General features: G+C 41.1%; 2 protein-coding genes across 5 annotated transcripts; one reads left to right on the top strand and one right to left on the bottom strand.

The window, feature by feature from the left end:
- Window positions 1-8,712: 8,712 nt before the first annotated feature.
- Gpr151 (G protein-coupled receptor 151) lies at window positions 8,713-9,969 on the top strand. Its single transcript, XM_036204411.1, has one exon. It carries the CDS (start codon window positions 8,713-8,715, stop codon window positions 9,967-9,969), a length of 1,257 nt encoding a protein of 418 aa, XP_036060304.1.
- A 2,592-nt stretch (window positions 9,970-12,561) lies between these two features.
- Tcerg1 (transcription elongation regulator 1) lies at window positions 12,562-68,297 on the bottom strand. 4 transcript variants are annotated; one of them, XR_004946386.1, is made up of 23 exons: window positions 68,201-68,297; window positions 61,453-61,678; window positions 57,784-57,936; window positions 56,446-56,923; window positions 52,506-52,748; window positions 47,800-47,862; window positions 46,549-46,749; window positions 45,951-46,063; window positions 45,063-45,151; window positions 38,182-38,342; window positions 36,729-36,785; window positions 36,518-36,584; window positions 33,887-34,022; window positions 32,804-32,893; window positions 27,745-27,863; window positions 25,054-25,204; window positions 21,291-21,455; window positions 20,677-20,859; window positions 17,243-17,422; window positions 16,514-16,597; window positions 14,823-14,923; window positions 13,909-14,002; window positions 12,562-13,644 (listed from the first exon to the last, which is right to left on the bottom strand). XR_004946386.1 is itself a non-coding variant. In XM_036204388.1 (22 exons), exons 1-22 carry the CDS (start codon window positions 68,257-68,259, stop codon window positions 13,443-13,445), a joined length of 3,321 nt encoding a protein of 1,106 aa, XP_036060281.1. In that variant the 5' UTR covers window positions 68,260-68,297; the 3' UTR covers window positions 12,562-13,442. The 4 variants fall into 4 exon arrangements, 3 of the variants coding, with proteins under 3 accessions (XP_036060281.1, XP_036060282.1, XP_036060283.1); XM_036204388.1 differs by lacking the exon at window positions 13,909-14,002; XM_036204389.1 differs by lacking the exons at window positions 13,909-14,002; window positions 47,800-47,862.
- Between the last annotated feature and the right edge of the window lie 61,772 nt (window positions 68,298-130,069).

The raw sequence follows: 130,069 nt of genomic DNA, 5'->3' as shown, positions 1-130,069 counted from the left end.
TGTGGGAGCGTGGGAGTGTAGGCACACATGTGAGACACACCCAGGAAGTCAGAGGAGCGCTTTGGGAAGCTGGCTCTTCCTCCACCATGTGGGCCTTATTTTAACCCAGGTGTTCATTTTCCTTTTTATAAATATTTGTATGCTGATTAAAAGTTCTTCAGTAGCTCCATTTATCTCCGGTTCAATAGTCCCTTGTCTTCTGGGGCCTCTCCTTTCATGCTCGGCTGTAGTATTTTAAATTGTCACAAGGGGGCGCCGCGCACTCATCTCAGGCTCCACTGCCGCGCTCTTTGGGATGCTGGGCGTTCGTACCATTACTTGAACATAATTACAGTGAAAGGAAGCTGGGAAAACAAAAGGCAGAGAGCTCCGTGAGTCCTGCCAAGGATCTCGGGCTGCACGCCCCACTGTTGCACGGCCGCCTTTCCTCTCCGTCTTTAGAAATGACAGAATCATCGCCACTGTGACAAGAAGGAAAGACAAGCTACAGCAAGCTCTTAACGCCTTGCCATTGTTGCCTAGCATCACTTGCTGTTTTCAGGTGAGGATGCTCCGTTCTAAGGAATAATTGCTGTTTCTGAGCAGGGATTGTACCCAGCACTGATGGGGATGGCTTGGCTGACCTGAGATCATTTAAGAACACACCCATCTTCCCTGGCCCACCTCTTGTCTCTCACATTCAGAAGAGAATGCTGCCCCTTTAGAACTGCATCCTCAATATTGACTGCATAGAAAGTTACTTATATTGAATGGGGTGGCACACTCCTTTAATCCCAGCACTCAGGAGGCAGAGGCAAGTGAATCTCTGTGAGTTCGAGGCCAGCCTGGGCTACCAAGTGAGTTCCAGGAAAGGCGCAAAGTTACACAGAGAAACCCTGTCTCGAAAATAAAATAAAAAAGAAGGAGGAGGAAGAGGAGGAGGAGGAAGAGGAGGAGGAGGAGGAGGAGGAGGAGGAGGAGGAGGAGAAGAAGAAGAAGAAGAAGAAGAAGAAGAAGAAGAAGAAGAAGAAGAAGAAGAAGAAGAATCCCACAGCCTTATAAGTTCAAACACATAAAAATGTTGTCTCTTTAAAAATATCCAGTTTTTTTCAAAATCTCCCAACTGTGGGCTCCTGTGAAGTCAAAAATAAATGAAATACTAGCTTACTTCAAGAAGGAAAAACCAGGGCACAGTCGAAATCAAAGCAACTTGCACAGTGTAAATAACTATATCTGGGGTTCACTCACGATCTTCTGGGCTCCTCCAAAGGGCTTGGGTCATTTCCCTGGCTCTACGGCTCCCACAACTTGTCTTTCCGGCTGTGGCAGGCTCCCCTCCACCACTGCTGCTGTTCTTGGTGGTCATCCCATGATACTGGCATCTCCAAATCCTCCAGCTGCTGCGACAACAGGGCTTCCAATTCACCAATAGCCTGGGTTCTCTGCATGGTGCCAAGCCTCAGTTTCTCTATGTGACCACTCTAATCCTGGGCCTTTAACTCCTCCTGAGGCTGCACCTTCTCCATTGGCCTACCCTGGCCTCTCACAGTGCCAAGCCTCAGCTGCTTTTCATGATTCATGCCTTCAAAACCAGTGCCACCTGGGTGACTCTTACACTGCCAATTAAGCTGCCAGTGCAAGGTACAACCTTGGCCACCTCTGGAACTGAGCTGTAGGCTGACTCTGAGGAAACACTTCCCAGATTGCACTTCAGTGATTGCTGGTCTCTTCTTCTTCTTCTTCTTCTTCTTCTTCTTCTTCTTCTTCTTCTTCTTCTTTTTCTTCTTCTTCTTCTTCTTCTTCTTCTTCTTCTTCTTTTTCTTCTTCTTCTTCTTCTTCTTCTTCTTCTTCTTCTTCTTCTGTTGTTGTTGTTTGTTTTTGGGAGACAGGGTTTCTCTGTGTAGCTTTATGCCTTTTTCCTGGAACTTACTTGGTAGCCCAGGCTGGCCTCGAATTCACAGAGATCGGCCTGGCTCTGCCTCCTGAGTGCTGGGATTAAAGGCAAGTGCCACCACCACCTGGCAAATTGTTTCTTCTTAATCACTGTTAATTTCTTGCCTCCAACCACCCAGCGTCTGGTCTCTTGTTAATCCCAGTGGATTGTTCTGCCCTAGCTAAGCAGAACCACAGATTCTCAACTCAAAATGATAGAGTCTATAGTTATTATGATCAATCCACATGAGTCTATTTAATGAAGAATAGGAACTTCTTAAGATATAAATTAAGGAAATACACTTATACAGAGTAGACAGCTGAAGTTGTCCTCTGATCTGATGGAAGAGCATCCACCTTCCAGGCAGGTGGCCCTTCTCCCTCTCCTTTTAAAAGGTCATTTGTACAACAGCAGGAAGCACCACCTCCTTTGGGCCCTACAGCTCAAGGTCATGGGCAGAACACATACCACTACAATAAGATACTCCCAAACTTCCCTCTGGAACATCGCAAGCCAGGCCCCCACTGTCTGTACGTTATCTTCCAAGCTCACCAAGCTTTGAATACTCAGTGGCTTTTCTAGCCCCGAGTTCCAAAGTCCTTCCACAATCCTCCCCAAAACAACGTGGTCAAGTCTGTCACAGTGATATCCCAATATTCTGGTACCACTTTCTGTCCTAATCAGTGTTACTATTTCTATGATCTCTGATTAAACACCATGACCAAAAGGGTTATTTGTTTTACATAGTCTATCGAGGAAAATTCAAGGTCAGAGGCCAAGGAGGAGTACCACTTCCTGACTTGCTCTCTATGGCTTGCTCAGCCTGCTTTCTCGTGGAACCCAAGACCAGCCAAGGGTCTGCACCACATCAATTGGCTGGACACTCCCACATCAATCACTAAGAAAATGCCCTTACAGGCTTGGTTCAAGCCTAGAGTTTTACCTTGCCAATTACACTCATGTTCAGTGGCCTTCGGGGAGCAACATATGCCCTCAAATAGTTTCCTTAGCAACCTTTTGAAGATAACCTTAAGATCTCCAAAATGCTCTCTATGACTAAAGACAGTGAGGTGCCATTGTCTGAGAAGCCCATGGCCATGCTCTCAGGTGTGTCTTATTTTCTCCCCAGGTGTCTTCATTCCCTTAAACCTTCTGCTTCCCAGCTCTTTTTCAAAATGTCTTCTAATAACCTTCAGCTCTACTTCATACTGGCTTGTGCTAAAGCTTTCTTCTGGGTGGACGATAAGGATCTGGTTTTACCTGAGCCAGGGTGCCTGATTCGGGGAACTCCTCAGGCTTGTGGGTGACAGCTGAGCCGGGTCTCTGTCCCTGCTGCTGCTGCTGCTGCTGCTGCTGCTGCTGCTGCTGCTGCCGCCAGTACAGAGTGGGATCCCGTCAAAAAATCATGCACAAGGGTAGTATGCATTTGGAAATATGCAGATGGAGAGACCTGGGAGGCATCCCATCTCATCTTTGCCACAGAGCCTCGCCTGACAGGTACTCTCCTGCCTCGAGGCATTTAAAACTGTTTTTCCTTTGTATTTTATTTTTACATACAATTTTTGAGACAAAACTCATCTAGCTCAGACTAGCCTTGAACTTCTGCCGTGGCCTTCCACGTGCTGGGATACTAGGTTTGTGGCACCAGCTCCAGCTGCTTTTCAAGATTCTAGGACCCATACAGCCCATTAGTTTCAGAGAGGGACTTTAGGGACACAGCAGTAGATAAATGGGACTTCAAAACCAGGAATATGGTTCCACCTCAACACCTGTTTCACGTGGTCTAGACCCCGACCCCCCACCCTCTTATCTAAATAAATTTCCTCTGGGGAAGAAAGAATTGTCTCTGTTCAGCAACTAATCAATCTGGTAACTATAAGCAGGTCACCAGCTCAGTGGCACCTGTTTCTTCTATAAAATGCTTATTACCACCTCCTCTATCTAATTAAAAAAGGTAGGAGCCAGGCATGGTGGCGCACGCCTTTAATCCCAGCACTCTGCAGGCAGAAGCAGGTGGATCTCTGTGAGTTCAAGGTCAACCTGGTCTACAGTTCCAGGACAGCTAGGACTGTTACACAGAGAAACTCTGTCTGGAAAAACAAAATAAAAACAAACAAACAAAAAGGTTAAGAAGATAAAAATTAGAGGCATTTCCATTTTTCAGTTATAAGGGGATAAAATAATGCACAAAGCAGAAGAACGTTGGTGAAACCGTCGGGACTTTTCTGTCTGCTTCAACACACTCCTGCACGGGAAAGGAGAGCTATTTCAAACTTGCTTTGCTTCAATGACCTCAGCAGAAAGGGTAGTTAACAAACATTTTGTACCCAGGTGGAAAATTCTAGCACGAGTTTCTACAGCTTTCCTCCCCCATCAGAATAGCTATTCTTTCTTTGAAATTTCTCTGATACATTTTGTTATTGGCAATGCTGAAAAATAATGTTACCTATGCCAATGAATGTCAATCAGTAAAAATACTTCTGGAAAAGAAAAAAATGTATTCATGAGGTGGCCACAGGGAGAGATGGGAGAAGTCACATCTTCCTCCTTGAGCGTAGGGTTTAGGGCTATTCTGAGGCTTGGAGAAACTTCATCGGTTAATACCCATGGCCCGCACAGCAGATGGCATCTCCAGGTCACAAATGGGATGCACAGTCATCTCACAGAGGGCAGTGTAACTTCCCTTCTCGTGCCACCGAGAAATTAAAGGAGTGAACATTGAACACTTGGAGTTTGTAAGGTCTGGGGATGGTGGAAATGTGTTTCAAGATGCCAGGGCCCCACTGGGTTTGGTAACCATGGAAACAGCTCCAGTTTGCCAAAGAGATCATCACACAGGCTGGCCACTGTGGCTAGGAAGGATAGGAAACTGTAACATTATTAAACCTGGAGTTATACAATTTGATGAGTGAATTCTGTACTATACAAACTATAACTCACTGAGGCTACTGGAAAATGTGGCAACAATTACTACACAACAGGGTCGTACCAATGGGCTTCTGTGATTTCTTTGGTTTGTTTTTGTTTTTGAGGCAAGATTTAGTGATCAGGGGGTGGCTCAGTACTTAAAGAACCTGCAGCCCAAGCCTCTGGAACCCCCATCTCATCCCAAGAACCCACAGACAGATGGAAGTGGAGAACTAACTCCAGAAGGCTGACCTCTGACCTCCACACATGCTCCACAGTACTCGATGCCAACCACCATGCTCAGAGTAATAAAGAAAATACACTTTAAAATTTAACTTAAAATACGAATAAAAAGATTTATAAAGAGGGTGGTGAGATGCCTCAGGGACTGAAGGGTTCTGCTGCACAAGCCTGACAACCTGAGTCCAATCAGTAGAACCCACATTAATGTGAAAGGAGAGAACGAACTCCAAAGTAATCCTCTGACCTCCACAGCTGTGCCAAGGCACGTCCACACATAGCGCGCGCGCGCGCGCGCACACACACACACACACACACACACATGAAATCCACAATTACAACAGAAACGACAGGCATGCACACACAAATGTGTTCTGCATGTTGTCTTGTGGAATGGGGCACAGTGGGGGAAGCTTGCCCCCACTTCAAGCCTATCCCAGAGATGTGTGGGAGAGTAAGATTTGTTATTCTTGTCCATTTGATTATGTAGCTTTTTCAGTTATTATTTTAGTTTTAATACAGGGCTCAGATTTGAAAGAAGGTGGTATGGGTTGGGGGAAAACTGACAGAAGAATGATGCAATGTGAGAAAAGTCTATTTTTGCATTTTAATAAATGTTCAATCTTTAATTCAATGTCAAAAAGTAGTAATATCTCACTATGTAGCCCCAGCTAATCTTGAACTTGCACTGCCTCAGCCTTCAGAGTGCTAGAAATATGACAATGTTCCACATTGCTCCGGCCATGGATTGTTTTTAACAACTAGATTGGCCTCCAAATGATAGAATATATGTATCATTCTAGTAAGGTCACAAATGGAAAAACAAGACACCTATGTCCAAAAATAAGTTTATTAGATATAAACCAGGACCATTCTGGGCCCATAAAAACATCTTGGCACTTGCTGAGAAGGTCCTGTTCTCCTAGGACAAACCTAAAAGTAACCCATTTCTTCTTCAGTGTGGCTAACCATCTCCAAACAAGAAAATGATGCCAATAGCTCAGATTTTCCACCATTCCATCACCACTTCTCAATTTTCCAGGGTACTTCATGGCAACATCAAGGTAGGTCATGGAAAAGCCACATGGTAGTGGGGATTGAGAGATGCCTCACTGGTTAAGAGCACTGGCTGCTCTTCCAGAGGTCCTGAGTTCAGTTCCCAACAACCACATGGTGGCTCACAACCATCTGTAATGGCAGAAAGCTGTTCATGCAGACATATACATAAAATATATAAATCTTAAAATGATTAAGCCAGAAAAGCCAGGCATGCTGTCTACCAATTCCCTTCCTTCTAGATCTTTCTCTCTGCTCCTACCTCAGAATAAAATGTATCTTCTGCCTGGGGCTACTTTGCAATCTAAGAGCAAGAAAAATCTTTACCTCCACCCCAAATAACTATTTTCTTAAAAAATAAAAATAAGCCGGGCAATGGCATATGCCTTTAATCCCAGCACTCTGGAGGCAGAGCCAGGCAGATCTCTGTGATTTCAAGGCCAGCCTGGTCTACAGAGTGAGCTCCAGAACAGGCACCAAAACTACACAGAGAAACCCTGTCTCAAAAAGCCAAAATAATAATAATAATAATGATGATAATAATAATAAATATATTCACATTAATTAGCATGTTCTGAATAAACAATCAAAGGTAAATTGGTACATTTAATTGCTCAGAAAACTCCACAATTTTAGAATATTCTCATTACCAAAAGGCCCACTGTGCCTATTTATAGCTCAGGGGATCTCTCCCATCATTGGTCCTTGCCATCACAATTCCACCTCCTGGTATGTGGAAACAGAGCAGAACCCTAAGCCCGGCACCACAGCCAGCTTTCTTAGCTGATGAACTGTTGAGCACCAACTCAGGGAACGGGTTTTGTCTTCGTTTTTTAAGATTTATTGGTTTTTATTTTACACGTGAGTATTTGCCTGCCTGTATGTCTGTGGCTTCCAGGGTTTTTGTTGTGCCCTTTTCTTTCCCTGGAAAAAGAACTGCAGAATTAGTACTAGGACCCAGAGATGTGACTCACAGCCTGGCCATTCTGACCACCACTAGAAGTGTATGAACAGTCATACTCAAGTGGGACACTTCTCCTGCTCCCACCTGGCACTGTCCTTTAGGTCTTGGACATTTTAGGTCACACTTTCTCCATGGGCCTGTTAGGGAAGTCAGTCTCAGGATAGATTGTACTGTCTGCTGGTTATTCCTGCTGAGTGACACCAGCTCTTCTCCCCTCCAGTGTCCACCACCTGGGACATCCCAGTTCATCTGAGCTTTACTTCCCCAACCTTTTTGTTACTTTTTACGAGATATGTCTTGTGGGGGACCAGCCCCTACCAATATTTACCCCAGGGACTCTTGAGGAATGAGGGATAAGAGACTTAGTTAGAAATAGAGGGAAGAGAAACAGAAAAATGCAGGATAGACTCAAGTGAGCCTGGATCCTTATCCAAAAGGGTCCAGAGCTTTATTCCAAAGGTCTATTTATAACAATGCCAAGGGGTGGAGCAAAAGACCTCCCCCTTGCTAGTTACAGTCGAGTGTAGACCATCTCAGACACCTGCACTCAGGCCCGTGGTCCAATCATCCTCTCTATGCAGACCCGCTGAGTTTAGGAAACCTGAAAATGGGCTCCCACAATATCTGTACAGGCATGTGTGTCACCGTGCCTGTGGAGGACGAGGACAATTCTAGGGAGTCCATCTCAAGTGACTCGAGTTTGCCAAGCAACTGCTTTTACCAGCTGTGACACCTTGCTGGCTTTCCAACTTTAAAATGGTACTTTCTTTCAAACCTCCTAAATGTCTTCAACATAAACATTCTGAAAAGCTTAACTAATCACTTGGCTTCATTGACATTATGTGTTGAAGTCTTCCTAGTATGTAAACCAATTCAGAGTTCCAAAAGAACCTCTAGAAAATTCACAATAAACTTGGGTCATCCATAATTGGATTGAAAAGTATTTCTCCCACTTTTCACTATCCAGCTGTGCTTGCTATCAGACAGTTGTTCATGGAACCGATTCGGTAGTGAGGGTTGGGAAAAGGAATTCGAGGAAAGAGAAGAGGGGAGAGCACTGATTAAAGTGAGGTCTCCCAGTGGCGGCAACAGTAGCAACACCCCATGGGAACTTGGTCTGTCTAGACCAACATCAAGCTATCAGATCCTAACGCATGTGAATATTCAAAGGACTTGAATTAGCTGGAGTGTCTACTGAATTACAGACCACACTCTGTACTTAGAGATCCAGTCAAGATTTTAGAAATAACTGATTGAAAATAGCTTCTCTAATGATCTCCCCTCACCCCAGGGGAACATCCCTACTTAGTTGTATGCTTCTCCTCATTTATCATTTATGGGAATGTGTTGTCACTTTATGAAGCTGGTATTTAGTATTAGACTTGCTAATGAGCGGTATCAGCACACTCCTGCTGCCTGTCAGTCCATGCAGTTACAGGTAGACAGTGTGCAGCACAAAAGCTCAGCTGCCAACCTTCCACTGTCAGCAAACAAGCAAGGAAGGGGAGGGCCCAGAGGTGTCGTCAGTGTGGGCGACAAAGGGCCTTTTTTTTTCTTATGCAAAAGAGCAAAGAGAAAGATCAACCTACACCAGAAGCTAACATCTACAGGGTGGAGCTACAGGGAAAAGGCAATGCTGGCAGCTGCCTTTGCTGACTCCAACTCCAGCATCATGAATGTGTCGTTTGCTCACCTCCACTTTGCAGGAGGGTACCTGCCATCTGACTCCAAGGACTGGAGGACCATCATTCCGGCTCTCTTGGTGGCTGTGTGCCTGGTGGGCTTTGTGGGGAACCTATGTGTGATTGGCATCCTCCTTCATGGTGTTTGGAAAAGGAAGCCATCCATGATCCACTCCCTGATTCTGAATCTCAGCCTGGCTGACATCTCTCTCCTGCTCTTTTCTGCACCTGTCCGAGCCGCAGCATACTCCAAAGGTGTTTGGGATCTAGGCTGGTTTATCTGCAAGTCCTCTGACTGGTTCATCCACATGTGCATGGCAGCCAAGAGTCTGACAATTGTTGTGGTTGCCAAAGTGTGCTGCCTGTACGCAAGTGACCCAGCGAAGCAAGTGAGTATCCACAACTGCACCATCTGGTCAGTGCTGGTGGCCATCTGGGTTGTAGCCAGCCTGCTTCCCCTGCCAGAATGGTTCTTTAGCACCACCAGACATCACGGAGGGGTGGAAATGTGCCTCCTGGATGTGCCAGTTGTGGCCGAAGAATTCATGTCAGTGTTCGGTAAGCTCTACCCTCTCCTGGTGTTTTGCCTTCCTTTACTTCTAGCCAGCTTTTATTTCTGGCGAGCTTATGGCCAATGTAAAAAACGAGGTACGAAAACACAAGACCTTAGAAACCAGATTCGTTCAAAGCAACTCACAGTGATGCTGCTAAGCACTGCCATCACCTCTGCTCTCCTGTGGCTCCCCGAATGGGTTGCCTGGCTGTGGGTATGGCATCTGAAGGCTGGAGGTCCCCTGCCACCACAAGGTTTTATAGCCCTGTCTCAAGTCCTGATGTTTTCCATCTCTACAGCAAACCCTCTCATTTTTCTAGTGATGTCTGAAGAGGTCAAGGCAGGCTTGAAAGGCATATGGAAATGGATGGTAACCAGAAAGCCTGTACGTGCCTCAGAGGTTCAGGGGGCACCAGCTGGAAACACAGAGGCCCTTCCTGACAAGATCCCATCTGCAGAGTCCCAAACATCCATTCAAGAGACAGACAGACGTGGCTTTCCCAACTCTAGCAAAGAGAAAACCGACAAGGCAGTGGCTCTCACCCTCCCTGACGTCGAGCAGTTTTGGCATGAGAGGGATGCTGTCCCTTCGGCACCGGACAATGACCCTATACCCTGGGAACATGAAGGCCAAGAGACAGAGGGCTGTAATTAGTGGACTTAATTTTCAAAGAAAAATGTGATTATTGTATGTACTTGTACTGTTGCTTAGCCATATTGCTGATTTATAAATTACCATTAGAAACTGCAAAGATTTCTTTGTGCAGTCCCAAACTATACAATCTGGTAAGCAGAATGGCATGAGGTGATTATGCTTCAGAATTAATTCTCTTGTCTAAAGAACTCATTAGAAGTGTTATGTAAAGAAAGCTATGTCGAAGTAATTATTGTGCTCACAGTAACATTTCCCCAGGGTAGCCCCTAAACACACCCTGCACTGCACTGGCTGGAGTCGTTATCACTGTTTCTTCAGGAAGCTGCTGGCCTCACGTCAGCAAGTTATATTTCACCTAAGCATAGTTCAAAATCTACATCTACTTTGGCTTTTGTAAAGTGTAAATTTTACTTCTCTTCGTTTGCTAAGTACATATTAATATACTTGATGAAAAGTCCATATAATTTTCCTGAGCAAAATTTACAAAACAAAATTTACAAACTTCTATTCTGGGCTAATTTCAAACCATGGCTCTTGGGGCCCAAGTTTAAGTAAATTCAAGTCTTGCCTTACAGAATAAAAGCTGTTTCAATCCTTAGAAATCTACCTGAATTAAGTTTTGGATTCAAAGCCTGAGAATATTAGTAGCCTAACATGATATTCTACATTATAATGCAGAGAATTTTCAAACCAATGTCCCTTCTCTTCCAAAACAGAGTATTCTACAAGCTTAAATTTATTCTCCTTGCACTCTGTTCTCTAAGGCAGACTGTAAGTGGAAGATGATGCAGGTATTAGCTACTGACTAATAGTTATAGGCAAGCACACGGGAGAATGATGGGACTTTTCTTGTATCATTAAACTTGGAACACCCTCAACTTTAAAAAAATATCACAGGGCTTCTAAGATATATTAACAGGAAATTTAGAATAGAATGGTCACAAGGACAAAGCAAAGCAATGGGCAATATAAGAAGCTTCTGAGTCCTAGATGTGGAAAATTTGAGTATAGCAGAATGCAGCACTGCCAGTAATTGTGCATTCCTCCCCTTTAAATATACGCTCATGATTTTTAATTGCTTTGTTAATGGAATTTTGGGATGTTCTCCTGTTGGGTACCTGAGAAAAATGCCTCTAAAACAAACAATGGAGGAGTTTGGAGACTATTCTGTACAATACAAAGAACTGTTTTACTATAAAAGGTTGTCCAACACAGCAAGACAAAGCTGCCTACCTTTTCACTTGTTTCAGTACAAACTGTATTTGAAGTTCTCATATTCAGACAAATATTAGTTTAGCCAAAGAATCCAAAATAACTGCTTTGTGAATCCAGTTACATGAGGGGTTGCCACCAAGAGTGAAGCAGGAAGCAAGCCTCAGTTTTGTAGACACGATATGTAGAGTGTAAGCCTCAAGTATATGACATCTTAACTGGTAAAGAAATAAACGCAATGCTTTACTTCTGACAGGTGTTAGAGACGTAAAGCTGTCTGTGTCTTGAGTCAGCATTTCAAAACCATCACTCGGAACAAGAGAGCTCTGAGAGACAGCCTGAGGAGGACAATGTCCCAGGTTTCTGGGTAAACTGCAGATAAGTAACACCTTAAGCTACAGATAAAACAACATATAATTATGAATCATTCATTAAGAACATGAGTCCTGCTCTGATCTAAAAATCTGCAAGAGAAAAACTGACTTGCTCCTTCTAAGGATAGTCCACACAAAGAATTTATGCCCTAAGTAGGACACAGGAACGCCCGCCAAGCCTTCTTTACTCTTGTCGACTATGACAGATGGACGAATGTGCTGGCACTACCACAGGGAGCTCACAATGAAGGGCTCAGGGAAGGCAGACATCTGTAATAAATAGTTTTCCTTTTGGCAAGCATTTCAATTGCACTCCTAACAAAACTTAAAAACACATAGTAAGTTTATAAACGTAAATTTCAAGAGGGGGATACAAATCTTATGTTTATCAGCTTCAGACCTTAGTCTACTCATCAATACCAGTCTTCAACAGGACCCATAATTTCTATGACACTTAACATATGGATATGAATGTTCTACAGAACACAAGCACAGGTCAGTCACTCTTTCTTTCTAGTGGTGTTGCCATCATGGCAGGTGGGAAGATAAGCGTATCTTCTCAAACATCTTATTTATGTGGCACTCTGGTACTGGCAACCTATGAGACAACATAGGATTTACAGAGAGAGAGCAAGAGAACAAGAGACAGAAAAGGAAAAGCCAGGAAAACTTAACTGACCATCAAAGGTAAGTTATACATGACAGGTTGAAAGGAAGCCCAAAAGGCACAAACCTGATATGTTAATGAGAAAGAAACAAGAAAAGAAAACAAAAATTACAATATTCTTGCTATTAAGCAACAGGTAACATTAAAAGACTGAACACACAGGCACACAAAGGAAAAAGGAAGAACAGGCTTTCTACAAAATTTCTTGTCTTTTATATTGGAAAAACAATATCATAGTCAAGCCTTTAAAAACTATGTACTATCCAAGATTCAGTTGTCTTAAATCGCATATACTGCTTTCTTAAAACAAAAAACAAAAAACAAAACAAAACAAAAAAACAGGTTCAAGAGTTTTTATAAAATATATTGTGTAACAATAATCATTTACAATCCACATATATAAAAGGGTTGGTTTATTGTAGTTCAAATACATAAACTGAACATTCAAACATCTTAAAATTAAACTTTAGAAACAAAAGTTCAACATTCAAACAGGAGCAGTTTACAGGGGACACCCAGAAAGGTAATTTTGTTGTCTAATTCAGAACTTCGGTACAGATCACTCAGTGGAGAATAAAGTATGTTTAACCAGGATTCAATTCTGGCCAACATGTTAGTTATGAATGTGTTCATACCTGAGAAGAAATTACTAAAGAAATCTTCTCCTGGGCTACATGAGACTTGGCCTCTACCTCAGAGGGGAGAATGAAAGCACGGAAGTAAACATACAACTAAACTGTTCTTTAGAGACAAAGGATGTCCATTAGAATAGTCATAGTCTCCGCAAGAATTCAATTCAGTGCTTTCTCTTTTACCCGCTTAAAACACAATCAAAACAAACCCCAACTTCAGTTTTCTTGGAGTCTGTGGCATTTGCAAGCTCCAACCACAAATGCTCCTGTCTTGCTGAGTAACACTGCTAGTGAGAACACCACCAAGTCACTGACTTCCATACCTCATAAAAGGATGATTTGTAGCTTCGAGATTTTAAATTTACTAGACAGCCTATATTTGAGTATGCATGTCAGTCATGCCACACAAAGAAAAGCATTAAATATTTTCAAAGTGTTCTGTTCAGAGACTGCTCACAATTGCTTCTCCTTCTGTTCATCAGGTGGTTTTGCAATAGGCTGACTAATGCACATACATGTAAAAACCTGAACTTTTGGCTCATGCAAGCGTTTTCAATTAACAGAGAGCCCGTAGAAGGGTATTTATAATTATTTTGTTGATCGTCTAGTGGGCTCTGATGCTGTGGGAGGTGGTGGTGGACCCCGGCGATCCAGGTCATCAACGTATGCCACGATCAGTTTCCTCCTCTCCTCTGGTACACAGTCCAGTACTAGATACCGTTTGTCATTCTGCAAAATCTTTTCTACATCTTTCAGGTGCTGATCAGATTCTTGGATTAGCTTTTTGGATCTGAAATAAGAAAAAAAAGCACAAGAATTACTGACTGCTGTTCAATGGTCTTTCAGAAATGAGCTGGAAATGTCCATCTAGTTCCTAATTGTGTTTCCACTTTTTAAAGAAAAATTTCACTGCAGCAGTCACCTTTGTAAATCGCCTCAGCAAAGACTCCAACGAGTGAAAGGGCCTCAGAAGCTGAATTACCCTCCCACCCCTACTGGTGGTCCCTCCAGATCAGGGCTGAGGGTGGGTAGGTAAATCTTGCCCGTGCTGTACCTGTTCTGTGGATGAACAGAGGACTTCAGTCTGCGGGGCTGCCAATCCCAGCATCTTTCACAAGCTTTCACTTTCACATCTTTCACTAAATTAACTATAAAAATGTAGAAAGAAGTCTTACTTCACATCTAATTTAAAAGCCCAAGCTGATGCAAACATTAAGGATCCTGACGAAAAAGTCCAAACGACAAAACACCTGAGAACCACACCCTCAGCGCTATCTATCCTCCCGTGCACACCCTTCATCAAGGTTGTCTTTAAGGAAGAAATGCTGGAGCGGGAAGCGTGGCTGGTTCCCTGCACCAGACTGTAGGCAATACCACACTGTCTTCCTGATGGAAGGTTACTAGTGGTGATGGGCTACTGGGTGTGCTACACCAAAAACTTCTAAGGGTTCTGATTTTCCTTTAAAAAAAAAAAAAAAAAAAAAAATCAGTGTATCCAGCAAACAGCTTTCCTAAGGGGGAAAAATAATTTTTCTGCCTTAACAAGATGATTTCAGGCATTGACGATCTAATCACACTCAATAGTCCTCAGAGAAGGCAAAGATAATTCATAGTGAAGGTTTCATTTAAAGTCTCTCCGAGAATTACAATTCTTAAAAGAGTTGAGGGTCCTCAAAAAAAAAAAAAGGCAGTGAAGATTTTAAAAAAAAAAAGTGTATTTAAAAAACTGGATGTAGATAACACAAAATACAAATTGACATCTGGGCCCTTTCTTTAAAAAATAAAAACAAAATAAAACCAAAAAGGTACTGTGGTAGTACAGCCTGTATCTGCCCTTGAGGAACGCTGGCATCTTCTGACTCCTAAAATTCACAATGTCAACATGTGTGTGAGTGAAAAGTATGCTCTGGCCATTAGAGTACAGGCTAGTGGACACAGCTGCCAGTGGGAACACCTGCCTGCACTCACCTGTATGTTATAAATTTGGTCTCTTTCAATAGTGTCCTGAAGTCAGCTTTGGCAGTGATGTATTTGTCTCTGATGTACTCTTCAAACTCCCTTTGTTTTTTCTGCAGGAATGGGAAAAAATAAGATTAAAGGGAGAACCCAGACAGACTCTTAAAACAAACAACTTCTTTATGAAAGCAATAACCTGTGAGTCCTGTAATAAAATTCAGAATAAAAAAAAAAAAACAAGGCAGGGTAGGGTTTTCTTTCTATAAAACTTACTGTAATATATAACCTGCAAAGTGCATTTTTTTTTAAAGATTTATTTATTTATTATGTATACAGTGAGTGTTCAGCCTGCAGGCCAGAAGAGGGCACCAGATCGCTCATTGTAGATGGTTTTGAGCCACCATGTGGTTGCTGGGAATTGAACTCAGGACCTCTGGAAGAACAGCCAGTGCTCTTAACCTCTGAGCCATCTCTCCAGCCCCTCGAAGTATATTTTTTAAGGAGAAAAAACTCACAAGAATGTGGAAGCACATTCAGCTAAAATGAAATCTGTCTTCCTAATGTCCTTAGGAGGTAAGCACAAGAGAACCATGGGACTAAGGATCAAACAATCTTTTCCTATAAAGTGTGTATCTTCAAGCTCAAAGACAGTAATGCCACATAGTGTATGGATATACAAAGCAAGAGAACACTGTACATACTGTGCATTCGGCTTTCTAGTGAGGAAATTGTAATGAAAGTTGGGTATTATCTATACAGACTCTGCTATCAATTCCTTTTAAGTAGTCAGGTAAATTGGGAACTGACAGTGGGTCTCTTCGCTATAAGCACAGCCCTACTACATTATTTTTTGGTTCACATCAAAAATTCAACTTACTAGAGTTTGAGAAATTTACTCTCTGGGCTTCTCAATGTCAGACCAAGAGATCCCAATCAGTGATAAGACAACAAGGACAGCCAAAGGGACAGAATGGTGTTTTCCAGGAAAACTGTTTTTGTATTAGTCCCTGTATCACACATCAGGTGGGCTTGTTTCCTATACAGAAGCCAGTGTGCAGGAACTGGGCTCTGCTGTTAAAATCTCATGCACTGGAGGCTCTGCTGCTATAGAGGCTCCTCTACAAGAACTTAGGACCTCACAGTTTTCCGGTGTGACTTAATAGCAGAAATTGGCTGTAGTTTCATTCAATTGGTAAGATCCTTAAACACAAACTTAAGCTTTAGATTATCGCTTTCTTGTTAATGTATGGAACACAATTTTTTAAGACATGTACTTAAAAGCCAGTTGTGGTGGTGCACACTTTTAATCCCACAACTAGGAAGGCAGAGGCAGGTGGATTTCTATGAGTTCAAAGCCAGCCTGGTCTAAAAAGTGAATTCCAGGAGAGTCAGGGAATTTACAAAGGAATTCTGTCTCAAAAAACAAACCAATGAATAAAATGAACTTAAAGCCCTGGTTTATATTTCATAATGTAATTCACCTAAAATCATGTTGGGTAAAAATCAGTTTCTTATTTGGTCAAGCTACTAATGACATGATTATGCACCCATCATCATTTATAAACTTCAGGGTATAATAGAGCACATCTGCAGCCTCAGCACTCTATAGGCTAAGGTAGGAGGTTTATCAGGAGGCCAATCTGAGCTATATAATTAGTTCCATGCAAACCCAAGTGTCAAAGGGATATCCCAAATCCTCTTACCCTGTCACTGGAGGAAAACTTAATGCACCGAGGATCTTCCTTAATTATTTTTTTCACTTCTTTCCATGTGGATGTTAAGGTAATCTTTGGAAAAAAACAAGTGAAAAGAAAACATAACTATAACTCCCTTTTATTCAGGGAGTCAAACTGCAGTACATATGGTACATAATATTACACACTGACCTGCAATCTCTGGTAATGCCCAAGCGTAACTGGACTAGTTAGGGACAGGGAGCAGCTTTAATGCAATTTCTTTTTGCTGGCTTGCCACAAGAGTTATTTTCATGGCCATACTTTCAAGGTGGCCTAAGACAATCACCTGCAAACCCTGTATTTACATGGGCAAACATCATAACTTCTGTAGAAACCATCACCAAAAAGAGCAGATAAATAGGAACAAAAACCTGGATAACAAAACGTACAAACTGCCAGATGAGGGGCTACAGCACCACACTGCAAACGGAAGGGAAGGAGAACCGACTAGTAACGCACAGCTAAGGGCATTCTAGTTACCAGAGAAGCAGCTACACATTTGGAAGCTGCAAAAAGAACTAATTCCTGACAAGTGAGAGCATAGTAACATGTTTAAAAGGGGGGAAATCAGAAGAGAATGTTATAAAATATAAGGATTCAAATAATGGATCTGACCAAGACACTAAAAATTGTGTCAGAATCTTCCATCATCAAATTATAAATGAAGATTCCAGAAATGAAAGACAGGGCTCTCACCGCGGACGTTTCATCCAGAAGCTGCCTGAAGTGCTCCCTTTTCTTCTTGGTAAGTGCTTCGATGTGTTCATTGAAAAGCTTCTCTTTCTCCTCTCTTTCCAATAAGGACCCAGATTCCCAGCGGTGATCTTTCCGGAGGGTCCTCCTAGTATCAGACCATGACACATCGGAAGAACGGACCTAAAAACAAACAATGTGTGTGTGTGTGTGTGTATTTGATGCGTACACACACCCACACCCCACCAAGTAGACTTTACATATTTACACCATAAGAAGTTCAAACTGTAGTCAGGAATGATTTAACTTTACCCAGACTTTACAAAGGTAGTCACATTCAAAAACTAAAAACATTTCCTGAAAAACAATTCATCTTTTCGACCAGACTACCTCGTAAATGAATCCCGTGTTAAAAGACCACTGTAAGTACAATGTTCAGTAAGTGAATTTGGTCAGGAGATTAGCTTACCAACAAGTTTACCAACAAATAAACAATGTGCATTGCCAATAGTTTAAGCAAGAAGCTTATGGTAATACCATTTTAGTTAAGAAGTCTCCTAAAACCTACTTTAGAACAGAAATCTTAATCCTGGTGATCAATTACATCATGAAATACTCAGGCTGAGGGGCAGGGGTAAGGAGCAGATCATCTTCCAGTCATGACCACTAAGAAGTTTATAAATAGTACTTTGTCACTAAATGTTATGTCAATTAAAAGAAATATTAATTTTGCCTTCTTCTATCACTAAATATCTCCTCTCCAAAAAGTGGTACAATAGAGCTTGAGCTCGAATCTGGACTTATTAACCAATCTACTAGAAGCAACACTTCTAAACCACAGCAAAAGATCAAAGTAATAATATATGGAAATTAGCAAACATGAAAATGCACATTCACAAAATAGTAAGGGTAAAGTGTGTTATGATTATCTCAACAGATATAGAAAAAAACCAATAAAATTCAATATCCTTTCATAACAGAAACTCTGAGCAGGAGCCAGCAAGATGGTTCAATAGGTGAAGGTACTTGTTGCCAAATTCAATGACCTGAGTCTAATCCCAGGAACCCAGGTGGTAGAAGACAGACTCCTGAAAGTTGTCCTGAGGTCCACACGTACAGCATGGCCCAAGGGCACACACATACATTTACAAAAAAATAAATGTAATAGACTGAATATAGGGGGAATGTAATTCAGTGCAATGAAGACCACCCATAACGAGTCATAGCTAATCATTTCCAACAGTGAGAAGTTGAACATTTTTCAAAACTCTAGACATGAGGTGTTAGGATGTCCTCTTAGCCTTCCTTCTCAAAACAGTACCTTTAGAAGGCAAGAGGAAAAAGACATCACAACAGGAAGCAAGAGTTTAAAATGTCGAGTTGCTGATGACATGATTCTACAGATAGAAAAATCTGAAGACGCCACCAAAACACTACTAGAAATAATAAATTTAGTAAAGTTAAAAGGATACAAAAATCACCATACAAATGTCAGTAAGATTTCACAAGCAATCAAAATGTAAAGTGTGAGAAAATCTCACATGCAAAAGCACTAACACCACCCTCCCAAAAAATAGTAGTATTAATTCAAGCAAAGAGCAAATTACTTGTATGCTAAAAACTATTAAACACTGACAAAAAAGAAAAACTGAAGGAAGTACAAACAAGCTGGACAATACTCTGTGCCCACTGATTAGAGAAACAGTTCTTAAATTCCTATGGAGTCACAAGAAGCCAAGTTAATCTTGAGCACAAAACAAAGACAGAAGCACCATACTCTAATTTCAAAATGTAATTATGATAATATAACTTTGAAAAAATAACAGACAATAACAGAAATTGTCACAGATCCAGCTGGTTCACCAACACCATCGATGGCACAGTACTAAGTTAAGTCACACTACAGACAATGACAGGAAATAGGAAGAACGAAAAGACAGAAAGAGAAGGAGAAAAGTATACAAACACAGAATGTCTTTAACATTTACCAAACATCTAAATATGTGTTGGCACTGGAACTTCAACTAAGTAAGATGACAACTGTTCCTTTTTTTTCAGATTGTGTATTTTCTATAGGACAAATGTAGTAACCGTGGCAGTGGTGTATGCTGAACACAAGTTGCTACGGGTGGGGAGCAGCCTCTAGGAGAGGTCAGTGTGCATTCTTTGTCTCGTTTGTCTATTTTCGGTTGAGACAGGGTTTCCCTGTGTGGCCCTAGCTGTCCTTGAACTCACAGAGATCTGCCTGCCTTTGTCCCCCAAGTGAAGGGTTAATGGCGTGCACTCTTGCACAGTGAGAAAATGTGTCACTGCAGTGGGAAGGTGGACTGCCACAGACAGAACAGGTGGTCTGTCTACTTAATCAAGGAGCTGAACTAGGTATGGTGCTGCACCCCTGTCAAGGTAAGAGCATCAGTGCCTTAGACTAGCCTGGGCAACAATGGAAAACCCTGTCTCGGAGCAAACAAACACTGAAAAAAAAAGGAATTGAATTTTAAAACAAAATAAAAAACAACAACAGAGTTGAACTAACTGCTGGGAGTATGGAAAGCCTTAACCTCCTTCAAGTAACCAGGAGAGACAAAATGAGGTTTGCTCCTCACATAAATCACTGCAATTGCAACTAAAGCCAAAGACTCAGAGGAATATCAGGAAGGAAAGATCTCAAACTACTAAATGTCCAGGTGCAGAGCACAAAACTGCAGCAGCAGCAGTAAGGAAGATGTGAAGTAACAGCAGTAGAGAGTCCAGCTAGGAGAGGAGACAATGACCGGGAAGGACGACACACAGAGCAGCACCAACATTCAGTGTTTGCCTACACACCTCAACAACTCTAGGGCTAAGGCAAAGGCCTTTCAACCAAGTCTCAGAGCCATCTCTTGGGGCAGTACCCTTCAGTACTGTATCTTTCACCATCTACGGTATACCTGATCACAATGCTCCTGAACCAGCGGTTCTCAACCTGTGGGTCATGACCCCTCTGGAGCCATTTATCAGATCGGATATTTACATTATGATTTGTAACAGTAGCAAAATTATAGTTATGAACTAGTAATGAAAATTGTATGGTTGGAAGTGACCACCACACAAAAAACTGTATTAAAGGGTCACAGCATTAGGAAGGTTGAGAACCATTGGCCCTAAACATCAAGAGAAAATCCAATTATGCTCAGCACACTTTATTTCAATGGCAAGTATGTAAGAATTTATGATGGTTTTCACTAAAAACTATCTTAAAAATTAAATTTGAGTTATGAATTTTCATTTTTAAAAACATCTAACTTGGAATTTCTTGTGTTTTCCTATGCCAATAGTACTAATACTAAGAATTCAATTTTTAAAGGCTTCATTCACAAGTAACAAATTATCTCATAATTTACAGAACACTGGTAATAAAATGGGCTTCTGACATCCCATATTCAGGGCAAGGAAAGTACCATGTCAGACAGAAGAGCCTTGAAATTCTGGATTGCTTCTTCTCGTTTGTGCTGTTCTCTCTCTCGGTCAATTTCTTTAGTTTGCTCAGATCGTGCTTTCTGAACTTCCCTTTCCCGTTCTCGAAGGCTTGCCTCAATGCGGGCTTGCCTTTCCAGCTCCTTTTCCTTTTCCGAGTCTAAATTCTGTAAAAATAAAATTACATTATCCTCCTTATCAACCTCATTAAGATCTTTTCAGAAGTTGGGCAGTGGCAGCTCACACCTTTAATCCCAGCAATCTGGAGACAAAGGTAAGCGGATCTCTGAGTTCAAGGCCAGCCTGGTCTACAAAGCAAGTCCCAGGACAGCCAGGGACACACAGAGAAACTCTTGTGTTTGGGGGGTGGGGAGCGGGTGGAATTTCTCCCTGCATAAAATACTTTGCCAATGTCAAAACGTTAATTTTCCCTCAGAACATGTATAAACACGTCTTCCCAATCAACTGAAATTCATAATTTTACCTTCCCCATCAACTATGAGAAAAATTCCACCCCAACATTCAAGCAACATCCACCCTTAAACAACATTAAGCAACACAATATCCAAAGGTTAACACCAGTGAGTCTAACCGTTACCTTAGCTATTTTTTCTATGTACTGTTTGAAAAGGTCTTCTCTCATTGAAGAACTATCCACCGCTTTGTACCGTGGGTCACTTTCTACTTTATCTTTTACTTTGCTCCATCGAGACTGACTGTCCAAGTGATGATTGGATAACAGCTCAAAAAAATCCGATTTAATCTACATTTTAAAACAAGTGAGGGCAGGATGATACACTGTGAGAAACTCTCCATGTCTCAATAATTAACAACCCAACAAACCTACTTCTTACCTTAAACATGATCATAGTCATTTTTAAAAGGTCAATGAATCTTAGTGAAAGAGAAATTCCCCCATTATTAAAAAAGATAAAACCCAAGAAACATACAGACTATTTTAAATCTGCCAAATCCCCACCATCATATTTTAAACTACACAGACAACAGTATTTAGGTTGCTTACAGCCTGAGTTCAGGGCTGCTGTGTTTTCATATGGAACATCAACTTGAACTGAGCTGCATAGTTTTAGCAAGATCCAGGCTTATGACAGCAAAATAATTTAATATGAAGATAGCAAGAATGATTCATTTTAAAAACTAGGTGAATAATTTCCGTTCATTAAAATTAAGAGAAAATCCAGAAATTAGCACTAAACACAAATACCAAGGTATTATGACCTGCTATCAAATGTCTAAAATAAAAGGATTTAAAAACTTCTATTTGCTTTTAAAACATGTTTCTACCTACCTAAAATGACACAATTTCTGTAATGATAACTATAGTTTAAAAAAGCATTCCAGTGTCTGTACTTTTTGATTGAAGTACACATTCCTCGGTTCACTTTGCAATAAAGTTTAGAGTAGACACATCTGTCAAGTACTATCATCAAATTAAGTGTCAAAGACTCTGAGTAACTAATACTAAACCTAGACCTCAACCCCAAGAGAGGTCTGTTTAGCAGGGAGGAAATGTGAGTGTCACTTGTTTTTATGATCTCTACTGGGTTTTACATGTCCATCATTTGAATGACTATATACTGCTACAACACAAGATAGAGCCAGTCAGTTCAACAAAGGATTCCAGCCAAGCTTTCCTTTTACCACTGGAATTAATTGGTCTTCCTTCCTTCCTGACCAAGGAACGAGGAATTAGAAATGGCACTAAGATGTGTGGCACAAGAATAAATGGTGTTTTCTACCTATTTCCATTATAATTTATTCTCAGAACCACGCGTGCTCCTTTCAGGATTATGGGAGATTATGTTCTTTTTGAAAAACATTTGTAAAGTTCTACAACAAAGAAGTCTACATCAGAAACATTTTTGAAAACCAGAGGAACCAACCAGCTATGGGTTTTTCTGTTATTAAACTTGGACATTAACTTAGTGTGAATTAATAAGAAATGCCCATAAGCCCAGTTTTTCAAGTATTTGATGTAATAGCATAATTTTTCTATTTGCCTGTCAACTTTGTATTTAATAAATACCAAATTTCTAGGTGTGTTTGGTAACAAGAAGGCAAAATTTACAGTAAAATAACATATGTACTTTGTGTCAAAAAAGACTTGTTCTAAGCCATGGGAATTTATATTAACTCAAAAATCTTCAAACATTTTTTTAAAATATAAACTACATAAAATAGTTACAGTTTTTAATGTGTGTGATACATGAACAAATATAAATAAACTCTTTAAAATCTTTTCACTGTGGGCATTACCATGACGAGCTTGCTAAAGCTGCTAAGCATGAAAAGTAGTCAATAAATAAATGGCAAAAAATAAAATTTACCATCAGCTTAACTCACAGCCCTTCTGTTTTCCATCCTTACCACAGCAAAAATACTAAAGCACTATACAGTACAAAATTTAAAAAAGAAAAAAAAAAAGCCAGTTTTCTAACAGGGTTAACTCCACTGCCTGCACCTTCAAATGTGTACTTCTAATGGATGAAGTGGTTCCAGTAAGCAGCAGTAAACAGAGTACTGGTTTTTGCAAACAAAATGCATACACGTCAAGTAAAAGCAAACCAACTCTTCAGGGCATGTCTTTACAAAATGAAAAGCTGCACTGAAGCAAACCCTTATTATTCCTACCCCGCTGCTGCTGCCAGTCTTACAAGGCTACAATTCTTTTTTAAGTCTAAGATTAACAAAAACAACAGAGGAAAAGTGATAAAATTTTCATTAACCAAGCATTTCACAAAATGTGAACATAAAATCTATTACATTAACCCTTATAAATTCTCTGACGGTCTAATAATCTGCTTTGTATCTTTAAAATAGCTCGATCTATATCTTTATAATCTAGAGGATAAAGATTTTATACAAGTCTTTACTTGGATTTATTCGATGTCCTGTCTATCAATGTTCTTCTGGGGACTTCAGGGGGAAACTAAAAATAATACCTGTAAGTACCAGCACTGCAGGATGCTAAAACAGTACAGCACAGACTAGGAAATCTGCTGATACCATGTGTACCAGTGACGGCAGCTGTTCAAACTAAATTGACTGACAGGCCACACAGAATCAAACTGCAAAGTCTACCAATTTATTATAAAATAAAATTCGTAAGTTATTCCAAACATGTTTAGAAAATTAAGTTATTAAAAAAAACAATTTACATTCAGTGTAATCATACACTATCAAATGATCAAATACATTATTCTAAAAGTCAAAAGAAGAGGCTGGAGAAATGGCTCAGAAGTTAAGAGCACGGGCTCCTCTTCCAGAGGACCCGGGTTCAAGTCCCAGCATTCACATGGCAGCTCAGACCTTTCTGTAACTCTAGTTCCAGGGATTCTGACACCCTCACACAGATATACATGCAGGCAAAACACCAATGAACATAAAATAAAAATTAAGAAAAAAAAATTATATATTGAAAAAACAAAAGTCCAGAGTAGCAATTCATTGATGTGATTCTAACAGATACATGAAATATTCCTAATTTTTGTTTAGATGATTTTTTTTCCTGCATATTTCTTTTAAGAAGCATAATCATTTTAAGTCATTTAAAAATTTACTTTGAAGCCCAACATATCAAATCATCAGAGTTCTCCTATTACTATCAAAAGTTGTTTCATCTAATACTATTTTAACTAAAAGAGACTTAACAATGAGACTTAGGATTACTTCCTAAGTATTGTTAAGGTTTCTTAATAGCAGTAATAACAATAAGCAGTAATTCTGAATGTCAGGTATGAGGCTCCAGAGGCTATTTCCCCCATTACAAAGAACACTGAGCACTCAGGAGAGTGACTGTTTTGATGGCTTACACACCTCTGGTGCCATCTCCCTACTGTTCTGTCTCCACAGTGGTGAGCTCTCTATTCCTGACACTGCAATCAAATGACATTTCAGACGCATTAATCTTTAATAGCTGACCTTTAGTCCTGATAAGCAATAATTTATATGTAAGATACATTTACTGAAAGATTAGAAACTTACTAAAATGGTATTTTTATAGAATACAAAGATTAAGAAGTTCTTTGAAATTCAAATGTTAATATCTACAAAGACTTCTGAAATCTTAACATGCTTTAGTTACCACAGAGCATATAATTCTAAAACCCAGTTCCAGGTTTACCAGATATCTTATTTAATAGAATTTAAAGCAATTCTTAGTTTACTGAGGTTTGTAAACTGAGGATTATGAAAATATATGTGCATAATATATGTAAAAACCAACAACTGTACCAATGAAAGGAAAACACAAACCCATTGCTTATGCCTACAAACAGGGAAACAGTACACTCATTAGTCCTCACCCCAACAGACAGGCCACTAGAAGTAAACCATCTTACCTTCTCACCTCTCGTCTTCGAATCTTCTTTCTCTTTCTTCCTTGCAGCTGCCACAAATTCATTAAACAATGCTTCTCTATCTTTCATCTTTTCAATTGCTTTGAATCTTGAGTCTTTAGCATGTTTGGCAGCAAATTCACTAAAAGTAGCTCTGTAAGAAAATGGTCAGCATGCTAACTTCAGTTGACTATTTGTTTCTAAAACAAGCATAAAAGGAATATACCATTTTCTTAGCAAGAATGTGTGCCACAGACGTGTAGATCCCAAATCGGAACAGTGACACACAGGAAGAAAAGGAAAGCAATACCGACTAAAAATGTGTTAGTGGTTATATGCCAACCAACTAAGATTAGGGGATACAATAAATTACATCTACAGGCTTAATAACGCATCCACTATCCAAGTGTGTAGCCATGGCCTGCTTTAAACACAATGGGATAGCTATCTGACCGAGTCTTCCTAAACTGAACGAAGTAGATAGGGCAACTGATTTAAAGCAGATGACAACAGGCAGAGTACCAGTGAGGTACCTGAAAGGAGAGAATTCAGGAGGTACACCCTACTATAATTCATCCAGACACAACCTCCCAAGGTGCAGAGCTAGGTCACATGTAACATAATGGCTACAAAAGTTTTGGTACTAAAAGAGCACAGAAGGAAGTCCTACTGACAGGGGAATCCTGATTCCCCAGAAGACTCACTGTGGGGTACTTCCCAAAGGGGCCTTAAACACAACCCAACTGTTGAAAAGCATGGCACAACCATCTTCTATGCTATGACATCACAGTAAGAGTTAAAAAAGCAGCCGGGCATGGTGGTGCACACCTTTAATCCCACCACTTGTGAGGCAGAGGCAGGTGGACCTTTGAGTTCAAGGCCAGTCTGGTCTACATAGCAAGTTCTAGGACAGCCAGGGCTGTTACACAGAGAAACCTTGTCTCAGAAAACCAAAAAAGCAGGGCTGAAGAGATGGCTCAGCAGTTAGGAGCACATACTGCTCTTACGGAGGAGCTGAGTTTGCTCACAACCACCTGTAATTCCACTTCCAGGGGATCCAATACCTTTTATGATCTCTGCAGATCACTGCACTCATACCCTCACATAGACACATACACATATTTAAAAACAAAATCTAAAAAATAAAAAGCACAGAGATAGTAAAGATTCAAATATGCTGAAAGAATAGTATCAAGCAAATCCATAAAAGATTTACAAGGGAGATAGCTCCATTTGCAAAAATCCACTCTAATAAGTCATAAAGTCAAGCCTCCAGGGAACAGCCAGTAACTACACTGTCTGCTTAGCAAATGGAAGATATAACAAGTCTAGAGTTTGTAAATATCCAAAATGCTAAATATTTAAAAATATCACAATATATACAAAGAATTACGTATGTTACTTTGGGGAAAACAAACCCTAAATAGACATCCAGAGATTGTTCTAAGAAGCAATGTTTTCAAGCTCTTCTAATTACACTAGAAAATTAAATGAAAATAAATAACTGAAAATTATCTTAATGAACAAATAAGAAATTTCAACAGACAGGCTGGCTTCAAACTTACACAGATTCACCTGCTTCTGACTCCAGAATGCTGGGATTAAGCATGCACATCCAGACCAGAAAAAAATATTTGCAAAAAATTAAAACCATTAAGAAAGATTAACTGAGTATGTTTAACATAATAATAGACACACTAGAAAGGTCATTTATGTGAAAGCTAGATCAGTCACTATTACCTAATGGAAGGATGACCCAGAGAACTGATTGGGGGTGGGAGTTGGAAACAGAACACTAATACATGAACAGGGAGAATCCAAAAGAGTAAAGAGTACACTGAGGGCACAAGATAACTAGCCAAAATTTCCCAAATTTGATTCAAAATACCAATTTATAATTCTAAAAGTCTCTGTCAATCCCAGAAGGTCAACAAACACAAAGACAAGGCTAATGATACCAGTGTTTAAAAGAGGCAATGATGAAGTTCAGTTGGGGCTGCCCACATTTCTCGGGCTTAACAGAAAGGTGCTACTTTTACGTTGTTCTATTTCTTCTTTTTTGGACGCTAGCCAGAACTGAAGTGTGCTTCGGGTGTCCTTACTCTTCCTCTAAAGTGTCTCCTGTCATGTGCTACCTGTCTAACCCCTTCTGAGCCTGCTCACATGGCATGGATCTTTTCATTCTCTTTTCCATTCTCCTCCTCCAGGCAGCTGCTGAAGTTTACAGCTATCCTGGCCTGGGATGTTTAAAGGGGGGGAAAAAAAAAAACACCTCCAATGAAACTATCCTCAAACTTCAAAAACAGGAAAAAGGTAGTTTTTCCATGAATACAAAGCATTCTTTATAAAGCGTATACAATGAGATTTATCCCTATAATAAAACACTTTCATATTTAAAGGAAAAATAAGGTTTATTTATCCCTTTAAAAATCATGTCAACACAAAACTAAAATATACTACGCTCTGTATTAAGGTAGCAAGCAGCCACATTGGCTATGAGCCATTCCTCCTGTCCACACTCTTCTCAACAATGGTGGACTGAGTAAAACTCCTGTCACCACCACCTAAGTTGCTTATGTGACTGTCCTTATGTACAAAACAGGGATAACTTGATCACCTAAAGCACTGTCGCACATACACACTTGATTTCAGGGGGAAACGCATACTCAGATGTGACTGTAGTAAAACACGTACCTTGGATTAAACTTTGCTTCTTCCATCATTTTTTTGAAATCTTCCTTGGCTTGCATTATTTTGTTTTTCTTTTCCCTACGTTCTTCCTCTGCTCTGGTCTTGACATACTGATCAAACACCTATCACAAAAAATATACCAATTTGATAACGTAGACTTTCTAACAGAAAATTACAAAACAATGTATCCATCCAAATTCTAATAGGAACCATGTACTAAGTATAGATAATTAACAGTAGATTATCTCCAGCGAGTCTTACTTTATCAAAATAGTACACAAGTATATGACAATCCACTTAGCATTCCAGGACTAAACAGAAAAAGAGAAACAAAGAAAAGCCCTGTATTTTGTAATTTTCTCCCAATGGTATAGCATGTATTTCAAACAGAGATATACAAGCTACACCACAGTCCTCTGGAACTCATTCTAGAAAAAGTCAACAGCAAGAGCCCATAATTTAATTCTACTTCAATACCTAAATCTATTCTACACTATTTCCCCCTCCTTAGTACTGTACAACCAAGATGAGTTAACTCAAACTTCGATGTCTGGGTCTAGAAAGCTTTGTTTGAACAGTCATTCTCGTTGCTTTACATATCGTCTATGATGCTTCTACACTAAAATAACAGTTCAGAGTTGCAACTGGACCACAAAACCCCACATATTATCTGACCCTTAAAAGTCTGCAGATGCCTGTTCTAAAAGGCTAAACAAGTGTCTCCTACCTTGAGGCAACATCATTTCTGAATGCAGCTACCAGACTAAGAACCACAGTCTCAGAACTGAGGCACAGCTCTCTCAAAAGTATGTGGGCTGACTCCTACCTCAATTAGCCTAATCTAAAGAATCCCTCACAGCATGCATGCCCTGAGGCTTGTCTTCCTGGGGATTCTAGAGTCTGTCAACAGCCCATCAGTATTCACCCTAACCAGTGCATCTTTGCAGAAGTCCCAAACCATGGCAGCCCACCCGAATGTCACCGTGAGGCAAGAGTTCAAAGGCATCTGATTTAGGACTCTGTCAAGAAACAAAGTTCAAAAGGAAAGGGAAAAACATACAAAATTCAAGCAACTTATGAAACTAACACTAGAAGAAAAACCTAAACAAAATCTTAGAAATTGATAAGGGAAGAAGTAAAATAGAACCGAACAGGTTAGCTGATAATGGTGAGAGGGAAAAAAATCAAGAGAAAAGACCAGGAATTTTAGGGTGAGGGCTGGGAAACTGCCTTCTAAACACTTCTCTCTATACCCACCAATTCACTCAAGCTTTCCAGCCCTCATCACAGAACCTTCTTTTTCCAGCCAATGGCTATTTATTAATAAATGACCACTGAACAGCTGGTCAAAGTGTAGAGAATGAGTAGGTCTAGGGTGCTCAATCCTAAATGAGACATCTGATTCACACTCCTCCCCACATGGCACAGGGAACACTGTACAAGAGAGAGTGGAAGCAGAGGCTAGGACTGCCTGAAAAGACCTGTATAAGATCAACCCAGTGCAAAGTCCAGCACAGAAGAGGAAGGACTACAGTAGTTCCATAAAGATGAAGATTGATTAGCAATTAAGGAATGCCATGTAGAAAGGCCCATCAGGCTGCCTGTGATCCAGTGAGTGGCATATTCCCATGCATATAGGCTGGCACTGGACTGGACTCGGAGGGCTATGGAAAGAGGATACAAGCTAGAAGGGCGCTGTGGCAGGGGAGGGTCTAGGAGGAGCTAGGGGTTCATATGATCATAATACATTGCATACGTGTATTATGAAAAATCTCAAAAAATAACAATAATAGCAACAACAAAAGTAATGGAAGAGAATTTCCCAGAACTCAAGCACAGCAATTTCCATATTGCCTAATGTAATATTCTACTCAAACATATCTCACTGGACCATCAGATCACAAAGGATTAAGAAAAAATCCTAGGGGGAAATCAACAACATAGTAAATAGGTAACAATACAGCTTCAAAACTATCTCTGAGTAAGCGTTAAAAGCAAAGCTAAACCTTTAAGAAACAATACAAAGAAAGGCTCCAACAAGGCTTCCTCAAATATGTAAAACTCAGTAAGTTATCAACGCCACCACCCCCACTACTTTGTATGTTATAAAAGGGACGAAAGCAGCAAAACTAAGTACAACAAAAACCACCTGTGACGGGGCACAATGGAGGTAGAGGGAGCACAATTCTGAGAGCAGCCCAGACTACATGGAAAGATCCTATCTTAAAATGCAAGCACCATGGATTAGCTCAGTAGCAGAGCAATTGCTCAGGACATAGAACACCTTGGTCTTTACCCATAGTACTACCCCAACCAAAATCAAACAAAAATCTCATGATGGAGTCAACAGCTGACATCTCCCAACCCTAAAAAGAATGAAGGAAGTCTTCCAGATGATGGTGAGTTGTCATCACTGAAGATGACAGTTGTAGAACAGGTAAGTTTAGAAAGCTGTGGGGGAATGTCTCACTCCAGTATCAGAATGTCTATAAATGCACACCAGCATGTTTACATGAAATAAACAGAAATGTTTCTTTCCTAAAATGCCTCTCTCCAGGCCAATCTAAATATAGCACCATCAACAAAACTGTACTGAAACTTCTAGATTACCTTACCCTGACAGAGACAGACAATACCCCTTAAGTCATAGGGGAGCCTCCTTTCTCCTACTATCTCCCTAATCACACAAGTATTGCATGCTGTATTAAAGGTAACTTCTTTCCTTAAAGCAGCAACATAAACTTAAACCTCTGTATCTCTGCCTGAGTGTCAGGACAGCCTCTATCAACTTTTTCCCCCTAAGGTACTAGAAAGAATTGTATATCCCTATCTATCCCCTCCTTTAAGATAGTCCAGATCAATGTTATGAATCACTGAGATGGACACTATAGAAAATAAGGGTTCTCTTATGCTTACAAATCTCTCCTTATTCCTATCATGCTTCCAATCATTTTCTTTTTATTTCAACGCACAAATGCAACAGTTACAATGAGAGTAAATAGGTTTTAAAAGCAATTCCTAGCTAAGTTCCTATTATAAGCAAAAATACAATAAAGGACTATACCACCTAGGTCTTTAAGGGATGCTGGTAATATTTCTTGATCTTAGTAATTTACATGCATACACATTCATCTTGTAAATGTTCACTCATCATTTTTGCTTTTCTATGTGTATCTTTTTCTTGAGAAAATAAGTTTATGAGGCTGAAGGGATACCTCTATCAATAAAGTGCAAGCATGAGTACCTAAGTTCAGGTTCCCAGCAACCACAGAAAAGCCAGAAACAGTGTACCTAAGTACTGGTGGGAGGGAGGAGGCAGAGACAAAAGGATCCATCAAATCTGCGGGCCAGCCAGTCTAGTCTAACCAATAAGCTCCCGGTTCAATGAGAGACTGCCAAAACTAAGGAAGACAACCAACCTTGACCTCTCATCTCCACTTGCACACACATGCACATCACACCTACAAAAACATGTACAAGTTTACTAAAACATGAGACTATCTAATTATCATATCAATAAGGCCTAGATGCACAATCCTAAATAATCATGCTGGTAATGTAATCATAACAGTCAGTCTTCTAAAACTCTAAATTACATACATTAAAATAACAACTCATCCAAATGTTAGTAATTATCTACACCAAAACCTAAAATCCTTCACAGAAAGTCTGTTCTGTGAAAAAACACTATTTTATAATTTGTCACAACATATAATAAAAACTTCTAACCTTTTAGGATACCTCTCATCCAAAACAAGATTAAAGAAGACAAATCATAAGCTAAAACATGTGGTTAGAACTGAAGGATGCAATTTTAGATTAAGACATTAAACTGAAATTATTTTTTAAGTGAAAGTACAAACTCGGATAGGAAATTGTGATGTGCAAATGTTTAATTAGTAACTATTTGCTTTATCTTTATATTTTATTCAATGTAAATAAAACCAAGTACTTAAGATATATATTTATACTTGAATGCCAAATAGGAATTTCTCTTTCCTCTCAGAACGTACACGACAGTTTTAACAAGATAATTTCCTTAGAAGGCATCATCTCTGCAGAGGCTCTGAAACAGTGTCCTCACTGTTGTAGGACAACTCTAGGAAGGTGCTCAATCTCTACCAACTTGGCAGCGCTCCCAAAGGTGAAGAACTTAAGTTCTAAAACAGTACTTGGGTTTCACTCAGACTGAAACTTTTAACACTTAGTAACATAAAAATGTGCCATAAAATGTTCAGTCTTCTAGAGTTTTTATAACAGACATTGATCAAGACACCATACAGAGCAAGGAACAAAACTGCTGCCCTTACAGAGGTTCCATCCTGTAGGAGAGGGAACATGATAAACAATTTAATTTTGTTTTATTTCCATTGACCTATTTGTATGGATATATGTGTATCTATCTGTGGAGTATGTACATCGGCATCTACCACAACCGGTGTATGGAAGTCAGAGAACAACTGCAGGGACTTTTTTTAAACTGTATTTTGCTATTTTATACTCTAAATTTGTATCATTTGCACAAATTGATAAATGCATTAGAAAAACTTTTACAACCACTGCAGGCATAACTTCATTAAGTCTGAAGCACAAGGACAACATGTTAATATCAAGTGGCAAAAATTATCTTGTTTCTGAAGTGGAAAAGCCTCCACACTGACCCATAACTGACTAAGCACTAAGATGCAAAAGTATGGTGTGGAGTACTGTTCAGAAAAAACAAACAGCCGGGCAGTGATGGCGCACGCCTTTAATCCATCCCAGCACTCGGGAGGCAACCAGGTGGATCTCTGTGAGTTCAAGGCCGGCCTGGTCTTCAAAGGGAGTTCCAAGAAAGGCACAAAGCTACATAGAGAAACCCTGTCTCAAAAAACCAAAGAAAAAGAAAAAACAGATGGTAGTTTCAATACTATTCTGCTGCCTAGTGTGCTGGTATGTGCTGTAACCCAAGCACCAGAGAACAGTGGCAGAAGGGCTGCAAGGCCAGTCTGTCTGGGAGCTTCTGTCTGAAAACTTAAACAATTCCTTTTAAGTAAGTTTTCACTGTTGTATTTCCTTTTACCTGTTTTCTTTCTTTAGGATTGAGAAGCAAGTACCGAGGGTCAAATACTATTTTGTGCAACTCCTTCTCCCACGTTGAAAAAGCAGACACCTTTAAAATAAAAAGAAAGCATTGCTTCATAATTAAGATACTCTAATAGTAGAAAGGTCATAATTTTGCTTGAAATCTACAGGACATCTGTTTATAAAAGAGACATTAAAACCATAGTGAAGTTTCCCATCACTAATAAATGATAAGCAGTGGGAGGCTAGCAACAGCAAATTTCCACATTAATTGGCTCTGACCATTTCTTTGTTATAAAAGAAATAACACACACTTCATTGCTCATTAAAATAACCACTACTGTGTGACATTTTAAACTTAGTACTTCAGAAAAGGCCTTGAAGATTTACATTTTGATTTCACACACTTAACTGCAATCTTATAAGCAATACTGTGATTTAAAATAGTTTACTTATTCAAACACATTTGTGAATACAACCAACGGTTCGTTCTTTCTTTCTTTTAAAAGATTTATTTATTTATTAAGAAGAGGGCATCAGATCTCATTACAGATGGTTGTGAGCCACCATGAGTGCTGGGAATTGAACTCAGAACTTCCAAAAGAGCAGCCAGTGTTCTTAACCTCTGAGCCATCTCTCCAGCCCCAAAGTTTCTTTATTTAGGCTTTCAATATCATAAAGTATCAGTTCTTTCACCAAAAGCCATTCTGAAGATATTGGAAGAACCATTATATATATATATATATATATATATATATATATATATATATATATATATACCTTACCTATCCGAAGTACTCCGCAATTCTGTAATGTTAATACTCATACACGTTACCAAAATTATATGACCCCACAAAATGTTAAATGCTATTTTACTTAAGGACAGTAAAATGCCACTTAGTTTAACATGATATAAACCAAGGCAAAAGCCACTTTCAAAAGTGTACAGTAATTTAACAGGTTCCCTTATCCTTCCCACCCCCATTTAATGAGCACTAACCTTAGATTTGACCTTTTAGCAAGACATATTTATATTACTTATATAAAACAGAAATATCTCCCCCAAAGATTGTTTTCTGACCCCTCTCTCTAGCAGCATGTCCTTGAACTGCTTCATTCGAGCCTCCAGAGGGACAATGGCCCTTTCTCGGGCAGCTTTAATTTCAGCTTCCATGGCAGCCTCTTTCTCTGAATCAATGTCTTTATTATCATCTCTCCTAGAAGAAAGTAAACCATAAGGTGATATTAACACAAATCATACAAAGGCCTTAAAACGGGGGCACTACTAAGCAGCATATTCTTGACAAAACAAATCATCCTGAGGATCTCAAATAAATTATATGGCCTAACTTTCATTCTAATAATAATAAAATTAGAATGCATTTCTATAACGTTACAATGGCTATACTAGTCAAAAAAAATTAATGTTCTGTTTCTCTCTTACTCCACTTGATTGTAAGATGAACTAAAAAGAAAAAAAGCTTTTCAGGCACTGCTTGCAAAACTATGTTAGAACTAAACAGAACAGAATATATTTTTAGTTCTTGATATGAAAAAGAAAAAAATTAGCATTTCCCCAAATATTTTACTATTAAAATCTATTAAAAATTTATACTAAAGTCTTTGTAATTTCAAATATTTAAGAATAAAATTAACTTGGCCAAGTGCATGATAACTGACATTTTATTACTCACTTTGTGGGTGTCAAACTTAAGTTTGAAGGGCAGGTTGCAGAGAGCAACAAGGGCACAGGAGTAGTTAAGTGGGAGGGAGCAGTAGGAAATAAGAGTGGTTCACCAATGGCTTAACTTACTTGTTTATCCAAAAATGCACTTCAGGGCTAAGGTCGGGCCTATTACTTGTGTGTATACAAGGAGACTGTAAACACGAAATCAGGTCACCTCTCAAAACACGCACTATGAAAAAGGCCTATATTTGTATAACTAATCCAAAAAATAAAACCAATGTACTCAAACGTAATTGAACAGATCTTCCTTCTTAAATATGATCCACTAAGTATATAAAGCTAATAAAATTTGTTTACATTCCCTACACAAGTTACTGCAAATTCAAATCATGCTATAGGTAGCCCAAGAGTTACAAAGACTAATGATGACAGGTAATTAGCAATTTGAGGAATTAAGGAATGCCTCAAAAGAAATAGAAAATGAAATCCTTGACCTACAGGAACTTAGCAAGAATGTCTGTGACCTAAAATATGTACAAAATAAACAGGTAAAGCAATCTGCCAAGCAATATACTTTCTTACTTTACTAAAGAACTATTTAAATAGTTAAAGAAGTTCAAAGACAGCAAAGAAATAAAATAAAGACAACCTTTACAGAATTATACTAAATGTCACAATACAATCTATCACTATCTATCTCAATAAAGTAAGAAAAAGGAAAACTAAGCCAGGAAAAACAGGCTTTTAACTTTGTACCTAAATAGAGAAGCTCGGGCAATCCACATAAAGGACTTCTTTGACATTCTCCTGATAAAAGCAGTTAAAAACCTTACAGAGATGTCTATAAGAACAAACAATTAAAAACAACCTAAAAGTTTAACATCACAGAAATATCTAAAATTATGGTACATAAACAGAATGAATACAATCATTTATAATAATTAAGAAAACAAATGTCTTCTACAATTTTTAAAAAGAACATAAAAGCAGATGATAACCACAACTAGTAAAATTACATTTGATTAAGGAATGAAAAGGTCAATCATGAAATTGAAAATAGCTGCCTCAGTTGCGCATGATGGGGACAAGACCTTAATGTAATATTGTTGGCAATAAGCAAACATGTAGTTAAAAGGAACCACTCTTTACAGGAGCTGTTCTACTCATCTCCTTGCCACAATCAGTCTGCAATCAATCTGTCCTTAAATTAGGACTACTATCAACCAGTCCCTAGTAATGACCTCAAACTTCCTTATTTGCTGCAAAACAATAATCCCATTTACATACACCCTCTATTCCAACTTCACTCCCCCCCCCCAATAAAAGTAACAACACATTTTGCCCAGTTCTAGAGGACTACCCAACACCAATGCTACAACCCTCTACCAATGTTCTCTTATAGTATTTCCTAACTAATGACATCCCCCACCAGGGAATAATGACCAGTCTCTTATTTATCTACAGGTAAATAAGTTAAGCACATATAAGGAAAGGGTGTCCACTTTTATGACATCCCTTGAATGGCATTTGTATAGGTTGATATAAGAGAAATTTTATTTTCTTAAATTTATTTATTTATTATGTACACAGAAGAGGGCGCCAGATCTCATTACAGATGGTTGTGAGCCACCATGTGGTTGCTGGGAATTGAACTCAGGACCTCTGGAAGAAGTTGGTGCTCTTAACCTCTGAGCCATCTCTCCAGCCCCAGAAATTTTATTTTTCAATAACATCTAGACCTACTAAAGCCTGTAAAAAGTTAATCAATAAATTCCAAAATGTCAGCTAGCTTCATAGTATGTATTTGTATAACCAAGTATTGTGAACTTTAATAACAGAAAAGAAAGATACCATCTCTACATTACAAAACAAAGTTAATTAATATGAGGCCCAAGAGAAGGCAATTATGACCAGTGTTTCCTAATCACACAAATACTACACATTACCTTCCAATTACAAACTGACCACCTCATCAACTCTATACTGTAAATGTACCTGGATGTGCATAAACTATGTATTACTTACTTCCGCTTTTTTGCTTTAATAGGCTCATCTTCATTCATTTCTTCCATTAATTCTTGTTCTTCTTTAACTGTAAGATAAAAATTAATTAAAAGACTGAAGAAACCTAAGCAGGCAACTACTGAATTTTTGGTTACTGATTCTTCTGCTAATGACTATGGAAACATTCACTGTAATGCATGGAAAAGCTGCCTTTTACAGTTATTTCACTCACTTGCACTCATTGAGAACTGCCACTTTTGGATGGACAGCATTGTTGGAGCCGGGTGTCCTAGCAAAGACATTTCACAACACTGTTATCAACAGTTACACAAATATTTTCACAATGAATAAAATATCTACCAAACAGTCACTCTTATCAACCACTAAGCCAATTTAGACAATTCTACACTTTATTTATTCTCCCTTCACAGTGAAGAATTCTTTTACTTTGATGTTTTCTGCCTGGCCCTTAACTTTTAAAATGTGCAAGTAAAACTTCCCAATTTTAACTTTACAAATAAATGAAACTCCTGATTCATAATTCGTAGAACTTTTTTGGATGCATACTATGTAACAAATGTGACTCAAATATAAAGAAAATGTTCCCCAAAAACCCAAAAGAAAATCACATATTTTCTTGGCACCATTCACTACTATAATTATAAATATCATCATCATGCCTATAAAGTAAGTATTATTGAAGGTGAAAAACAATGGCACCAGAGTACCAGCTAGGCAGGTTACACTGATCTGCAAAGAATTTCAAAGCCCAAAATGCCAGGGGGGGAGAAAATATATTTCCATGCAAAGTTTTGACCACTTTAAAGACCTTATCAGGATTTGTTACATTAGAAGCATTAAATGATTTATTTACCATGTTTCTACATTATTCATGAATAGGAGTTCCATAAAAACAAACTGAATAAAACACTTTGAATAAACATAAGGGCAATTAAGAAATATATAAAGTACTATTAGAACAGGGAAGAGATTTTTTAAAATCTCTTAAGGGATAAGAATTTTGATACTGAAGAAAAAGTTATCATCTAGTTCAAATGATTTTGGGGGGAATAACAGAGTCTTACTATGTATGTAGCCTTGACTAGTCTAGAACTAACTCTGCAGACCAGACTGGCCTGGATCTCAGAGATTCACCTGTCTCTGCCTCCCATGTGCTGGAATTAAATGTGTATGCCACCAAACCCCACAGGATTTTATTTTATTTTTATAAAACAAAAATATTCTGCATATTTAAGATAATTGCAAAATATATCCCTAGTAACAAAGGAGGTGAAAAGTTCAATCTAAGCAGTGTTTCAGTGGCATTGCTAAGCACTAAGCCAACAGCAACAGTTCCAACATCTCAGACTAACTGAAAACCTTAGTAACTAAGTTAAAAATGTTTTACAAAATAAAACCTTATCCAAATTCTTTACATTTTTCACATTTCTTATTGTATCAAACCAGAATAGCAGTCTATTTTGTTGGTGGCGCACACCTTTAATCCCAGCACTTGGGAGGCAGAGGCAGGCGGATCTCTGTGAGTTCCAGGAAAGGCACAAAGCTACACAGAAAACAAAAAACAAAACAAAACAAAAAAATCATTCTAAATGGCCTTTAATACTTTTCACCAAAGAGTAAAAGGGGGTTAAATCCAGAGGATGAATTCCTAATTTAAAACTTACTTAGCTTTTTCATGTCTTCCAATCCTTTCTTATGAGGGGGCTCTTGAATGATTTTGTCAACGTCTGCCCTTCCAATCAAATCATCAGGTCGGTCCCACATAGAAAGACGAGTGGTGGGGTTGTAGAAGAAGACCCGCTCATCACCAGTCCAAACAACACACCTAAAGATGAAGATAAAATACCATTTTCCTGTGCTACAAAAATGTACTCTGATGACTATGTCTTTTAATGTTAACTCTCAGGCAAGTAGTAAGAGGAGGAAAGGTCCTAATTAATAATGGTTTTCATATGGCTTTCAGAACAAAAGAGCTGAGTAGCTACAGAAATGCAAATCAATTTGTGGTCAGAGTTTAAAATGCTTAAGAATTTAATTCAGCACACCCAATCTGACAGCACTAAATTTTAAACTATTTGGATGTTCAAAGGCAATAAAAACTCGATGGCTTAAAAAGCGAACCATAGTACTCAATACCATTTCTTAATAAACCAAAATTACCCAGGCAGTAGTGGTGGTGGCGCACACCTCTAATCCCAGCACTTGGGAGACAGAGGCAGGTGGATGTCTGTGAGTTCTAGGCCAGCCTGGTCTCCAGGAAAGGCTCAAAACTACACAGAGAAACCCTGTCTCAAAAATAAATAAATAAATAAATAAATAAAATATAATAAACCGAAATTACCTATCAGATACAAACATGATCTAACTATAGGTGATGTAAAATATAAAGGAAGGACTACACTAGAACCCCATAAACCACTGCAGTCCACTAATCCTGCGCTTTTACAATTAGAAAATTCAAGCCATAACAAAAAACAAAATGTATGAAAGGATGTATAAGTTTAACATTAACTATATGAAAGTACAGTGAGTCAAGACTAACAGAGACAACTAAAAGGAAATAAGTGACATTTCTGCCCCTTTACTAGTTCTAGTCTAAGGATGGTTCTTATTGCAGCAGACAGCTAAAGTCCAAAGGAAACCAGACTGTTTCCCCGGCTAGACCATCAAAAATTGACGGTTGTCAAGCTCAAAACGACCTAGATATTGAAATGAGAAAAAGATCCTATGTTGAAATAATCAAAGATTCCAAAGTAGCAACTAAGTTTTATGTGATAAAGAAAAACATATCTGAAATTAATGAAAAGATAGTTTTCAGAGTAGGAATAGAAACAATTCAAAAGATAAACAGGAAATTTATTAACTTGATACTGGGGTTGAAGAGATGGGTCAGCAATTAAGGGCTCTTCAGAGAAACCTGGGTCAATTACCAGCACCACACGGTAGTTCACATTGTAACCCCTTTTCCAATGGATCCAATGCCCTCTTCTGGCCTCCCTGGGTACTACACACACGGTACATAGATCTACATGTAGGCAAAACATCCACACACATAAAATACTTCCAAAGACTCATATAATGGACAGACATTTCTCAATTTGCTGTATGAGGTATAAGCTCAGTAAACCCCATACAAAGTAACTTCAAGAAAACCTAGCCTAGACACAAAAGGACCAGCTATAAATAAAAATAAAGGACAAAAATCATGACAGCAACTAGGGATGGGGGAGAAGGATGACAAAACTTATATGAGACAACTTTATTCCTTACCAAAGAGAGGCTAAGAGGTTCCAACCCAGAAGACCAGTCTGACAGGAATGTTCTCCATGCTGAGAACTCAACAAAGCCTGCCTCTTTAGCAATAAAGAAAATGCCAGAAAGGGTCAATATAAAAGACCATTTTCTTCTTATGTTCTTTGAAATTCTACCTGCCTGTTGGAATTTTAATGCACACAGCAGTTATGTCTAAGATAACTAAGACATAAGTCAGTGTGTACAGGTTTAAAGGGACTACCCACAGAGTGTGGAAGTTACATATGGGTATTATAATTCCTGAAGTAATGACTGATGACAAAAGATCAAAAAGCCAATAAATTAAACAGAATACTAAAGACATTTTAAAAGAAGGAAATTAAGAAAATAGAGGAACAGAAGGTTAGAAAAGACAAACAGTAAATACTTATATCTCAAATCCAACACTATTAAAACTGACATTAACTGTTAATAGTTTCAACACACCCATAAAAGCAAGAACTGACAAGAGTGGATAAAAATGACACTACAAGTTGTTTGTATAAAACCACAGTAAAGTTAAAATATAAAAATATAAAACTAGCCAGGGGGTGATAGCACACACCTTTAATCTTAGTACAGAGGCAAGACGACCTCTGAGTTTGAGGCCAGCCTGGTCTACAGAGTGTGGTGGGTATTGTATTCCCTGAAATATTGTGTGTTTCCTGAAATAAACATATCTGGGGTCAGAGAACAGACAGCCACTAGAACAAAGCCAAAAATGGTGGCTAGAAAATGGGAAGAGTAAGCCATAACAGAAGTCGGGCTTGGTGGTGCAAGCCTTTAATACCAGCACTTGGGAGGCAGAGCTAGCTGGATCTCTGATTTCAAGGCCACTTTAGAAACAGCTAAGCGTGGTAACCCACACTTTAATCCCAGAAACCCAGCCTTTAATCCTAGGGAGTAATGCAGAAAGAGAAAGGTATATAAGGTGTGAGGACCAGGAACTAAGTAGAAAAGCATGTAGTGAGTTAAGCATTTGGTTGGTTAAGCATTTGGTTGGTTAAGCATTTGGTTGGTTAAGCATTTGGTTGGTTAAGCATTTGGTTGGTTAAGCGTTCAGGCTTTAGAGCAACACAGTTCAGCTGAGATTCATGTGGAGGAGGACTCAGAAGCTTCCAGCCTGAGGAAAAAGGATCACCTGAGGAACTAGCAAGGTGAGATAGCTGTGGCTTGTTCTGCGTCTCTGATCTTCCAGCATTCACCCCAATAACCTGCCTCAGGTTTGATTTTATTATTAAGAACTCTTTAAGATTCATGCTAAAACAGAGCAAGTTCCAGGATGGCCAGGGCTACACACAGAAACCCTGTCTTGAAAAACCTAAACAATAAACAAACAAATAAATAAACAAGCAAATAAATAAATAATGTCTATAGCTATACACACACACACACACACACCATAATCAACAAAAAAATAAAGCTGATGTGGTTGTTTAAGCAGAACTCAGGCTGTTAAGTCTCAAACCCTGGGACAAATGGCTGAGGTGCCTATTTAACTTATCAAAGCCGACCTGTTCCAGGTTCTCCCTGCGTCCCTCAGTACCTACCTGTCAGGGCATGGCTGGCATACTCTTCCCTATATAATCCAAACATTTTGGTTACCTGGCTTTTCTGTCTACCCTTTACCCTCCAGGTTTCAAACTAACCATCTCCTCAGACCTACGTCAGCTTTGGGCACCACTCAGATGCCAGTACAGCAGCAAACAGATGCAGGGTATCTTTCTGGGCTGGGCAGTAAAGTGGAGAAATGCTGATCTCATGGGAAGGCAACACTGACTATTTCTGGGAGTGTCAGATGTTCCTGCCTGTAAAATACTGTTTGATAGAAACATAAAAGCTTTAAACAAGCACTCTGTCAGCAAACTAGAGCCTGCTACAGTCTAGGCCTACAGAACCAGAAGAGTGCACCACAGAGCCATCTATCTAGGTTGAAAGGAACCAGTAACAGAGGTATGGGATCCGGTACAACAACTGAAAGATAAACCAAATTTAGAAGAAATGCTACAAGTTGACTGATGCATCATGAATAAATTAAATAATAAAAGCCCTTTAAAGGATCAAAGTGCATGACCCCTCACACAGCTCATAAAGCTTCAGAATAGACTTTCTAAGCTGATATTCTGGGTAGAATTAAGATGGTCTTTACTGTTCCTTAGCAACAGGAAGCCAGAAAGGTGATATGTACGCACGGAGTAGCCTGAGGGTTAGGGCAGGGAGTTAGGGCTGCTGGTGCTCACGGTGACAATCCACTTAAGGCAGTGGTCCTCAACCTCCCTACTGCTATGACCCTTCAATCAATACCTCATGTTGTAGTCCCCCAACCATAAAATCATTTTTGTTGCTACTTTTTAACTGTAATTTTGCTACAGTTATGAATTTTAATGTAAATATCTTGTATTTTCTGATGGTCTTAGACAACTCCTGTGAAAGGGTCATTCGACCACCAAACGGGGTTGAACACATATTGAAAACCTCTACCTTAAGGGAAGCATTAGACTCCTAAGGAGTCTGGGCAGACTGTGGTGGTGGGGAGGCCATAGGCCCAGAATGCTTCAACCCCTCACCTACTGTCTTGCTTTTAGATCTGCCCTGCTGAGGATATCATACTGGAAGGACCTCTTCAGCCCCTCCCCATCCTCAAGCCATACCCCCCTAAAAAAAGTCACTACATAACTTGGAAGGTCAATGAGGGGAGGGAAAAACCACCCCACAGATATAAATCATAAGAATAGCACTTAAGGGCTTGGAGGGAGACTAGATCCAAACGTCTAGACATATAAATTACAGTTGTTCCAGAATAGGAAAAAGAAAGAAGCAATAATTACACAAAGTCTAAAAGAATGTAAAGGTATTCTAAAGACAGGTCCACATGTAAACATGAAGCCCTGCTATGGGATGCTCCCTGCTGTACACTGTGAATATGTATTTCTCTCAGTGGTTGATAATAAAGCTGTTTTGGCCTATGGCAAGGCAAGATCCTTAAGGTTGTTAGGCAGTACAACCAAACTGAGGACTAGGATTAAGAAGGGCAAAGTCAAGGCACATGAGGGCTAGCCTCCTCCCAAGGAACAAGGTGCCAGAGCTCCATAAACCACATGGCAATAAATAGAATAAAAACTGGTTAATTTAAATGTAAGAGCTAGTTAGTAATAAGCCTGAGCCATCAGCCAAGCATTTATAATTAATATAAGCTTCTGTGTGGTAATTTGAGAAGTGGCTGCTGGGTATTTCAGACCAGGAGGAAGGGACAAAAGGCCTCTGCCTCTGTTTACAAAGCCCCAAACAGAGAATGAAGTGTGAGGTTGGTTACTAGTTTTATTATGAACACAGAGAAGTCAACTTAGGAGCATGTTATTTAAAAGACTATTTTAATAACTCTGGTTTTACATCAGAAACATTTTGCATAATTATTGTTAAACAAGTTTATTTATTAAGTCAGTGAAATACATACATAGAAAAACCATACCTAGTGTCTTTAAAGCACATTTTTACTACAAGCCTTACTGATAATCCCTATACATAAAAGTAACTAGAAAAGTTTAAAATGCCTTAGCAATGACATTAGAGGTAGTGTTGGTACTGATAGTGTGACCTGTATGAGAAAGGCAAATAGAAATTATGCTGTCATCATTGAGAAACAGTCATTTTCACAGCAAAAACAGAGGAACTCAGTAGTATGTGAGACAGATGATGCACTCAGAAAAATGGTGCTATAAATCTCAATGGCACAAAATGGTAGTCTTATTGTACCTTTAAATGTGTGTCTTCCACCTAAATCTACCACAGTATTTTTAAATTAAAAAGAATTCAACAGCAGCATCCCTAGATTTAACATTTTGATCTATAAATGCCACTTCTCATAAAAATGAACTCCATCTCCTTGGGAAAATACCCAAGTCCCAAACCAGAAATATACAAAGACAAGCTTCAACATCTTGTCAAAATAGAAAGAAACAGTAAATGAAAGAATCAAAACAAGATCAGGAGTTGAGTCTTATAAGAGCCAGAGATGAGACATCAGTATCTACCAGACAGAAACAAAGACATTTAAATCAACTATTCTGAGACTGTAAGTCCTTTCTAATACACTCTGTCCCTTTAAGATACCAATGCTGATGTGGGTCTCTCTCCACAGATACTTCCATTAATAAAGTAAAAAAGAGTTAATACAAGAACATACCACTGTCAACCCTTAATAATTTATAGGATCTAGTCTAGAAATTTGCCATCTTGTACTAAGGACATGCTAGGCCACATAACTTCTTCAGGGAGATGTGCATTAAGGAACATACATGCCACTCATCTGCTACAAGCCATTACAATCTCCAAGTTGTAACAACCAATTTGTCTCCAACACTGCAGTCACGTCTACTAGAGAGTGAAATTTCCGCTGACTGAAAATCACTATCTAGACAACAGTAACTGACCTGATCATCAGTAACAGCTACTCACATCACTCACACACAATTGATTAGAAGCACTGAGGAAACTATCTTACTCGAAAGAACTTCCATCTCATCATCCTTAAGATCTGTTTGCTATTTTGTGGGAAATGCAGAAAATAAAGAATCTATTCAACATTGCCTCACAGACATGGTTTTTAAAAACAGATGCTGGGTGACTACAGGGAAAAGGTGGGTAGGAAAACAGCAAAGAGGGACAGGGACAAAGGAAACAAAACTAAGTTGGAAAGGATTCTGTGTATTCGTACACAGCCTCAAGAACAAGTCCCTGTAGTACATAATGGGAATGGGTTAAATAAGCAAGAAACAGGAAGGAAGAGACACTGAAGTGGCAGGGAAGAAAGGGAAAAACCAAGCCCAAGAAGAAAAGAGTAGGGAGATTATTCCATAATTGGATTAAAAGGCATAATTTTACAGAGTTCTGTAATAATCCCATAGTTGGAGCCTATATATGCATATTTACAAGTACATATAAATAAACTTAAAATATTAAATAATAAAAAGCAAGCTCAAGATTTCACAGTGGTTCAAATACACAACTATAAGCAATACCAGGGCAGGATCATGAAGGGAAGAAGGTATTTGTCTGGTAATTATGGAAAACTCTTGTAGCAACTGAATTTAGGTTTGCACACCTCGACTATAACAAACAAGAATCAAAATACTGAATAGTTCAAAAAACATATCTGACCTATACTTTTAAAAATCCTTTTTTCTTCCTACAGAAGTCATTTAAATAATCAAGTATAATAAAAAAAATACATAAAATTCATCAGTTAAGTACATACCATGGAGTGCCAGGAATTGGAGTAGTAGCTACTGGCTTTGCCTTCTGGGCAGCCTTTTCTTCTTCAGTCATCTCTTCTTCTTTGGGCTCCTAAGGGAAATAGTATTATATTTAATAAATAGTACAATACAAATGAAAAATAAACTATCATTATAAATATCTCAAATGGAATTTCTGAGTAGAAATTTCTAAGTTCTACATCCTTGACCTACATTAAGAGCTGAATCGCACAAGAGCAGAAATAAGCAGCAGCAACTGGCCCTATATATCACAGACATACTAGCCATGTGTTTACGACAGAAATAACTAGAGAGAAAATGAGGAGACCTTTCCTTTAACATGGTTTCTTACTTCTACTAACTTCTGAAACATGGCTCTCATTGCCATCTTAGAGAATAAAAGAAGCTCCCCAAACCAAAACTCAGTGTTACAAAGGGACCACTCCACACTAAGTGGACAGTGAAGAGGGCAGATGAAATATACTCAACATTCCCCAAATCATAATTGTACTTTTAACTTTAACATGAATCAGTCTGTAAGTCAAAATGTTGTAGATTAGGTTCAACATCTGGCTTAAGATCTTTCCTTTAATGGACCTCAGTTAAGTATGGAGAGATAGCTCAGCTGTTAGGAATGTGTACTGAGCCTTCCCAAGGACCTGAGTTCAGTTCCCAGATCAAGCAATTCATAACTGTCTGTAACTACAGCTCCGATAATCTGATAGCCTCTTCTGGCCTCCAAGGGTACCCACATGTATATGCAATGGAAACAAACACACACACACTTTAAAATAAAATCTCAAAACAAAATTACATTTAAAAAAATTAATGAAACTTTGAAAGGAAAAACCTCAGGCTGACTCCCAGTTTAGCATGCCTTGGCCCTTTACCTCCTTGATCTCCTTTATGGGTTCTTCCTTGGGATCTTCCTCCTCTGTCTCCATTGGCAGTGGTTCCTCAGATGCCTCCTTAATTGGCTCTTTAATCTTCTCATCTAATTTTTCTGTTAAATAACTAAGACGATGTTATTCAACAGTTTTCTGTACTTTTTAAAAGAACTTGCACAGAGAAAGCAATTGAGATGCTCTATTTCTAAATGTTATCCATAAACATAAAATGCCTTTCTTGGTCCTGTCTCTACCATAATCAGAACTCTTTAACCTTCTGACTTCAAGAGAACATAGTCTCAGGTCATGTCTATGGCCTGCAGCAACCATTCATAAAATACTGAACTATGCTGAGGAGAAACAGGGACTCATACAACAGAGCATTATAAACCTGCCGCATACTCAATGCCAATGACCTAATATTTTGTTGATCAGTGTTAACAGTCTCCATAAGGACAATATAATTACACAACGCCTCATAACAAAATGTGTAATACATACCGACATTTAAAAATTATTTTTAGCTTACAAAGTATGAGTTCCAAATAGTATTCTACTTATTACAGTTTATACTATGTCCTCAGTCACAAAACAACTATACCTTTTTCTTTCAGTTCTTGGGGCTTTTCCCATGTTGATTCTAGTGTTCTATTATTATAATAGTATGTCTTCCCATCTGCCGTTTTATATTCAGTCCACTCAGAAACTGCTGTTGCTCCAGCTAAGGTAGCAGGTGAAGCTGCAATAGCAACCTGGGGATGTATCATGGGTACTATAGGAGGGGCCATTCCTGGTAATACACCTAAAAAAAGAATAATTAAAAAGTTAGACCCAAATATTAAATTATAATAGAAAATAAAAGCACGAGCTAAATCCTCCTCTACCAATAAATACTTAGAACAAGAATAGTATCTAAAAGGTGATATAAATATTACACGATTTCCTTGCTCTTTGACTCTAATGCCTAAATTCAACTGGATGTGGAAATTGGATCCAAGATTTACCTTAAGAACAGTCAAAAGTTTAAGTGTCGACTATGACAATGTCTAAATACCATAATATACTAAGAACAGAAATACACTTTTTTAAGTTCTCAAATTCTAAAGAAACAAACAATTCACTGAGTGTAATTCCCAACACAAATTTCCTACTTCTAAAATTCTTACAAGGGTCAGAATAAAAATTCTTAGTTTTAAAGTAAATCAACTCCAAATGATAAAGCATGTAAACTAGCATGTAAACTATCAGATTATCCTTTTCTTTAAAAAGGCAGACATCTATTTTTAAAAGACAAGCCACAATTTTTGTTGTTTTTTTTTAATACTGCTAAATAAGCTGGTATTGTTTGAAATACTGTTAAAATAAGGATACAAGAATCTGAATGGAAAACAAAATCCTAGAGTCTAGGTTCTAGGTAGTCTTACTTTGGTAACTTTAAAATGCAAATGTATGCTATATACAAATATCACACGCACATAGTCACTTGCATGCAAGCATAATCACATCATTTTACACATGGAAATGACATTTTATATTTAACTTAAAAACACACCAAAAATAAAATTAAATGTTATGAATATGAGAATGAAGTTGTTTACACTTATTACATAAATTAAGATATTTAAAGTGATCTGACCTCATTTGCTTTTGTGAACCAAAGACGCTAATACTACAGGCAATTGGGAAATTAAGTGTTGGCCAAATATGTTAACTGCATTTAAACTGCTCATTAAAGAGGAAAATATTTTTAAGCTCCACTCACTAGGGCAAAAAATAAATAAAAGGATAAACAACAACATTCACTACCATGCCAACTTACAGACAAAACAAACTAAGATGGTTTTAAAATTACCGGTCTTGGTGGTAGCGACTGTCTTTACATACGGGCAGCTGACTATTTGCATCATTGCTACACCTGTAAAATGGATAAGCAAGCATTGGTTGGAAAGCTGCCATTGTATGTCGGCTACCACTGGGATTCAGGGAAATAATTTACCACTATGGAATAAAATAGTAGTTGACATTTTGTGGGAAGTGGTGCCAAATCCAATGATTCTACTTCTAAACTATAACACCAATTACCTACCAGCTCTCATATTTGAAGGAGTCTCAAAGTTTAAATTCAACAAAGAAACCCCCTTTGTTACACATAGGTAATAATTTTCATGTGGGACCTTTGCCCAGCAGACACCAAACGCAGCTGCAGTTGCTCACATGCCAGTAAAAGGCAGTGCACGCAGCACTGTACCGACAAGGTACTTCTGCTATGCTGATGCTCAAGAATATGCTATGCTGAAGAATAAATAGGGCACAACTATGCAAAAATAGAAAGGAAAAGACAAGGCAGAGGGGCAGGGAAAATAAGAAAATAAGGCATAAAATGGATTCAAATATCCCACTGCAAATAATAGTGAAAACCAAACAGCATAGATGGAGAGAGTAGCATTCAAACAGTGTCAAAACATCTGCTCAGTGGCCACTCCATGGAATGGCATGAACATGGAACACTGTGGAGGCAGGCCAAAACTACACTTCGTCCCTTCAATGTTCTCAGTCACTGGCTGCTGGTAGCTGCAGACAGACAACCTCTATCCCTCAGGCTGGCTAAAGGAGCACTTGTATTAAAGAACAGATATTACGTACAGTTTTGAGAGGAATGAAGACTCATCAGATGCATTAGAATGATGGTAAAAGAATGAAAAGAAAAGCTGGAAAACTGAGGAAATTCAAAAGTGAATGTGAATTCTAAAATGTTTTAAAAGTAAAAGTCTGAAGAATATAGGGGAAATAATTTTTACTTTTTTGTACCCGGAAAAAATTTCAACTTAATTTGGTATTGCAAATCTAAAAAATTGAAAATACTGTATTAAAAATAAACTTTCGCACTGAAGGGTGGGAAAAGAAATCTCTCCTAATCCAGAAAGTAAAATCAAAACTCTGTTTCCAAATAATTTAAACTGTACACACACACACACACACACACACGGGAATATACACATGCACATCCAGACGCACACATATCCATACACCAAAATTTTGAAGTGTCTTTAATTTCTTTGCCATTTCACATAAAGAATATTTACACTAGCTGGGCGGTAGTGGCGCACCCTTTAATCCCAGCACACAGAAGGCAGAGCCAGGCAGATCTCTGTGAGTTCGAGGCCAGCCTGGGCTATCAAGTGAGTTCCAGGAAAGGCACAAAGCTACACAGAAAAACCCTGTCTCGCAAAACAAAACAAAACAAAAAAGAATATTAACACTAAACTTTCCACGAACTTTAAACCAAAGTAAAAACCCTGGATTATCAAAGCATGCTGAGTGAAGAAAGCTGTATGTACAGCTTTTTTTTCCCTAACATTGAAACAAAGCAAAGAAAAATTCACTTCATTAAAGAAGGTACAGACTGTAAATTTAAGTTAATATAAATACTGCCATCTACAGGATCACCAAACATATTAAACCACCACTTCCCTTAGAATAGATACTTTATTCCAATGTCTATTCTTCTAAACTATCCTCCAAAATTTTTTTCACTATGTAACTTAAAATGAATCAAATATCTTCATATTCAGACATAACTGCCAATGATAAATCAACAGGGCCAACTCTGGTTTTTCCATCTATATTAGGATGTTTCTTCTCAAGCTAAACAGACAAATCTAAGGCTTTCCCTGAAGATACTACGAGCACATTATGAATACTCACAAAATAACCACATATCTGAAATACTAACCTTCCTTAAAGGGGGGAGCTTTTGTCCAATTTTCCTACAAATTATGCTGTCCTCCCTCAAAATATGCTCTATTAGGAAATTAGAAAATTCCACTTAGCATTTTGGATAATTCTAATGTCAGTGACAGTAAATTTCTTAAAACTGCAGGTAAGATTTCAGTTTTAGAAACATGCCTCTAATCCTAATCTGTTACCACCCTCAAATTCTACCTTATTCTTTTACTTCATCTAATTCTTCCACTACTTTCCTTCATCTTGTAAATAATCTCTTACTTAATCATCTTCATCACAACCAGACAATGCTATTTCAAAGAATTTCAAGCTGTAAAATAAATAATATACAAATAAATCCTTCCAATTAGTCAGCCAGGCAGTAGTGATGCCTCAGGAAGCAGAGGCATGTGCATGTCTCTGAGTTCACGGACAGGCTATAAATAGAGTTTCAGGACAGCCTGGGATACACAGAGAAACCCTGTCTCGAGGGAGAAAAAAAAAAAACCTTCCAATTTACCTTAACTCAGAGTTGACATAAAGAAGGGGGAGATAGGATCTAACTGCACATCATGAAAAATCCAGGGAGGAGAAACTAAGCACTTTGATCATTTTCACTAAGCCAACTTGTAGAACTTAAGAAAAGGGTAATGAGAAAAATAAATGAATACTGAATCAGAAATACCTCAGTACCAATAAATATTACTATTACTTTCTATAAGACATCCTCCAAAGAGTCTTGGTATCTTGGACAACCCAACTGCTAGCCAGCTGGAGTTTTCTTGGGTTGGAAGTACAGCTCAGGAGTATAGCTACAGCACTTGCCTAGCATGTACAAGTCCCTGAGTTCAATCCCCAGAAGTGTGCTCCCGAATACACACACACACACACACACACACACACACACACACACACACACACACACAGAGATCAAGTTTTCTTCCAGTTAACCTATGAAATGCCATTAGCAGCTGCCATTTACTGTCTTTTATGCCAAATTTCACAAGTATCATCTTGATTTTGTGGTCACCCATTTAGAAAATGAAATATGAAAATGAAGAATCCAACAAACTTCAACTTTCCACAAAAATTTTACTAGTATGTACCCTCTTGCCTTTTCTCTGCTCCAAGTAAGAACATTAGAACAAAGAGAACATCCTTTCAGAAGACAATGGTCTCTCAAAATATTTTTATAGCATCATCATACTTCCTCTCAGTCTGTTCTCTACAAATTAACAGCTCAGCACTTTCACATTCAAAACCTAGAAATGGCCTTGACACTGTCCTTAACCATAAAGGAGACCGCCATTTCAAGGTTTAAGACTAGGCAAGTGAACTCTAGGCTAGGATGAGCTAGACAGCAAGACACTATCTCTCAATAATAATAATGTTTCTAAAAACAAAAAGAGGTTTTAACAAGTGTCAAATTATTCCCCATTTGTTACTTTACTACAAAAGTAAGATGCTGCTGGGTGCCATCACACGCCTTTAATCCCAGCACTCAGGAGGCAGAGGCAGGCAGATCTCTGTGAGTTTGAGGCCAAGCCTGCTCTACAGAGTGAGATCCAGGACAGCTGGGTCTACACAGAGAATCCCTGTCTCAAAAACAAAAATAAATAAATAATAATAAGCAGCAGAGGAAAGTACTCAGCTTGTCTTAAATTTAACTCAAGAACAAAGCAGTCCTTAGTACTAAACAACTTCTGTTTTTCTTATTTTTTAGGTGACTGGAGTTGTCACCTTCACATATAGGGCATTTACTTATTCAGTACGACATTAATAATGTATAAAAGGTTTTTTAATAGAATAAGAAAACACCAATTCCTAAACTTTTGGTGCTTGTAAATGTCTCCTATTTAAATGTAGTTGTAGCACACCTCTATTTCTACACAGAACCCTACAGAATAAAACGTAGGAGCTTCAGGAAAAGTATGAAAGTTAGACAGAAGCCAGGGTCTCTTCATCCTCACCACAAACTAGCCTTGTGAACTTGTCTACGGTATCAATATTTCAACTACAACAGATAAAGAATGGGTCAAGGATTAAATACATGCATTTGACAACAGCAAAGGCACTCAAACTAGAATGCCCAACAAACACTATTATGTGATCCCCAATGGAAGACTCCTCCAGAGTCTTTTTAACTCCTCCTCTCGTCTTCATAATTTCCTGTATAACACACACACGTTTGCCATAACAAACTCAAACAATGCATGTTATACTTTACTTGACAAATGTTGCAAAGAAGCCTTCTGATTTGTCTTACATCAATCAGTCTGTTTACACTTAAGAGTGACTCACATTTTCTTCCCAATACAACATAATTATTAAGAGCTGGATCTGGAGGGTCAATACCTAACCCTATCACTTAGCTAGGTAACAATGGACAAGTAATTTAACCTGTGTACCTACCTCCTAAGATGATTGCAAAATTTAGGACTGAATGCATACAATGTGTTAGAACAACATGTGTGTACATTATTCAACCTGTGCTAGCTGTTACAGCTTGTAATTTATCAACTTCGTAGACTCAATCCCTTTACAAATTACATTTAGAACATATTTAGAAACAAAAAAAAATTATCTCATTCACTGAGGCTATTATACAAAATAAGTGTAATTTTAAATGTGACTCTAATTTTAAGATATGTAAACAACAACAAAAAAGGACATTTACCAAAACTTAGGAAAAAAAAAAAATTGCAGTTAGCCATGAATCGTTCAAAAACATTTCAAACAGGTGAGATTCAAGGCAAATTTCAAATGCAACAGACAAATGAGAACAAACTGACAACGTGAAAACAGCTAGAAAAACAACTGTAATCTGATGTTTACCTGGAAGTGGGATTGGCATGCCAGGAAGGGGGACACGGAATGGAGGCACCATTACTGGAGGGAAGGCAGGTATTGCCGCTGCTGGCTGAGGTACTGAATGAGGAACAGCAGGAGGTAACGTCTGTGGGTGCGGCTGGGGTACAGTTTGCACAGGTGTGGCTGTAGGAGCAGGAGTTGAAACACTAACTGTAGGCGTGGCAACTGAGACAGCAGAACTTGGGGTCTGGTCTTGTGTTGTGGGTGCTGATCAAAGAGAAAACAACACGTATTACTCCTTCATGAACCTTTCTACTGCACTCACCCGTCACTCACTCACTCAGTATTTAAAGGCCCATTATCCCGTACACTGAAGGAAATATTTCACAAAATCTATCTCCAAGAAGCTTGGAAATAATCAGCTAAATGTAAGTTAAACAAAAACAAAAAATCAAAATTGAAACACAAAATAAAACGGGGTAAATATACAGGAGTGTAATCAGGACCCAGTTCATTCATAGATATAGGGAGCGTACAGAGAATTTCACATTGAGATAATAAAGCTCAAAGAGTCAAGATTTCATCAAAGAAAGAGGAGCCCCAAGAGGAAACACACAAATGGTGAAAGAAACACGGGAAAAGGGCAACAGAAGGTGCTCCGAATCACGGGGCACTCAACTCCCAGCCATGCGGCATCCCACAAGCCTGAGAAGAGCCAGCAAGTCTGCACTTCTTTGCTGGGTAGGGAAAGGGCACACTTATGCAGAGAAAATGGAGTAGGAAGGTAGACAGCACTGTATGTATATACAGTGTCTTCTCACATTAGTGGCATAATTTCATAAATGTAAACAAAGGTTTCATGTGATGAATTAGATACAAAGGAAGAAGAAAGGAAGGGAAATCAATTACATTATTGGAACAGTCTAAGCAAGTAAAAACAGAGAAAAAGAATATGCAAACAACTAATGTCTGCATATGAATGAATGGAACAGAAAACATTTCAGGTTTTTCTTTAATTATTCAAAATTTTAAGAAAATATTTAAGTGCTTTCCATAGTGTAACCAGGTGAATGTACAATTCAGGGTCATTTGGGTTCTGCTAACACATTTTTAATTATCTAAAATAAAACACTTCATCTCTAGAATTCACATTTAAAATAGAAATGATCAATAAAATCTATACTTCACATTATTAAGGTTTTAGCTCTTATTCAATGAAACGTATTATTTACAACTTTAACTAGTTCCAAATAAAATCCACTGTGGTAATTCACTGGATTTTCAGTAACTTTTTAAAAAAGCGAAAGTATCAAACTCTACCTGTATTAGACTAAGAATAAACTTGCCAAATTAATAACAGTGCTTTCCCAATCTTTACGCAACGTCATTTTTAAATAAAAAGCACAGAGCTGAATACAAACCACCCAACTGTATTGTCCACCTGGCAACAAAATTCTGTCCATTACCATTCTTCTACCTTCTAAAGATTTTGAAAAACTCACTTAGGCTGGGAAGATGTGAGTGATTCCATACTTGTCAATGAGGAACTCACCTTGGCTAAATAGACAGCAGGGCCAAACAAGTATCTTCAGGGGCCCAGGAATGAATTGTTGGTCTAGCATAGACCTAGCCTTAGGGTACAGTATCATATTAATATAATTTATAACAGTGTGAAAAATACAAAGTACATGCAACATTTGCCCAGTCCCATAGATACACCATTCAGCAACTGTAGACCACTATAATGTCTGAAAGCATATTAATTCTTCCCAATTTCCCTGAGAAGTTGACTTCATGATCAGTTTCCATAAACTTGCAAAAAATGAGCTTTGCTCAACTTCAAGTAAAATAAGTGGTTTGAATGTTTACTCCCATATACCCAGACTGTAGTTTACAAAACTAAATTTTAAAGTATCACTGGTATTCATATTACTAAAATTATGGTTCAAAGCACCAATACCAGGAAAATGAGTTTATAGGGACATAAAAGTTCAAAAGATTGCAATCAAGGAGATGGCAAAAAGTATTCACTCAACTCACTCCTACTCTCCATAGCAGGGTATTCTGAACTTGCTTAGAGATAATGAATCTAAGGAAAAGGATAAAGGCAATGCCAGAGTCAAAGAGGAACCTGGAAGAGCAATGCCAATCAATGAGCAAGTTCCCACAAGTTCCATGTGCTCAAATAACTGCTAAAGCTCTCCATCTCAAGCCACACATGTGGGATTCTAACAAGAACAAGTGACCATGTACGCAAGTGCAGAAGGTGGAGAAATAGTGCGACTAGAATCACAGTACCAGACAGAACACTCAGACACACAACATAGAAACTGGTACTCAAATGCAGCCAATAGAGTGTGACTTTGTTATCGTGTGTTTAGATTTTCAGGATGATTACAGCAGGAAGGAGGGGCACTTACAAACACGGAGCACACTCAGGGCAACTGAGATACCTACATAACCACATCCCTCAAAGCAAACCAAGTACCATCCTTCCCAAGCCATCAGAGACCTTAAGCAACAGGAGCCTCCACAGTGCTACACTGCCTTTAATACCCTGCTCCCACTACCACCACCATGTACTCCATAAATCACTAGCAGGTTTCTGCCTTGGACCCTCAAGCATAAAAACCACAAGCTAAAGATCACAATACAGTTAGTCAGCACAACTTTCCTTCCATTTACATCTTACACGTGTAAAAGACCTACGTTTTCCTGTTTCATAGATTTCCCCCAGTTTGTCTAAAAAAAACTAAATAATGTCTAAAAACTGTCTCCAGGATGGATTCAATCACCAGGGCTGGGGAGAAGGTGGAGACACATATGCATATACATATACCTTACTTCTTCAATCAATAAGGTTAATTCTGATTTGAATCATTATGATTACATATTTCAGTATTTCTTACACTACTGATTACCAAGTTTCTGAAGCTACCAAGCAAAGTGTGTGTGTGTTTTTTTATTCATTGGTATTCCTACTGTTTACTGTGTGAACAAACACCCCGTAAAGAAAACCAGTCAGTGCAATGCATTAGCAATGATCACATCAAGATCATTTCAATAATCTGGGCTCAGTCTGTTTGCAGTGATACCACCAACATACAAAGTAATTGTTTAAAAAAATCTGTCTTCAGCCCTTACATCTGATATGTATATATTCTCACTTTTACTTTTTAAAGTTCTAAGTCTTAGGATGTAACCATATACTTGAAATTCTTTCCTTAGTGTTTCTAAGCCAATCCCCACTGCATTTACTTACTCCAGGGCCCACCATTTCTAAAAGAGGTTACTATAAAATTCCTAAGAAGGACTTCTGACTTCAACAACACACAGACTCGCTACTTAAAGAACATTCCAGAACATCTGCCTGATTTTTAAAACTATCCATCCCCTGGGCTTGCTCTTAAACAGTCTTTTTTTTTTTTAATTTTTATTTCATGTGCATTGGTGTTGGGTCTCCTGGAACTGGAATTACAGACAGTTGTGAGTTGCCATGTGGGTACTGGGAATTGAACCCAGGTCCTCTGGAAGAGCAGTCAGCGCTCTTAATCACTGAGCCACTCTCCAGTCCCTTAAACGTCTATTGACCAATATAAATTGTCCTGCCTCAGAACTTCCCTGTCAATTCCATAAAATACATCAGTCCTCACCTGTCAACCTTTGTTCAAGCCTCAATTAGAAAACTGTAAAATAAGATCCAACACACTTAATTTTGTAACTCCTACAGCATTTGTCACTAGTGTCTGGTCAATTAAAATAACTACACTCTACAACTTAACTTCATGAACTACAATTGGGCAAATTTCTTCTACTCTTACAAATGCCTAATTTCCTAACTCAGAAATTTTAATGTCAAAACGTATTTTAAATAATGTCAAGGGTAATGCCAGAAACTACCTTTTTAGACTACAGGATTTGGTTTTCACACCCCTAAATACACACACACTAAGCCAGTACTCACTTGATACTGTCTGTGCAACCGAAGTAGCAGTTGTCGTGGTGGCTGTGGTAGAGGATGGGGTAGATGATGGTGTTGAAGTAGACACTGCAGGTGCTGGGCTACTGGTTGTAGGGGGGGGAGCGCCTACTGCTTGTGCTTGCACTTGGGCTTGGGCCTGGGCTTGAGCCTGGGCTTGAGCCTGCGCCTGGGCCTGCGCCTGCGCCTGGGCCTGAGCCTGAGCCTGAGCCTGGGCCTGGGCCTGGGCTTGAGCCTGGGCCTGGGCTTGAGCCTGAGCCTGAGCCTGGGCCTGGGCTTGAGCCTGAGCCTGAGCCTGTGCCTGTGCCTGTGCCTGAGCCTGTGCCTGTGCCTGTGCCTGTGCCTGGGCCTGAACCTGCGCTTGGGCCGCAAGCATAGGTGTCAGTTCTGATTGCTGAATAACCTTTACTCCATCTGGCTTGGTCCATGCAGATTCACGTGTCCGAGCATTATAATAATAAACCTGCAAAGGAAGGAAAAAAAGTAGTAATCACAAAATCTGGTATTAAAAAAAATGTTATATTTCGTCTTAACAGATATTTTAAAGTAGCTTTAGAAAAGGTTACACAATATTCATGTATTATGAGTCTATGTTTCTATAAAACAGAAACAGAAAACTAATGTAATATTTTGCAAAGGAAGTTAACAAAAAAGGCCTAAGACTACAATTACAGAAAAACTTGCTGACAAAATTGGCCTTTGGCTAGTGTGTGAAACTGGACTTGAGAGTACTGCACCCCTCTTCCTAATAAGAATTGTGCACTGTACCTACACTGTGTATGCAAATGATGTAGCTCATGCTGAAAGTCTGTTTTCCTTCTGGGATTGAGCAATTTTAATTTATGCTAGATTGATGGTACTAGACCATCTAATGAAAACCTCTAGGTTCAAGTGAGCTTGCTGCTAGAAAAACTTCTCATGTGTGGTCACCATTCTACTCTGAAGAAAATTAACAGTCTCATTCCTTAAGAGGACTTTGGGAAGTTATTTTTCTTCCTATCTTGCCTCAGGCACCTTCTCCTGTTAGTTTTGTATCCTTTAACTGTAGTCTAAACTATGAGGTCAACTACACAATGATCCCTACTGATGATTCCCAAGCCTAAAGATGGTTTTGAGAATCTGTGACACATCACTGAAAATGCAAGCCTCCATGCAACCTTGTAACTACAGCAAAATCTAATGCAGTAAGCTCCTCTGGAGTCATACCCTAATCCCCGCTTGAAGCTCAGTCTTAATGCACAGAGGTACTAGAATCTCAATCTACCAAATTTTCACTACTTTGCCACCACGGAAATAACAAGTTGAGTATGTTTTGTAACTTACCTTCCCATCTGGAGTTTTATTTTCTACCCATATCTCCTCAGTGGGAGGCAGTGCTGGAGCACCAGGAGCAGTCCCAGGAGGCATTCCTGGTGGGAACATCATACCCGGAGGAGGAGGCATAGCTCCCATGGGTGGAGGCATGAAAGGTGGTCTCTGTGAATGCACAACAACAGTTATGGTCACTTATAAACGACCTTCAGGTTAGTATTAAATTCTACCTCTACACAAAAGCAAAGAACTACAAAAGCAAACAGTTGTCTCTTCAAACACATCTGGCTACTGCATGAGCAAAATTATTAATCTATAATAAAAATAATTAATAGGGGTTGGGGATTTAGCTCAGTGCAAGGCCCTGGGTTCGATCCTCAGCTCTGGGGGGAAAAAAAAGAAAAAGAAAAAAAGACAAAGAATTAATAACAAGAATGCCAAAATACTGACAAGAGCTAATTCTAGGTTATGCCGTCATGAGTAAACTTTGTGTTTCATTGCAGTTTTCATACACTGGGTTACTTTAAAAGAAAAAAGTTGATTTTTAAATAATCTGGGGATTTTTTTCATGTTTTTGTTTTTGTTGTGGTAGGGGTCAAACCCTGGGCCTTGTGCATGTTAGAAGTGTTCTATTCCTGAGCTACATCTCAAGCCCCTATGTTTAAATACTATGCTTATCTATGACCTAAACTCCTCCACAGTAGCTACTAACAATAAACATTATTTTACAAAATCACACAACAATAACCCTTATTTTTTTACTTCAAGCAAAAATGTAGTTAAAAACATATTTTCCCATCCTATTTTTTATGCAGTAGTAATAAAACTTATTTTAAATGTCAGTAAGTGTTGTGTGATATTGTGTGTGTTTTGACAAATAAAGCTTGCTTGGAGTCAGAAGGTGGAGCTAGCTGTTGTGGATATTGATCTGTATAAATAAAATGCTGATTGGCCAGTAGCCAGGCAGGAAGTAGAGGTGGGACAAGGAGAGAGGAGAATTCTGGAAAGTGGCAGGCAAAGGCAGAGAGACACTGCCAGCCGCTGCCATGAGAAGCAACATGTAAATACACCAGTAAGCCACAAGCCATGTGGCAAAGTATAGACTAACAGAAATGGGCTAAATATTTAAGAGTAAGAGCTAGACAATGGTAGGCCTGAGCTAATGGCCAAGCAGTTTAAATAATGTATAAGTGTCTGTATGATTATTTTATACATGGGTTATGGGACCGCGGGGGCTTGGTGGAACCTGGAGAGAAGTTCTCCAACTACAGCTAGCCACTAGTTAACCACAGAGGTTTGGAGGACTGTAGAGAGAGGAACAGGAAGTGGTAAGGCGGGACTCAGATAGAGTCTCAGCCCTTTAGGTTGGAGAAACTGGTGAGGTAGGAAGTGACTGTGGCTGCTCCCCTGATTCTCTGATCTTTCAGGTTTTACCCCTATATCTGACTCCTGGTTTTTATTGATAAGATTAATTAGATTTATGCTTCAAGTGAGTTTCACAAATACAGAAAATAATTATCCCCTCTATCTTCAGGCTTCATTTATTCTGGTCTGGACTGGACTTGGCACGGGGAATTGAACTCATCCTTGCACAAGCCTCTCATCACACCTTTTAGTGGAAAGCTTAGAAATCAACCCAGCATATAGGACAGCACTCTTGTGAATTAACAGAACCTGAAAATTCCTCCACTACCCTTTTTAGTGACTGCTAACAAGATCCCAGCCAAGCTGTATCAGAAGCAAGAGAAGCTGCAGCTTCTTCTGATACTCAGGCCTGGTAACTTAAGCATAATGAAGGAGTCTTCAACTAAGTTTGCAATGTACATTAGTTTCAGAAGTAAAAAAAAAAAAAACATAATGAATATTGGGGCTGCCATTTTGAGCAAAGATAAAAAGATGTTCTCTATAATTTGAATCTAATATAAAAATTCAATTACCAAAAGCACCTTAAGTTGGACAAGGGAACTGAGTCCCATTTTCCTGAAAGTACTCCCTGCCCTATACCTGCTTTAAACTTGTTTCTCTTCCTTACACAGGCTCAGGGCTTTCCAGCACCAACAGACTCCATTTATAAAAAAATCTACCCTAATGTCTCATGAACCCTCAACTACAAATAATTCAGAGGATTTTATGTAAAGCAACACAATTATCCATCAAGACTAAAAGCAACATCACAGCATTTTAGACAGTCACCCACACTGAATCCTTACCAGAGGAGCACACTTATTGAGTACATTCTGTAATTAATATTCAACTAATAGTTCTTCAAGCAAATACAATACCAAATCACTTATAGATAAGCCTCCAGTTAAAACACAAGTTTAGCATATTTTATATGGTGGTGCATGTCAACAACCCCAGCTCCCAGAGGCTGAAGCAGTACTGCATGCTCAAGGCCAGTCTAGGATACACAGTGAAGTCAAGTCCAGCCTATGCTAAACAGCAAGTCCCCATCAAATCAAAAACAAAACAAACAAAAAAACCATAATAAATGTTTTTCTAATACCAAAAGATTTGGGAAAAGAAAGAAAAAAACTTAAATCAAGGGCTGGAGAGATGGCTCAGGTTAAGAGCACTACTTGTTCTTCCAAAGGTCCTGAGTTCAATTCCCAGCAACCACATGGTAGCTCACAACCATGTGTAATGAGATCTGGCGCCCTCTTCTGGCCTGCAGTTTTATGTGCAGACAGAACACTGTATACATAATAAATAAATAAATCTTTTTTTTTTTAAAAGAAAAAACTTAAATCCAAATCTATTATCATTCTCCAAATTCTACTCTAGGCATCATTTCAACAGTGGAAAACTACTAAATATTATATACTTGGTAGCAATATAAACCATGAAAGAGAAATATCCTCCAGTCAGTATAAAGATTTGAAAGTCTTTCCCCATATTGAAGACAGTTACAGAAGAGAATTCGCCAAGTTATTGAGGAGAAACACAAACTAGTATTAAGGCAGGGTATGTCAGTGGCTTCTGCCACCACCTAAGTCCCTCTCCTCCCTCCCATATTAATAACTTAAGGAACAGCAGCAATCAATATATGTCTCCTTAGCTGTCATTTTTCTCTAAGTGCAAAGTATTTCAAACTTGAATTTTTGCTGGATGAGGTGTCTCACACCTACAATCTCAGCACTGAAGAACAAAGGCAGGAGGATCACAGTAAATTCAAGACCAGTCTGAGCTACAGAGTGAAGATTTGTCTCAAAAACACAGGAACTGAGTCAGTGGTTAATGTTTGCTCCTCTTCCAGGGAACCTAAGTGTGGTTCCCAGTATCCATGTCCAGTGGTTCACAACTGCTTGTTAACTCCAGTATCAGGAGAAATCTAATGCCCTCTTCTGGCCTGTGCATGCACACATGCACGTGCACACACACACACACACACACACACACACACACACAACACACTTAAAAAATGAAATTAAATCTTTAGGGGCTGAAGAGATGGCTTGGTTTCCAGCATCCATACAGTGGCTCACAACTCTAGATCCAGGGTACCACTCTGGGCCTCAGTGGGTATCTGGCACACATACACACACATGTAGGCAAAACTCATATACATAAAACAAAGAAAAATCTTTAAGCAAAAATAAATAGAATCAAGGTTTTAAGGCAAAACATATATAAAATTGATACTGATGCCAACTAAGAAATGGCAACCTCTACATCCTTTACCTGGAGGTGTGGTGGGCCCATGGGTGGAGGTATTCCTCCTGGGGGAGGCATTGGTGGCATATTAGGATCGAAAGGAGGCCGTCCAAAAGGGGGTCTGGGTGGTGGAGGAGGGCCTCTCATCATGCCGAAAGGAGGAGGAGGTCTCATGAGAGGTGGCGGGCCTCGCATCACTGCATTTGGTGGGGGAGCTGGGCCTCGGAACCTCAAGGCCTGCTGTTGAGCCATCCTGTGTGGAAGAACAGTGAACAGGTTCTCAAAATTACAAAAGTAGCTACTCAAAACTGAATTATAGCAATTTTTAAAGGGCCCAAGTGCAAACAAGAGTTGGAAAGGCATTATTTGACAATCACATGGTAAAAATGGGATGAGAATGAAGATGAGGATATTTAGATGATTTTAAAATATCTTCCCATAATAGTACATACAGTCACAAGGTAGAATGAAAACCACAATCAGAAAATTAAGCAATACCAGATTATCATAATTAATGTTGTCTAAGGGTATGACTGAGAGGCACACCCCACATAGTGCAACCAAGAATATACAACCTCAGTCTAATAATGAATACATAATGTTGCTGGGCAATGAGAAGACTCAGCAGGTAAAGACACTTAACCGCCAAGCCACAAAGTAGGAGAGGACCAAGTTACCCTCTGACCATCCCACACGCACATGCACATGCACACACACACACACACACACACACACACAAACTTTTTAAAAAGAATGTTCCAGACAGGTGTTACTCAGAAATATCAGTGGTATACAGACAAGGTTAAAGAAAGCTGAAGAAGCCATCTGTGGACTAGGCTTCACACACCAAACAGAGGCAGTACTACATAACGTGGCAGGATCTGTCAGAGAAGGACCAACTCCAGACACTGATTCCTAGGCTACTTCTGTAGTCACAGAAAATAGACACAAATGTATTTAGTGGGAAATGTTCCAAGTATCTTAATCATAAGTAGTTCAGAGTTAAAAAGAGCATGCATACATGCAAATAAAGCAAGAGGTAAAATATCAAGTGTTCCATCTTCATTTCTCTAATTTTTTACAGTTTGAAATACTTTTTTGTTTTTTGAAACATGGTGCCTCTACAGAGCCTTGGCTGTCCTGGAACTCACTATGTAGACTAGAATGGCCTCAAACCCATCTGTCTCTGCTTCCTGAGTGCTGAGATTAAAAGCCCACACACCCTAAGTTTTTAAAAGAAGACGGAGGGCTGGTGAAACGGCTCAGTAGGTAAAGGTACTTGCTGTCAAGCCTGATGATCCCTGGGATCTACATAACAGACCTAAATTCCTGTAAGTTGTCCTGATTTTCATGTGTACACCAAGGCACACAAAAAAAAATATTACATAAAAAGAATTTTTGTATTACATGAAAAGAGAGTGGTCATAGCCTAAGACACTTCAAATATTGTGCACCTCCCCTTTAATGCACCCTCCCTCACAAGCTCTGGCCAAATATCTTAGTGTATTCTCTCCATGGCACTTGAGTAAATAACAAATGTCATAAATAATAGCATTAGCTAGGAGGTGGTGGCTCCCACCTTTAATCCCAGCTTCAGAGACAGAAGCAGATGGATCTCTATGAGTAGAAGGCCAGCATGGTCTACAGTGAGATCCAGGATAGCCAGGGATGCACAACACAGTGAAACCTTGTCTCAAAAAATAAATAATAGTATTATTTACCTTTGCCCAAGTGATTAAAGTGTGTGTGTGTGTGTGTGTGTGTGTGTGTGTGTGTGTGTCCCTAAAAGTGCTGACTACATGCCAGGGAATATACTACATGTGCTCTTCTCAAATACTGTTATTTAGTAACATTTCTATGAGATTGAGGTGAACACCACTGTTAATCCCATTTTACAGGTAAGGAGCTAGGGCACACAAAACTAAAATACTGCGTCCTGTCCAAGGCCTCACAACTGGTTAGTGGTAAAGTAAGAATTACAACGCCAGTATCCTGCAAGCCCTTTCAAAGGAATTTTGTTCACTCATCTCTCCAGCACACTGTCAGGTCTAGACATAGAAGTCCCATTAAATACTCATGAGGGGTTGGCGAGATGGCTCAGCAGTTAAGAGCACTGACTGCTCTGAGAGGACCCGGTTCAATTCCCAGCACCCACAGGACAACTCACCAGGGGATCCAACACCCATACACAGACATAAATGCAGACAAAACACCAATGCACATAAAATAAAAATAATTTTTAAAAATACTTCTATGGCTGGACATAGTGGCACATGCCTTTAAATCCCAGCATTGGGAGGCAGAGGTATAGGTGAATCTCTGTGAGCTACAAGGCCAGTCTGATCTATACAGTGAGTTCCAGGACAGCCAAGGATACACAGAAAAACCTTGTCTCAAAAAAAACCCTACTCATAACCAAATGCATGCATACCTCGTGATACTGTACGAAAGCTACCATACAAGGATAAGACACAGAGCCTACAATAATTATTTTTATTACAGCCAGACATGGTGGTTAATGCCTGCAATCCTAGCTATTCAAAGACAGAGGCAAGCTGGGCATAATGATAAACACCTTTAATCCCAACATTTAGGAGGCAGAGGCAGGATTACCTCTGTAAATTCAAGGCCAGCCTGATCTACAGATTGAGTTCCAGGACAGCCAGGGCTATATAGAGAAACCCTGTCTCAAAAAACACCAAGAACTACACAGTGAAACTGTCTGAGAGAGGGGGACAAAGACAGAGGCAGGAGGATCATAAGTTTGAGGCCATTCTAGGCAACCCAAGAGCCTTATCTCTAAATATATAACTTTTTTAAAAAACCCTACTATTAAACTTCACCTTGCCAAAGTCAATTAGAGCACCTACCCAGACCTTCTAGGTAGCTAAACTAAGTATGTATATTACACATAATTCAAATTTCCATACTCAAAAAAACTAGATTAATAATAATATTCTTTCTTTGGGGAGAGGGGTTGGCTTTTTCTATCTGGTTGCGAACACCTTTAATCCCAGACTCAGGAGGCAGAGGCAAGATGATCTCTGTGAGTTCGAAGACAACTAGAGCTGTTACACAGAGAAACTCTTGTCTTGACAAACAAAAAGAAAAGAATGTACCTTAATATTAGGTATCCTTTTTGTCAGATTTTCCTTTTTCAAAAAATCTACAGTTTTGTTTTGTTTGTTTAATTCATACCTCCCACTTCTAACTTCAAGTCAAGCATTAGCCTCTAGAGCCACGAAACCATACCTTCTCTGCTCTTTATCAGGTTAGTTACATACATTTCCCAAGTCTGAATTTCCTACCACGTAAAGAATGTAGACTTCAAATAAAAGCTACCTCAGTTCTGTCCAATGAGATAATCCCTGTCAAACAATTTAAGGTAATAGCCAATATACAGTAAATTGTATTATCACTTTCAATTACTCCCAATACCTCATAGAGCTTTCTTTACCTATATATAAGGCATTTAGTTAATTTTCCAGATTTCTTTTTAAAGTCTGCCACTAATTTCCTGCTGCCAGTTATATGTAAAGCATGTCCTGAGTTCTTTATCTACACAACTTCAACACTTCCTCATCAAAATAAACAGATAAAGCACCTGGAACAGCAACTACCAGAAATGCTTGTGAAGTACTAGCTACTAAGACTGTTACTACATTAACATTAGTGTTGCATGCTATTAAAATTACTGTTATTAATATTAATGTTGGTTGTTATTACCCAGCTATTATCAGGCAGTTATCTGGATGTTGTGGACAGTTCAGTCTCTAGTATTTCTGATCTTCAAAAACATCAACTTCATTATGTTGAGGCCTGTGCTTACAGTTTCCACTGCTTGGCATGTTCTTCCCACATCTTCCTATGACTGTCTACTCTTCATTATTTAGACTCAGTCCAAATGTCACAGTCTCTCTCTGGACCTTTACCCAACTGAGTTTTCAAGTACAACAAATGTGATGAAGCACTCTATCACTTACTTTTACCCATCACTGTACATCTTCTTTTAATATACTGACACTGTGCATTATTGTTTAATAATGATTATGAACCATGAACACTTCCTAGTTACCAGGACAGTTACATGGGCATTTTCTGTACTCTCTTAATTCTTACAACAACCCAAGATGAGTTTAATGCCATTTTTACAAAGGAAAAACAGCTTGTTAAGGAAGCTAGTTGATAGTAATGCCAGAGTAGTCTCATTCCTATTTTCACCAGCAAAGAAATCCAGGCTTCAAAGTACCTTGTCCTAAGTATAAGTAGAAAACAAAGCCCCCTGCCCAAAAACAAACAAACAAACAAACAAAAAACAAAACAAAAAAAACCTAGGGTAAGAGATCTATACACAAATCAGTCTCAAAGTTACCTTCAGGGCCCTCAACCAGAAAATTACAAATGGATCTCTCAATTTGACTATGGCTGCAAGCAACTTGAGATCCCACAACTCCAACATTTTGCATGAAGAAAAATTATCTTTAATTTTCTTCAAAAGAACATCCTGGAAATACAAATATATTTTTCTAGAAATCTACCCAGATAAGCAAACTCCTCAGAGAAAATACTTTAGTAGAATGGGCATGAAACTAAAGATGCTACCTTCTTACATATAGGAGGCAAATTATGGAAACAATGAATCAGCTGGGACTCAGGTTTTAGTTCCAACCCAGCCAACTAGCTCCATATGTTTCACACCTGTAGGCTGATCCTCATTTGATGGAGTTGGTTTCCTTTCAAATTTAGACCAACCTCAATTAAATGGAAGGTCTTTGGGGACAAAGGGCTTTCCCCTTTATTGCCAGGACCTAGGCCAGTAATTGTCACAGATTACATAAGTGTGGTAGGATAAGGTGACCAACCATATCTCAATATCGGCTTATTACCACATATCTATAAACATCGCTTTCTGACTCTATGAAACACGCGAGATGCAAATACAAAACGAAGCTCGGTCTCTGCCATCAAAGCAACCAGTTTATCATCAATCCAAGAGCAGCTGCCAAACCCTCTACAATGTGCTGCAAAGAAACAGACAGGGCCGGGCGGTGGTGGCGTACCCTTTAATCCCAGCACTCGGGAGGCAGAGGCAGGCGGATCTCTGTGAGTTCTAGGCCAGCCTGAGTGAGCTACAGAATGAGTTCCAGGAAAGGCGCAAAGCTACACAGAGAAACCCTGTCTCGAAAAACCACAAAAAGAAAAGAAAAAAGAAAGAAAGGAGACAGAGTCACATGTAATAGAGGCTGGCCTGAAATTTACCACCCTCAACTTCCTGAATGCGGGATTAACAAGCGTTTGCCACCACACATAGCTCCACAAGCAACCTCTAAGCCAAGAAGCTAAGGGACCAAAAACTTGCAGCAGGCCATCTAATTAAAGCCTTATTAGGATCAGAGTCTAGACAATCTGTAGTAAGTCTACAGGGCTACTTACTGTGAAGTTGAAGGCACTCTCCAGAGCGCTCCGCTAAGACCCTGAGACTAGCTAAAGTAACCCCGAGACCAGAATCAAAAATACTTTTTATCACTAGTACTGGAAGAATCTGAAAATGCACTCCAAGCCATTCATCACACACGTATGGGGGTGAAAGGATTCAAGATTCATCTCAGAAATAAGACAAAGCCTTGTTCCTGCCAAAGAGGGAATTTTTGTGTGTGACGTTCCGAACCTGAAAGCCGTTATTTTCTTCTTAGCAAGGCTAGTCTCCATTTCCTTAGAAAATGTCATCCCTTACTCTAGAAAACACGAGCCCTCAAAAAAAAAAAAAAAATCAACTCTGCAGTTTTCCTTTTAAAGGCCGAAAATGGCACATTTCAGAAATGGGGACTGAGTAGCTGAAATGACACTTTCCCTTTCGAGGGGATTTAAAAAAAAAAAAACAAAAAAAAAGAACGGGACATACACAAAACGTCAGTCACCTCTTTTTCTTTTCAAAAGCCACCTACAAAGAGATGGCATCTCCCGGTCACTGCGCTCGAACTTGAATCACAAATGGCAGCGGCGCTGAGTAGGAGTGAGGCGGTTCCAGAGGAAGGAAGGTCACGCTCACGGCCTCTGTGGGGCTAGGGCGTGGGTGGAAGAGAGCGAGGTCGCCGGCCAGCGAGGGACCCGGACAGATCAAGTCACTTCCCGAGGAGTCACAACACCCTGGGAGACGTCCCCTCGACCACGGACGGGGGACGGGGGACGGGGGACGGGGGACGGGGGAGCGGGGCCTGGCACCGCCCGGGGCCTGCGATCCCGGGCTGAGGGTCCGGGGAAGAGAAGCCTTGAAAGCAGCAGCCTCCGTGGCCGCCAGCAAACGGTCGGGGCTTGCGAACCTTGACAAAAGAAACGGAATCGCGAACGAGGGCCGGAGGAAAGCGAGAGAAGCTAAGGAAGGTGGGGCGGGAGGCCGGGCGGCGCGAGGCCGCGGACGGCGGGTCCCGCAGTGCCGGCCGGCCGGCAGGGCGGCGGCGGCGGCGGCGGAGGAAGAGGAGGAGGAGGACGGCCAGCCGGGCCCGGCAGGGGAGGCCGGGAGAGGAGGAGGCGCGCCGCCCAGGCCTGTGGGCCCCGCGAAGGACGCGGGTGCGCCCCGCCGCGCGCAGGAGGCCGCAGGCCAGCCCCGGCCCGGCTCTCATTCAACGCCTTCCCTTCCCCCTTTCGCCAGCCCCACGCGGTCCGGCCCCGGACGGCCGCGACTCCTCTCCCGCACCGTCCCCTCGGGCTCCCGCAGCCAGCCCCAGCCACTGGGACGCCGGCGCGCCGAGATGAGAGGGAAGGCGGCGCCCTTTACCTCAGCTCCCCCGGGTTGAAGCGCTCGCCTTCCCCTCCGTCCCCGCCACGCTCCGCCATTACAGACAGTCGCGTTCATCCACCCGCCGACCCGGCGTACCCGATTGGTCGGAAGAATCGTCAATCCCACGCACAGAAGGCGGGACTAGCCGAGACCCGCAAGATGATTGGTGAAGCTCTCCATCAATCTTGACGTTAGGGACGGCATTTGTTGTACTATTGGGCAAAGGGCCCGCCGACTTTGAAAGCGGTATGGAGACTGTCAGTTGATTGGCCGCTCATAGGCTTCATGGGAAATGAGACATTGGCAAGGAGGAACAGGTGGCGCCCTCTTGCGGAAAGAAAAACTAGGTCCTCCCAAGTTCCGCCCAGCCTAATGTAGCCACGTGTCAGCGGGGCTTGCAGGAGCCAGATGTGGAGCCATATTGGCCACTAATAAATAGTTCAGGCCGGGATCTTGGGCGTTACATGAGCCAATCGAAATCGACCTGGGTCGCACCTAAACCAATTATCAGGTTGCAAGAGAAAGCGGTATTGCCTTGCAGTTAACAAGAGGCATTAAGGCACTATGCCGTGTATGCTTGTTCTGAAATGATTACAAGCATGCCTTCCAGTTCACCTAATCAACAGCAGGCTGAACGTTATATAATTTTACTGCATTAAAATAAGTAGATTGGAGAAGGGAGGTCTCTGCAATTTACAGCTTTAGCATTTCTCCTTCATTTTCAAAATAAAGCTGTCTAAATTAGCACAGCCTGGTACCAGAAGTAATTATAAATATGCCATATTTTTTTCTTAAAAAGTGGGGGAGAGGCAGGGATTTCAGTGGAATAGTGAAAATGACCACTGTCATTACTGAACTCAAATTAATGATAAATTTTACAGAGAGCTAGTGCTATGCACTATTCTAAACACTGGTCATGTATTGTTTCTTTTAGACTTTGAAATCCACAGCCGGGCGATGGTGGCCCACGCCTTTAATCCCAGCACTCAGGAGGCAGAGCCAGGTGGATCTCTGTGAGTTCGAGGCCAGCCTGGTCTCAAAAGCAGTTCCAGGAAAGGCGCAAAGCCACACAGAGAAACCCTGTCTCGAAAAACCAAAAAAAGAAAGAAAGAAAAAAAAGAAAAATCCACTAACAGGTAAGTACAAATAGGCAAAATAGGCACAATTTATAGATGAGACTGAGGCACAGGTGTTAAATTAGTTGCTGAATATAGGCAGCTAGTAAATAGTAGGTCTTGGCCTTAGGCCCACGGCTATGGTGATACTGTGTCCCCCAATATATTGTGTACCCTAATAAAGTTATCTGGGGTCAGAGAACAGACAGCCACTAGATAGACATAGAGGCCAGAAAATGGTGGCACACACGCCTTTAATCCTATCACTTGGGCGGCAGAGATCCATTCAGACCTCTATGAGTTCAAGGCCACACTGGAAACAGCCAGGCTTGGTGACACACACCTTTAATCCCAGGAAGTGATGGCAAGAGGCAGAAAGGTATATAAGGCGTGAGGACATCGAAGTCCCATGTGGTCCAAAGTGATTCTACCAACTAAAAAACTTGTACACGAATGGCCAATGTCCCATTATTCATAATGCTAAAAGAGGAGGTAACATCCCTCAGCTGGTAAATGGCTTTAAAATGGGATAAAGCCATATGATAAAATATTTTTCATTTTACAGCTACAAAAACGGATGGACCTTGAAAGCAGTGTACTAAGTTAAGGAAACCAGACACAAAAGGCCACTGCTGTATTGCTGTATTGCAATACACTCCCCTTTTCAATATCAGCATATATCCTCAAGTCCTGGCCACCTGTTCTGAAAAATACAAATATAAATACCTCGCTTCACCAGGTGGTGGGTGGTGGGCACACACCTTTGATTCCAGCACTCAGGAGGCAGAGCCAGGTGGATCTCTGTGAGTTCAAGTCCAGCTAGGACTGTTATACAGAGAAACCCTGTCTTGGGGAAAAAACAAAAACAAAAAAAAAACACCTCACTTTATACTAATCCATCACACTGAAAAATAATCCCAAATAGAGACCATTGGCATATATAAAAGATAAACTGTAGGTTTAAAGAAACTTTTAAAGGGAGGCAAAAATTTTAATATCTGATAGTTTTCATTATTTATATCAGAACTTTTTTACTTATTTACTTGATTTTACCTGCAGGTAAGTCTGTGTGAGAGTGTCAGATCTTGGAGTTACAGACAGTTGTGAGCTGCATGTGGGCTCTGGGATTTGAACCCTAGTCCTCTGGAAGAGTAGTCAGTACCTTTAGCTGCTGAACCATCTCTCCAGCCCCCTACATCTGGACTTCTAAAAATTATAGATAATATTATGTTTTTAAAATTAGTATTTGGCTCTAATTAAGTGTCTACATGTAGCTGTATATAAGTATGTGCACATGAACATACATGCCTCTGGAGTCCAGATGTATCAAATCTCCCAGAGCTATAGTTGCAGGCAGTCGTGAGCCATCCCACATGGGTGTTAGGAACTTGATGAATTCAGGTCCTATGCAAGACACTATGTTGTCTTAATTGCTGCGCCATCTCCCTACCCCTATATCATCTATTTTCATAGATTAAATACATATACATGTGGGGCCAGTGAGATAGTTTAGCAGGTAAATACTCTTGCTACAAAGCCTGAGTATGATCCTGCGGTGGTTTGTATGAAAATGGTCCCCACAGGCTCATATACTTGAATGCCTAGACACCAGTTGACAGATAGCCACATGGCTGCCCAGGGCCCAACTTATCCATCAGTTCCTCCAGTAAACGCTCTCCAGAGCGAAGATCTGGCCTGATGCTGCAGTTAGCTGGCTTCTCCTGTCAAATTCTCTTGCAACACCCTAGATGGCTTTCTGACATTCCAGCAACATGTTACTGCAGTGTCACATTGAACACTATTTGGGTGACATTTTCGTATTTTTCTCTGAGTTTTTCCCACTCAGGAAATCTGGGGCACTATGAAAAGTCTAAACCTGTGAATAACAGGGAGAAAGGAAGTAGAAGAATCCTGCTGAAAGATCCAGGAAATACGTTCAACAAATCACAGGAGAAAACTTTCCTAACCTAAAGAAGGAGATGCCACTGGGCGGTGGTGACACATACACGCCTTTCATCCCAGCACTCAGGAGGCAGAAGTAGGTGGATCTCTGTGAGTTCAAGACCAGCTTGGTCTACAGAGTGAGTTCCAGGACAGCCAAGGCTATTATACAGTAAAACTCTGTCTCAAGAGAGAGAGAGAGAGAGAGAGAGAGAGAGAGAGAGAGAGAGAGAGAGAGAGAGAGAGACCTGTAAAGGTACAAGTAGCATAAAGAACACCAAATAGATTGGACCAGAAAAAGAAAGTTCTGCTGGGCAGTGGTGGCGCATGCCTTTCATCCCAGCACTTGGGAGGCAGAGCCAGGCAGATCTCTGTGAGTTCGGAGTGTGAGGCCAGCCTGGTCTACAGAGTGAGTTCCAGGAAAGGCGCAAAGCTACACAGAGAAACCCTGTCTTGAAAAACCAAAAACCAAAACAAAACAAAAAAACAAACAACAACAACAAAAAAATTGAAAAAGAAACTTCCCTCACCACAGCATAATAAAAACACTAAACAAACAGAATAAAGAAAGAATATTAAAAGATGCAAGGGAAAATAGGAAAAATATAAAGGCAGACATATTAAAATTACACACGACTTCTCAATGCAGACTCTAAAAGCCAGAAGGACCTAGACCAATGTGCTGCAGACTCTAAGAGACCACAGATGCCAGCCCAGACTACTACAACCAGCCAAACTTTCAATCACCATAGCTGGAGAAAATAAGATATTCCATGGTAAAGTCAAATTTAAATAGTATCTGTCTACAAACCCAGCCCTACAAAAGGTGCTAGAAGGAAAACTCCAACCCAAAGAAGTTAACTACACCCATGAAAACATAGGAAACAAATAATCTCACACCAGCAAAACCAAAAGAAGGAAAGAACACACATGCACACTACCAACACCATCAACAATAACAATTAACAGTCATTGGTCATCAATATCTCTCAATATCAATGACCTCAATTCCACAATAAAAAAAAAAAAAACAGAGACTAAAAGAATGGATGAGAAAGCATGACCCATCCTTTTGCTGCATGTAAGAAACACACTTAAACATCAAGAATAGGCATTACCTCAGGGTAAAGTGTTGGGAAAAGATATCCAAGCAAATGGACATAAGAAGCAAGCTGGTGTAGTCATTTGAATATCTAAGAAAATATACTTCAAACCAATCAATCAAAAGAGAAGGGGAAAGATACTACATACTCATCAAAGGAAAAATCCACCAAGATGACATTTCAATTCATAATATCTGTGCCCCAACTATAAGGGCACCCACTTTTGTAAATGAAACACTACTACAGCTTAAGTCACATATTGACCCACACATACTGATAGTGAGAGACTTCAATACCCCACTCTCACAATGGATAGATCATCCAGACAAAAACTAAACAGAAATGCTGGAGCAAATTTGTATCATAACCAAATGGACCTAACAGATATTTAGAGCACTTCACCCAAACACAAAAGAATATACCTTCTCAGCATCTCATGGAACTTTCTCCAAAATTGACCACATTCTAGGTTTGGGGATTTAGCTCAGTGGTAGAGCGCTTGCCTAGCAAGCACAAGGCCCTGGGTTCGATCCTCAGCTCTAAAAAAAAAAAAAAAAAAAAAAAAAAATTGACCACATTCTCAGACACAAAGCAAGCCTCAACAAGAAATCCCTGCATCTTATCAGACCGGATTAAAGCTAGATTTCAACAACAACAGAAGCAACAGAAAGCCTACAAACTCATGGAAACTGAACAACTCTCTACTGAATGAAAAAAAAATGGGTCAAGACAGAAATAAAGACATTAAAGACTTTCTAGAATTCAATGAAAATAAGTACACAACATATCTAAACTTATGGGACACAATAAAGTGGTGCTAAGAAGAAAGTTCTTAGCACTAAGTGCCTACCTAAAAAAAATGAGAGGGCACACGCCTTTAATCTCAGCACTAGGGAGGCAAAGACAGGCGGATCTCTGTGAGTTCGAGGCCAGCCTGGTCTCCAAAGCGAGTTCCAGGAAAGGCGCAAAGCTACACAGAGAAACCCTGTCTCGAAAAACCAAAAAAAAAGGACTTTGTAAGCCGGCGCCATGTTCCTTGGTCTTTTTCTTTCTTTCTCTCTTGACCATGTGTGTTTCTCACAGGTCTGTTCATGTCTGTCCCTTTCTTTCCTATCCTAATAAAACTCTTGTTAGTGGGAAAAAAAAATGAGAGAGATTAACAGCAATTTAACAGCATACCTGAAAGCTCTAAAACAAAAAAGAAGTATGTAGTTAGAGTTTTCCTGCCTGGCCCAGTCAAGACAAATCTCTCTTACCCGCCAGTCCCACAGTCGCTCAGACCCAACCAAGAAAGCACACAGAAACTTACATTGTTTAGAAACTGTATGGCCATGGCAGGCTGCTTGTTATCTACCTTTTCTATCTTAAATTAACCAATTTCTGTTAGTCTGTACTTTGCCACATGGCTTGTGGCTTACCAGTGTCTTTACATGTTGCTTTTAATGGCGGCGGTAGGCGGTGTCTCCCTCCAGCCTTCTACTTCCCAGAATTCTCTTCTCTCTTGTCCTGCCTATACTTCCTGCCTGGCCACTGGCCAATCAGAACTTTATTTACACAGAGCGATATCCACAGCAGAAGTAAGCATACAGAAGAGGAGTAGACAGCAGGAAATAATCAAATTGAGAGCTGAAATCAATAAATTAGAAACAAAGAGAACAATACAAAGAATCAAAGAAACAAAGAGTTGGTTCTTTGAGAAAATCAACAAGATAGACAAACCCTTATCCAAACTAATCAAAAGACAGAGAATATCCAAATTAACAAAATCAGAGATGAAAAGGGAGACATAACAACAGACTTTGAGGGAATTCAGAGAATCCCAAGGACACACTTTAAAACACTGTACTCTACCAAATTGGAAAAGCTAAAAGAAATGGATAATTTTCTAAATACATACTACCTACCAAATTAAATCAAGATCAGACAATTAAAATAGACCTATAACCCCAATGAAATAGAAGCAGTTATTAAGCCCAGGGCCAGACAGTTTTAGCACAGACATTCAAAGAAGATGTAATACCATTGCTTCAAAAATTGTACCACAAAACAGAAACAGAAAGGGCTGGAGAGATGGCTCAGAGATTAAGAGCACTAGCTGCTCTTCCAGAGGTCCTGAGTTCAATTCCCAGCAACTACATGGTGGCTCACAGCCATCTGTAATGAGATCTGGTGTCTTCTTCTGGCTTGCAGGCATACCTGCAACAGAATACTGTATATATAATAAATAAATAAAATCTTTTTAAAAAATAGAAACAGAAATAACATTGTCTAATTCATTTTATGAGGACACAGTTACCGTGCCACCCAAACCACATAAATGCTCAACAAAGAAAGAGAATTACAGACCAATTTCTGTTATGAACATAGATGCAAATATAATAAAATACTTGCAAACTGAATCCAAGAATGCATCAAAAAGATCATCCACCATGATCAACCAGGCTTCATTCCAGAGATGCAGGGATGGTTATGGCAATATACTGTGTACCCTGATAAAATTTGCCTGAATATCAGAGAACAGAACAGCCACTGGATTAAATATAGATGCCAAGCAGTGGTGGCACACATCTTTAATCATAGCACTCAGGAGGCAGAGCTCTGTCTGGATCTTTGTGAGTTCAAGGCCACCCTGGACTACATAAGATTGACTCAGTCTAGGAGAGCAACAGCCAGGCAGTGGTGGATCATACCTTTAATCCCAGTACTTGGGAATCACATGCCTTTAATCCTGGCACTTGAGATCTCATGCCTTTGCTTGGGAAATACAAACACCTTTAATACCAGAAAGGTATATAAGGGTGAGGAGACAGGAACTAGAGGTTTTTCAGGCTGAGGAGTCCTAGAGGTGAGACGTGGCAGTGGCTTGTTCCTTTGTCTCTCTGATCTTTCAGCATTTACCCTAGTATCTGGTACCAGGATTTTTATTAAAAGACCTTTTAAGATTTGAGCACATCTGGCACGCAACGTTTTAACATTCATATGGTTCAACATATGAAAATCAGTAAATGTAACCCACCATAAAATTAAACTGAAAGGAAAAAAAAACACATGATCATCTCATTAGATGCCAAAAAAAGTATGACAAAATCCAGTATCCCTTCATTATAAAAGTCTTGGAGAGATTAGAGATATAAGGGATATACCTAAACATAATAAAGGTAGTTTACAACAAGCCAACACCAAATCAAATGGAGAGAAACTCAAAGCAATCCCAATAAAACCAGGAACAAGACAAGGCTGTCCACTCTCTCCATATCTATTCAATATAGTTCTTGAAGTTTTAGCTAGAGCAATCAGACAACTGAAGGAGATCAAGGTGATACAAATTAGAAAGGAAGAAGTCTAAGCATCATTATTTGTAGATAATATGATAATATATATAAATGACTCTAAAAATTCCACTGGGAACTCCTACAGCTGATAAATACTTTTAGCAAAGTGACTGGATACAAAATTAACTCAAAAAAAAAAAAAAATCAGTAGCCCTCCTGTATGCAAATGACAAATGGACTGAGAAAGAACTCAGGGAAACAACACCCTTCACAATAGCCACAATTCCAGGCACACACATGGCAGGTCACTGCTGTTTGTAACTCTAACTCCAGAGGATCTAACTCTCTCACACAGACATACATGAAGAAAAAACACCAATGCACATAAAATAAATTTAAAAAGTAATTTTTAAAAAAGTAAATAAAGATCTAATTCCCCTTTGTCAATTTTCAAAACGAAATGATGGCTTGTCAATTATACTCAAGTTAGTTTTTTAATTTCCTTTTCCTCTAAGTACTATTATAAACACAGTTGTTTTTCAATAAGTAATGGGTTTTATTCAATTGTAATCAATCATTTTGGTGCTCAAACCTCTCTACATTATCCAATTACTCTTATAATAATCATATGCAATATCACTGTCACGCCCTTCTACTCACCTTTGATGAAACTAAGACAGGGTTAAATTAAGCAGCTGAGAACTAAGTACATAAGAAGGTCAGAGACTTAGGTCACTCAGAAATAATGCCAATCACCAGTTGGATACAGACTCAGAGAGTAGGGGGCATGTTCATGTTTTTTAAAGCCCTGTTTCCCCTGAACGTAGCTCAGTGTAAGACAACAGAGTTCAATGAGCAAATTAGTAATAGTTTCTAGTTGACACAACAATCACTCTGTAGTTCTCCCCCTTCCTACTGGTGCAACCCTTAAATACAATTCCTTGTGTTGTTGTGACCCCAACCATGAAATTACTTCATTGCTACTTCACAACTGTAATTTTGCTACTGTTATGAATCATAAAGCAGACATCTGATATGCAACTCCAAAGGGTCTTGACCCATAGATTGAGAACCACTGACTTAGATGCAGAAGCATAATAAGTGGATTAGCTTCAAAATACTCAAGGAGGGAGCAGAAAGGATAAGGAGAGAGAAGATGTGAGGAGGGAGATGTAGGTGGCAAAAATGCAGCTGTCTATAATGGATGATTTTTTTTACACTTATTTATCTGAGGTAGGTGGTATACTATGGCCTGCATATGGAAAGCAGAGGACAGTTTGTCAGGAGTTGGTTCCTTCCTCTTCACCATGTGGGTCCTCGGGACAGAACTTGAGTCATTGGGCTTGATGACCAGCATCTTGACCTGCTGAGCCATCTTACCAGCCCATCATGGATGAGTCTTTTTATTTTAATTATTTATTTTTATTCCATGTGCTTTTAGTGTTTTTGTCTGCATGTATCTCTGTATAAGGGTGTCAGATCCCCTGGAACTGGGATTACAGATAGTTGTGAGCTGCCATGTGGGTGCTAGGAATTGAACCCAGGTCCTCTGGAAGAGCAACCAGTGCTCTCACCCACTGAGCCATCTCCTCAGCCCATGGATGATTCTTAAAGCCAGGCAATGAGAGTCTATGATACAATACTCGCTGCCATTTGATACTTGAAGTTTCCCATCAATAAACAAACACAAAGCCATTAAAACACAAAGGCTGTGGGACCAGGACCTGTCCTTAGTGCATGAGCTGGCTGTTTGGAACCTTGGACTTACACAGGGACACATGCTCAGCCTGGAAGGAGGGGACTGGACCTGCCTGTAATGAATCCACCAGGTTTAAATGAATCCCCAGGGGTGCCTTGGTCCTGGAGGACATGGGAATGGAGGGGAGGGGCTGGGGGGGAGGTGGGGGCGGGAGGGGGGAAGACAGAGGAACCCATGGCTGATGTATAAAATTAAAACACATAATAAAAAAAATTTTTTTAAAAAGCTGGAAAAAAACCAAAAACAAAAACACAAAGAGCTGAATGAAAGTATTTAAATGGATACACAGCAAAATATATCTGCAAACATTGCTCATCTATTAATAAAGATAAATCACCATAGGAACCATCCCAACACAAGCTAAGGTAGATAAGGAATAGGTGTGTGATTAAGATGACAAAAAATTAACATTAAAGATAGCATCTTCAATGCTGTCTTAGTTAGGGCTACTAGTGCTATGACGAAACACCATGACCAAAGAAACTTGGAGAGAGAAGGGTGTAGCATGAGTCTTAAAAGGTCTTATTACTGAAAACAAACCCAGAGCCAGGTATTGGGGTGATTGATGAATGATCACAGAAACAAAACAAACCACATCGAACCTCACTTCGCCAATTCCTCAGCTGATCTTGTTTCCTCAGACTGAAAGCCTCTGAATCCTCATCCGAATGGACCTCAGCTGAAATGCTGCTAAAAGCCTAAAAGCTTACAAAGGCTCTAGTTCCTGGTCCTCACGCCTTAGATACCTTTCTGCTTCCTGCCATCACTTCCTGGTATTAAAGGCGGGTATCACCATGCCTGGCTGTTTCCAGTGTGGCTTTGAACTCAGAGATCCAGACCGAACTCTGCCTCCGGAATGCTAGGATTAAAGGACTGTGCTACCACAGCCTAAACCTATGTTTAAGATAGTAACTGTTCTGTTCTCTGACCCCCAGATAAATTTATTGGGGTGTACAATATATCAACCACAGGAGGGTTTATTTGGCTTACACTTCCATATCACAGTTCATCTTTGAAGGAAGCTAGGACAGGAATTAAAACAGGGCAGGAACCTGGAGACAGGAACTGATACAGAAGCCATGGAGGAGTGCTGCTTATTGGTTTGCTCAGCCTACTTTCTTATAGAGCCCAGGGCTAGGGCCTCCTCCATCAATCACTAATTAAGAAAATGCCCTATTGGCTTGCACACAGCTCTTTCTTATCAAGGTATTTTCTTTTCAATTTAATTTTATTTTATGTGCATTGGCATGAGGGTTTCAGATCCCTTGGAACTGGAGTTACAGACAGTTATGAGCAGCTGTCTGGGTACTGGAAATTGAACCCTGCTTCTCTAGAAGAGCAGCCAGTGTTCTTAACCACTGAGCTGTCTCTCCAGGCCTGAGGCATTTTCTTAATTGAGATTCCCTCCTCTCAGATGCCTTTAGCTTGTTAGCCAAGTTGACATAAAACTATCCAGCACAAATATGGTGTTAGAAAACTGGACATCTACACACAGAAGAGTGGAACTTGATCCTTTTCTCTCACCCTGAACACCAATCAATCCCAAATGGATCAAAGAACTCAACGATAGACCCAAAGTCCTGAAACAACCTCTAGGGAAAATAAAAGTAAGGAATACACTTGAGGATGTAGGCTCAGGTGAGGACTTTCTGAATAGAACTCTGGGTCCCAGGAAACACAACCACCAACCACCAAGTGGGATTCAGTGAAAGCAACAGCCCCTGAGCTGCAAAAGAAACCTAACAGACTGCAGAGGCAGCCTACAGAATGAGGGGGAAAGCTTTGCTAGATACACATCTGACAGGTGATTAGTTTCCAAAACATACAAGGAACTCAAATGAGCGGAACACCTTAAATACAAACAACCTACTTAAAAATGTGGCTGGGGAACTAAACAGACTTCTCAGAAGAAGAGATACAGATAGCTAAGAAGTAACTTTAAAATGGTTCACCATCCTTAGCCATAAGGGAAAGACAAATTAAAACTACTTTGAGATTTCATTTTACTCATCCAAATTAGCTAAGACAACAAATGCTGTTAGGATGTGGGGAACTGGGAACCTACATGCAGTGTAAGCGGGAGTAGAAAATGGTTCAGTCACTGTGGAAATCAGTGTGGGAATTCCTCAGAAAATTAGGAATATATCTACCATATGACCCAATTATACCACTCCAGGAGATATACCCAAAAAGTTCCATTTTTCAACTACAGAGACATATGCTCATCCATATTCATTGTAGCTGGGTGAGGTGGTTTGAATAACATAGGTTTATATATTTAAATACTTAGGGACTGGCACTATTTGCAAGGAATAGGAGGTGTGGTCTTGTTTGAGGAAGTGTGTCACTGAAAGTAGACTTTGAGGTTTTAAAAGCCCAAGCCAGATGCAGTGTGTCTCCCTCTTTCTGCTGCCTGCCAATCCAAATGTACAGCTCTCAGATACCAAGTCTGGCTGCATGCCACCCTGCTCCCTACTAGGAGCTAATGGACTAAAACTTCTGAAACTGTAAGCCAGCCCCAATTAAATGCTTTCATTTATATGAGTTGCCATGGTCATGGTGTCTCCTCACAGCAATAGAATACGGACTAAGACACTGGGACATGGAAACAGCCTACATGTCCACCAACCTGACATGAATAATGAAAATGTGATACTAGAGACAATGGAATGTCATTCAGCTGTAAAGAAAAATTAAATAACTTACAGTTAAATGAGCAGAGCTGGAAAGCATGATCCCGTGTGGGGTAACCCTTACCCCAAAAGACAAACGTCTAGACTATATCTTTGTTTTGACCTTGGAGTATCCATAGAATCCAGGATCTAGAAAGGGCAGGTTGGTGGGAAGAGGAAGTAAGATCTTACAGGACTGGGCAAAGGACAAAGGTAGCATGCAGAAAGGAAAGGGTATGATGCAGAGAGGCGTTTAATGGGAAGGATGAGAGATGGAATGGCTAAACATATAAAAAACCTTTTCTTTTTTCAACTAGAGTTCCCCTACACAGGGGATTATGCTCCTCCTACTCCAGTGGGTTGCCAGATTAAAAGTCCAGTACCTGATGTGGGGTACTTTGTAGTGGTATTATGTTCCCCAAAATATTGTACACCCTAATAAACTTATCTGGGGTCAGAGATAGAACAGCCACAATATTAAATATAGAGGTTAGGCAGTGGTATCACATGCCTTTGATCCTAGCATTCCGGAGGCAGAAATCCATCTGTTCAAGGATACAGCCAAGCATGGTGACTCACACCTTTAATCCCAGAAAGCAAGCCTTTAATTCCAGGGAGTGATGGTAGAAAACAGAAAGGTGTATAAGGTGTGAGGACCAGAAACTAGAAGCATTTGGCTGGTTAAGCTTTTAGGCTTTGGAGGAGCACAGTTCAGCTGAGATTCATTCAGATGAGGACTCCGAAGCTTCCAGTCAGAGGAAACTGGATCAGCTGAGGAACTGCTGAGATGAGGAAGCTGTGGCTTGTTCTGCTTCTCTGATCTTCCAGCGTTCACCCCAATATCTGGTCCCGGGTTTGATCTTATTAATAAGTATCTTTAAGATTCATGCTACACTACTTCCCCTTGAGTTAATTAGAGGTATCCCAGAGACCTCCCCCAAACAATACCGACTATAGCTATTACTATGGGATGCCCACCAGAACTTGACAGTAAAACATTATTGCTAAGGAAACCATTCGTGTTGGTCATGGGACATGGAGAAATCAAGTTGCCACTGTCCAGGATACTGTTAACTGGTTCAAACAGCAGACAATGGCTGGTGAATTTATGAAGTGGAAGGCCCTCTAGATGATTTCATAGACCACCTGAGATCTGCGAGCCACAGATTATATTATAGATTAGATTATATTGCTGGACAATGACTTGAGTCATATCATACTGCTGTTGAATGATTGTTTGTTTCCATAATTATTTTTCTTAGTAGGATACCATATGATTATTTAGGTTTCCAATTACTAAATCAAATGGCAAACACATTCTATAAACAGAGTTTGTGGTTTTCCTGGAATAATTAACCACACATTTACAATCTCTTGGCTTATTAACAATAGATAGCTATACTCAAGGCCATTGTGTATTCATTTTGCTAGTTTCCTCTCAGAAACGTTGAATTTGTCTAGACTAATTAATAACACATTTGTAGCCTGGTAGTTTATTAACATTTCATCAAATCCACCATGTAAAGTCAGTACTTCCACTGTCCTTCCAATGTCCTGAAGAAAGAAGGTTGACCTACCGCCTCGCTTTCTCTTCTGTAAAACCAACAGGACCAAATTTCAGCCTTTATTCTACTTCTAAAGTAACACTGTCAAACTTTTATTTGTTTCTCAAAATTAGCAGCAACCAAGTCTTCTAAATATCACATAAAGGTAATATTCAAGATTGTATTATAATACAATTGTTTCATTTACTACTTTTCCTCTATAATTTCCTCATAGAACCACCTGAGAAGCTACAAAAATACTTGGCTGAAGAGCTGAATGAGATCTGCAGCATCGCCTTGTCCACTGTAGCTCAACAAATAAGGAAATGGGGCCTGTGAAACTTTAACTGGGGTTGTAGGAGACAGAGACAGGCCCAGGTGTCATTCTTTAGGAGGTGACCACCTCATTTTTGACACAGGATCTCCACCAGGCTTAGAACTTGCCAAGAGGGTTAGGCTGGTTGGCCATCATGTCCGGAGGAATCTACCTGTCCATCCACCTCCCAGTGCTGGGATTACAAGCCCAGATCACCACACCCAGCTTTTGTTACATGAGTTCTGAGGAATTGAGCACCAGGTCCTCATGCTTGAAAGGCAACTTTATCAATGGAGCTGTCCTCCTGACCCAAGAGTTCAACTTCCTTTTATTTATTTTTTTTCAGACTTAATCACTTTATTTTTCTGGTATAAAAGCCCTATGTGGTGACCAAAGGTCTGGGTCCTCTGAACTTAGACTCCAGTGTGGGTTTTCACAAGATGGTTAGTCATTTCCCAATAAGGAGACTTGGTAAATATTGACTCTTTCCATGGGTTGGAGCAGGGGTGGGGAGGCAAGGGGGAAGTAACTGTAGGTCTTGGAGATGGTATCAAAGGTGGCCTTGTCAAGGTTGCCAAGGTGGCAGTAAAGTTCCATTCATCAACACTGGCCAGCAGCAGCAGCCTCTTGGGCACAGGAACAGAGACGATGCCAGTGCCTCTGGGGAGAGGGATGAGACACATGAGCACAGAGCCACACTGGCCTGTCACCTTGCATGAACAGTTGTGGGGTTTGCCCATCTTGTTCCCCTAGTAGACTCCCCATGCAGGGGTGATGACAGTGGCCACCTCCTTGGAGCACTTAACACCAAGATCAACATGACCGTTGTAGTCCCCAATACTGACAAAAACCTTGAACCTGGTCTGCTGGTCAGCCAAGTCTGGTCCTACACTGGCATGGTCTTTAGAACCTCATCCTTTAGGGATTTTCCCAGGAAAAAGTCATAATCTTGGATTCCTTTATGGTCAAGGAGGAAGGTAGATCTCCAGACTTCCTTCAGGATTTGATCTTCATGTCCTTGACCAGGTGGCCCCGCTTGGTGATGGGGATCTTTGTCTTCAGCTTCACCTCCACAAGCCTTGTGGCCTCAACCACAGCCATGGCTATAGCCACAACTGACTGCAGCCTCTAAGACCACAGCCCATTCCTCTGTAGATGCCAGTGTCAGCCACCATTTGGTGTTTTCCCAAAGAATGAGTGGAACTTTCTAGGGACCACATACCCAGCTAGTGGCAGAGAAGGAACCAGAACCCAGATCTTTGCAACATCGTGTTCCTCAACTGAATTAGACTGGAAGCTCCATTACAATCATTTCTTAGAGTTTATCAAGTTCCATACCTGTACTGTGTCATCAGGAGCCACACCAGGCTCAGGACATGGGTGAAATGAGAATTGCTTATTGTTACAGAGTTAACTCACCATTTCACAGGTTTTCTGAACTCTTCTCCATAAATCAAATATGTTATCAGGTGTTCCAAATTTGTAGTCAGAAGATAATCCTCCACCCATTCATGTGTCAATTTGTCAAACATTTAATGTACTGTTGATTGTGTCACTAAATATCATGCTTGCTAAAGACAATGAGTCCATGAAGCACACAATCTAACAGGAGACAAAGAAACCACATATTGGCCAAGGCTAAAGACTAGTATTCACTGTGATTAGCATCTACAAGTATCTTACATGAATTTCCTCATTTAACTCTTCATGACAATAATGCACGATAACTACTTGTAACCATTTCACATTTGAGGAGGATGAGGCCTGGGAAGTTTAACCATAACTTGGGCTGACATAATCAGGCAGTCTCATACTAACCACATTTTTCTCTGGATCCCAATTGACACTACTTAGAAACAAAGAAACACAGACTGTTCGGAGAGAGCTCTTATTATGGAAAATGACAAGACAAACAAAGATAACTAAAGGATACAGTAGAGACATCATTTTGGAGAAATCTTCGGAATATAACCATGTCACTAAGACTGGAGCACTGATGTACAGGGGTCAAGGGGAGGGGTCTAGAGAGATGAATAGAGTTGTACTTTATTCTGAGTGTTCGAGCATTAGTATTTAAGGATTTCAGGGTCAGGTGACAGATCAGATGTGCTTCTTGGAAAGACCAGTGTGAGCACAGTGAAAATGGAAATTAACAACAGAGCAAACTCACAGTCAGAGTGCTGGTACAAAGCTGTTGAAACAGACCTGGATGAGACCCCCCAAAATGGTAACAAGGAGGAGAATGATTTGGAATTATTTGGAAGTTAGATTCTATAGCACGAATCTTAAATGATCTTATAAAAACAAAACAAACAAACAAAAAAAAAAAACAAACAAACAAAAAAAAAACAGGAGCCAGGTATTGGGGTGAATTCTGAAAGACCAGAGAACAGAACAAGCCACAGCTAACCTCCCCTTACCAGCTTCTCAGCTGATCCTGTTTCCTCAAACTGGAAGCCTCTGAGTCCTCATTTGAAGGGACCTCAGCTGAACTGATGCTAAAAGCCTAAAAGCTTCAAAGCCTCTAGTTCCTGGTCCTCATGCCTTATATTCCTTTCTGCTTCCTGCCATCACTTTGTGGGATTAAAGGCATGTGTCTTTCCCAAGCAAGACGTGAAATCTCAATTGATGGGATTAAAGGTGTGTGACACCATGCCTGGCTCTGTTCCCAGTGTGGCCTTGAACTCACAGAGATCCAGATGGATCTCTGCCTCTGGAATGCTATGATTAAGGGTGTGTGCCACCACTGTCTGGTCTCTGTATCTAATCTAGTGTCTGTTCTCTTCTCTGACCCCAGATAAGTTTTATTGGGGGATACAATATATTGAGAGACACAATATATCACCACAAGATTCAATAAAACAAGGTGATGGGTTGGATGGTCCAGCAGTTAAGAGCACTGGCTGTTCTTAGAGAGGACTTTGGTTTGATTCCTAGCACCCAAATGCCAGTTTGCAAACATCTGTAACTCCAGTCCTAGGGAATCCAACACCCTCTTCTGGCTGGTCTGGCACCATAAATGTGGTGCACAGACATATATAGGCAAAATTCTCATACACAAAATAAAAATAACGTAAAAATGAAGGGAATTTTAAAAAAGATCTCCATATGTAGAGTTAACTTATTCACTATACAGACCAAGAACAGTCGTGCTCTATGTAGACTTCCACTTTAGACTGTTTTACACTAAGTCATGGCCCAAGCCCCGCTAATGGACTCTCCTTTCACCAGTCCTGTCTGCTTCTTAGAACAAAACAGAAAGTAAAGAATGTGGAAATAAAATGATTTACCCACAGCCCAATCCTATCAGCACATGAAAACTCCATGACCTCTGTCTGAAAAAGAAGTTTCCAGAACTGCCATGAATGACCACAAGTCATTTTGTACAGACGAACGGTCAAGCAAAGTTATCATAATAAAATATAAAGAAGTGGAGTGCTTACCTGCCACGTCGGATACCCTAGGTTCAATCCCCAGTACTGCCTACAAAGCAAAACAAAAGCATGACGATTTGGAATGTGGTACAGTTGGTAGAATACTTAGCTAGCATGTGTGAGGCTCTAGGTTTGGTTCCCAACATCATACAAATCCAGTGCGGTGGCATGTACCTATAATTCCAGCCCTCAGCAGGCGGAAGCAGGAGGATCAGATCTTCAAGGTCAGCTTCAGCTACACAGTGAGTTTGAGGCCAGTCTGGACAACATGAGACCCTGTCTCAAATACATACACACACACACACACACACACACACACACACACACACACACACACACATCAAAGCAAGACAGTATTGTTGAAATTCCCCAAGTGAAGTGGGAGTATTCAGTTATTGGATATGTTTCATCCTCTTTCTGATGGGTACCAGTCTTACAGAAAGAAATGAAGGAGCCTGTTTTAATGAGAAATACCAAGAAACAAAAGACACTGGAGGAGCAGATGGTAAGAGTGCCAACAGGAGCTAGCTTTGGTGCTGAGAGCCAACCGGTGAATGGGGCAGGGCTCAGCCCTATAGGCAGTGTGCCCTCCGCGGCTAAGTCCCCAAAAGGAGGCATCTGACTATGTTACAAGCGGTGTAGGAGAGCAAGGCAGAGGCCAGAGAGGTTTGGTCCCAGAGGATGTTCTATGAAGCAGTATCAAGAACTAAACAAAGCAAAGTACACAGACAGTTGCAGCCCCCCACTCCCATCCCCACCCCCGACCCCACCTGCCCAGGTTTGAATCCTAGATCTGCCTCTTTCCATGTGATTTGGAGCCATGTATTACTAGTGTTAATGCATCTTAAAGTGAAAATAACTGTGTCTTTACAAAGAGTTGCTATGAAGGTTAAGCAAATGTAAACTCATTTGGGGAATTTAGAGCAAGCTCATAGTAAGTCCTAATAAACATCAACAATTGGCATTACTATAGATGCCTTTTTTTTTTTCAAGATAGTGTTTAAAGGTGGGTGCTACCACTGCCTGGCTGTAAGTGCCATTTTAAATTCTTCTTTTCTCTACTTTTGATGTCTTTATTTTTTTTTCCTGTTGTTTTGGGAAAGGGTCTGCCTGTGTGGCCCTTCTTGTCTCAACCCGGTGAAAGCTGGGATCAGGATTACACATATGGTCCATCATAGCAGGAAAGGCAACAGGAACATGAGGCTGGTCACATTGCATCTGCAATCAAATATCAGAGGACAGGCAGGAAAGACAGTTCAGCATGTAAATGTATTTGCTGACCTGAGCTCATCCCCTGGAACCCACATAAAAACTTGGATGTGGTAGTATCTGTAATCCTCATACTCCTACAGTGAGATGGGAGGTAGAGTCAGAAGAATTGGCTAGAAGCTCACTCAGCCAGCTAGCCTGGAGTATTCAGTGCCCCACCAGAGACAAGAGAGACTCTTTTCAATAAAAAATATGGGGAGAATTAACTTCTAAATGTTGTCCTCTGGCCTCCACATGTACACCATGGCACATAAGCCATGAACTAAATAGAGTCTCAGAATAAGAAAGAGAAACAGAGTGCAATCCATGGATACTAGAGCTCAGCTGACTCTGCATCATCTGTGTCCGGGATCCCTTGCCCAGGGAACATTCCCATCCACAGTCAAGATGGCTCCTCCCACATCAATTGATGTAATCAGGATAACCCTCCTCAGGCATGCCCAAAGGCCCATCTTTCCAGGTGAATCTAAATTCAGTCAAGTTGACAATTAACACTAGCCATCACAGGGGGACATCATCTTTATCTCTCCATGCCTGAGTCTGTTTTCCTAGCCCTCTCTGTGGCATAGAATGCCCTCAACTGTTTCACAGTTTAGCTAAGAAATAGATATGAACTATTAGTCTGTGGCCCAATTCGTAATGGATATTGCTGGCAATGCTAACTAACATAAATTAAAACTTAAAGTGACTATGATTGCACGCGGTTAAATGTAGTATTGACTAAAGGAAAAAAAAACTGACTTCAGATCAAATAAATTTATCCTGGAAAGTTCCATCTGATGTAGATAACAGTCCTCAAAGGAACTTCTTGCCAGAGACAACTCAAACCGATTGATTCAGATCTAGACAGAACTCTTGGGTGATTAAGTTTATACTCTAAAATTTAAAGGAGAGGATTTGGGAATGTAGCTCCATTGGCAGAAAGCCTGTTCAAGGGGGCAAGGCCCAGGGTTTGATCTCGAACATAACAAAGAATTGAATGAAGAATTGCTTGTGTCAGAGACAACTTTAGTAGCTGAGGGGACAAGGCAGCCTTCTTAGTCACTTTAATTTTTTTTTTTTTAAATAGGTTCTCTGTGTAGCCCAGGCTGTCTTGGAACTTGTTCTGTAGACCAGGCTGGCCTCATGGTCAAAAGATCCATCTACCTCTGCTCCCAAGTGCTACAATTAAAGGCGTGCACCACCACCATGGCCCAACAATTCTGGGTAGTTTTAAGTTGACAATCAGTCCTAACCATTACAGGAGCACTTGGGTGTAATCTACGTACTTGGGAGGCTAAGGCAAGAGGCCCATGATTTAGGGGCAGCCTGAGTTGCAGAACAAGACTACCTCAAAACAAAACAAGACAGAAAACTCAACAACAACAACAACAAAGCAAAACAAACAAAAAGAAAGAAATTCAATCCATAATTTTTATTTATTTTTTCGAGACAAGGTTTTCCTGTGTAGTTCTGGCTGTCCTGGAACTCCATCTGTATGCCAGGCCTCGAGCTCACAGAGATCTGCCTACCTCTGCCTCCTAGAGTGCTGAGATTAAAGGGGTGTGCCACCACTACCATAATGCTCAATCCTTAATTTTTAATAGCAAAAAATTTTAAATATAAGATATAGAATGGATCTGTAAATGTATATATTAAGGTTTATTATTTATTAAGTTTCTTGACATTTACCAGAGTTATTTGTGTTTACATCTAAAACATTCTATGAACATGCAGAAATGTTTGTACAATTTTGATTCATTGTCAATTTATTATTAGGGTGCAGAGGATTGGGTTCAGGATTGGGGTGTAGACCAGATTACGGGGTGCATGTACACAGAAGAGATGTTAGGGGGACACAAAGGGCAGTGTCCTCACTGAGCACACCACAGAGCATCCCCATGCTATCAAAAATCCTGTTATCATGGCTGATGCATCGAACTGAACAATGTGCAAACTTCAGAAAGAATTCCAGCACTCACTAGCTGTGACACCCTGAAGTCACTATTTCCCCAAGCTTCAGTTTCCTCTTCTGAACATGGGAATTGCAGTGCTGCTCACCTCCTGTGGTTATGGTAAAGACCACAGAGACAAGATGCCCCTGACAGGCATGCCTGGCATGTGGTCGGCCTCAGCTATGGCAACTCTAAGCCTATGCAAGCTCATTAAGTTGCATGGACTTTGTGCCTGGTTAATTCTGGTGTGTGATGCTTTTGTTTATGTGCCATGTTTTTTGTTTGTTTGTTTGTTTGTTTAAATAAAGTTTATTTTAAAAATAGCCACTACTAAGCCAGGTGGTGGTGGGGCACGCCTTTAATCCCAGCACTAGGGAGGAAGAGACAGGCGGATCTCTGTGAGTTCGAGGCCAGCCTGGTGCACAGAGCAAGATCCAGGACAGACAGGCTCCGAAGCTACACAAGAGAAACCCTGTCTTGAAAAACAAAACAACAAAAAAAGCCACTACTCTATGCAATTGTTCTACTCTCCTCTCCCCTCCTCTGTCTCTCTCTGTCTCTCTCTCTCTCTCTCTCTCTCTCTCTCTCTCTCTCTCTCTCTCTGTCTGTGTGTGTGTGTGTGTGTGTGTGTGTGTGTGTGTGTGTGTGTGTCTACTTCTAGAAGTTACTCACATAACTGACTGCTAGTTCCTTTAGAGTAGAATCTTCATATCACATTTCTTTGCCCCCTTGAACTGGTTCCAGGACCCCAACACAATGCCATGCTTAACATCAGATCCTCCTGATTTTTAGTCAGCGGTTGCATGCAAAGAGAAAGTGAAGTAAAAAGGGGGAGAAGAAAGGCTGGAGGCCAGGGCTGTTAGACATGTGGGGCGCGTCAAAAGCCAACTGGACAGATGGTTAGCAGGGGAGCGGAGAAAGGCAGAGAGAACACCTGGGCTCCCTACTAATTAGCTGACAGGTGGGTCAAGGATGGGAAAAGATAGGACACTGGATGGTGCTTATTCCCCAGAATCTGAGGCTGCCTGAGGCAGAGTTTGTCAATCCCTTTTCTCCTCCTCCCGGCTGCGTTAGTACAAGTCCCAAATATGTCCCACTTCACCTTGAAGCAGCGCGGACCAGAAGGGAAGCGTTGCTGACAGCTTTGATAACTGGGCCTTTCACGAAAGACTCCAAGCCACTCTGACCTCGGCTAGCTCTCGGCTTCCTCCAGTTCTATCTCCCTGCAGCTAAAACACAGCTTGGAGAGACAGCTCGGTGCCCTTGCCGCCGCTGTGGCTTCCTCAAGCCGTGACACGCTTTCTCTTTTATGAGCCTGCGGGTCTGTAATTCTCCTCGCTTGACGTTTATGGCACCTTCGTGTTAGCAAGAGGCTTCGTGGCCATTGTTTTGAGAATTGCCTTGCTGCACTCTGCTGGGGTTAATATCCCAGGCTGATCAGAAGGACAGAGCAAGGTGCCCACACCAGTGGTGGTGGTCCACTGGCCCCAGAAGAGCCAGGAACAGGTCTGCAGATCTCACTCAAACACGCCAGGGCTGATGGACTGCCCTCTACAGCCTGAGCAACTGTGTCTAGCTCTGTCCTCCATATCCAACCCACCAGTGGGTCCGGAAGCCAAGACCCCAAAGGCACCCCTAAACCTTCCATTTTGTCACCCTGCTCCCAGCACTGCCCACGTCATCTTCTGCCACTGCTAGCCATCCAGCATCCACCCAGGGGACACTTGTCACCTCAACATTTACTTACCGAATGTAACTTTCTGACATTCGGGAGCAAATTGTCATGGATATCCTGTAACATATGGTGTGTGTGTGTGTGTGTGTGTGTGTGTGTGTGTGTGTGTACATGCTCACCGATGGGACAACCTCAGTTGCTATTCTTCAGACACTGTCAACCTTGTCTTTTGAGGTAGGATGTCTCATTGGCCTGTAGCTTGCTAAGTAAGCTAAAACTGCCTGGTCAGCAAGAGATCCACCTGTCTTCATCTTTCTAGCACTGGGATTACAAGTGTGTAACACTATGCTTTTTAAAGACAGGGTCTGGGGAATCCAACCCGGTCCTCATGCTCACAAAGTAAGCACACGACTGACCAAGCTACCTCCCTAGAGCATAGGTAGGAAGGAGTCTTTTACAAGCAAAATCAGGCTGGGGAGATGGCTCACTTGGTAAAGTGCTTACTATACAGGTGCAGAGACTTGAACTCAGATCCTTGGCATCCATGTAAAGCAATGAGGGGGTGGTGCAATCAGTCCCAATACTGAGGAGATGAGCAGACTCCTGAGGCTTGCAGGCCAACATGTCTAGCCAATTTGTGAGCTTTCCAGGTTCAGTGAGAGATCCTGCCTCAAAGCATGAAGTGCTCTTCACTGCTGAGCTATCTCTCCAGCCTCCCGTTCTATACTCTTTGTCTGTGCAAGAGAGTGTTTCAGAGTCAAACATTTACATATACTTTCACCTGCACTTAAATCCTCTGTCTTTGTGCTGGGCAGTGGTGGCGCATGCCTTCAATCACAGCACTGGGGGGCAGAGCCAGGTGGATCTCTGTGTGTTCGAGGCTAGCCTGATCTACAGAGTGAGATCCAGGACAGGCATCAAAACTATACAGAGAAACCCTGTCTCAAAAAACCAAACAAACAAACAAACAACATAAAGTAGAGAAAGAAATCCAATGTCAACCTCTGGTCTCCACATGAATACCTGTACCATGTGTGTATGCACACATACACACATACACAGCACACATAGTTTTTTAATTGAAAATATAGCAGCCATTTGAAAGCTGCTTCTGAATAAAAGAAATTTTTCCAGAATAAAATCCATATCCCTTTGTAGGTGGTGGATCTTCCATGATGGCTGGTACTCCTGCACAAGTCTCCCTAGTCTTTCTTTCTCATTACCCTTGGCTCCTGTTCTGATTTCAGGGACCACTATGTTCCTTTCTGTCTCTGGAATCTCCATGCACTTCTCTAACTCCTGGAAGGCTCTTGGACCAGGCTCAGAACACACAGCTTTCTGCCACCCTTCATCACTATCTGCAGATCCATCTTGAGCAGCCTTCTTTCAACTACAGGACACTCTAAAAACCCCTAAGACATCTCCCATCCACTTCCCAAGCTAGAATACAAGCTCTATTGGAAGAGAGACCTCATGCACATTTTCAGCCCTGTGCATCCTGCGCCTCCCCACCCCCATCACACAGTACAAGGCAGAAAAGCCCACCCATCAAACCACCTGCAACCTCCATTTTAATCAGTAGAGGGCAACAAAGACCCTGAATTCTCTCAATTTTGGCCTTGCTCTCCCAACTTTTCTAAATTGTTGAATTTTGTCAAAGAGCAAGCTTGAGTTCATCGGGAATTTAAGGAACATATCTACCCGTACAGACTCTTTTCTTTCCCTCATCCACGGAGTGTTCTTCGCTCTCAACCACTTACAAGGCATTTCCGTTTGTTTGTTTTTAAGATTTCAAGCTGCCAATGTACCCTTAAGAAACAAAGGCAGATGTTATATAGCCTAAGTCAAAAAAGAAGCCCCAAAGCCTGAAGTCTTTGTGCTTGTACCTGCCTGCCTAACAAGCCAGGAGTAGGAGGAGATGCTTACTTTAGAGTGCACAGCTGTCTGGGATTTAGGGATCTACAGCTCTTCCTTATGGCGTGTGGGAGGAGCAGGTACCAGCTAGGCTGCTGCGGTTCGCACTTCAGTACCAATAAGAGCAAGCTGTGTGTCTGCATCTGTCTCCATTTATTCCACCTTCTCTCTCTCTCTCTTTTTTTTTTTTTAACATCTTGAACTCCCGACCCCTTGGGGCAAGAACTTCAAGGTCTAAGTCTCCTACCTTTGTGGGCTGCCAGAGCACTTTTACTGAATGCATACTAAACCCGATCATCAGACATAGAATGTCTGCACTCCCACCGTGGTGCCTTTGTTTTCCCTCTGCTAGCGCATCTTTTGATTCTTATGGTGGGTTGGACATAGGTCAGTGTCCTGTGGGCAGAGGTGCTACATTTGACTGAAACAACAGTAAGTATAATCCAAAGGAGCATAAGGGACTAGGCCTGCTAGTTCAGGCCTATAATCCCAGCTCCTTGAGAGCTGATGCAGGAGGGTCAGTGTCTGCTTGAGCTACAGAGCCTGTTCAAGGCCAAACTGGACAACTTAGTGAGATCCTGTTTCAAAATAAAAAGTACAAAAAGGGCTGGGGGTGTAGCTTAGCATCAGGGCACTTGCCTACTTGTGCGCAAGGCACCAGGTTCAATCCTCAGTACTGTAGATAAAGAGTGGGCTGTGGGGATTGTCAACCTGAGCATTGCTGATATGTTGGGCTAGGTAATTCTTTCTCACATAACAATATGGGAGAATTCTAAATTGTTCATGACATCCCTGGTCTCCACCAACAGTGTCTTAGTGAGGGTTTCTGTTGCTGTGATGAAAGCCCATGGCCAAAAGCAAGTTGGGGAGGAAAGGGTTTATTTGGCTTATGCTTCCACATCATAGGTCATCATCCAAGGAAGTCAGGACAGGAACTTAAGCAGGGCAGGATCCTGGAGGCAGGAGCTGATGCAGAAGCCATGGGGGGCTGCTGCTTCGTGGCTTGCTCTTCATGGCTTGCTCAGCCTGCTTTCTTATAGAATCCAGGACCCCTGGCTCAGGGTTGGACCACCCACAGTGGGTTGGGCCCTCCCCCATCAATCATTTATTAAGAAAATGCCCTGAAACAGATCTTATGGAGGCATTTTCTCAATTGAGGTTCCCTCCTCTCTGATGACTCTAGCTTGTAGCAGGTTGACATAAAACTAGTCGGGCCCAACAGGCTGTAATAACCATAATGTCTCCAGATGTCATGGACAGGCTGTAATAACCACAGTGTCTCCAGATGTTGCCAACTATCTGCTGGAAGAAATTTCTCCCCCAAACCCTCTGAATCCGCTACTTTAAGGAGACGGTGGTAGAGCACTTAGGGGTACTGTTGCAGCCTGGCAGCAAGGACCCTTGTGTCTGGTTTTGTTCTCCTAACTTCTTGTGTCTCTGTTGTCACTTGAAGCCTCTGGACTTGGTGGACTGGACACCTGACCTGACCTCACCTCTCAGTTTCTCTCCCCTGGGAATCTGAAACTCAGATCAAGGAGCAAACCAACCACCACATGGGTTCCTAATGGAGGTCAAAACTTCGATGCAAATTCAGGAAATGTGGGGGGGGGGGGTTGGGGGGGGATAACACAGGGACATGAAAACAGAGCTGCCCTCATGCAGTGATAAGAATAAGAAATAGGCAAGAGGCACAAAGTAGGCACCAGGTGTGAGTTCCACCTGCCCCCAACGCCTTCTGAAGCATAACTACACTTCAGCCTTTGGTGGCTTAAGGCATCCCTGTACATTTATTAACTATGGCCTCTTTTGTGAGAGGGTGGTGCTTTTATTATTTCCTATTACTGGCCAATGTGGGGTTCTGCTTGGCACATTCTATGTGGCTTGGAACTGAAATTGTAAGCTGAAAGTATCAGGGTCCTGGTAACTGATAGAGCCCGTTCTTGGCTTTAACCTGGCCTGGCCTTGTCATAACCTCTTATCAGCTCAGAGCCAGCTTACCTGCTAACAGCAATGGTCGCTTGGGCTTCATCCCGTAGAGTCCTGCGCAGGTGAGTCTGGTCAGCTCAAATACAAATATGGCTGGCTGCTCACCCAACAAACATCCCTTATTAGTTTTATTCTGGCGACCATTCCCAGGTGGGGAATGATGACTGAACTGTGTGGACGATGAGGTGTGAGGGAAATCTTAGGGGGGCGGGGCGTGTGGGGAAGAATGTCATCCTTGATACAAGAGGACAGACCTGAGAGGTTTCTAACTGGTGCCCTTGCTATCTGCTTTGGGCATGTTGTGTGAGGACATGATACACAACGTTGTGGGAGCCTCTTGCAACAGAGGTGAAGCTGAGAGAAACACAGAAAAGGTGACAGAGGAGGAGGGCTATATATCCCGGAGCTGGTGAATGAACAATCCTGGAGCCATTTACCTTTGGACTTATTACATGAGGTGTCCTTACAGTTTAAGGTGTCTTGTTACTTGAAGCCCAGACAATTCTGACCAATGCAGGTCAGCTCATCTTTTCAAGCCAGGTCACTTAGGTCCTAGGGTAGACTCTAGCTGGTAGGTCTGAAAATAGAAGAAATTAGAGACTCCATGAAGTTTCAGTCTCAAGTGCTTCTGCACATATCTCCTAAGAAACGAGGACATTCTTTTATAGGACTGAATTATTGTTGTTGTTGCTATTATAGATTTAACATTTATTATGCTATCATCTAGTACAAAAATCTTAAAACCCCAATTTTTAGGCTGGGGAGATAGCTTGGTCAGTAATGTGGTATCTTGCAAGTACAAAGACATAAGCTTGATCCTCAGAACCCACATAAAGAGCCAGGGGTGGTGACACAGTCTTGTAACCTCAGCACAGGGGAGAAAGAGATGGATCCCTGGGCTCACTGCCCAGCCATCCTAACTTAATGGGCAAGCACCAAGCCAATGAGAGACACTGTCTTAAAAATAAGGTGGATTGTTCTTTGAAGAGTAAAACCTGAGGCTGTTCTTTGGCCTTGTACAAACGCACTCACATACGTGAGAGTATACATGCTTATATACAAGGGAGCTTAGGCGGGTAACTTACTGGAGTTCAATAGAAAACAGCTTGACAGGCATCATGTAAGTCTTGGCAGCTTCCTGAAGGCAGGAGATGATGAAGAAGTAGTCATGCCTTTTGAGCTAGGGTCAGCACTGGAGGTCTACAAGCTATTGTGGACAGAAAGGAGAGAGAGCCTTCAGAGAAAAGAGTAGCAGAAGCCCAGAGTGTTGGGACAAGCATGCTGTTAGCACGTGGGTGGATATCCAAAGAAGAGATAGAAAGCAGGAAGCGGAAGTTATGCTTTGAGTCAGAACTCAGAAGAGCCCCCAGTGGCTGCAGATCTTAGCAGTGTGGGTCTGGGAGCAGCTGCCTTGAGTCCTTTTCAGTCCTCGTTTCTTCTGATGGTTGGGATGCCTTCCAGTTTGCTTTGTTTCTCTTAACTTTTATTTGTTTTAAAACATTCTCTGCTGTCTATTCCCCTTCCTGTTTCTTCTCTTTGAGTCTTCATTTCTAAAATGATTAATATCGACTTTAGTTGTGAGTCTTACCCTCTCTCTGAGGTTTCTAATTCTGACTTAGTCTTTTCTTTCCTAATGTTGTTTTGCTAGACTTTTAGATCATCTTCAAAGAGTAAGCTACATCTTTCACCGTCTTTGTAAATATTTCTTTGGGGTATGTTTTCATTGTTGGAAATGCTCTTCTGCTCAGTGCTTGCTTTTCTTCTTATATCAAGTTGTTCTTGGGCTCTTTTGTCTTTTTTTTTTTTTTTTTTTCTTCAAGACAGGGTTTCTCTGTGTAGCTTTGTGCCTTTCCTGGAGCTCGCTCTGTAGACCAGGTTGTGTCATTTTTATACAAGCTTCAATTTTTCCTTTATGTTGAAAGATGGGTCAGAATAATTTTTCTTGCATCCCAACTCCATCACTTCCTCTTCTGGGCCCTTATAAGAACTTTACAGCATGTGGCTCCTCCCTTTAACCTGGGTCTTCTACTTCCCATCACACTGCCCAATGGGTTCATTCCTCTTTTAGAATTTTCTCTCTACACACAGTTTACTTTTGGTGTGAGACTTTTGACTATACAGGAGCCTTCTAGTTTTGAAAGGCCACAGAGCCAAGACTGCCTCTTCAGACCTTCCCTTCGGCACACCCATGTATCCATTACATCCACTGTGGTGGTCAATTGTGTTCCCAAACTGACCTCCACTGCTGTTCAGTGATGACCCATTCCCATGACTGAGTTCTGACTTAGCTGCCATGTGCCTCATTATTCTTTTCTGTGTACACTGATTCAATGTGCATCTTTCATTATCTTTGTTGGCTTTCAAGTTCCTGATTAGGTTTTGGGGGTTCAGGAGATGTCTAATTCACTGAGTTAATGTTAAGTTATTGACACTGGGCCATGGATGTTGCTATTTAATCTGTCCTTTAAAAATATATTTATTTTATTTTACGTGTATGAGTGTTTTGTCTGCATGTATATGCACCACATGCATGCCTGGTATCTACAGAAGTCAGATGTTAGATTACCTGGAACTGGAGTTAGAGATGGTTGTGAGCCACCAACCATGTGGATGTTGGGAATGGAACTTGGATCCTCTGAAAGAGCAACACGTGTTCTTAACCCCTGAGCCATCTCCCCAGCCCCTAATCTACCCTTTTTTTAAAAAAATTTTTTTATTTATTTTTATTTTATGTGCATTGGTGTTTTGTCTGCATGTACGTCTGTGTGAGGGTCCTCTGGAACTGGAGTTACAGACAGTTGTGAGCTGCCATGTGGGTGCTGGGAATTGAACCCAGGTCCTCTGGAAGAACAGCCAGGGCTCTTAACCACTGAACCATCTCTCTAGCCCCTAATCTGTCTTTTTTGTTGTTGTTGTTGTTGTTTTTTGTTTTTTCGAGACAGGGTTTATCTGTGTAGCTTTGCGCCTTTTCTGGAACTCACTTGGTAGCCCAGGCTGGCCTCGAACTCACAGAGATCCGCCTGGCTCTGCCTCCCGAGTGGTGGGATTAAAGGCATGCGCCACCACCGCCCGGCATGATTTATTTATTAAGTAATACAGCATGTATGAGTTCAGGCCAGAAGAGGGCACCAGATCTCATTACAGATGGTGGTGAGCCACCATGTGGGTGCTGGGAATTGAACTCAGGACCTCTGGAAGAGCAGACAGTGCTCTTAACCTCTGAGCCATCTCTCCAGCCCTCCCCCCTCCCTTTTTTTAGGACAAGAGGATTTAGAAGGACTTACAAGCCTTGTTGCTACTGTTACTATACTCCTATATTTTCTCCATTGACTTATTTGTTAATTCATTATTTAAACACTAATTTTGTGCCCTGAATTGGAACATTTATGCTTCCTCAGATTCTCTTAGCACTATTAACTTTCAGAATCTAGTTGATTATTTGGCCACAACTACCATTGTAATTAAGTCATTTAGGCCCATATTATACTGTCATCTAAACTGACCATCCATTTCTAGGACCCTCCTTCAAACTGCCTTTGTGTGCCCCTAATAGATAGCTTGTACTTTACATGCTATTATACAATATGATAATCTGAAACATTGTATAATAAATGTTGTTAGATGGAAAAGACTTTATGTAGCAAGTCTTTTTCTACTCCACCAGCCAGCTCCCAAATAATGATGTAGAGACTTCTTATTAATTATGAAATCTCAGCCTATAGCTTAGGCTTGTTTCTAACTAGCTCTTACAACTTAAATTGACCCATTTACATTAGTCTATATTCTATCATGTGGTATTACCTTTCTTCCATCTTGTTGTTTCCTCTTCATGTCTCCTGGTTTCTCCTGCATGCCTAGATTCTTCCTCCTTTCTCTCTCTGCCCTGAAGTCCCACCTATACCTCCTGCCTAGCTATTAGCCATTCAGCTTCTTATTACACCAATTGCAGCAATACATTTTCACATAGTTTACAACTATACCACAACAACTATAGGTTATGATATAACCATGATACAAGCTACAACTTATGACTTGGTTTATTATGAGTCTTTTTAGGTATAGCAAATATATACAGCTGTATACTCATCAACCTAACCAATATGTAGAAAATTCCCATCATTACAAAAAGATTCCTGTGGCATTTTCTAGTCAATGTTCCTCCCCACCTCCAACAACCACTAATCTGTTTTTAACCATGTCACTTCCTTTTTCCTCACTATTATATGAACAGAATCATGTAACACAGCAACCCTTTGTATCAGGCATCTTCCACCCAGCATTAGTGACTCAGCCATGTTGTAACACATGTAGTTTGTTACTGTTTTGTTTGGTGCTACTGAATTGTCTCACTGCAAGATTGTACCACAATTTATGCATGTGGTCACCTGTGAGGGGGCATATGGATTGCTTCCAGATTTTAGAGATTGTGAATAAATCTGTGATGAACATCTGTATACAGATTTTTCCAAAGGCATAAATTTTCATTTTTCTTCCTTCAGTAAACATCTAGGAATGATTTGTGGGGTCATGTGTTAAATGTTTGCTTAACTCCATAAGCAAGTACCAAGTTGTTTCCAAAGAGGCCATGGCATTTCATCCTCCAACTATGTAAAAGCTTATTTTATTAATCTTTAGGATTTAATAAGTGTAACATGAATCCATTTTTAGAATTTAAATAAGTTAAGAAGTACAGAAATGTTTAAAACTCCTACTATCTTTTCTTCAACCCCTCTCTACCCCTTAAACAGGACTGTGTAAATTTTTTTAATGTATTTACAAATTTGTTCCTATATTCAAAGGACCCTTAAGGCCTTCACTGAGTTCTATTCTCAACTACACTGTATAGTGTACAGGCAAGACTATGGCACTGGGGTCAGCCAATCCTGAATGTTCATCCTGGATTGGCTTTCTAGTTCCAAAGCCACAAAGCAGCAACATGTATAAATAAATATAAATATAAATATAAATTATATATAGAGAGACCCAATTTTTTTTTAATTTATTATGTACACAGAAGAGGGTGCCAGATCTCATTACAGATGGTTGTGAGCCACCATGTGAGTGCTGGGAATTGAACTCAGGACCTCTGGAAGAATAGTCAGTGCTCTTAACCTCTGAGCCATCTCTCCAGCCCTGACCCAGTTTTTTTTAATTGGTGTTTTTGAGACAGGGTTTCTCTGTGTAATAGCCTTGACTGTCCTAGAACTCTCTTTGTAGACTAGGATAGCCTTGAATGCCTGGCTATATACTCACTCTTAATTATGTTTATATGGATTACATGTGTAAATATATATATATATTATCACAAGATATTCATCTATGTCTAATAATTTATAACATGCATAAAATATTTACATATGTAAATATATATTTGAGTTTCCATGTAATATTTCTTGTCAATCTGAATTTATAAGTATGTTGCCAGTTAAAATTAATACACTTATATATTCACCCGCCTTGGTTATCAGAGAGACCACCCTAGTGTAAAGCTTTCATCTATAACTTAATTGTTCAGAAAATTTTTCAGAAGATGAAACCATGAGTAAGAAGGAGGCTATTTTACAGCAGATATATTTAGTTAATTTCTAACATTTATAAATTAGTTATCATCGACCAAAGCAGCTATGAGTTTAAACACAGAGACCAAGTCAGTTGCACAGAATGTTCTCATATAAGTTTTACAGTGACAAACCTGAATAAAAATGTTAACCAAGAAGAAATGATTGCAATCTTATGGATATAAAGTCAACGAACTTTTAGTAACAACATGGAAAGTGTTGTTACAAAATGTATTGCCTGGGAAAGAAGCTCATCAAAGCCTTTATATAGTAATCTTCCTCATCTATTTAAAAAGATACACAAATCCCAATGTGGTGGTGCATGCTTTTAATCCCAGCACTCAGGAGGCAGAGGCAGGTGGAGCTCTGAATTCACAGGTAGTCGGGTCTACAAAGCAAGTTGCAGGACAGCCAGGGTTACACAGAGAAAGCCTGTCTCGCAAAAGCTAAATCATCATCATCAAAATAAAAAATACATAAGATAATATGTTCATGTTAGTATTTTTTCTAGAAAAACAAACATCAAAATGTTTATATCATAATTTATTCAAATACTTGTGGGTTGAGCATGTTTCTACTCCCCCTATGGTGGTAACCCTGTTGAGGGTGTTGGATTTTGTACTGAGCTTGGGACACCCTTTAGACCTGGACAAAGAGGTTTCACCCCAAAAGTTCTACTTAGAGTCCTGCATCACAAACTCACAATGGAAGGCAAGGTTACTAAAGAGCATGTGGTGGCCCTCAACATGCACCACCTCAAATGCTACTCTTGCCTTCTTCCTTTTTCTTTCTTGCCCTCTGTCCTGGAAGCAGAAGGTGACTTTCTCCAAATGTCACGAAGACTGTGGCTTGTACTTCTGCCAATACCATGGAAGGACAGATCTAAGTAGGAGAATTTGAGCTGTGGCAGCATTTAGGCAAGAGAAAAGACAAATTAATTAACCTGTCAAATCCTTCCTCTCAGATGTCATGAATGCTATAGATTCCTGCATAATAAAGTATTGTTTCCCAGGGGTAATGAACATCCACTTTCTTGCTTCCAATTTGTGGGCCTATAAGTACTCACAGATTAGTGCAGCGTCTGCAACAGCTGTCCATGGTGACCAAAGAACGCTTGCAATATTAAATAGCATTTATTCTTAGTTTTTACAAACAGTATAGACATAGAATGCTGAAAGCATGAAGCAAAGCTGTCTTAGTTTGCTTTCTGTTGCCGTGCTAAACACTATGACCAAAGCAACTTGAGGGAGGACAGAGTTATTTCGCCTTATAATTTGTAGTCCACTGAGAAGGGAGGGCAGGGCAGGAACGCAAGGCAGGAACCTGAAGGCAGAAACTGAAGCAGAGCACATGGAGGAAAGATGCTTACTGGCTTGCTCTTCATGGATGGCTCAGCCTGCTTTGTTATACCACCCAGGACCACCTTTCCAGGGATGGCACTGCCCACAGTGGGCTGGGACCTCCCCTATAAACCATTAACCAATAAAATGCCCCACAGGGTTGCCTACCAGCCAGTCCGGTAGAGGCATGTGGTGGTCTGAGTGAGAATGGCCCCCATAAGCTCATATACTTGAATGTTGGTTCTACAGTTGGCAGACCTGTTTGGGAAGGATTAGGCAGTGTAGCCTTAGAGGCAAGTGAGTCACTGGTAGGGGTGGGATCTGAGGTTTCAAAAGCCACACCATTTCCAGTTAGTGTTCTCTCTGTGTGTCTCCCTCTGTCTCTGTCTGTCTGTCTGTCTGTCTGTCTGTCTCTGTCTCTGTTTCTCTGTCTCTGACTGTCTCTGTCTCTGTCTCTCTCTCCCTCTCTTTACCTCTTGTGTTGGTGTCTCAAGAATTAAGCTCTCAGCTACATCTCCAGCTCCATGCCCACCTGCTGCCATGCTTACCACCATGATGGTCATGGATTCACCCTCTGAAATTGTAAGTCCCAATAAACTCTTCCTTCTGTAACAGGGGCTTTCAACCTTCCTAATGCTGTGGCCCTTTAATACAGTTCCTCATGTTGTGGTGACCCCCCACCACCACAAAATCATTTCGTTGCTATGTCATAACTATAATTTTGCTACTGTTATGCAGGATATCTGATATGCAGTCTCAAAGGGGTTACGACCCACAAGTTGAGATCCACTGTTCTTTAAGTTGCCTTGGTCATGACATCTTAACACAACAATAGGAAAGTAACTAATACAGAAATGAGAAGTAGGTATTTTCTCAGCTGAGGTTCCCCTATCTTGTGTCAGGTTGATAAAAAAAAAAAAAAAAAAAAAAAAAAAAAAAAAAACCTAACAAGAACAATGACATGACCTTTTTCTATTTGCAACTGATGTGTTTTGAACATAACAATTGCAAATAATTTATAGAACATTTAGTAAAAGTTTATTTAGAAGTAAATAATTACTTAAGCCGGGCGGTGGTGGCACACACCTTTAATCCCAGCACTCAGGAGGCAGAGGCAGGCAGATCTCTGTGAGTTCGAGGCCAGCCTGGGCTACCAAGTGAGTTCCAGGAAAGGCACAAAGCTACACAGAGAAACCCTGTCTCGAAAAAACAAAACAAAACAGAAGTAAATAATTACTTTTATTTAAAATTTTTAATTTGTGTAAACATTCATTAATTACTATTTTTATTTTGCTATTATGTACTAATTGATAATTTTAGACAATTTAGAAGAAAAATAACCTTGAGGTTCTAATGTATGAAAATACTTTTAATTTTCTGATATTTCAATATCTACTTCAAATACAATTTTGGTATGGTATACTCAGGCTTGAAGCCCTTTGAGTGTGATATTTTAAGTGTGTGTGTGTGTGTGTGTGTGTGTGTATGTGGTTGCATACACCATGCATGCTTAGAAGTCAGAGGAGGATGTTAGGTATCCTGCTCTATCACTCTCCTTATTCCCTTGAGAAAAGGTCTCTCACTGTGTCTGGAACTTGGTCACAAGCCCCAAGGATTCCTCTATCTCCACCTTCCACCATTCTGGGTTACAGTCTCATGCACAATCATACCCACATTCTCATGTGTGTGCTGAGATTTAAGCTCAGGTCCTCATGCTTTGCTGGCCAGCACTATTACCCACTCAGCTGTCTCCCCCACCCCTCTTTTATTTCTTTGTATCACTGAGAATAGAAACAAATTGAGACTGGGACAGAATATCAAAACCAAAGAGTGGAGCTCGGAAGAATCGGGGCAGAGAAGAAAACTGAGCATGCCCAGAAAGTTATCTCCTTTTAAGTTTTAAATTGGAGGCCGTGGCAGAAAGCCTCCTTCTCCCGAGCACAGCCTAAGTACAACTCACAAGGAAGTCTTGCAGTTTAATGAAGATTCAGTCACTAAGTGAAGTAATTGAATAAGAACAAACCCACAGGCCAGATGAATCCCCCTTCACCTTCTATTCTTTACTTATGAATGTTGTTCTCCCGGATCCAAACAAGATAATAGAAAAGTTGTTTTTCAGATCTAACTCACAACCCAGAAGGAGCAGATTCGAGATGGATCCACTTCCTGAAGATAAAGTGCAGCAAAACTGGTGACTATGGATAGGAGGAGAAAAGCTCTCAATCTTTACAAATTCTCCTTGTAAGGAGAGCCTGGAGAAGCGTGCTCAAGCCTTCTGAGGAGAACCTGCAAACACGTTGCTCAAGCCTTCTGAACTCAGAAGCACCTTTCCAGGGGAACAAGCTGATTCAAGTCATTGATTATTGATTTTTTTCACTATACAAACTGGCAAAAAAAAAATTTAGCATTTCATATCATGGTGAAATATTTTCGAAAGGAGAAATTGTAAAAACTCTTTTATCTAAAATGGAAAGACAAAACATGTGTTGCTATTGCTACACAAGCCTCCATCTAGCTTCACAGTCGTTTTCCTGCAGGGATGGAGTTCATAGCCAGAAACATTCAGGGTTTTAATCAAAAGAACAGAAAGTGGTGTTAGTTGCACTAAAAAAGAGGCGAGGGATAAATACTAGGTCTGAAAAGAAGTCTGAAATGATAGTGAAGAATCAGAGGCATTCAACAAGAAAACAGATGCAGATATGGGCATTTCTGCCTGGCAATAACAGCCCTACATTAGGTTGCCCACATTTAGCCCAGCTTTGTGTGATACTAACAGCACAGTATTCGCAGAAGACAATGAAAATTATCTAGTTATTTAGAAAAAAAAGTTATTTAGGGAAAAAAAACCCCAAAACTTCATGCCAAAATGTTGAAGCATGCAAGAGTCTTAAAAACTTGTTGGGCTGTGGTGGCACACGCCTTTAATCCCAGCACTCGGGAGGCAGAGGCAGGTGGATCTTTGTGAGTTCGAGGCCAGCCTGGTCTACAGAGTGAGTTCTAGGAAAGGCGCAAAGCTACACAGAGAAAACTTGTTTCAAAAAAAAAAAAAAAGTCATAAAAACTAATGTAGAAAATAACAGTTTAAAGGTTTTATTTTTAAGTGTGTGTGTGTGTGTGCGTGCATGTGTGTGTGTGTGTGTGTGTGTGTGTGTGTGTGTGTGTGCATATGTGCATGGGTGCTGTGCCGCTGGAGTTACAGCTGCTTGTGAGCTGCCAGTGTGGGTGTGGGTGCTGAGAACTGAACCCACGTCCCTCTAATAAAAATATCAATTGTCTTCCTTAAGAAACATTAAAAAAATTATTTATTTACTGGATACTTAACACACTAGTTGTAATTTAATGAAGTACTGAGGAGTATTTTATACATGTATATCTTGTGCCAACAGATTAAATACACATATCTCTTCAAAAATTTATCATTCCTTTATGACAGAAACATTCAGAATCTATTCTTCCTGCTTTTTGTTTGTTTGTTTTGTCTTATTTTGTTTTCTGAGACAGGGTTTCCCTGTGAAGCTCTGGCTGTCCTGGAACTCACTATGTAGTCCATGCTGGCCTCGAACTCGCCATTCTTCTACCTAGAGTCACCCCTCTGTGCAGTTGCATGTTACCAATGCTGCTTTGTAAAAAGGTTTATTTATTTTTATATGTGTGAGTGTTTTTCATGCATTTGTGTCTGTGCATCATGTGTGTGCTTGGTGTCTGCAGAGACCAGATGAGAGGCATCAGATCCTCTGGAACTGGAGTCACTCACTGATGGATGAGAGTTCCCAAGTGAGTGTTGGAAAATGAACTGGGGTCCCCTAGAAGAGGAGCCAGTGTTCTTAACTGCTGAGCCATCTCTCCAGCCCCTCTCTCAGCTTCTTATTCATATCCAATTGCAACATAGCACCCATGGGATCATAGTTACCACCCACCCCTACTTACTAGCCTTCACCTCTGGTATCACATTCTTGTCCATGTCTGTGAGACCATTTTTTTTGTTTTGTTTTGTTTCGTTTTGTTTTTTGTTTCTGGTTTCTCTGTGTAACCCTGGATATCTTGGGACTCACTCTGTAGACCAGGCTGGCGTCAAACTCAGAGATTGACCTGCTTTTGCCTCCCAAGTGCTAGGATTAATGGTGTGTGCCACCACTGTCCAACCATTTTTTTTTTTTTAAGATTCCAAGCTCATACTCAACTTATCTTTGTATGTCTGACTTATTTCACTTAATTTCACATTCTGAATTTCTTCCATGTAGTTAAAAATGACAGGATTTCATTCTTTTTAGGGCAGAATAGTATTGGATTATTGTATATGTATATACACATATGTATATGTATATGTACATTTTCTTTATCCATCCATCCATTGTAGATACTAGGGTATTTCCATTTCTTGGGTGTTGTGAATAGTGTTAAAACAGACATGGAAGTGAAGACATCTCTTTAAACATGCTGATTTGATTTCCTTTGGACACATACCTAGGATTGGGAATGATATGATAGCTCTACTATTGAGGAAATCCCATGCTGTTTTCCATAGTGGGTGTACTACTTTGCTCTTCCACCAAATAATTGTTGTAGATCAAAGAACAAACTCCAATAAGAGGTATTTGGATCAATATGAAACATATTAATAGTTATCTGTTTTGATTTTTTTTCAATAAAAACCCAGCCTGAAGATTGTTAAAAGAACTTAATTTCCATTGGAAACATATATTCTCTTAGAGAAGATGAAAATTGCTATGTGAGAGATTTGTATGATGAAATTATGATAATATTTTATGATAGTATTCTGCCCAACCTCACCATATTATTTGCCTTAGGGTTTCTATTGCTGTGAAGAAACACCATGACCATGCCAACTCTTATAAAGAAAACATTTAATTGGAGCTAGCTTAAAGTTCAGAAGTTTAGTCCCTTATTATTATGTAGAAAGGCATGGCAGTATAGAGGCAGGCATGGTGCTGGAGAAGAAGCTGAAAATACTATATCTTGATTTGAAGGCAATAGGAAGTGAACTGTGTACCACGTTGAGCATAGCTTGAGCAAAGGAGACCTCAAAGTCCACCTCCACAGTGACACACTTCCTCCAACAAAGCCACACCTACTCCAACAAGGCCACACCTCCTCATAGTGCCACTCCCTTTGGAGGCCATTTTATTTCAAACCACCACACTATTAAATGTGATTTGTGAAATCTGTGGTTGATTTCTGAATGTAAACTCTGCCGAAGTAACTGCACCAACAATCACAGTTGCTTTTGACTTGAAATCAGGTTTTCTCCACATTGAATTTAATTGTAAAATAAGAGTACACTGACCTAGGCAAGGTTGTCTAATTTGGCATCCCTTCCTTAAAAATTATTTGTGTAAAATTCTTGAGGAAAACATAAATGGTGGTTTTGTTAAAATTGACCTGAAAAGTAATTGTAATAAAACAATTGTATAGCAGTATTACAATGTATGAAATTCTGAATGCCTTTGTCATTACTCAGCCCAACTACAGAACTTTAATAAGGGTGTAAGACATTGAAGACCAATCCACTTTAAAAGTTGCTAGGAGGGGCCAGAGAAATCCCTCAAGGGATAGAGTTGCCTGCCTCCACCCATGATGACCTGAACTTGACCCCCAGGACCCACATGATGGAAGGAGAAGCCCAATACCTGGAAGTTGTCCTCTGACCTCACACAGGGCTCCCTTCCCCCCACCCATGTGATGGCAAACGCACACACAACAAACAAACAAACAATTCATTAATTAAAGCAAATTTTTAAACATTTGCTAATGTTCACTCATTCTAACAATCTGTTTGCACTGCCAGCCATGGTGATACATGTCTTTGGGAGGCAGAGAGAGGTGGATCTCGGAGTTCCTGGCCAGCCAGGAATACACAGTGAAACTAAGTCTCCAAAGAACAAGTGAAAACAAATCTGTCCCTGCTGGGTGTGGTGGCGCATGTCTGGAAATCCTGGCACTTCGGAGGCTGACAGAGCGGAATGAAGTTCAAGGCCAGCTGAGGCTGTTAGAGAATCACACCCTCAAAATGAAAACAACAACAACAACAAATAAAAACACAGTTAATTTTTCTTAAGTAGAAGGAGGGTGGTGGAATGTAATCTATAACATTGAATAATTTGTTAGCCTATTTATAACTCTTGATTATTTTGACAGTGAGTTCCTTGTTCATATATTTGCATTAGACCTACAGCTTTGCACGCACTGGTTTTATAACTAATGTTAATAAGAAGTGATATTTAAGTGCCAATAACTGGCTAGGCTGTGAGTCGGGTCTTTTTTTTGTTTTGTTTTGTTTCATTTTTTTTTTGGTTTTGTTTGTTTTTTGTTTTTTCCAAGACAGGGTTTCTCTGTGTGACAGTTCTGGCTGCCACAGAACCCACATTATAGACCAGGCTGGCCTCGAACTCACAGAGATCCACCTGCCTCTGCCTCCCATGTGCTTGGATTAAAGGCATGCGCCACCACCACCTGGCTGAGTCAGGTCACTTTTAGACAGCAGCTTACAGCATGTCTGATAATACTTCTCATAGCATAGCCATGGGATCAATATTCTTCTTGTACCTGGAGAAACTGAGGCACAGAAGGATTCAGTTACTTTCCTAACATGGTCAGTGTTACATCAAATGAATAATAATTCACCCTGAATGGGGACTATGTGTGAAGGACAAACAGGACAAGGAGTGAACTTCATAAATGCAGGGTGTCTCTTCTGGTCAGACACATCCATCTACTCTAACCTAACCTGCCCCAGTTCCACAATTTCACATTAGTATCTTTGGCTTCACAGCCCTCTTATCCTTTAAAAAAACAAACCATTGAAATACAAGTACACACACAAGATGGCTCACACCTCTAATCACAACACTCATGAGGCCGAGGCAAAGGATGATGAATTCCAAGCTAGGGCTGTATAGCAAGTTCCAGACCAACTTAGGCTATATAGCAAGACACTATTTCAGCACACACACACACACACACACACACCCCTGAACCTGTGTGTTTGCTCACACATGGCCAAAAGAAGATGGCAATATTAAGCCAGCATGCTTCTCAACATTTCTACCTCCAAAGTAACCCATCAGACCAGGAGGAAACTCTCAACCTTCAGGAGTCAGAGGACTAATGCCAGAGACCCTGATCAGTTAAGTCTTGGGTCTCCTAAAAATTGGACATAAGAATTTGCTCCACACTCTGTATTCTTAATATGAAAACATTAGCTTTAAAACAAAAATGGTGTTCCAGCAGAGTCTTGGTCCTTGTTATGGAGTACAGCAGCCTTGTCACAACATCTGGACTTGTGGTTTGAAAGGTGGAGCTTTAATCTGCCCCGTGACCCTCAGCTAAGAGCAGGAAAGGAAGAACACTGTGAGGAGGGAGCTAAGAAGCGGCAAGATGAGGAACGGCGTGAAGATGACAGGAAACTTGGATTCATTTCTTCCCCCAATTCACTGAGGATCTGCCTTGTTCGTATGTGGTTTGACTCAACTTTCTCAATTATTTGATTCTAACAGTCTGCAGACTCTCACGGGAAATGCGCAGGGTGGGGGGTTGGGGGACAGTTAGCCATGGCATGGTGGACTTCCAGGAAGAAATGACTTCTAGGTGGAGGCTTACAGATTGTGTGGGAGTTTGCTCAGGTTCACCTGGAAAAAAAAAAGCCCCCACATTTAGGATTAAAACCAGCTTCAGGGTTGGGGATTTAGCTCAGTGGTAGAGCGTTTGCCTAGCAAGCGCAAGGCTCTGGGTTCAATCCTCAGCTCAAAAAAAAAAAAAAAAAAAAAAAAAAACAGCTTCAGCTGCCTTTCATTCACCCACTCACTCTATTTGTCCATCAGCTAAGTATTTAGGAACAAACATGTTGATTTTTATAGGGTCAACCATGTCCATAGAGACAGAGAGTGAATCATGGTCTGTTCAGTTGTCCGAAACCTGTATCAAATATGAGAACCAGACTGCAGATTTACCATGCAGGTCCTAACTCACTTTATAACAACTATCCATAGCTGATTAACCATGGGAAAGATGGGGGAGGGGGGACGTGTCATGCTGCATTTGCTCCTGGGCTATGCACACAAAGAAAAGAACGTGGCTACAGGGAAAGGCAAGCTCCTCTGTACAGTAGTGGTTGTCATCCTCACAGTATAGACAGCAGGGCCAATAATCCAGTCCACAAAATCGCCAGTGGAAAGAAAAAAAAAAAAAAAAAAAACCCAAAGCCTTTGAAGTAGTTAATGAATCCACTCTTTTTAACTTACTCCGGTCTCATTGCTGAGAGCTGTGTGCAGTTGCTCCTGGGCAGAAGTTTCACTAATGCAGGGATGTTGACTGGCCACGGCATCAAATATTCATCAAGTCACAGATGGGAATCTACAAAGAGTTTGCAGAGAGGTTTTGTGTCTCCCTTCGGTTCTAGGGGAAGCACGTCAGCACTGCAGAATGCAAAGCCACAAGCACACTTTTAAGGTGATGAGGAGGGTTGCTGACCCATTTAAACAGGTTAAATGGGGCCAATTTAAAGGCATCCCTTTTGTCTTAAAGTAAAAGTGTACACTTTCGGCATAGACATTTTAGAAAACACCCTTGCAAGAAAAGAAGAAAGCAGAACTCACCCTTCATCTAGCACCAAGTTCTATTGCGTACTGTATCATCTTTTAAATAAAAATCAAGTCACACTATGCTGAGTATTTACGCTTGTTTCTTTCTTTGGCTTTTCTGTGCTTTTCTCACTTAACAATACATGGTCTTGATTTTTATTTCACTTATGGGGTGTGTGTGTGTGTGTGTGTGTGTGTGTGTGTGTGTGTATGTGTGTGTGCGTGCGTGTGTGTGCGCGCGTGTGTGTGTGCGTGCGTGCGTGTGTGTGCGTGCGTGTGTGTGTGTGTGTGTGCGTGTGTGTGTGTGCGTGCGTGCATGCGTGTGTGTGTGTGTGTGTGTGTGTGTGTGTGTGTGCCACAACCTGCCTGTAGAGCTCAAGGGACAACTTTAAGTTCTCTGACTGCTGTGAGTGACAGGGAGTGAACTTAAGTCCGTCAGTGTCGCGACACAGTCGGAAGAACGACACAGGATGAACAAAGCCTTGAGGAACGAGAGAGAGAGAGAGAGAGAGAGAGAGAGAGAGAGAGAGAGAGAGAGAGAGACACTCCGGAAAAGAGGCAGAGGGCCTCTTACCTGAGGTGCATATGTCTCTTGGATTGTTCCTGGACATGCTTTCGTGCCCCTGAGTTAAACATTTACATCCAATTTACAGGACACGTTTATTCCTGTTGGATGTCAGAACACAGCTGTAGAACCCAATCTGGTGAAAGGATGTGCTGAGTGCTGTCCTCAGTGCACCCCGAATCTGGATACGGCCTTCTGCCTCACTTTCCTTTCATGCTTTTCTGGTAGGATCTATAGTATGTACCAGGTCATTGTGTTAAAATTGGTCTGTCCTGAGAAAGTTCTGAGGAAGGGATGCTCTGTTAATATTTAGTATGCGCTTCCTGACATTCATTTACATGTTCTTCTGAGCTAAATAAACCTCTTTTTGATCACTGCTTTCTTTGTTTCATTCATGTATGAAAGTATACTGTAACTGATGTAAAGTGGTTCATAGCATTAGACCATAGCCAGCGTCATTCTTTAAGGTCCTCAGATCCCAGGTCTTGGAGACAAATCTGCATAGGTTGGTGAACAGTCAGGCTTACGTGGAGATGGGTCATGGTGCACTTCCCCAAAAAAGTGACGTCTAAACGGAGGCTTAAAGACTGGGTGGGAGTTTGCTCAGGTTTGTCTGCAAAAATCCCTGCTGAAGCTGGGTTTGTTGTTGTTGTTGTTGTTGTTGTTGTTGTTTTTCAAGACAGGGTTTCTCTGTGTAGTTTTGGTGCTTTTCTTAGATCTCGCTCTATAGACCAGGCTGGCCTCAAATTCACAGAGATACGCCTGGCTCTGCCTCCCGAGTGCTGGAATTAAAGATGTTTGCCACCACTGCCCGGCTTGAAGCTGGTTTTAGTAATAAATAAATGGCTACCAGATGAGCCAGCCTGTGGACCTTAACAATACATTTTTTTTTCTAGATAAGGAATATTTTATTTGGTTACTTTCACAACATCTTAATGGGAGACTCACAATAATTTTGGCATTTAACCAAAAACTCAAAGAACAGGATGCACCCCATTGACTCTTTTATATATAACTTTTGGTTATAGTTACATAATTTCCCCCTCCCTTTTAACAATATATTTTTACAGATTTGGTAATATTGAGTATTTTTCTACAACACATTTTATATGTATTTCTCTCTGTGTCTCTGTGTCTCTGTCTCTCTCTCTGTCTCTCTCTCTGTCTCTCTCTCTCTATCTCTCTCTCTCTCTCTCCCTTCCTCCTTCCTCCCTGCCTCTGTCTCTCTGGTTTTTCCAGACAGGGTTTCTCTGTGTAGCCCTGACTGTCCTGAAACTTATTCTATAAACCAGGCTATCCTTGAATTCAGAGATCCTCCTGCCTCTGCCTCCCAAGTGTTGGGATTCAAGGCATGCACCACCACCACCTGGCTAGACTTGCTGTCTTGCATGAAAAGGTTGCACACAGTTTGCATAGCCAATCCCTTGGTGCTGGATGTTTCAGCTATATCTAACTTTCCTGCATACCGAGTGGCATTTCTCGTGGGCATTCTTATAACTATCATTTATTCCAAGGTCCATTTCTATGGGTAGAATATAAGAGGAGGAGTGGAGCTGCCATTCTGATGAGCTGTCATCAGCTCCCTTAGCTCCAAAAAAAGATAGGCTGCAAAGCCATTGAAAGCCACATCACTGCTGTAGGAGTCTGCGGGTAGCAGGCTGGTGTGTTTGTTCTCGGAACGGCCTCTCTGTAACGTGAACGGTTTTCCTCTTTAATTTAACAGCTATCTTGTTTCACTGATCTCCCATCTATTTAGTTACACTGGAGAGGAAGAAGGATCCCTTTAATGGTAAACAGCACTGCCTGAGCTCATGAGGATTTATGGCTTGCTGCTTTGCATTGTTAGTGACCACATTTCTAATGTGGGCTCTATCAATATCTCTTTCCTCTAGCAATAGAATGTGAGCTGTTTCCTGCAATTGAAGTCTCCTGGAACCGAGGTTCAATGATATATGGAATAAAGCATAGAAGAGGGCATTGGGAAGGCAAGGTCACTGGCTTTTAGGTTTGTCAAAGAGATGACAATCATCTATTGCCACCAACGAGTCACTGAAGTCACTGTAACATACACGAACTCACACAAGAGAACAAGAACATGAAAATATAATTATGTAATAGGGAATAGCCTTACCTAAGGAAGAATGGCTGGCAGCCTTGCATACTCTACAGTCTTCCTTTTCACACGGGATTGGGAAACATCAAGTGGTTTGGCAGGAATCCCTGGACCCTTACTTGAAGACCAGAGTCTTGGAGCATCGTGACTATGTCTGTCCAGACAGGATCTGAGCCAATTCTCTTCTTCCCTAGACAAAAAAGAAGTAAGATCATTCCTACATGTTCCCTTCCAGGCTCCTATTCCTGCTGGTCAATGAGTTGTTTCCAGACTGCCGTGGGTACCATTTTTCACAATTTGTGCCTACCCACAAGTCACCTACAACGTCAATGAGTTAGTATTTGATGTGCATGTGTGGAGAGGGTCTTGTTTGTTGGTTTGGTTTTGTTGCAGGGTCAGAGATCAAGCCGATAGCCTTGCACATAGAAGGAAGTGCTCTACCCATGAACTATATTCCTAGTCTTGGCATTTGTTTGAAATCAACATTTCTTAAACTTCAACAAACAAATTAATTCAAAAGAAACAATGTTGGAACATAAATAAACCACCAGTATGCTTGTCATAAATGAATGAAAAGAATTATATTCGATTCTAGCCCTTGATTTATGCCTGCTGTGGGTCCTGAGCCTGAGACCTGTGCTTTCTTGGTTTTTAAAAACAGAAGTAGGGACCAACATTAGCAGGGAAAACTGTTACAAATTAACACTGGTGGATGAAGGATGCAGGCTAGTAGTAATGCTCTTGCCTGCTGTGGAAAAGGCCTTGAGTCCACTCCCCAGAGCTGAGAAATAAAAGAAAAGATCAAGTATAAATGGAACTTTGCCCTTGACAGAACCAGTGTTTCAGGGGACTTTAAAGAGAACAGGTTTCTTCACACAAGCGGCTCGTGTATCATGTGCTGGTGGAGGAGGGGGTCCCATAGTTTGGAAACAAGAAAAGAGGGACAACAACCAGCCTTGGCTTCAGCCCTGCCAGACACTCACTGACTGTAAGTCCTCAGGCAAATCACTTTACTTAAAACAACAACAAACAAGCAAGCAAACAAGCAAGCAAAAGAACCCAGCAACAAACAAACCAAGCTGCCAAGCAGATAGTAATAATTCTAAGAGAGATTGTATGTAGAGCTAGGAAATGAGAACATGAACATACCTAGCATTTTTTTTTTTAAATATCTAAAATGGAAAGTGGGAAGGCACTGGGTCTGGAACCCTGTGATAATTTTGCCAGCTAAAGGCAAAGAAATGGTGCAATCAGAGGTGATTGTGGTAGGCAACAGGTGATGAATGGGGTCTTAGAGTTGTCTCAGCCAGCCCTGCTCCTGGCCCTCACCTGTGCTGAAGCCCATGCAAGTTGGACTCGATGTATTTTCTTTTCTTTTTTCTTTTCTTCTTCTTTTCTTTTTTTTTATGTGGAGCTGAGGATCAAACCCAGGGCCCTGTGCTTGCTAGGCAAGCACTCTACCACTGAGCTAAATCCCCAACCCTCGATGTATTTTCAAGTAAAGCAATTTTTGCATGCACAGTCTTCCCTTTTCTTGACATTTACAGTCACACCTGGACATATATGAAGCTGCAATTGGAACTAATTCAGCTCCACAGAATGTGTATCAGGCACCTTGCCGGAGCCAAGTGATACCACATGCAATAAGTTCCTCAGGAAACTTCAGTCTGTGTGGGAAGGCAAGTGGGAGAGAAGGAAAGTTCAATCAGAGGCAATGGAGCGGGAAAGAGTGCCCAGGACTCCTGGAGGTTCTCCGTAATCTTCAGTACTGTGTTCATCACCTTGACTCAGCAGGGTTCCATGGGAATGTCTCAAGCATTCAGAAGCATCAGCCATACTGGGGGCTGGTACTCAGGGAGTGTTTCTTGCAGTGTTAAGCCAAGTTTCTTTCATGCCCTCAGCTCCTTTCCAGGGCAAATATTGTCACTCCCATTGTTGAAATGAAGACTCTTCTATTAAGATGCTCTGTAAGTGACTCAACTAGAGGCAGGACACAAACTCAGATGTAAGATGTGTGGCTCCAAAGGTCGTGCACTCCATGGCTAAGCCATTTCCTGGTATTTGTTAAGTGCTGGCTGTCGCCATACTAGGTTCTACTTTATAGTTGTAGAAGGAACAAAACAGCGTCCCCAGCATGCCTTATTTTAAAAGGATTTGTTATAGAACCCTTTCACATTCTCTATGTGTGGAAAATAATAATCAATTCGGAATACACTTTGAAAATTACAACTGGGTCTGGGAAGATGGTGCAGTGGGTAAACTGCTTGCTGAGCAAGCCTGAGGACCTAAATTCAGATGCCAACATCTGTATAAAAATCTGAACACCCGGGCTGGAGAGATAGCTCAGCAGTTAAGAGCACTGGCTGCTCTTCCAGTGGACCAGAGTTCAATTCCCAGCAACCACATGGTGGCTCACAACCATCCGCAATGAGATCTGACACACAGGCAGAACACTGTATACATAATAAATAAATAAATCTTTATAAAAAAAAATCTGAACACGCACAATCTCAGGGCTGGGGAGGCAGAGATGGGGACACTCCTTGCTTGGGCTCGCTGGCCAGAGAGTCTAGGAGAACAGTGTACTCCAAGTTCAGTGAGAGACTCGATCTCGAAAATAAAATGACTAGAATTTTAAGGAAACCCAACTGACATTGACTTTTCGCTTCCATAACACCAGCACATATAACACATATGTATGTGCAATTGCACACACACACACACACACACACACACACAGAGAGAGAGAGAGAGAGAGAGACAGAGACAGAGACAGAGACAGAGAGAGAGACAGAGACTAAAAACTCACCAAAGTGTACCTGTATGTGTGCACACACCCTTGCTCAGAAATCCAACACTCTAATCTGGGATATCCCCGCAGGGCAGGTCTTTGAGAGATGGTGTGGGCAGATGCAGGATGAAGTCTAGAAGAATCTCCTGGGCCCCAAGATCAGGGCTGTATGTGGTTGAAAGAGGCCCAGCAAGATCTCTGACTGACACCGGTCAGTGGATTTTGTCTTTGCTTTCAGCAGAATACATTGGGACTTCTGAGACTTCCATCACTGCTGATGGAGGCGCCTGAGGCAGCCCACACCCCAGGCACACTGGCCACCTTGGCAGATTTCCCTTTAAGCTTCGTGTCAGCTTGTCAGCCTCACCGTGGCAGGCAAGTTAAACAAACAATCTGTTAGAGTCCCAGCCCCTCTGGACACTGTGGCTTTTATTTAAGGGATTGTTTCTGTTTTTTCACATTTCCAACCACACTCTGATTATTTTCTTTCCAGAGGAGAAAGGGTGTCTCTTTCAGCTTGAGTAAGAAGTGTATTATATGGATGTGGACATGTAGTCTGGATGCTGGTTATGAATATTCATAGGCTCTCTTAGATACATCACATCAAATCTGTGTGCCGGCCTAAGCATTTCACTTTAAAATCAAAGCTGAATGAGATGTTCTTAAATCATCATTCGGTTTTTATTATAAATGAATATATTTATGTTCAACTTGTATTCCAATTAGATGTAATTCACAAATACATAATTAGATAACTTGCTTTCTTCCCTTAGTGGTATTTCTTACAGATCTTTATATGATCATTTAATTTTGAGTCTTTTGAAACAGATATAGATAGACATGTCGGATTTCACAGCATATTACTGCCTGATCCATTTCAAAATGGCCATTTTAGAATTCTCAACAACCAAAAATGGCTTTGTTTTTTGTTTTTTGTTTTTGTTTTTTTCTTGGTTATTTTTTGATCTTTCATCAGGAAAATTGGGATTTCATGGTCTGTTTAATTGTATTTGTTCAACAACCTTGGAATTCAGTTTTTGCTCTGGTAAAATTCTGTTTTTATGTTTGGCATAAGGAACTGAGAAGGGCAAACAGCAGCCACTGTCCTTTGTCATGTATGCTCTGCCCCACATACAGACTCAGGACAGAGAAGGCAGAGGTCATTGTCCTCTTTACATAGGAGGAAATAAACGCAGAAAGTCCGGGAATGCTTGATGAAAAGGAAAGGGAACTCCATCATCAGCTGAACATGCAGGTTAACCTTACCCGCACTTAACCTTCCTCCAACCCACAGACGCACACCATACCCCTTTGTAGGGTACAGATACCGCTCTAAACACTGGAGAGATGGGGAGCAGCAGACAGGCAAAGCCACTGCTCCCAGGAAGCTTGCAGTCTGCTCAGCCTCTCTATCAGTCCTAAATGACAACCTTGGCTGTCCAGTCAGTGATTGGCACGGGAGGGTGTGGGCATGTGGGCATGCCTAGGTCCCCTTGCTACTTTGAAACTAGTATGAGCAGTTCTTGGCTTTAGGTTGGGCTTTATTTCATGGACTATAGTATGGTAACTGGATTGGTTTTAGTCCTTAATAAATACTTGTCAGTTGTTGTTTGTTGGTTGACTGTTTTGTTTTCCTTGGTTCTGTTTTTTGTTTTCCGTTTAGGTTTCCATAAGAGGAAAGGTGAAGTTGCTTTGGATGAATAATAACACCTCATTTACACCTGCCTTTTAAAGGTGTCCTGGGGCAAGAAATGGCTCTGAGGATAAAAGAGCTTGCCAAACAAGCCTGACAACCTACGTTTTATCCCAGAACCCACAGTCAAGAACAGTCAGGAGTTGTTCTCTGATCTCCACATGCATGCCATTAGGACACATGTGCACTTCTACACACACACACACACACACACACACACACACACACACACATGCACACACATACATTAATTAAAAAATAGTTTTCCAGGTACAACCTGGCTTGGTATAGCAGACTACAATCCCAGCTATCTGGGAGACTGAGACAGAAGAATCAAAAGTTCTAAGTCTCGATGTGCTACAATGACACCCAGGCCAGCCTGCATAACTTAGTGAGACCCTGTCCCAAAATAAAACGTGGAAAAAGTGGACTGGCGATATAGTTCAGTGGAATGGTACTTGAGTGCTTGCCTGGCATGCTCAAGGCCCTGAGTTTGATTCCTAGTACCAGGCCAAATAAATAAATGAAGTTCTGGTTTGACCTGAATTTGCCCTCCTTCATTCAAGCAAGTGCCAGATATAATTCTGAAGCTGGTTCAGGAGGGTCTGCCATTTCACACTGCACACAACATTCTACCCCCTTTTTTTTAAACCTTGGACCAAGGACTAGGGAGAGACCCATTAGCATCTGCTCCCACTTCTGGAGCCTGCCACTCAGGAAGTTAGACTGTGGCAGCCCAGATGGATTTCCAATTTCCACTCTTTCCTGCCTTAGGAGTCAGGCACAGGGGTACACACCTATAATCCTAGCATTCAAGAGGCAGAAAGATGGTTAATTCTACGCCAGCCTGTACTACAAAAAAACAAACAAACAAAAGCTGGACAGAGATTCTGGGGAAAACAACTCAGTTGGTAGAGCGCTTGCCACACAAACATAAGGACCCAAGTTCAGATCCCCAGCACCCAAGTAAAAAGCCAAGCATGGCAATGACTATAAACCCAGCACAAGAGAAGCAGAAACAGGTGAATTGCCAAAGCTCTCTCTGTCCAGCCAGCCTAGACAAATGGATGAGCTCCAGGTTCAGAGAAAGATTGTCTCAAAAACTAAAGTGGCAATTGAGGAAGCTGTTCGGTGTGACCTCTGGCCTCCACATGCAAGCACACACATGTGCATATACATAGGAATATGAACACACCTGTATACAACAACACACGCACGTGCGTGCATCATACACACACACACACACACACACACATCTATCCATCCACCAGCAGGGGAGATTTGAAAAAGCGAGTTGCTCACTTCTCTGGGCCGCTGCCAGACTCAACAGCCCCTGCCTCTGATCAGCAAAAGCAGGGTTATGATTCAGAGCACCAGCCCAGCCCACCACTTTCTGCCTTTGCCAAAGCAGCTTCTTCAGCTTCCAACACTCGTCAGGAAACGAAAAATGCTTTTCCCCGCTCTGGCCGCTTCGGTCCTCCCCAAGCTGCAGGACCTGTCTCTCTCCTGCTGCCTTCTTTCATCTTCACGGTTCTCTTTGTCGGGGTCTCTTCAACAACTGATGAGGCTCTACATGCCGCAGTTACGGCATCTGCGCCACCAGCCAGGACGGAATGGCTAGAAAGAGGAAGCCAGCACAGTAGTAGTCCCTCATCAGCTTCAATCCACTCCCTCTCCCTCTCCCTCTCCTCCAGTTCCAAAAACCATGGGTTTTCACCAACAGGCTTGGTTTCCCAGTCTCAGAGGCTGAGATACGGATTCGTGGGCAAGGGATTGGCTGAGGAAAAGCCCTCTGAGGACATGGACATTGAGGATTGGAGGTGGAGGCAGAGAAGGAAGTAGACTAGGAAAGGGGATGGACCTGGACAAAGACCAAAGACAGGGTTTAGGAAAAGTATCACCCAGGCCTAGGCCTACCAGGAGATCTGCAGGCTTACTGTCTCTCAGAGATTGTCCAGCCCAGGTAATGGAGCTGGGATTATGTGCTCTGACATCAACCTGGTGCCGCACACTGTCCATGGGATGACTTCCCAGGCATCATTCGCCAAGAAGCTTCCTGCAACCAAAGACAAGAACAATATATTCTGTCAACATCTGCAGCAGCTAGGGATGGGACCTGACATCATACATTGTGATGGAGCGACTAGGCAGCTCTATCCAGGTGAGAGAGATCCCGTAGTAGCCTCCCCACTTCCTTTCCCCTCTTTTTCCTTCAATAGATCTTCATTATTAAACTGGCCTTTGTTGAGTTTAGGGTCTAAGTGATGAGTAGGCATGTAAATGAATGAACAAAAAATAATTCCAGGTTATGGTCATTGCTTTGAAGAAAATAGAGTGCTGTAGAAAAGGCAGGCAGACAAGAAAAGAGACATCTATTCTAAGTTAGGGCTTCAAGAAAAACTGCCCTGAACAGATGACTTTTAAGACACTGCCTTCCATGAAGAGATGAGAGGATCCAGCTATAAGAATGCAGAAATAGCCAGATGGTGGTGGCACACACCTATCATCCCAGCCCTTGGGAGGCAGAGGCAGGCAGATCTCTATGAGTTCAAGGACAGCCTGGTCCACAAAGCAAGTTCCAGGACAGCCAGAGCTGTTACACAAAGAAACCCTGTCTTGAAAACAAGCGAACAAACCAACCAAGAAAAAGAATGCAGAAATGGAATACTGGGTTCCTGACAAGGACAAGTGCTGGGCCCATCAGCTGGGCCTCAAAGCCAGTAGCTTTCTCAGAATTTATTTTTATTATTTTTATCATGTGCATGTGGGGTGCTGTGTGCATGTGAGTGCAGGTGCCCAGAGAAGACAGAGGCGATGGATCCCCCGGAGCTAAAGGTAAGGTGATTTGAACCAGCCTATGTGTGTGCTGGGAACCAAACCTGGGTCCTCTGGAAGAGCAGTAAGTGCTTTCAACCACAGAGCCAACTCCCTAGCCTGTCATTAGCCTTCTAGGTCTATGGCAGCCACTGATAACTGTGTACAGCCCTCTGGTGAAAGCCACCTTCCCATAGCTGTTGACCATTGCCCTTGGTAAGCTGAAAGTCCTCTTTTGTCTTGTCCTTGGCTAATGCTTTCTTAAAATCCGAGTTTTTTTTTTTTTTGTACATCTCAACTGATGTGGAAGAGCTGTACTGGTTTTCCAGATTGTCTCCTAATGGTACAGCTGAAAACAGACTGGACAGTCAGTCCTCCTTTGCAGGCACTGACTTGAGCCTCTACATCAACTAGTTTGGAAGAGACTTTTTTTCTTTCTTTGTAGAGTCAAAGCTTTACCCTGCCAGTTTAACAAGGAATGACCATGTCAATAAAACACTTCTCCTTTAAAGAAATAAAATTAATTTAACAACCAACAGTAGCTCCTATTACAGTACAAATACAGTTGGGTCTATATGCTAGGTATCAGGTATACCCATGCTGGTTTTCACAACTCTTGATCCAAAAACAACAACAACAACAACAACAATAACAAAAAACAAAAAACAAAACCAAAAAACAATCATCAACCATTTTGTTGAATAAGTATATGGTGGTGATACTTGAATTGTGCTGAAATGTGATTTTATTTGTATTTTAATAAATAAAGTTTGCCTGGAGATCAGAAGTCATTAGTGAGCCAGGAATAGAAGTCAGGTGGTGGTAGCCCACACCCTTAATCTGATCTTATAGCAGGCGGAGTCTCTGTGTGGTCAAGGACATTGCCAATCGTGATGACCCTTGAGTCTTTAATCCCAGTACCAACCATAGAGACCAGGATGTCTGCATAGACAGGCAGTTATAAGGAAGTCATGTGGCTGGGCTTAGAGCCAATGAGAAGGCAGAACCGGAAACCAATAAAACACAAGACACACAGGAGGAAGGTCTCTCTCTCTCTTAGGGGAAGGATGGCAGTGAGTAGTAAGATAAGGTGGTGATCTCTTGGGCTTTTAACTCTGTATTTGGCTCTGTGTTTCTTAGTTACTAAGACCATTCAGAATTTCGTCTACAAGTATATCTTGTTTTAGGAAGTGTACAGTTTAATTTCTACCTCCTCTATCCATTGTTTTTGAGATAGGGTCTTATGTAGCCCAGACTGGCCTTAGAATTACAGACATGTACTAGCTGTTCTAGTTGATATGGTTCTGAAGAAGGAACACAGGGTTTCCCAACTTTCTCAGCTTTACCAACTGAGCTACATTTCCAGCCCACCCTCTCTCCATTTCATTTTCTTGTGGGAAGTATTCTCCTGCTACTGGGGGAATATAGGCTATATTACTTCTCTGTTTAATGTTAGGTAATTTTTATTCATTTAAACTCATACAACATCACCTCAGTTTGGGAACTAAGATGCTTGATCACCATGTAATAAAAAAAAAATCTATCTGCTATTACTTAAAATGTTGTGAGGTATCCACCAGAGACTACCACTCAGACATAGGCTCAAGCCAATAGAAAGTCTTATTAGCATGGTGGTGACTACATTGAGTGTTCAAGACCTCTGTGTAGTCTTGAGCCTTTCTCAGGGTGAGCTTGTAAGTGCAAAAAACACATACTGGGTTGATACACCTCATTTTAGCAAGAACAGAGCCAGAAGCAGAACTATAGAGTCATAAAGAAAGGTTAATACGTAGTGTGGAATATTAGTTTAAGATGTATTACATTTGCTTATGCTATGGAATATTTGTTTAATGATGCAAAGATGTGTTGCATTTTTTATGTTGCATTTGTTTAACTCTGTAAAGTTGTGTTACTTTGTCTGCCTAAAACACAAAGAGCTAGTGGCCAAGCTAGGCAGGAGAAATGATAGGCAGGGCTGGCAGGCAGAGGGAATAAATAAGAGGAGAAGTCTGGGAGAAAGGAAGATGAAGGAATGAGAAAAGAAGGGGCCAGTCATCCAGGCACACAGCCAGCCAAGGGGTAAGATGGAAAGAAAAGATATACAGAAATAGAGAAAGGTAAAAGCCCAGAGGCAAAACATAGCTAAAGAGAAACAGGATAATTTAAGTTAGAAAAGCTAGCTAGAAACAAGCAAGTGGTGGGCTCCCAAAGATTAAAAAAAAAAAAAAAAAGAAAAAAAAAAAGAAACAACTACAAATGCACATAAGGACTTTTCCAGAACTATGGATTTAATGAATGAAGTCTCCTGTTCTCATTTTGGGAGGTGTTGCAATCTATGTGCTGAGTTTCAAGGCCTGGATGGTACTTCCATGATGGCGTCAGTTGTGCTAAGGTCTGGAAGCCTGTTAAGGTCTGGGAGCTTGGGAAGGGGGTGCTGTAACAAAATGTTCATCCTCTCTTCTCTGCCTTTAGACCTGGAGCTAAAGAGTGACTGCCTTAAATACTGCTCATGCTTCAGGCAAATCCTTAACTCTTCAGAGGAAGGCAAGTCTCAGGGGCAGCAGCAACTTTCTTACTTCCCATGATAGTGACCAGCACTCTGGACTGGGCACAAACACAAAGACAGTTCTTTTTCTCTGACTCTCATGAGTTCCTTGGAGATAGTCACAGCATAGGGTGCTGGCTTCAGTTTTCCTGTCACAGGTTAGGTGCATTCCAATTCCAGCTGACTGCTCCTGGCTCTGCCCAGAGCCTCCCAAGCATCTTAGTTCCCATTTCCAGTTCCCTTCCAGTGGGGTCCTCTTGCTTTAGGATGGTCCCACAGGGCACCATCTCAGTCAGCCCACACTGCCTTGCTCTTGCATGTGGACCACATCTAGCCATGAGACACTTTCCTGCAATGTTTGTTCTGATAAACTCCAGGTTAGCAGTCATTTCCCAAGTCCCAGCTCCCTTCCAGGGACCAGAGGCCTCTCTCTCCAGCTAGGCTCTCCCTCCTTTGCTGTCCAGAAATAGCTCGCAATGTTTGTGGTGTGCCACTTACCCAGACTCATTTGAAGCTCTTTGACGGATCTCCTTGGAGTCATTTTCCTTAGGATTGAGATAAACTGCAGCCTGCATGCTTCCCTTTGGTGTAAAGAAATCCTCTTCAAAAACAAACCCTTTGATTTTCAACCCATGGCTCTTCTAAAATACTCCGGAGGTAAGTGAGGGGTTTCTCAGCCATCCACTCTATAGAGTGTTTGCACTTTACCCTAGTATCTCCCGTTAGAGCATGTGTCTGCCAAAATTCCCCTTTAATGTTCTGTTAGACTCAGAACTCAGTGAATGAGCTAATGACTCACTCTCCCTGGAGGCCAGTGGGAAGGCGCCCTTAAACAGCCATTACCAGCTCTTGGGTCTTGTCCTGACCTCAGCCCAATTTCTCCAGGTGACCTTGAGGCAGCTCTCACTGCCCTGGGTCTCAGCATCCCCTCCCAGGGAACTGAAAACCAGATTTCTGTTCTGGGCCCTCTCTCTGGGGAAGTATTGTGAGGAATAATCAGGCAATGCCTAGAAAGTGCTTTAAGCACTTCGGGGAAAGACGCTGGCTAAATACCAAATGATAATAATAACACCGTCATCATCCTCCACGTTATTATTCATGGTGGAGAGGAGAGAGCAATTGCTGATGGTGTCTTAGCTCCGTGGGAAGGAGGACATCAGGCCCTAGAATGTTCTATCAATAAGTCAAGACCAATAAATACTGAGCACTGTAAGGGGAAGTTACCTAGCCATAAAGGCTGGATTACATGCCCATTTGTATTTGAAATGACAGCAACTGACTCTGTTTCTCATTTTTTAAATTTTTATAGCTAGTCTCAGAGCTGCTAGGAGAGAGGGGAAAGTGTATCCCTTTCCTAGGGGGCAGGGGAGTAAAGGGATTGTTTTTTACATCTTGGGTTTTACTGCCTTCCACCCTTTCCTTAGTGTGTCTCTTTTCTACACTCCCTATGTTTCCGCTCTCTACTCTCCATTTCACTCACTTCCACATCACTGTTCTGATCAGCACAGGAGACAAGTTGTCAGTCTGGGGGGGGGGGGAGATGAGAAGCTGAGGGTTGGGGAGTTGAAGCCTGGCGAGAACCAGAGAGCTTATGAAAGAGAAAGAAGGCCCTTCCTCCTCCGATGTTCCAACCCAAACTCGCATCCACTTCCCGAAAAAGAGAGCCCCATCTCATTGGATAGCACACTAGGATCCGGAGATCAGCAGGTAAACAATAGAGAGGTCCTTTGAGATCCTGCGAAATCTTTGTTGGAAAACAAGTGGCAGAGCACAACTTAGTGAACAGAGAGCCCTTTACTGGGCAAAACTTACCCCACACAAGCAGCTGTCTATCAGGAATTCATGAGATCACCCCCAGCGGTGCGTGCACACAAGCGCCTGTCTCCATGTGGCAGGGCTGTGGGCTTCCAAGTCTGAAGACAAGGTTGCTGTCCAAGCCCTCTACTTCAGTTTCTCTGAGCCTGCTTCTTCACATGCAAAGTGAGAAAAAAACCCAACAGCTCCCTAAACTTTCCAGAGATGCTGTGGAGGACCAAGATGGTGAGCACAGTGGTGAACTGCAAGGTTATTCTTCTGGAAGTTATGAGCTGCTGAGATGATGCCCACTTTGAGTCAAACGTTTTGCTGGGTGAGTGAGCCTCTGAGCTTCAGCTGGAGATCTGAGCCCTAAGCAGAGCTTCCTGGGCAGGCCAGGGTTTGCTGTTCTTTGTTGTAGGATTCAATAGGTATTGAGGGAATAGGAGGTCCGCTTTGTGACCATTATTACTATTGCTGCTGCTGCTATTAGAGACAGGGTTTCTCTGTGCAGCCTTGGCTGTCCTGGAACTCACTCTGTAGATTAGACTGGCCTGGAACTCAGATCTGCCTGCCTCTGCTTCCGAGTGCTAGGACTAAGATGTGTCCCAAACTCCCAGTTACCTTTTCTATTTTCAAATTTTGTGTACATACTCTTTTCCAGTTATAAAAGGAGCATGTATGGTCCTTACAACAAAAAAAATTCAGACAATGAAGAAAGATAAAATTTGGAGCCTTCCAAATCATTTGATGTTCGTTTGAACACACATTCCCTGTCCCCAAAGTTGTCTTTAAATACAGTATTTTAGAGCCTACATTTTGGAGTTAAAAATATACATGGGCCAGCTTTCCATCTTCCCTTGTTTTTTGGTAAAATACTCTCTGGCTGGGCCTGGAGGTCTCCTTTTGAGATGCTGCACACCCCCCCATACCTTTCACAACATCCTGTAGGGTCTCTTTGATGGGTCACAGTCATTCCCAGTGGCCACTAAAGGACAAGAAACGTCCCTAGCTCAAAGAACCCCAGACTGTACATTTCCAAACCCCACTTGCTGAGTTCGGAGACATTGACATCTTGTCATTTCTCCCCTCTTTTTAAAATTTCAAGCTGAAGTTTGATGTGGAATTTAAAATGTTGCCAGGGGCTGCCTGCAGGGCCCTCAGGCTAAAACAGTGGCAGCATCTGCCAGGGGAGACCCACAGGTCCTTCTTCGGACCATGGCAACATACATCTGGCATCTGAGCCCAGGGAAGAAGGGAGAGATGTGCACATGAGGGAAATTCAAGGACCAGTACTTTTTTTTTAAAGGAGACAAAGAAGGCCCCCTCGGTAAATGTTGTCCATTTTATTTGGGTTTTATTACTAAATGCCCATAGGACACTCTGTGTTCCAATTTTTCTGAAAGGGTAGAGGGAAGCAGCAAGTTGTGGGCAAAATGCCAGAACTCATTAAATGTCTAGGGACCCAGGATGAGTGATGGAAAGTGGGCAAGTGTAGAGCTGACCAACAAATTTCTCTCATGCAATTTCAGAGTTTTGCCATGAGAATCAGAAGAGAAGAGGCATGTGGATGTGCTCTGGAAATAGGCAGGGCCTTAACAGCCAACGTCCCAAATTTACTCTCTCTCTCTCTCTCTCTCTCTCTCTCTCTCTCTCTCTCTCTCTCTGTGTGTGTGTGTGTGTGTGTGTGTGTGTGTGTGTGTGTGTGTGAGGCTGTGTGTGTTTTTGTGTAGAGCATTTGTGTGAGAGTGTGCACACATGAAGGCCAGAGGTCAACACACATGTGGTTGCTGGGATTTGAACCCAGGTCCTCTGGAAGAGCAGCCAGTACTCTTAACTGCTGAGACATCTCTCCAGCCCCACAACTATTCTTTCAAGCAACTCCCATTCTGTCTTTTCCCCTCAGTGAACACCATTCCTCAGATGCCATCTGCCTTGTTTTTTGAGACAGGGTTTCTCACTGGGACCTGGGGCTTGTCAATTTCACAAGGTTAGGTGGTCAGCGAGCCCTAGGGATCTGACCATCCCCAGAACCATCATGTTCAGCTTTTTTATGTGAGCTCTAGGGATCGAACACAAATTAACATGCTTGCTTGGCAAGCATTTTACCAACTGAGCTGTCCCCCAGCCCCTCACTGTGTTCTCATTTCCACACGAGACGGGAAGGACTCATGGAGTGGGAGACAGTATTGCTTCTAGGAAGAGACACCAGACCGCTGATAGACAGGAGAGCGCAGCTGACTTGCTTTTCACTACAGAAGAACTAGTTTCTCCTGCCCTCTGTGCTGTGTGCATGCCTTACCTTTGACAGGTATTTGTAGCAGGAATCTTAACAGGTCTTATTAATAAAATCAAACCTGGAGCCAGGTATTGGGATGAATGCTGGAAGATCAGAGAAGCAGAACAAGCCACAGCTACCTCACTTTGATAGTTCCTCAGCTGATTCTGTTTCCTCCGATTGGAAGCCTCTCAGTCCTCATATCTGAATGGATCTCAGCTGAACTGCTGCTAGAAGCCTAAAAGCTTAACCAGCCAAATGCTTCTAGTTCTACCTTTCTGCTTTATACCATCACTCCCTGGGATTAAAGGCGTGAGTTACCATGCTTGGCTGTATCCTTGAACAGATGGATTTCTGCCTCTGGAATGCTAGGATTAAAGGCGTGTGCTACCACTGCCTATCCTCTATGTTTAATATTGTGGCTGTCCTGTTCTCTGACCCCAGATAAGTTTACTAGCATGCACAATGTTTCAGGGAACACAATACCACCACAGGTATTTGTATTTCTTAGCTCAAAGGAATCTCTGGCCCTGATGCATCTTCTTTGAGAAAATGACTCCTCACTGAGGATGGCCTTTCCTTACCCTCAAATCATGCTAAAGCCTCCAAAATCCTCCTGGAAGAGTGATAACAGTCATGTTCTTTCCTACAGAACATTGTTTAATTATTGAGTGAGGTAGGGTGCTGGAGACTGAACCCAGGACCTCACAGGTGCTAAGGACATGCTCTACTATTAAGCTACAATTCTCATCTTAATTACTATTCTGTATGAATCGATTTGTCAGGTATTTTCTGATTGTACTAATAGAAGTTTGATGGCTCCAGATTGTGTACACTGCTTCCAATGAACAAGACTGGATTTGGCACAGACTTTGTGACCGTTACTATATCGTTTATATGATAGTCATTATATATAGGTGAGACTAGGCATACTATACTTATGGGTGTGCACTTGAGCACACTCTCCATTCTAGCTGTGCTGCCTTACACATTTTCCATCTTTACTGCTTAAGACAAATTACTTAATCCTCAGTGTGAGAAAAACTATTTTTTATTTAAGTGTTATTTCTGTTACTACTGTCCTTGGAGAGAACCGAGTACTGAACACTCAACTTGACTCACAGGGGAAAAGATGGAATGGAAGTATCTTGGAAGAATAGTTGTGGGCCTGGAGAGATGGCTCAGCAGTTAAGAGCACTGGCTGCTCTTCCAGAGGACCCAGGTTCAATTCCCAGCACCTACATGACAGCTCACAACTGTCTGTAGCTCCTGTTCCAAGGGATTCAACACCCTCACATAGACACGCATGCAGGCAAAACACCAATGTACATAAAATCCAAATAAATTAATTAAAATAAATAAGAACAGCTGTGCCACAACCAGTGCAGCTGGGTCCTGGACATCTGACTTGGAGCAAGGAGAGATTAAGAAAGACAGACAGGGCTGGAGAGATGGCTCAGAGGTTAAGAGCACTGACTGCTCTTCGAGAGGTCCTGAGTTCAATTCCCAGCAACCACATGGTGGCTCACAACCATCTGTAATGAGATCTGGCGCCCTCTTCTGGTATGCAGGCATTCATGCAGAACACTGTATACATAATAAATAAATCTTTTTAAGGAAGGAAGGAAGGAAGGAAGGAAGGAAGGAAGGAAGGAAGGAAGGAAGGAAGGAAGGAAGGAAGGAAGGACGAAAGAACGAAAGAACGAAAGAAAGATATAAGTAACATAAAGCAAGGATCAGGTTCGCTATGCACTCGGATGAAATGTTGAAGTCACCTCTGACAAGGAAGATGTGATTGGTCCTTTCTTCACATACTGTTTTTCAGCTAAATGCCATTGTTTGTCAGTATCCAAACTATGACCAGGGAAAGGCCTTGGCTTCCCATGAGCCTACCTTGAGGGAGGCGTTGCTGTTTCCATGAGTCTGAGGCACTGAAGTTCTTAACGTGTCTGTGTTCATGGCATGAAAGCTCATTTATACGGGGGGTACACTCACTGCCCAAGTCGTTGTTGTCAGACCCCAAAAACAATGTTGAGCAAATTCGCATAATTCTTAGAAGAGAGGCCTTTCTAGTGAGCCTCTGAGTGAGGCTTTATCCTGTTGCCTGACTTCATTTTGCTGCCCTTAATTTCACGCCTTTCTTGCCATCCACTGTCATCCACAGAGAAAGCCTGGGCATCCCCTGAATGCCTGCGATTTAGTCCTTTTCTAGGTTGAAAGGTGCTCCTAGTGGTGACTGTGGTAAATTATGAATGCTGGGGGAATTACATAAGACATAAGTGTACCTATGACTTGCTCGTTCTATTTTCTTTCTTCCAAGACATAATTATTAAGTGTCTACTTGTGTCAAGCACTCTTCGAGAGCAGTTATTTTCAACTGAGAATGACTTGCATTCACCGGGGACATTGAACAAAGTCTAAAAACATTTTTATTTTATTTTATTTTTTGCTGTCACAACTAAAGGATGTAGTGGATATCTGTTCTATCCTTGACCTTGAAGCACTGCCCCTAGAGATGAAACAAGTAACTGTCCTACTTACCTATGACCTTGAAGTACCTGCCCCTGGGGTATGGTCTCGGGACACCCTTAAGATCTGAGAGGCAGGTATGCCTCTCTCTTCTCTCCCTCATGGGCTTGGATACAGAGATGGACTTAGGTGGAAGAACAGTATGGGACTGTACCTCGGCCTTCCAGGACCCTATGATAAATCTCCTGGACTACAGTGAGTCTTCCTTCCTAATAAATTCTTTTACCCATTAAGCTGAATCTGTGGATTACTTCTAATAAAGGGATGTCACTGAAAATGACTCTTTTGGTTCTGGATGACACCAAACATCCTACAATGCACACAGATCAGGCTTCACCACGAAGAATTATGCAGCCCAGAGGTCAGTAGTGCCAAACACGAGAAAGCCTATTCTAGATGTTTGGAGAAATAGCATCCCAAATACACAAACACCCCAGCTGCTGTAGAATAGAAATGTTATAAGAAATCAAAGGTAGCCTGTGACAATAATGAGTGGATTAGACAGTAGTGGATGCTCTTCTTTTAACTGGCAAAGTCGAGTAACGTAAGAAGAAAGAAAAAAAAGAAACTGGTCATGGAGAGTATTAGAGAGGATGGCCAGAGGGGAAAGGTTTGAGCGAAGATCTGAGGTAAATGGGAAGCGTGGGCACATAGAAACCTGAGGGAAGGACAGGGCAAGCAGAAAGAATAGCTGCAGCCAAGACTGTCAGGCAGAACAGGCTGGAAGCATCCCAAAAGAGCAAGGAGGCCAGAGTACGGATGGGCGAGCCAGGACAGAGGGGGATGGCAAGAGAGAGAACAAGCAGCCATCTAGATCATGTGGGATCAGATGGGCTACAGGAAAGACTTCAGTTTCTAAAGCTAGGTGTGTCCCTGCAGGCCTGTAATCTCAGCACTTGGCAGGCAGAAGGAGTCCAAGTTTTGGGACAATCTGAGACACATGGGGAAGACACCATCTCTGAAAGAAAAAAAAAAAAACTTTAGTATGTACCTTTCAGGTACTATTTTGAGCACACATGTGGCACAAGCTGACTTACACAGTTTTAGCTGCTTCGCTGAGAGCAAGCCAAAGAGGGGCAAGGCAGAATCAGTAGACCCTAGCAGGTATCGGGAGAAGTGGGTAGACACATTTGAAGGGAAAAACCTAACAGGGTTTGTGGTGACTAAAGTCTGACGTTCTGGATCTGAGCGGCTAGAGTGATAGATCTTATAAGACATCAAGATGAGGAAGATGGCTGATCCAACGTGGCTTTAGTGCGAAAGAGCAGGACTTGAGCCTTTGACCTAAGTTGTGTCTGTTAGAACTCTGAATGGA

Source organism: Onychomys torridus, chromosome 13 (genome assembly GCF_903995425.1).
Source record: "Onychomys torridus chromosome 13, mOncTor1.1, whole genome shotgun sequence".
Taxonomy (NCBI): Eukaryota; Metazoa; Chordata; class Mammalia; order Rodentia; family Cricetidae; genus Onychomys; species Onychomys torridus.
The sequence above is the reverse complement of the archived record's forward strand: the minus strand, read 5'-3'. Positions and strand labels throughout refer to the sequence as shown.

What these genes read in the sequence shown, in the direction of transcription:
- Gpr151 (XM_036204411.1), top strand. Translation starts at nt 8,713, where the DNA reads ATGCTGGCAGCTGCCTTTGCTGACTCCAACTCCAGCATCATGAATGTG.
- Tcerg1 (XM_036204388.1), bottom strand. Translation starts at nt 68,259, where the DNA reads ATGGCGGAGCGTGGCGGGGACGGAGGGGAAGGCGAGCGCTTCAACCCG. An exon ending in GCAGTTCTCAATGAGTGCAA is followed by an intron (nt 36,585 to 36,728) that starts GTGAGTGAAATA and finishes TTTATCTTACAG; the next exon opens with TTAAAGAAGAACAAGAATTA. An exon ending in ATCCTAAAGAAAGAAAACAG is followed by an intron (nt 27,864 to 32,803) that starts GTAAAAGGAAAT and finishes TTTTTGTGATAG; the next exon opens with GTGTTTGATCAGTATGTCAA.